Source organism: Podarcis muralis, chromosome 11, assembly GCF_964188315.1.
Source record: "Podarcis muralis chromosome 11, rPodMur119.hap1.1, whole genome shotgun sequence".
Taxonomy (NCBI): Eukaryota; Metazoa; Chordata; class Lepidosauria; order Squamata; family Lacertidae; genus Podarcis; species Podarcis muralis.
Genome location: NC_135665.1, coordinates 2,555,533 through 2,699,711, shown reverse-complemented (window position 1 = coordinate 2,699,711; position 144,179 = coordinate 2,555,533). Strand labels below are relative to the sequence as shown.

General features: G+C 42.9%; 2 protein-coding genes and 1 long non-coding RNA gene across 6 annotated transcripts; 1 reads left to right on the top strand and 2 right to left on the bottom strand.

The window, feature by feature from the left end:
* Positions 1-42,682: 42,682 nt before the first annotated feature.
* Positions 42,683-49,468, bottom strand: LOC144329181 (uncharacterized). The gene is made up of 3 exons (XR_013394595.1): positions 47,654-49,468; positions 44,068-44,204; positions 42,683-43,390 (listed from the first exon to the last, which is right to left on the bottom strand). It is a non-coding gene; the product is annotated as an uncharacterized LOC144329181 (long non-coding RNA).
* A 92-nt stretch (positions 49,469-49,560) lies between these two features.
* ZFAND5 (zinc finger AN1-type containing 5) lies at positions 49,561-58,892 on the top strand. 2 transcript variants are annotated; one of them, XM_028748148.2, is made up of 6 exons: positions 49,561-49,777; positions 53,755-53,911; positions 54,144-54,255; positions 54,609-54,712; positions 56,922-57,047; positions 57,248-58,892. In XM_028748148.2, exons 2-6 carry the CDS (start codon positions 53,761-53,763, stop codon positions 57,394-57,396), a joined length of 642 nt encoding a protein of 213 aa, XP_028603981.1. In that variant the 5' UTR covers positions 49,561-49,777; positions 53,755-53,760; the 3' UTR covers positions 57,397-58,892. The 2 variants fall into 2 exon arrangements, with proteins under 2 accessions (XP_028603981.1, XP_028603982.1); XM_028748149.2 differs by having other exon boundaries at positions 49,566-49,777; positions 54,612-54,712.
* Positions 58,893-71,132: 12,240 nt separating this feature from the next.
* On the bottom strand, positions 71,133-122,115 carry GDA (guanine deaminase). Of its 3 annotated transcripts, XR_013394594.1 has the most exons (15): positions 121,842-122,115; positions 104,933-105,021; positions 102,241-102,412; positions 101,083-101,170; positions 100,684-100,789; positions 98,520-98,547; positions 97,109-97,216; positions 95,409-95,516; positions 93,470-93,567; positions 83,695-83,762; positions 82,912-83,058; positions 80,920-80,959; positions 77,989-78,107; positions 77,086-77,113; positions 71,133-76,020 (listed from the first exon to the last, which is right to left on the bottom strand). XR_013394594.1 is itself a non-coding variant. In XM_028749016.2 (14 exons), exons 1-14 carry the CDS (start codon positions 121,947-121,949, stop codon positions 75,950-75,952), a joined length of 1,338 nt encoding a protein of 445 aa, XP_028604849.2. In that variant the 5' UTR covers positions 121,950-122,108; the 3' UTR covers positions 71,133-75,949. The 3 variants fall into 3 exon arrangements, 2 of the variants coding, with proteins under 2 accessions (XP_028604849.2, XP_077792081.1); XM_028749016.2 differs by lacking the exon at positions 80,920-80,959 and having other exon boundaries at positions 121,842-122,108; XM_077935955.1 differs by lacking the exons at positions 77,989-78,107; positions 80,920-80,959 and having other exon boundaries at positions 121,842-122,114.
* Between the last annotated feature and the right edge of the window lie 22,064 nt (positions 122,116-144,179).

Below are 144,179 nucleotides of genomic sequence, written 5' to 3'. Positions count from 1 at the left end.
TTCATCTGGTCCTGGAGACTTGAATACATCTAAACTAGGCAAGTATTCTTGTACTATCTCCTTAGTTATTCTGGGCTGTGTTTCCTCTGCTGAATCATTTGTTCCAAATTCTTCAGGTCGGGCATTGTTTTCTTTATTGGAGAAGACTGAGGCAAAGAAGGCATTGAGGAGCCCTTTCTGTGTCCCCTGTTTGCATTTCACCATCTTCTCCTCTGAGTGACCCCACTGCTTCTTTGTTCTTCCTTTTGCTACGGACATACCCATAAAAGCCTTTTTTGTTGCTTTTAACCTCTCTAGCAAGCCTGAGTTCATTCTGTGCTTTAGCTTTTCTGACTTTGTGTCTACCTCTGTGTCCAGGAACCAGAGACGGAGCTTCATGCTCCGGCACCGGGGGGGGGGGCAGAGAGCAGGCGGGGTAGGGCTGGCATGCATCCCAGGGGCATGGTGTGCCTCCTGCAGGGGCGTGGTGCCCAGCGTGGGCAGGGGGGCAGCCGCGATGGCACCCCACCAGGATTGTTCTGCCGGCGGTGGTGCACTCCCCCCGCACTCCTCTTCCTCTGCCAGGGACAGGACTCAGTGAAGACTTTAGAGTAACCCCCTAATTTGCTGTTTACAAATTGAAGAAGGAAAGTGACCCTAAGAAAATATAATATGTGTTTATTTTTCCTTTAGGCCGCTCGTTTTGCTGGTTGCAAAAGGAGTGACATGGGGAAAGGACCTTTGATAGCTGCTAAGCTGACAGTGGGGAAAAAATTAATATCATTAATAAAATGAATAATACAATGATTAATATCATTAATTAAACACTCTTCTGGAAAAAGAAAAAGAAACAACAGGTGGTCCCTCTGGGCCTCAGAACTGCTAAATGAATGTCATTTTTTCAGTTACAGGTGGTTGGGATATCCCCAAGTTGTCAATGTTCCTATGGATGTGTACCAGAAATTTCCAAGAATCTTTGTACAGCCAAATGAGGCGTGTGTGCCGGCCGACTGCAAGGCTCTTATTTCGTAAGAGGAATGTGCTTCACCTCCTGTGATCTCTGCTGATGGCATTGGATGGAGGAAGAGTGTAACGGGATGCATGTTTCACTGCTTCCAGCAGGTGGTGATAAATAGCATTCACTGCTCACAGTTCAGGATTAAAACAAACAAACAAAATGTTTTATAGTGTAATGCAATTTATTGCAACCTGATGTTTGCTGTGAATGCAACAAAACACTGACTTGGGGAAATACCAACCATGGCAGTGGCTAAGAAATACCCTCAGTTCTTTTTAAATTCATTACTCATTTTAAGCAGGTGGGATGGGGGTGTCTAGCCAGGGTTTCTGCCCCAGATGAAGCCCCCAAAGGAACCCCATTGAGGCTCCCAGCATGTCTGGGCTTCAGCCGGGGAGAAAGATGAAAAAGTGAATGGCAACTGGTTTTTGTTTTAAATATTATTATTATTATTATTATTATTATTATTATTATTATTACTTCTAAAAGAACCTACAAAAGAGAACCATAAAACAAATATAAAGCAGATCAAAAACATGAGAAACAAAAGCAGTTATCGTAGCAACAGTAAAAATACAAAAAGCAGTAGATATAAATTCAGCCCAGGATTTCCTCACCTAGCTGAAGAAGGCTCATTTACAACGCAATGCAGGGAGAGTTGGAAAAGGCTGTGTGGCCTTCTCTGCCAGAGAAGCAGAAGACGGGATCCCCTGTGGGCAGAGCCGTCTTTACCCGGGGTGCAAGGGGGGCCTTAGACTTTGTGCGCTAATTTACCAAAGACGCGCTGCGCCAGCAGCGGCGCTTGTCATTCACAACAGCGGCACTTGTCAGACTCAGCGACAGCGCTTGTCATTCTCAATGGCGCTATGCACACAAAATTACCTTTTACATCAAAATATTATGTTACGTATTGTATTGAGCTGCGCTGCAATGCGGCAGTGGGGTCAGAGGCACCTTTGACACGACTGATGTTTCTCCTAAGTAGGTGCCTAAACAATACTTATAAGTTTAAGTGTGGTGGTGTTGTATACTTCAGTATAAGTGTATTGTAAATAAATGAGCAAATAAAAAAGTTTGTTGCTTTTTCCTCCCTTCAACAAGAGATAAGGCATAAGCAGTGTGTCTGACATAAGCATAATAAAAGTTAATTTGGGGGCTAAATTAAATTTGGGAGCACTGGGCAGATCTTTGCACCCCGGCGGCGCATATGCTAAAGACAGCCCTTCCTGTGTGAGAAGGAAATTCTGGAGGGAAGCTGAGGAAGAGAATCAGTTGGATTAGATGATCCTTGGGGTCCCTTCCATGATTCTCTGATCCATTCATAACTTTGAATGTGTTTAAATAGCTAAGGTTGATTCATTTTACAGACTATACATGATCTACGCACAGGAAAGAAAGGAGTGTGTGAGCATTTTTCCTGCCAGAGGCAGATTGCTGGCAAGCTCTGGTCAGCCCGGCTGCATTAGGATTGTAATGGAAGGGCACTTTATACTTGAAAAAAGCATTTCTTCACCTTACATGGAAGCTAAAATGACTAGAAAATTATCATTGAAATGAGTAACCAAACTAAAATAAAATTGAAAGGAATCTTGTTGAAGTTTACTCAGGAGCAAATTTCCACATCAAAACTCCTTGAAAGGGTTTCCACAGAACCAAGAGGAAGAAGAAGAAGAAGAAGAAGAAGAGTTTGGATCTGATATCCCGCCTTTCACTCCCTTTAAGGAGTCTCAAAGCGGCTGACATTCTCCTTTCCCTTCCTCCCCCACAAGAAACACTCTGTGAGGTGAGTGGGGCTGAGAGACTTTAGAGAAGTGTGACTGGCCCAAGGTCACCCAGCAGCTGCAGGTGGAGGAGCGGAGACGCAAACCCAGTTCCCCAGATTACGAGACTACCGCTCTTAACCACTACACCACCCTGGAAGAGAGGTGAGTGGCAAAAGCCTCAAATGGGGAGGGAAAACATTTTAAAAGAAAACCAGAGGGTCTTGGCTGATCTTATGGAAATGCAGTCTTTTAATGATCCTGTGACCAAATAAATCCAATTCAAAACCCAAATAGACAATTGCTGCACATGGAAGTTCTACTTTTAAGAAACAACTTGCTTTTACTGGAAGGGATGCTCATTTTCCCTTTGGTCATACAGTCATAATACTTCTTAGGATTCCTTTGTATTCAATGATAGATTGCCTACTTTTTATGCCCTTTACAAATAAATGTGATGAGGGTGGGTGTGTGTATGCGCGCACGCATGCAAACACACATCCAGGTGGTGGAGTGCCAATCTGGGTCTTTGACCTGGGTAACAGAAAGCCTAGTTTTGCTCCTGACTTTAGGGCTGAATATGTTTTAAACGTCTTGCCTCCGGCATTGCTCTTCTGTTCATGGAAGGGTTCCTGATTCAGCAGAGATCTCTGCTAAGGAGGGGTGGGGGGAGAGGAGGTGATTTTTGCCAATTCCACACCCTCCCCCATGCTGCCACTGGCCCGTCTAACCAAGATGGTGGGCGGTTTAGCAGTGATGACAGCGAGGAGTAGCAGCGGAGGCCAGAACTAAGGTTGGCAGCAGAGAGCCTCGGTTTTGGCTTCTCTCCATTTCTCCATCTTAAATTCAGTTCTCCATATTTACACCTCACTTTGCTCCCCAAAAAAGAAAAGAAAAGTCCTTATGAAAACTGATAGGCATTTCCATGCAAATTTCTCCTAACAAATGCACTTTGGTATGTAGTGTCCTCTTATATACACATTTTTGCAAAGCAATTCCACCTAACACATTTTTTTTGTATATTTTTTGTATATTAATATATGTATGTTATGCATGCTTTACCATAGCCTATGTAATTTTGTCCATGTTATCTGGCTGGAGAATTACACTGCAAACTTCAGAGAGTATGAATTTTGAAGGAGGACTATAGTTCCTTTTGTGTGTTGTGTGTTGTTTGGAAATATGTGAATTAAATGACTCTGATACCTCCCCTTCCCTGGCTGGCAGTGGCCTTTCTGTGGTGTTGGGGTTTTGGTTGGACACCAACCCCAACCCTGGCTCTGAAAGCAAAGCTAATGCTCACTAACCTTAATCTTCTGTGAATTGGGAACTGTGACCATCCACTTTCTCATGCAATCTGTTAGCTCCAAAAAAACCCCCACTTTTTTTAAGGAAAGAAGATGCACCCATGCCTACACCATGTTGGAAACAGAAAGACGGTTGTTTCCCTGGGCTACCCCCAACAGCAAATTAGGATAAGGTACTATTGCCATCACAAAGGGGTTTGTGGGAAGAAGCTCATTCCTCTTCTTCCACTTCCATGTTTTACTGGTCTCCTTCTATATGTTTAAAAGCACCCTGACATGCAAAAATTAAGCCAGTAAAGGTTTTCATGTTTTGATTTTTCAAAAAAAAAATATGCTATAATAATAATAATCAGGGCTTCTAATTTCTTTGGAATTTCTCTCGGCATCACTGAATATTTCCATAGTATTTGTCTCCTACGCTTTGCTGATTCATCCTCCTCTTCTCTCCCGTGCTTCGCTGCTAATGCTTCAGCCACTGATGAGGTAAACCAGGAAGGTTAGCTGGCAATGCTCTGAAACAGAGCTGTGGTGCTAACTGCTGCTGTGGCAATGGAATGAAACTCCAGTTTGTAGCACGGATGCCTTCGGGGTACAGCTGAGGGTTTCGTTTCAAACTCAGGCGCCCATCTGATTCCTTGAGAGGAGAACATGCATTCAAGGTCATATCTCCTTGAGGGTGTTTTCTTTCTCCTGCTCATTTGGTTATATTCTGAAATGGTTAAATAAGCGCCATGGAGATTTATTACCACTAAGCTGTGAAACTTGAGAAGTGCAGGTTCCCAGAATTGCAGTGCACATAATCTCTGGCTATGTGGACTCAGGTAAACCCTCATGAACTTTAACCACCTCAAAACAGCCCCCAACTAATAAAATCTCTTCATTATTATGTCAAGGAAAACCCAGAACTTTCCCTTCATCTTAGTCACATTAAACCAGCCCCAGTTTAAATTGCTGGAGTTTAGTTCTCTGCAGAAGATCCAGTTTCAGACAGTCCTTCTCAGATGTGCTTGCAACACCTTATCTGAAAAGCAAAACAAACAAAATGTACGGTTGTGAAGCTGTGGTGTAAAGTCTAGCATTGCAGTATTGTTGAAAGGTTTCTCCAACATCTGTTTTATAGTTATTAAAAACAAAACATTGGGCTGTCTCCATCCAGGCTATGATGTAGTTAAGGTGGAGATTCTGATCAGCATTCTTAATGCAAGATGCTGTTCTGTTGCTCTCTGGATGGATTTCAATAAGTAAGAAGGTCTAATGTCTCACGTTTCTCCCCTCTGAGGCCTCAGAGGAATGGATGATACTGAAAGGTGTCTGAAGACACAACAGTCAATCATAACATTAAGTTGAGCCAAGTGGGAGGAAAGACACTGTCCTATCAAGGCCTATCAAACCATGTCAAAAATAAATAAAAATAGGCATGTAAGATCAGAAGATAAACAGGAGCACGGTGATTGGTTTCTGCACTCATAAAGGATGCTGAAAGAGTGGCTATACAGAACACTCATTTGCTTTTTCATCACATTTAAGGTGTGGAGTGGAGCTATTTGGGTGTGGGGTGAGGTTGGGACTAATCCAGTGGCAAGGTGGTGGCCCCCTTGATAAGGGCACAGGGCTTGAGCTGTGTTCAATTTTTGACGCTCAGTATGTTGTTAGGCACACACAGCAGACCAACCTATTTCCAAATGTTCCAGTGGAGATATCACAGCTGCCCTCTTTCCTAGGAAAAGTAGTGGCATGAGTGTGAAAATGGCATCTATACTTGGCAAAGCAGCAGGTTTGTCCTGAACATGACCACACCTTCCATTCTGAGGAAAATCTTGCATTGCACCTTATTTTGCATTCCCCACCACCACCACTGTCGCCACACACACATACCAACAACCACTTTGAAAGTGAGCATGGCGAGTGACTGAGTGGGTGGAGGTCAAGCTGGTATTTAAACTTGAATGTAAAATTGTGTTCTGAATGTGTGTACAAAATTTCATTCTGATATTTCTGTGTCCAGGGCCATTATCGCCTTGCAAACTGACAAATTCAGAAAAATAATACTAAGTGGACCAATACTCATGGCCAAAGTCCAGATAAAAACTATGAAAACTGCATCAAAAATAACCCTCCATCAGAAATTACATTATAAACTGCCCCCTAAGAAGTATGCATGGGAGGAAGTTGCAGTCCCTGGTTCAAATCCTGGGCAGACCAATTTCATCTAAAATGTTACAGGTGGAATTGGTTTTTTGGATTGTTGGTTTGGGGTGCTTGTTCACTGGCCTGTGGGCAATGCAGTGTCATGATGCCCAGCTATACTTGGGGCCTCAGCTGCCTGTGTTACCTGTAACAGCTATCTGTAATAGGGAGAAGTATGGAAACAACAGAGCCATCTGTACACTTAGCCCTCTGTAAATATTGATATTCACAATTAGGATAGACAAGTAAGCTTTGCAAGACCATTGTGCCAGATCATCTCAGATCTCTTGAAAACAGCTCAGCTATTCTGCAGTTTAAATGCTATATGCTCAACAAAACCTGTGTTGCAGGAAACAGTTGTCAGTCAGTCCACCTTTAGACTTAGTGTATGGCAACATGAAATGTCTTAACATTCTTGTTTTTAACATAGCTTTAGGAATGTGAATCTGAATCAGTCAACATATTTTAACACCTGACCTCATTTTATTGGCTTTGCTTTCAACATCGGTTTGGAGGGTGGGAATATTTTGCCACGAGAAGGAGCCTAATTTTAATTTGTTTGGATTTTCAGTGGCTGGCAGGTATGTTCTTTGGTCAGATGATTTACTAATGTGAGAGTCACCTCACTTGAGGCAACTGTGGTAGTTTCTACAGGCGACTTCTGCAACATCAGTAGTGCAGGCAGAGGATGCCTGTCCTTCAGTCTTAAAGAAAAATTACTGACCATTAAACTGACTTCATTAAAAGCAGACGTTTATTGTTACAAATCCAGTGATGTCAGATATTGAAGCATAGAAAGGGCATCGGCTGAAACAACAATGTGCTTTTCTTTTATAAGTGGTGAGGGGGCGTTTGGTCTTTTATGAGTGGTGAGCGGGATTTTGACATTTTACAAGCAAAAAAGAAATGATTAACCCCATCTGTTGCAAATTGTGCTAGATGAATGTGCTCACCAATAATTGCTGTTTTTCTAAAGAAACACGTCTACAAAGCCCAGACAGCAGGGATTGGCAGCAGCAGCAGCCCATTGTTGCCTCTTGAGATATTTGTTTATTAATATTAATAAATAATAATTGTTCATTATAAAGGGTTCTATTTGAAATGAATGATGACAGAAAGTTAAGCAGCTGATGATGAGTTGCTCCAAAAGAATAAGCATTACTGCTAGGCAAAGGGAAGTGACTGCCCCAAGCAGCTGATTGGGGTGTCCTAAAAGAAAATTGTTAAGTTATTTAGCATATTACTGCTGAAAAAGGTGAAAGGCATTTGCAGGATTTCCAGCCTCAGACACCTAAATTACTTGACTGGTTGTGGGTATTATGAACTCTGTTTTGGAGGGGGGGGAGTGCCATTTGTTGCTGTGCCTCAGACAGCAAAATGTATTGGTTTTGCCCTACGTACATGCCTCAGAAAAGCTCCTATACTAAAGAGATGGGTTCATTTTACTAGCCTATCTGGGGCTCCTGTTTTCTGTAGGTTGGCATTGTGGCATGAAAAATGGTCTTGCATGCTTTCAATATGGCCAGGCTAAATGTTTGCATGGTGTCTGCAGAGAAGGTTGGGGAAAAGAGAAGAGTGTGATAAATAGGCGCTCCCCTTGTGGGTCTGTGACACACGGGTCTTTGGCACCATTTATGGGACAGATGAGTGTCTGGTTCATACAAGACTGGGGTGGGGGGAGGAATACCGGAGGAGCTGTATTCATGCAACATGAAACCCATCTGAGAAACAACCCCTGTGTGCATAAGTCAGAGCCGTAATGTTTACACACACTGGCTCACAAAGTTTTCCCCAATCATTTCTTGTCTGTGATAAATATAGCTTGGAGCAGATGAGCACATGATTCACAGCATGACAGTGTACTCTGGAGTAGCTTTCTTTTTCTAAAACTGCCATGAATCAAAGGGGATTGCCTAATGAAAGTAGTAATTAGAGAGCAGCAGTTCAGCGTCTGACAGATAGGAGTGAAGGAAACAACTTTGATGATTAACAGTCCCATCTCTGGGCAAACCTGGCCAGAGGGAACAAAACATCCCTTCTCTTCCTGGGATTTCTGGAGCTATCGTGCTCTGTGTAACTGACCTTTAAAAGGCAAGCCGGCCAACCTCAGTGGACCTGGATAGCCAGACGTTGTGTGAGTTCAGGATGAGTTTCGCAGCCCAGAAAGAAAATGTAATGAAGATGATGGTATTTGACACCTGTAAAGTTAGCTAAAATGTATAGGATGAGAGATAAAACATGCTGGAAATGTAAAGAAGCAGACGGAGACTTTCACTATATGTGGTGGACGTGTGACTAAGTAAAAACATTTTGGGAACTGATCTATAATGAATTTTAAAAGATGTTTAGATATCTATTTCCCAAAAAACCTGAAGCATTCTTGCGAGGTTTGATGGGAGAGGAAATTGCGAAGATAGACCAAAGACTATTTATGTACGCCACAGTAGCAGGGAGAACTTTAATGGCCCCAAAGTGGAAGTTACAGGAATTACCAATTGCGGAGTGGCAGGCGAAGATGATGGACTTTGCAGAATTGGCCAGACTGACCTGCAGGATTCAAGTCCAGGACAATCAAAATTTTCAAGGGGACTGGAGTAAATATATTGTATATTTGAATAATGATTGCAAAAAAATGAAGACACTAGCAGGACTGAAATAAATCCTTCAGTGTGGACAATAGGTTAAAGAGCTAAAGTGTGAGATAGGACTTGAAAGTGGAAAACCTGCTGAAGGGAGGGAGGGAAGCCACAGGCTTGGCAGAGCTGAAAGTAAATGTGTATGCTACTGTATGGTTGAAAATACTGTTTTAAGGAGAAAAATAATTAGAAAATATTTTTTTAAAAAAGAGTTTAGCAGCCCAGAGTGGTTGGGACAGCCCAGTCAGATGGGCAGGGTACAAATAAAATGCTGCTGGTGGTGGTGATGCCGACTAATGCAGGAAAAGGCACAAAACCAGGCCAAGCGTTAGTCCTCACCCCACTTCTCCAAGCCCTCACCCCACTTCTCCAGCGCTTAGCCAGGTTGGGTTTCATTTGGAAGGACATCACTGGGAGCTTATTAGCATTTTGTAATAGTTGTGTTTATTTACAAACATACAGGCTGGGCAGAGGTGGAGCTGATATTTCACACTGCAACCGAAAGCCAAAGTGTAATGTCCTCACATCAGAACTCCCAGGAGACAGCCAACACTCCTGAGGTGCCTAAAGCTGGTCATCTCTACCTCTTCTCAGCAGCCTTCTTCAGCCATCCCATTACTCATGCAATTAACATTGTATACAAGTAGAAGAGGGAAGATGATTATGTCTCTTTGCAGGTTGGAGGGCAACTGTTGATAGCAAGAAGCCTGAGCCACTTCTGGAGGACCCAAGGTGGAGCAGGCTCCCCACTTCAGACAGTCACCCTCCAACTTGTGGAGGACAACGGGATAGTGGCAGAGTGTGTGATTAGAGCACACTTGTCTTCATCCTGCACACAGTGTCAATTGGGTGGAGAAAGGAACACTTGAAGATGGCTTCTCTCACTTACAAACACCATGATCATGTCATCTATTAGTTGGGGTGGAGAAGAGCTCTCCCCCTTTCAGGTATTTCCTAGCCATTCAGAAAGCCTTCTATTGAGAACATCTGCCATGCTGCCTAACACTTAGCAATGTGCTAGGACTACAAGGCAACTAAGGTAGCCTACAAGTTTCTCCGGCATCCACCCCCCTCAAATTTAACAACAGTTTATGGTTTGTCTGAAGGAGACAAACCACAGGCCCGGGTTCAGGCAACACATGAAGCCCAGCAAAATATCTTGGACTGCTTTTATATGGGTTCCATTGTCCCAGACCAGGCAGTGTCTCCTCACTCCCCTGCCACTTGCCTTGCCTGGCTGGACTGGTCCCAGCACCAGGAACTCCCCATATGATAAATCAAGAAATGGCTCTAAGAAATGTTTGAAAGCACCCTAGATTGTACACAAGTACAAGCAGGAAAAGAAGAAATAACTTTTCAGAAACCTTACGACTATGGAATGTGAGATAGAGATGAAGACTCATATATTTTTATCATTTGAACTCAAAATTAAGGGAATGCCTAGTGACAGCATCAAACGTAAAGATGCTATTGAAAGCTGGTTTTGGATTGGGTTTTAGATCTGTGACATGTTCACAAAGATGAGTGATATCTGATTAGTTCATTCCTTTCCAGGATGAATTCAGGCACTAGAGAAAAACACACACAACTTCCTGGAGCAACTTTATTAAACCAAGTGTTGTTGATCTTCTTTCTGATTCATCTGTGCCCAGGTATCGTCTGAAACTGAGACACACCTTTTATAATTCTGCAGTCAATCCTTTTTTCTGCTGTGGAAATTGCTGACAATGCTGAAGCTTCTATAATACTTACTATATTGTAGTTAAAAGCAAATTTTGTTTTCTTGCAAAACAAATTCAGCAAAAAAAATCAGAAGATTACACAAACCTGTTCAATGGCTTCCACTCTAGGTCATATTCAAGTCAACTTCTAAAAAGTACATGACTGAAGCCCAGCTGAAAATTCAGGTTGCAGAATTATAGTTCACTAGTGCAAAGTGCCCAGAGTTCTTTGGTAATTCTAAGAAACAGAAACAAAAAATCAGTGCAGTTTTGAAAAGTTCACCACCTTGATTTAAAATGGCATCCAACTGTAGCCAAATGCAGAAATAAAAACTCCTTGATTTCAAGAGCCATTGTGCAAACTTTTGTTAAGGAAGGTGATGGTGAAATGCAGTGGAAAGTATGGGATAATGCTTGCTTTGACGTAACATCACTTAAGCTTCCTACAAACAAATCAGGACTAATGCTCAATAAGCATCTGGAAGCATCCTAGCAAGTCATATTTCACTCAAGAGAAAAGGAGCTAAAATGACTTTCAACACAGAGGGTAGTATCCTCCAAGGCCAGGAATTACCACGATCTTGAAAGTAGCAGGTGGGCTTTTTCCAGGCTTTTCCAGGTCTTCAAATCATTGCTTTTTAGAGTTGAAAGGGATATTGGAGGTCATGTAATCCATCCCCTGCTCAATACAGTACAGGACTCTTGCAACTACAGCATCTCTGCTCAAGCTCTGCTGAAATGCCTCCAGTGAAGGAGAGCCCACAACAACCTTCCAATGGATTGTTGCGCGGCTGAGTATCTTGTGCCACTGAATTTGACTTCCTTGCAATTTCCACCCATTGGTTCAAGTCTAGTCCTCTGAAGTAACCTCAAACAAGTCTGCTCCATCTCTGTGTGGAAGCCCTCCAGCTATCTGAAGGCATCAAGTATTTCCCTACTTTTCTCCAGGCTAAGCATACCCAGTTCTTTCAAATGTTTCTCCTAAGACTTGGTTTCCAGATCAATTAACCTCCTCCTCTGACTTTGAGGAACAAGACAGGCCAAGCACTTCATCATCACCAAGGGTGCCAGCTTGAACAAAATATGGGAGGGGTTGGTAAGTCCCTCCCCACATAATCTATCACATGACATAGCACACACTCACCATTTGAATGAGAATTCCCCTCAACTTTGTGGGGAGGGGCCTATGATGATCATCACCACCATCTTAGAAGCTTGCAGCCAAAGTTTTAGCTGAAAAAATTATTTCTTTCTTTCTTTCTTTCTTTCTTTCTTTCTTTCTTTCTTTCTTTCTTTCTTTCATACAATGGAGTATCAGACATTCCCAAATAATAAAGCATTGGAGAATCGCTTTCCCTCAACCCCAAAATACTGTGTATTGTTATAATATGGGACTTGGCATTTGTTGTTGCTGTTGTTCTTGCTTAGTATTCAGACACACACACAGCAAGATGTACTATCTATGAACATTCATAAGACAGGCAGATATATTTCTGATCTTAGCTTGCCATTCTGGGCTTGCTTTTTTCCAATCAGAAAACATATGAGATTTGTGATATATGCAAGTTACAAACTAACTCAAAGGAGTGTAGGAAACTCAACTCAACACAAACTGACATCACTTCCAGACGAAGCATACATTGCACAATCGTCCTGATATGTTTGCACAAAAATTGCCTGGAGGTTATATGATATGGCCATCAAGTGGTTGTAATCCTGCAACTGTAGTTTTCTGTCACTTTTCATACCACAAAATGTCCATTAAAAATTATTGCACAAAAGCACTATATAACCATTATCAATTATTGTGCCATACCAACTTTCTTTGTGGTGGGTTATGCAGGGCATATACTGACATGTAACCAAATTCGTGAGAGATCTCTGCAAATGTATGTGATGTTAAAACCCTCTTGAGTCCATGATGTGGAGTGATAAATGAAAGAATCTGCTAGTGCTGCAGATGGAATGTTGAGATATCAGCCAGAAAATATATTTATTAGTCATGTAATATAGGAACTGCTGGCAGAATTTCAAGATGGCGTGAATGGTTATTCTAGCTAGGAACTGCATTTATTTAGGTTTTTAGTATATTGTGATTTCACTCTCTCTCTCACACACGCATGTAATATTTAAAAACTCATATTTAGCAATGATGCTGCAGAAGGAGGGCTGGCAGAATGCCCCCAATCCTCAGAAGCTCTTTTCCAACCCCTCAATCCTACAGCATCATGGCATGGTCAAGATGTACACTTGGCCCTTTGATCCATTGCGTCTATTTATGACCGCTTTATTCTTAAATAACAACATTGCCTGGAGAAGCAGACGGGACATTGCTCATCTTGAAAACAATCTCCAAATCAAGGCACTTTATAATTTAAATTGCTAATGCTTTGGCTCGGATCCATAACACCTTAGGCTGTTACCTCATCATGAAATGTTGCAAGTGAAGCAGAGTCAATGCTCATCATTATTTGGAGAAGGGGGAACTTGTGCTGAAGCTGATTCCGTAGGTGATGTGTTATGTACTGAGTTGAATAGGATCCAAACTGCAGCAGTCTGATTGGTCCTAGAACAATAGGATTCAGAATGCAGCAGTCTGATTGGTCCTAGAACAATGCAGCAGTATGATTGGTTGGCAGGAACCACCCAATCATTCTCCAGATAGAGGTGAATACACAACCTGATTGGCTTACAGTAGAATTCCGGAATTAGCCAATCATGTGCAGCCCATTGTGTAAATAATGTATATAAAGCAGATACTTTGAGGGGACTTTCATTCATTCCTCCTTACCACTATGAGCTGAATAAAGAGCATGAAATCACTTTGCGACTCTGAGTATATTTCATGATGCTTCTTGAGTCAGCGCTTACAAAAGCTGACATGCCCTAGACAAGAGGGGGAAATGATATGGAGGCAGATGCATCCCCCCCCCCCCGCCACACCGATGACAAATAACAGCAAGTCTCCAAAGTTCCCATGAATCACTTTGCCATGAGAAATGTGAACCAAGCTAATTGCAAGACCATTTATCTGTGCCTTTCATTGCATGACGCATCCACCTCCCTATTCCATTTGTAGAACTGTTATTGTTTTTGTGATTTGACAAGCCTGCCCAAAGAACAGCTATATGAATAGAGAATTTGGAATCTTGCAATCTCAAAGTTAAAAGCACATTTCTCCTACTTAGCTTGAAAAGATGTGGGCAGCGTGTGATGAGGATTGAGAAGTCAGAGAGGAGTTTAAGACATTTCCATTGCTTGTGGGAGGCGGCACAACCACTTGTACCTATGCCATGTTTCCTATTTCCTGGTCGGTACGCCATCCTGCCTATTAGTGTCCAGTCTCTGCATTCTTCTTCTTTCCACTCTCCTAGTCCTTAGGGGTAAAAAAAAAAATATTATTCCAAATCTATTGAAAAACCATGTATGCCTGTGGTGCATGTTTTATCCTTATTTGATTGAGCATATGCAAGTCAAAATGATTAAAATGCTTCTCAAGTTCCTGCGTGTCATTTCTGCATGATTTTTTTTCCATGTTCCTTTCATTCCATAATTCAAATGTTTGGCTATCCTTGTCTGAACCTCACACCTGGAATTCAAGCACATGCTGCTTGCCACATCTTCTCTCTTCCATAAATTTCAAACTCTGCTCCTCTCTTGCACAGAGCTCACAAGGAGGCAGTGGGTACCCTGAGCACTCAGGCTTTCAGCTTACAGGGGCAGCCTAGTCATCCTCCAAAACACTCAAAATGATGCTGCTGGACTACAAAGCCCACCATCGCTGATCAGGCTTTGCCAACTGGAGCTGATGGGAACCAAAATCTAAGAACTTCTAGAGGTCCACCTATTTCCTACCCTAGCTTAGGCCTTACTTACCTACAGAACTTGTGTCTGAATTGAGCCACAGCTATAGCAACAGCCGTTGCAAACCCTTTGTGACTGAAATAGTTGGATATACATAGTGCCAAGTCCTGAAGAACTAGTCCCAGTGTTGATCTGGAGTAAATATGTCCCACTGGGTGCAAAGAGTAAAGTGGACAGTTTTTTAAGGAAAGTATCTTCAGACACAGGCTACCTAGGACAGTGTTTCCCAACCTTTTTTGGGCAAAGGCACACTTGTTTGATGAAAAAAATCTCGAGGCACACCACCATTACAGCCCCGTGACGTCAGCGCGCAGCGTCGCGCCGGGAGGGACGCACGAAAGTGTAAGTTTCTATTTTTTTCCCTCCCCTCCTGTGTAAAGGGGAATGCACTCTGCTAAGTAAAGGCACTTGCCACAGCAGCGTCAACGTCACAGCACCCACCGGCACCCAAGAGAGAAGGGGTCTCAGCAGCCCTTTTGCCAGGAAGAGGAGCAAGAACGAGAGGAGGAGGAGGAAGAGGAAGAGAGTCCCCCCCCAAAAAACATTCTCCTTTTGATCTTCCTTATTTGCAATTCCTCATTGCAAAACAGCGGTTGATATAGAGCTGATTTTTTTGTTATTACAGTCCCCACCCCCTCACCTAGAAAAACACCCCCTGTCAATTTTATTATTATCATTATTATTATTATTATTCCCCGCCACTCTGGGAGGCTGAAGCCCTTTAAGGCTTCCTTCTGTCCACTCTCTGTGAATTACCTGCCCGGAGCGGGTTTCTGGGGGGGGCGCTGCTGCCGGTGTCCTCCCCGTCGAGTCTCGCCTTGCCCGGCGCGTGGCGGCCGCCCTTTCCCACACTCTGCCGGCTGCGCTGCCAAGCCCCGCGGCTCGGCCTGTCAGCGTTACCGGGCTCGGCGGGCGGTAATTCCCGAAGAAAGCCGGCGGCGCTTGAAGAGCTGGCAAGCCCCCATTTGCATGTCTGTTTTCCGCAGCCCTTGGAGAGGATTAAGTTCCCTCCGTCCTGCCGGGGAACCTCCAAGCTTTGGGGGTGGGGGGGGAGGAGGCAGCAAAGCGAGGCAGGAAGGAGAGCGCGGCTTGGCTGGGTGAGCTTTGGCAGGGGCAGGGAATGAGAGCCGCGAGGCGGGCGCTGCGGGCGGAAGCGCTGCCCGCCGAGCTCGCAGGCAGCCAGGCAGGCAGACGGCGAGAGCCCCGCGCTGGGCGGCCTCTCCTTGCCGCCGCCGCCCCGCCTCTCACCGCCCGACTCGCCCGCCTCCCTCCCACGGAGGTAGGCTGGTGTGCCGTGGGAGGGAGGCAGGCGAGTCGGGCGGCGAGCACACGCGGGGCGGCGAGCGAGCTCCCTCCCACATCCCATCGCCGCTCGCTTCGGCCGGCCTACTGGGCTGTCACAGGCGGAAGGCCTGCGCATGCGCGAGGTTTTCGCGCCTTCCTCCAGTAGGCCGGCCGAAGCGAGCGGCGATGGGATGTGGGAGGGAGCTCGCTCGCCGCCCTGCGTGTGCTCGCCGCCGCCCCGCCTCTCGCCGCCCGCCTCGCCCGCCTCCCTCCCACGGAACACAAGGCAACGTTCCGCGGCACACTAGTGTGCCGCGGAACACCGGTTGGGAAACACTGACCTAGGAGCATGCTTGTACATAAAATTCAGAGCCCAATATATCAAATGATGTTCTTGGGTAATGTATGGTGGTGGTTTGTGTTGGGATCAGGATGAAGGCATAACACAAATGTGTAACGAGGCAAAGCAGCAAATAAAGCAGAAGAAACCCAGGCTAATATTAGCAACAAGCTGCCAGGGCACCCATTGCTTAGAGCATTTGGCAGTATGGTGGGAGGTTGATAGGATGGTGACAGTTACCAGACAAATCTTGTTGCTATAATAAGGCTTATATGTTGAGTAGATGACTCATTGCAAACATCATCTCCATTACATTTCCTCCGTACACAGGCTGCGGCTGCGGCTGGGTCTGTTCATGGGTTCCCTTGCAGTGCCGGTTAGAAGAATGTCAATGGTTAAGGGGCCTGATTACAGGCAGCAAGGCAAGTTGCACCTTGGGTGACCTGGGTTCTCATCACAGTGGATGCTTCTGATTGTAAGGGCACACCAAGAAATTGAATTTTCAGGATTCTGACCCCCCACACATTATTTGGGTTCATTTGATCCATGGCTCTCACACTACTACAATTCTTTCTGTATTTATTGGATTTTAATGGATTGCTTTTGTTGTATTGGTATTTATGTGTTGTACACCTCCATGGATTTTTTTAATGAAGAGTGCCATTAAAAAATGTTTTAAGGAAACAAATAAAGATAAATGAATATATAAACCTCTCTGTGCGGAACAGTGTTGAACTTTGCAAAAACCTTCTTTCTTCACTTCTTTCTCCCTCAGCCAAACTAAGTGAAGGAAATTAAGCTGAGTATATAGTTTTATAAGTTTTGTGTCCTTGTTTCTCAGTTTGATCCTTTTATGTTTTGTGGTATTTTATGCATTGTGAATTGCTTTTATTAATAGACTGGTGATTATTTATTATGGTTGATAAGTGTATACTGTGTAATTATTATATGCTGGTATTTAATTTTACTGTTTAGCATTAGATCCTGATGGATTGTTGAATGTTGCTTTGTTTGATATAAGTTTATTATAAAGTTACTGTGACTTTTTATAATGGATTGGATTGCTACTATTGTTTGATTTTTTATTATGTTTGATATGTGTTGGAAGCTGCCCAAGGTGGCTGGGGCCGCCCAGCCAGGTGGGTGGGGTATTATAATATATATATATATATCATTATATTATATAACAGGAATAATTATATGAAAAGTAATAATAATAGAAATGAATAAAATTCTTAACTCAGAAGTTTCATATTGTTTACAGCTTGCCAAGAAGAAAGGTAAGGATTCCTCCTTTAATTCCGGAATTAAGCCTTGGCTGTTTTTACTCCCTCCCTTTTCTAACTGATTGTGTCTTTCAGCTCCAAAGGACACACACACACACACACACACCGCTTTGCCCCCTGCAGGCCTTTCTCTAAAGATGGTGCTTTCCAGCCCAATCTGCCAGCCCAAGTTCACTGCAAGACTGTCGAACGCCAGAAAATGGATAGCTCAGGTTTCTCCCCCCCAGACATCTTCATTGAAAGCACCTACTTATGTGTGCACTAAGCATGATGAGACATCATAAAAGAGAGAAAAAGAAAAAGAAAAACAGCACCCGTGTAGAAGGGAAAATAAAGGGGGGGACCCAAAAAACTGTATACTTTACAAAGTTGTTATTGTACTTCACCAGATCTTAACCTATTACAGTATTTGTAAGAATGGATTCCAAATACCGTTGAATTTGTCCATGACAAGTCTGTGTTTATATGCTAGTTGTTTTTTTTGTCGTGAGTTTTATGTCTTCAATCCAGTTGTAGAAGGGAGCCACATTTTTATTTTTCCAATCCATCAGTATCAACCTTTTTGTTGTGGCACAGAGAGTCCTTTTGTAAGGTTCTATGTGTTGGGTATATAATTCAAAAGGATATTGTAACATAATAGAAACTACAGATAATTTAGGATGATGAAAACTTTAGAGAAGTATTGTTGTGCAGATGAAAATAGAAAAGGACCCATGGATGGGATGGGGGAAGTCAGGAGATTCAGAGCAATATCAATATGTGAATGTGTATGACACTTTGATGTAACTTTATTCTTAATTCTTTTTAGTTTTTCCTTTTTTCCCCTTTCCTTATTTTTGAAAACCAAATTTAAAAATTCTTTAAAAAACAAAACAAAAGGATATTTTGCTCTGTAAATGTAAGGTTGTCCCATACAGTTCTGTTGATAGTTTCAGTTCTGTCAAAAATCTTTCAATATAGGACAATGAAAAAACATTTTTCAGAGAAGCATTAGCCCTATTGCATCTCCAACAGTTAGACAGATACCTTAGCCCTTTTTTAAACAAACATGATGGGATCCAGTATATTCTAAATATTATTTTTGTTGGTATTACTCCTTGCTGTCTATTTGCCAATATCACTGTTAAGATTTTTGTATCAATGTTCACCAAATAAATTGGGGGATAGTTGGCACATTGCGTTAGGTCCCTACCGGGCTTTGGAATAAGAGTAATGTCAGCCTGGTTGAGCTGATTCCGACTCTACATGCATCATCATATTTTGGGCTGCTGCAAAAAAAGCTGACTCAGAGGCTATCAAGCATAAACAGGCAGACCCAAATACAGCTATTTTACAAAATATCCTGGCCCAGCTTCAAACCCTAAACCATATACAATACCAGCTGAAACTCTAACAAGACTTTAATGCGTTTTCGGGTGCAATTGGCGAACTGTGAAGGCAGATTGGACTCATCTGAGACATTTTCACAGGTCTCTCACAGCACTCTTAATCATTGCCTTAATGATTTAGAATCTCAGCAAAGACAAAAGAACCTGAAAATTATCAGCCTTGAAAAGCCGCCAAGCCAAATAGAGCTGGCAGATGACTTGCAACAGGTATTCAAAGAGGTGCTCTCTGCCTGCTCAGTGTCAATTTGACACAGAACACGTTTTCAAAATCCCAGTGATAAGGCGAAGGACGGGGGCTCCCTCAAATATAAGTTTGTGCGTGTTCAAGATAGAGATGAGCTCTTACGCAAATTCTGCCAAAAATCAATGGAAGCCCCGGTGAAGTGGGAACTGAAGAATAATTCTTTCCGGACTCTTCCAAGGATGTGATTCAAGCGCACTCTAAATTTGTTAAAGCAAAGGCCCTTGCTAGGGCAAATAATGTGAAATACTGCATTCAGTTCTCGGTAAAGTTTTGTATTCAACTTTCAGGTCAGACTCACAAATTTGACCAGCCAGATTTTGCAGAGACATTCCTCACTAAGACTGGTGAACACCCTGGAACTGAAGCTTTGGGTGACTCCCTTAACTAATAAGAGGATACACTGTTGAAGATTCCGCCAATAGATTGGAGTGCATTGAAAATCAACAAGAGAATGTTTATTGACTAGTGAAGCAGCAAAAGTCACCACCACTTTTTGAATAAAAATATTAACAAGTCAGAGTCAAGCTGATAGGAAAGGAGGAGGAGGAAACTGTGAGCTTAGTCCACTCCGGAAGTCATGATTTTTCTTTTTCTTTTTCCATTTGGATTATTTTTTCTGTTTTTATTTTTCTTATGTTTTCCAAACTGGTTAAGTTGGATAATTGGTTCTTTGTTTTCATTGTGTAACACTAATGTAATAGGGGATTTTTCTCTGTCTCTTCTTATTTTTGTTCTGTTTTGTCGTCTTCATTTTCTTTTTCTTTATTTTTTCCCCTCTCCTTTCAACAACAATAATAATGAAATTGCTAGGTTATGGCTATTATTATGTATATCAAGCCAAATTATATAGAAAGATATGTGTAAGGTGTTTGAGGTATATGAATGGCTGGTTTTATATATATATGCATATGCATATACAAGAAAGCTTTCATGGATCCTGAATCTTCTCCTTGGTAAAAATGAATCAAACAATAAAAAATAGGGAAGGTTGGCACAAAATGTAGTGCTCCAGGTGAGACAAATAAAAGTGGTCCCCAGTTGACCTACCCCATAGCCTGAGCTATGTAAAGGCATGAAATGAAAGAGGACCCTCCAGGCCCATATAAAACATTGGGGTTGTGGCAATGAGCCAAGCCCATCTATTGCACATAGTTATGCAATGTACATTAAACATAAATCAATTACACAAAAGAGACAATTGGCTCTGTACACTACAGACATAGTTCAACATTCCTACATAATAACATAGTCACAACGGGAGTCTTCAGGATGGACTTGGCTGTTATGACTATCCTCTTTGTGGTTTGGGCACTGAATGCAAATGCCGGTTCCGGATGCACCTCCTAAGGTGGAGGCTGACACCTTTTTTTTGTCTGCCCAGAATCTCCTGTCAATCAAAATCATTAAGTGGCCTTAAGTTCTAATATTATGAGAGGGAAAACGTTTTTCCCTGTCTGCTTACTCCATGCCATCCATAATTCTGCAAACCTGTCATGTCCCCTCCCCATAGTTATCTCTTTTTCTAAGCTAAAAATATCTTAATGTTTTAGCCTTGAATCATCCCATCATTTTTGGTCGACACTTTCTGCCCACTTTTTCAGCTCTGTAATTTCTTTCTTTTTGGAAATGGGATGATCAAAGCTGAACACAGTGTTCCAAATCCTGAGGTATCACAGATTTATTTTCAATCCATTTCCAAATAATCCCTAGCACAGAATTTGCTTTATTCATTGCTGAGCCACAGGCTGAGATGATGGTTTTACTGAGCTAGCCTCTGAGACCCCCAAATCTCTTTCCTGGTTAGTCACCATCAGTTCAGATGCCATCTGTGTAGATGTGAACCTAATATTTTTCCCTACCCCAGATTGCATCATTTTATATTTCCCTAAAATCTCGTTTGCCATTGTGCATCCCTTTCACCCAGTTTGTCAAGATCCTTGCCTTATCCTAAATAATTTGATGTCATCCACAGAGCTGCTGTTTCCCCCTGCCCATCCTGATGCCAGATCGATTTAAGAAAAAATGAAATGGCGCCCAAGCACCCAAAATAGACCGTTGACATACTGTGACTCCCTTCCTGAAACTTACTACCGCTTGGGGGACTGGAGATTGTCAGAGACAACAGGCCCAACCCTAAGAATGCAAAAACCACAACAAAGGCTTGCCAAGGTAGAAAGTGTGACACACACTGCAAGCAATTCAGTCATGCAAAGAAGTGATTCCCGATCTGTGGAAGGTTTCTGGGTGAGTCAGCAGATTGCTGGCAATCCAGCCTGGAAGCAGTATCACTTGGAAAAGGAGAACAGTTCAGGCAGATGATGACAGATTAGTCTTCAGCCTCTTTAATGGAATCCACCGTTGCAGATTTCTAAAAAAGCCTTCCTATTTTTCAAATGGCCTTTTATCACAGAATGGCACTACTGCAGAGGACATAGCTGGTGTCCCTTTTTTGAAATCCCTGCAGCCCACAGAATTTGACATCTCCTTTCTTCCTTTACTTTTCATGTGTGAATGGTGTCTTCCGAAGGGAAACTCCAGAAATGGTTACCGTAATTAATAATATTATTATTATTCTGTTACAGATTTGGAAGCCCCCCCCCAACCCTATAAATTAATAAATTTTGATTATTTGGAGTATTGAAGGGAAAATATGAGGCCAGTGTAAAAGTACAGGCTAAGATTTCTTTCCAGGCTGGGGCCTCACCTGGAATAGAGGCACTAACATGACAAAAGGTGTTGATGGCCCACCTGAGAGCCTGGGCCTGGGCAGACAGGAAGAGAGAGCCTTTAGAGCAAGGTGTGCTGGTAAGAAGTAGGGGGAGAACAAAGGCTGGGATCCATCTTGGGCAGGAAGGCTGAAGGCTGACTGGGAGAGATTCCTTGGGCTCCAGGGCTGCACTGCTATGGGGAACAAGTCTTGTTTGAGATGACTATGCTGTAAGATCTGGACTCCCTCCATGCACAATGAAGGTGTAAATAGGTGAATAAACCATATTTCTTAAAAGCTACAACAGACTCCACTGTGTCTCAATTCTCCAAAAGAAAACAGACCCTGGGTGAGTGCTAGGAACCCCATGGACTCTTGCCACCACTCAGCAGAGACAGGGGGAGGCACCCAACTTTTGTAACACTACCATTACATGTTACCCACTTTGCCAAGCTTAAGGTGGGGTTTTTTTTTTTATGTGAGGATAAAAAATGGAAGCAAAGAAGCATGCCTACAATTTATAGAAAAAGGGCTGATCCATGTATCTGTTTCCCAGACAATGGGTATTGTAGTTTCCCACCAGTTAGTCTGTACCTAGCGTTGCCATCTTTGTTCTGGCAAAATACAAGGTGAGGCAGAGCAGTTGGTGTGTTATGTACTGAAGTTCTCACCCTGGGCCAGCAGGGGGATACTGTAGATAGTTTTCACTCATGTCCACATATGCAAATAAGGGACTGAAAGTGACGTTCAGTGATTGGATAGTTATAGAAAGTGTTACAGTTGCATTGTGGTGGAGCTCTATATAAGCAGGCTGGCTGAACCCTTCAGTTCAGTTCTGTTCTGGCCTGTGAATAAACAAGAGCTGTTTGAAGAATCGCTGTGTCGTCTGATATGTTCACCCACAACTTAACATGGTGGACTTCTTTTCTCATCTGGTGCTCAAGCAATTTATTACAATCTATTGCAGCCCAACAGGATAGCCCCTGTGCAATTTGACACATGCACACACCAACATATGAATGTGTAAATCTGTCTGTGCTTGTCTACCCAGAGCTTAAATATATGACCGTTCACACACGCTTTCAAACACATGCATTTGGAGAGGATACCTAACAAGAGAGAGAGAGAAAGATGAAATACAGGACAAAAGTGGATCATTACAGGACATAGCATTTTACATTGAAACACGAGACAATCCTGTATTATACAGGACAAGTGGCAACCCTGTGACTATACCCCTATTTAGCTACCTCCAAGGCCTCTTCTGCACTATCCACTGAAAGCAGTATTGTACCTCTTTAAACAGTCATGGCTGCCCTCAAAGAATTCTGGGAACTGTAGTTTGTTAGGAGTGTTGAGAATTGTTTGGAGACCCCTTTTCCCCTCACAGAACTACAATTCCCAGAGTTCCATGGAAAGAGGTGTTGGCTGTTAAACCATCAGAGCACATTCAGATGTTGATATTCTGCATTGCCCTCCCTGGGCAGCCTGAGAGATCTTCCAGTGTCTGCTAAAGGCCTTTGGGAAATAATAACAATCAGCAGATTCTATTTATTATAATATTTAATCATATTTAATCATCCTGCCTGATGTTGTCTGGATTACTTTTCAATGCTGTTAGCTGCTTTGAGGTCCCCTAGGTGGCAGAAAAGCAAGGGAGACACTTTTAAAGAAATAAAATAGGATAAATCCACCTACTGAGACCATGCCAGAGGCAGAACTTGAACCAAGGAATCCCTCACACTCTTCACAATTATACGGCACCAGCTCATACAAACCATATATGGAGCAGCTCAGAGACGCCTTGCTGTTTTCAATCAAGTCCTGCCAATCTCTCAGGCTTGAGTAGCAATGCTGGGAGAAAGAAAAACAGGCCAAGTTTGGAGGGCAAAGAGAACCCGAGACCATATTGTTAGGGGAATCTATGCCATCTGACCAGCCAAGCTTTCCTGGAGTATACAGTGGTACCTTGGTTCTCAAATGCCTTGGTACTCAAGCAACTTGGAACCCAAACACTGCAAACCCGAAAGTAAGTGTTCCAGTTTGCGAACTTTTTTCGGAGGTCAAATGTGCTCTGTTTTGAGTGTTACGCGTCCAATTTGAGTGCCACACTTCCATTTTGAGTGTCACGCTGAGGTCTGTCTGTTTTTGCTATTTATTTTGCGTTTTTGTGGCTCTTTTTGTTTTTGCTTTTGTAACTGTGTGGAACCCAGTTCAGCGATTGATTGATTGATTGATTGATTGATTGTGTGACTGCAGTACATTGTTTATTGCTTTTATTTTATGGATCAATGGTCTTGTTAGATAGTAAAATTCATGTTAAACTGCTGTTTTAGGGGTTGTTTTTAAAAGTCTGGAACAGATTAATCCATTTTGCATTACTTTCTGTGGGAAAGAACGCCTTGGTTTTGGAGCACTTTGGTTTTGGAACGGACTTCGGGAACGGATTAAGTTTGAGAACCAAGGTACCACTGTACTTGCTGCCAGTGCTGCAGCAGAGCTCATCAAAAGCACAGCCTTTCATTCTTGGTCCAATTTGGTAGTGTCTTTTGGGATGCATTTTGATGACAAAAGCATCATGGTTATTTATTTTGGATCAACTAAAGAAGAAGCATACAACAACTTCAAACATGATAGGCGTATTAATGTGCTGGTTTGTAGAGCCGCCTGGAGAATTTGTGTTATAGGGTGGCTATTTTTAAAAAAAAGTGAAGGAATGAAGGAAGGACTAAGGGGTATTGTGGCACATTAAAGACTAGCAAATTTATTATGGCTAAAGTTTTTGTGGAGTACAAGCAGATCTAGCTTTTCACACGTCCAACCCAATGTACAGGCCCTCTCTTCATCTCACAGTGAATAAACACATTTAATCTCCCCCCCGCCCCAGCCTATGGTAAGAGAGAATAACTCTCTGAACAAAATGTTCTGTATCTGAAAGTCCTAAATGCTCTCATCATTTGCATGAAGCTTCTCTCTCAGTGCAGTACATATTAGCAAATTAGCCTTGATGACAAATTGCACAGATAACTCCAGGGCTATTAGCCAGTGGGCAGCTGAAATTAAACAGTCTGAATACTGTGAGTTTGATCCAAGCTTCCCATGAGCAGAGTTCATTTGCAGGAAGGGGGAAGGGGTTTTCTCCCATTGGTCCTTCCTTCTACTGCTCCCTGAAAAGCTGATTCAGAAGGTTGAAGAAGAACTCTCCAGAACAGCATAGTAGATGGCACTGGGGATTGTGCAGGGAAGAAGAAAAGGATAAAGATAACATTCCCATTCTTTCTTCAATGGGAGCTTCTCAGTCCTTTCTACAATGGTTCCAACCATATGTGCTGTACTTTTGTCCTGATCCAGGAAGGGAAATCAATGTATAGGACCTTTGGCTATGTGTATACTCCTCTGGATCTCATTGAACTGGCTGTATGAGTCTCTTGATGCAGAGACACATCCCCAGGTGAGGCCAAACCATGTTGCCATAAACTAGAAGTACTCAACTAGAACTAGATCAAAACCCTTATCAACACAAGAAATACAAGACAAACCAAAAGACAACCAAATGCCCTGGCTAACACACCACCAATTATATGCCATCTTAAACAATCTAGTAGTAAAATCAGCAGCAACTAGGCCCCTGACAACCTTCAAAAACCTCCTCCTAACAACAAAGGAATACGGCAAAGGGATGGTATCCGTAATATACAAAACACTACTCCAAAATCCCACAAACCCCTAGACTTAATGAAAAAACAATGTGAGGATGACATAGGCTATGAGATTGACCCCACTCAATGGACCAGAATGTGGTCTAAACCTCTCTTTAAATCCATATGAACGAAAGGTCAAAGAACTCACTTACAGATGATACCTAATACCAAGGAAACTAGCGCTAATATGCCCAAGAACCTCACCAAAATGCTGGAGAGGATGCACCTCCACAGGCACATACCTCCACATGTGGTGGGAATGCCCCCAAATCCAACTCTTCTGGACAACAATCATACAAGAAATATGCAAAATAACTAAGCAAGTATTAGAAGCCACCCCAGAACTCGCCCTACTAAACATCTTCCAAGATAATAATGCCCACTCACATCATAAAGAGCTCATAACCCACCTCAGCAGCCAGAAACATCATAGCCAGACACTGAAGAGACCTGTCAGGAGTAAGCATGGACCAATGGTACCAAATTGTATAGGAAACGGCCTTATTAGAAAAAGTAACCAATAAACTGAAACTGACACAGGAACAAACAGAAGAAGATGCCTTCACCCTGGTATGGCTCCCCTTTATCACATACACAGCCCAACAAGACGACAACAATAATCCACCAACAGCATACAAATCAATATGGCTAACCTGATTCACAAACACCCACCCACCCACCCCCACTCACACATGAAAACAAAGACCACTACAGCCAACCACAAATGAACAGCCACAACCTAGGCCAACCCCAACCTCTCTTACCACTAAAGGAAGACAAGTGAACAGCAGAGAACCTGCACAAGCAACGCGGGCACAAAAACCCACATATATTAAGTAAAATAGAAACATCGCCACCTGACCCCACCTCCACTGACCAAACCCCACTCCACCTCTTTCCCCTTTTTCTTCCTAATGTAACACTAATGTCTCAACAAATGAAACTGATATGTAGAAAATGTAACTTGAAAAAATAGACATTGCACATACTTTTGTAAACCAAAAAATCTTTAATAAAAAATACGTTTTAAAAAAGGAAGAGATCTTGAAATAAAAACAATCACGTTTTATAAAACATGTCCAAGTCAGAGATGATTAGCTTTTCGCAGCAAGCTAGGCATTAACTCATTAATTGATGCTAGCCAAGCAAATGATGTGTGGTCACACTGATGTATGGTATTTTCTGTTCCACACACCTTAAATCAATTCAACTGTCATACTGCACCTCAGGGGTTGCAAATCTTTTTCAGTCTCTTGGAGCATTTGCAAACTAGGAAAACTGTTGTGGGCATCAGGCACACACCATAGTCAGGCCCACACCGTATCCATGCAAGCCCTGCAACTATGCATGCACATGGCAACATCGCACTCACTACTCTCCCCAAAAAGTGTTTTCATGTTTTTCCAGCCCTAATTGTGGGGACACTGATAGGATTGCCACATGTCCTCTTCCATGGGCATGTATAATGAGAGTCGTCATAGCGATCCATACTTAAAAGTAGAAGTCGGCAAATGTATCCTCTTTTTTGCTCTTCAAAATATGGCAGCCCTAGCACTGATCTTGCTGGAGAATGCTTTTGGGGAGGCAAGAGTCAATCTTCTCTTTCAAGTTTCCATCTCCAGGAAAATCACAACCCCTTCCATTGGACATAATAATTGGGAACCAGCAGAAGGCTTTTTTAAAGCGTAAATGCAGTGGGGGGGGGGGTCACAGCTGGGAAGAGGCGGGCAGACCCTTTCCTCCCAACTGCAACCTTCAAAGCTGCCTCTCCCCAAAGGCCTGACATGGCAAACCCAAAACATTTTGCCGCTGCCCAAAGTGGCAACATGGGACTCTCCTCCGCCATCTCATGTACAGAAACTGACTGGACTGGCTCTGGAGACTTAATTTCAACCAGGAGCAGACTTGGGTGATATGGCGCCCAAAGTGAGGACAAATTTTGGTGCCCTGAATATTTATTTGGCACCCTCCCTCTTCTCACCTTCTGTTCTGCGCATGCTGTGAAGTCATAATTGCGACATCTCAATTGCCCATCTGGCTGGGGCCATATAAATCTAGATGATGATGATGATGATGATGATGATGATGATGATACTTTTTAGCCCCTCAGCTCAGTCTCCTGTGGGGGTGAACTGCCTTCACAGCCCTAAAGCAAATGCTGTTTCAACACTGGCGACAGGGCAGTGCGTCTGAGAGCAGCAGAGACAGGCCGCACTGCATGGCACATAAAACTCTGTCCTCCAGAATGCCACTGCTGTTCTGCCCCCGGCATCTGCCTCATTCTGGTTGCCTCATTCTGTCAGACAGTAGGGCTGGATCTGAGCGCTGAGCAAAAGGCATAAGAATTAAGATGACAATCAACAGCATTCATATTGGACCATTACTCATGGTTTCAGAAATCAAAACAAAATTCTTAAGTATGATGAAATTTGGAGGAGGAGAAAACAGATTTAGTTGTAAGCAACTTCCTTCTTGGACAGCTATTGCAGCATGTGCTGGTGAATACGTTTTTCCATATGTGATTTATGAGATCTGGTGCAGATGTAACTTTACATAGGAGTTCAGTCCTTGGCCTTTATAGTTAATGAAGTCAAGTACAGGTAGGGATGGGCAAATCTGTGGCTGCGCATCTTCCTGTTGTAACTTTATCATATATATTATTGACCTCTTTGAGTCAGCAGTAGAAAATTCCTCTGAATTTAAATTGCCTTAATTTCAAGGAAGTATTAGCTATTCAATATATTTCACTACCTAACCATTCTCTGATGAGTAAGATCTCATGATGTCTCATATTATCTTTTCTATTTTATTTGCAAGAAAGGAAGAACTGTCAGGCATACTATGTGGGAAAATTATCCATGTTTGAATGTAGCAGTGAGTGGTCAATAAGGAGGTGCCAAAACACTTTACAGTCTACCCATTTCTCTCTTCTTTTTGAAATAAAGCTGAACAGGAAGAAACATGAATGCCCTTAAGTATTGATACTATTGGGCACAATCATGAAAACTACAGATAAGGCATTGATGCAGGGCATATCCAAGATAGGAACTCCCTATTTTCTTGAGTAATTTTTTAAAAAGACACTTACAGTGGTACCTCTGGTTACGAACTTAATTCGTTCTGGAGGTCCGTTCTTAACCTGAAACTGTTATTAATGGGGCCTCCTGCTGCCGCAGCTGCGCAATTTCTGTTCTCATCCTGAGGTAAAGTTCTTAACCCGAGGTACTACTTCCAGGTTAGCGGAGTCTGTAACCTGAGGTATTTGTAACCCGAAGTTGTAACCCGAAGTACCACTGTATAACCAGTTAGGAATGGAATGCATATACATGGGCCACTTTACAGGCCTGCCCAAGATCTGGGGGAGGTATAGGTAGGAGCCCCAGATCTTTTGTTCTGGGCTTAGGAAACTTGATTAAAAAAAAACAAACTTGGCTTACAGCACCGTCGGGCATACTGCAAAGTGCAGTTACAGTAGGACTCCAGTCACCAACCATAGTAATTTGCCCAGAGGTCTGAATCTTTTTATATGATGCAAAATGTCTTGTGGGCCTGTGCCCTGAAGTATATAGGGCAAGGAGCCAAATCTGCAGGGGCCAAGGCCAACTCCTGAGCTTCATGGCTGAACTGAAATTAGAAACCATAGTTTGTACCCAACTAAGTTCCCTTGTCCAAACAGAAGTTCTTGCACGAATGGGGCAGCTTTGTGGAATACAAGCCCAGGTGTCACCTTCAGGTCAAACATTGAAGCCAATGCAGAAGCTGCCTACATCTATGCAACTACTAGTGTTGTGCACACAAAATTAGGATTAGATTAAGCACATTCTTTTTGCCTTTGCTTTGAGAAATCAATTGTAGGTGTCCCCCCCCCCCCTTCCTGAAAGGGAGCTGTGATTTCAGCTTTACAGTCTCAGATGGGCTTGCATGCCACAGGTTAACTACTGCTCTATTGAGCAGTCTTCAGCACATATGAAGTAATTGCTGACAGCAAGCCAAGCTTTAAAATGACAGCAATTTGGCCGGCACAAGATCCCTTGTCTTGATAGCAAGTTCTGACTGATGAAATATGAATCATAGAAATTAAAGGCAAAGAAGGGCTGTTAGCTCATCCACTTCACCTCTCTGCCAGATAAAAATTGTTTGTTGCATATTATTCCCCAATGCTTGTCTAGACCATTTTTAAAGGACTGTGAGAAGAGGAATCATCATCTTCTTGGCAGCATTCTTTGCAGTCTTAATAGATGTTGCTATAAGACAACCCTTGCTTCTGATCGTGGCAGCTGAGGCCATTCAGAGCATCCTAACAATGCCTTCACCTTCAGTTCCTATCTTTGTACTGTGACCGGTTGATGCTGCAATTGACTTCCTCACCTTGTAAAACTAACTTCACTTGCAAAATTATTCAGCAAAGAAAAGGATCCACAGCAAGCAATAAATTACAATTATTTTATCATTTATAGGCATTGTGCACAATATGCAATGCACACATTTAAAAATGCTCACATATATTACAGATTTTTTAAAAATCAATGTTTTGGACAAACTATTAATTAAATTAATTCTCATGTCACGTTGGCTACCACATCTGCTTTATAAAATATTAACAATGGAGGGAGTGCTTTCATTTTGTTTTTAAATCAGGATTAAGGTTGTGGTTGTCTTGCATTGGTTGCTGGAGGAAAATGTAACCCTATTAGCATTCAAAGTGAGCTTATTTTAAAAACTATTTAATATTCATTATATTATGGTACTTTCTCATACTGTTAAGCTGTAAACAGCACTTAGGGGTTTAAAAAATAATAATCTCCAGGGCATTTTGGTAAGTAAAATTCTTCAGAAAGTAACTTAATAATTAGCTTTAACATAAGGTCAAATTTAAAATTAGTCCAACCAACTGAGCTATCCAGGCAGCATTAGCCCAACCAAATTACATCTAATAAACAGTATGTGTTGCAATATCAAGAGAAGAAAAAGGGGTGGGCATTAAATCTCTGTGCTTTCAGATACTCTAGAGATGAGGAAAATTATTATACTGCTTCAAATTCCACTTCAGTGTAATAGTTGTACGAGCTACATTAAATGAACCCCTAATGCTAAAACCTCTTCCAAATTTGGCTTGAACTCCATGTAAAATTTGTCTCTATCCATGGCTAGAAACAGTCTATTTTTAATGTTGATAAATACAAGTGTCACATAGGTAATAAATATTGTTATGTATTGAAATTTTATACATACATTAGGGCAGGCATGTCCGAAGTCCGTTTTGTGGCCCGCCGCTGGTCAGTTTAATCCAGCCCCTGTGGCAGTTTATTTCCTGGGGTAAAATCCTAAAAAAAAAGCTCAACAACTTCAATCCTAATTTGGACACCTCTGCATTAGGATAAAAACCTTTACTTAAAAAGGCTTGTTGAAAAAGAAAGATCTTAGATAGCTGCTGTAAGTAACACGCCCACGATAAAGATGGCGTCTGCCTGATATGTAACAGAAGGAAGCTCCAAAAAGGAGATGTCATCACACTAAAGGTCCAGGTCCTACACTGTGTGGAACAGACCTCCTGAGAACGCTGGCTGAGTTGATGCCCAGAGCTTGAGAGGCTGGGCCTGGAGAGGTGGGAGCATCTTTCACACTGAGGAACCGGTGTAGCTTTTAATCACGTGAATCATTTCCCTAGAAAGTCAAAGCACGGTGATTTGGGGAAAGGGATTAAAAACTGTTTGGTTTTCATGTGGATCTCTGCCTTTTTCTAAAGGAAGTCTATGGAGCACACACCATTGCATGCCCCAAAATTGAGGGGCCAGTCTCCCATCAAAGAAGCCGCCCAGAGTGACTGGGGAGGCCCAGCCAGACGGGCGGGGTATAAGTAATAAATTACTACTACTACTACTACTACTACTACTACTACTACTACGACTACTACTACACAGTCTTTGCTGGAGCATAACAATTTCTCACCTCAGTCTTTCCTGGGTATGTATGCTCTTATTTCCACCATTATCACCTGCCCTGCTATGATTCCTATTGGACCCACCCCAAAATGTTTTGCCCTTGTGCAGGAACCACTGCAGTTATCATTCTGAAATTTGGTAGGCTTCATCCCCTCAGAAGGGATGACCATGCCTGCAAATTGCATTCATTTCTGGCAGACAATGAAAAACAATCATAGTTCTCTGTTGTTTTAAAAAAATCAAACTTAAAGGTGCTCTGACAAAAAACTCTGGATATATCTGCCTACAATTTGGCAGACTTCATATATTCTGGAGCTTCTGCCATGCCTGCAATTTTAATCCACCTTTGTGAAAAGGAAAAAAAAGTCATAGCCATTTTTAGATTCACATTATATGAAGGGGATGTAGAGATTCAATTTTAACAGGTCTAATTTGATCCCCCAAAATGGGTTGAATTGTATAGATGCAGGGTGGCTGAAAAACAATTCAAAGCTACATATAAAAGTCAGACTTTGTGGGCACTGCCCAGCCCTACTGTACATATTTATAGAAAATACCAAGCTCACAGCATCACAATTACAAGTGTTTAAACTAACAGACAGAGAAACAAATCCTCTCAGGGAATTCTAAACTGCAGAAGCCCTCAGCAGTTTCATTATCATTCAAACGGGAAAAGAAACCTCTGCTTCAAGGTTAAATAAAATTAGCATAATTACACCTAATTGATTGCATGTGTTAGAGAGAGACATTTGTCACACTTTTAATAAAGCTTCAAGTAATACAGTGAACCTGAAGTGAAAGGGTCAATAGTGAAGTGGTCCAGTCATTGCCAGAGTCCTTTGCCTCCAAGCAAACCTTCTCACTATAATGTGTCATAGACTGCTTACAGCTATAATATATATTCATGTGGATGAAACCCTGAACTTTCATTGCCCATTGGGTAACCAACGTAAAATAAGAACACACAAAGCACTATTGTCCAGCTGCAGTAGAGCTCTTTGCCCCTGACATCTACAAGTTCAAGGAACAGAAGCACATGATCTTGGAAAATGCCTTCCATATTCTACTGTAGAAGCAAACATGTTGTTCTAGACAGCCATCTAGAATGACCTGAGAGCCAACTATGTGAGCCTGATGGGGTGTCTTGTTTTGAAGGCATATTACAGACTTCCTTTTAATCACCCTGGTATTGCAGTGAGTAGACTAAGAAGATGGAAGGTAGCAGGTTCACAGCAAGGGGGGCAAAGGGGGGGGGTATTTGAAGCTGCCTCTGAATATTCTCTGCCCATTTTTTCCCTCTCTCTCCCTGTGGTTCATCTAAGCTAGGGCACTTCAGATGTTGCTAAACCACAACTCCCATCAGCCTCAGCAAGTGGCTTTGGGGTGATGAGAACTGCAGGGCCAATGGCTCCCCCTCTCTCATCGCAGCAGGCTTGTTGCATGGCTACCAGTCAGAACAAGATTGCCTCAGGAAGTGAGGCAAGGGATATTCAGTTCAACCATAGTTGGGTCAGTTGTCCTTTCATATTCCAATCACGTCTTCACCCAATTCAGTTGTTTGCTGAGGCCACAGAGCTCTAGTAAAGCACATCCCACAGCCACATCCCTGCTTCCCCCAGTGGTGTTATTTTAAACACATGTGGATCTCAGAGGACATTTATGGGGGTTGTTGTTTATTTTAATTAGTGAAACTGGCTTAGATCTCCTCTAAAGCCTGTAAAGTGTCAGGCTAAGTCAGAGATCTGTTTGACCTACTCTGAGTCCTCTCTGATTATACATGTGTTGACTGAAAAAGTAAGCTTGAGGGAAGAATAGCACTTGTAAAATATTACACTTTTCAGATGGATGCTTGTTTCAAGGAGATAGAGAGATCTTGACAAACCACAAAAAATGAATGCTCTGGGGTTAAAGCTATAAACAGAATGTATCATCCAAAACTGAAACTGTGCTCATGAAGGCTATTAAAGTCAATTCAAGGACCTGTCTTTGATTAAAGCCTTAAAACCAGCATTCGAAGCCATTTCATTCCCTATAGTGAAACAGAGTTAGCAAGAAATGCAAAGCTAATCTATGGAACTGCATCTCATCACTCTGTATGCATTTAGATTTCTGGAGCCTTAAAATAGTTTTACATGACAGATGTTATCAGAATAATTCTGCATAAAATTTTGTATACTGGTGTAAGGAGAGGTAAAACAGATTTATAGTTCATGGATTGCCTGCTGCTCTCTTTCTCCCTCTTACTTCATAGCCAGTTGTTTTCATTTACCCACCTGACATCTTTTAGAGAAAACCATGAATCTCTACTAGCAACATTAATGGCTGACCGATATTGGATTTTTCTTCTTTCAACACCCCCAAAAGGATACACAGAATTTAGAGGGGGAATTGGCAAATCCCCCATTTCTGCTAATGAAAGCTAATCACAGCCGACACACAACCATACCCTGTGGGGGTTTACAAAGCCTGGTCTAATACCAGAGTACATCAAAAGCACAAATGGCACTGTGAAGCATCAGAGATCATTGTTAGATTAGTCAAACATAACAGCAGTTCTAGCCATCAACCAATTGGCCCGCCTTTTGCCCTGCTGAACTCCTTGTTCAGTGTGAGTTCTCCTTTCTTATGTGTGGAAGCAGAACAATGTGTTGTCCCACCAAGAAGAAGGCAATATATACATAAATAAACCTGCTCATTTTTACTCTCTCTCTCTTCCCCCCTCCCTTTCGTTTTCCTGATAGCTGTTTTGCAAGGCATGTTTCTTGCCATTCTCATCATGCTATATTATCCAGACGCCAATGAAGCCTGCTCCCCAGGCTACTTAATACTGTATTTATCCAGTCATGTCTGCTACCCTGCAGTCTTTGCTAGGGGTGGACTGCTAGGGCAAGCTGAATCTCTCAGGTTCAGTTTCCCTCCCATTCTTACTTTTCCATTCTTAAGTTCAATTCTCCATGTTTCATGAATATTTGTCAACGTTTTCCCTGCAAATTTGGCTACTATACACATCTTTAAGAAACAATTGCTCCTAATACACAACATTTTTGTATTTTCACTAATAAATGTATTCATAGTCATTGCAGTTGCAGTTTTGCATACCTGATGTGGAGCACTGCATAGCAAAATTCAGGCATATATAAAATTTGAAGGACAGCTGTGTTTCACCTTGCCTATTGTTTTAGAAAATGCATCTTTGTTAACTTTCCTTTTAAGTACAAACTGAATTGAGCTTTGCCCCCTATCCCTACTGACTGCTGGCTCTGCTAATGACGATCCTGGCTTCTTGAGTTTCTCCTTCCCTGTATGTTGTGAGGTGTGAGGATAGGAACATCAAGATGGACCACAGTACAGAGTGCCTAGTTATATGACACAAATATCAGTGTCCAAGATGAACTGAACCACAGAGGCTGGGCCTGACACACTGCTAGGATGTGGCCTCTTGTGTTCACAATTCCACCTGCAAGATCAGCTCATTACTTTGATGTGTGGAACAGCTGAGACAGAGCAAATACCGCAGACATAACATTACCACCTCACATAATACTTCACACATTAGCTACCAACATTGGCTGATATGACTTGCATCATATATGAATCACCATGTTTGGAATACAGTATATTTACAAGAGCAAAAATAAATAAAAATAGGTCCCAACTTGGAGCACATGCTGGTCCTGTGGGATATGCATCAGATTTATGGGAGATGAGTGAAATCAAGGAGTGAAGGTACAGCTGTGATTGCTCAATGAGCTGTTTAGATTCCAGGCTGCAGTACATGAATCCCTGAGGTCCTAAAGAGAAACTCCTCTTTAGTGCACTTTTCTTTCCTGCTTCTGTCTGATTTTTTGGTCCTTTGAATCTCCATCGTTTGACCTTCCTTTCCCCCTAGCAGCCAGGATGCATCTTTCCTGTGCTGAATATGTCTGTTTATGGTACAGTCCATAGATGTAGTAGTAATAGTTAAAGGAACCAAGATGGAATGCCTATAATATTAAGACTAAGTCCCCTTTTGGAACTATTTTATACCTCCATCTATATCTTCACAAAAGTCATGCGTAGTAACGAGCCAGATGGTCTCTGGCTTGCAGAGGGGACCTCGGACCTGAATTGTGCTGCCTTTGGGAAGAATCAAGGCATCTGTATTTGATAACACAGAGGGGGCTGATCCAAGCTGCCTGACTCTGGGGTGGGTCAGGGCATTCTTTCTGAATGCTACTATGTTTTTAGCAATAGCTGTATTAAAATGCAACTCCAGATGAATTTTGAAAACAATTCAAAAGAAAATGCCATAGAAATAATTGATGTGTAAAACTCATCTCAAACAAAGGATGCCTGTGTAGAACTATGAAAACAAGTTCTCATTGTCTTATGAGTTACTTCATAAGCAGGTTAAAAAAATGGAGCATATAATGCAATTGTATCATCTAGTAGATTATCATTGTTCAGATGCAAATACACAGACAATCCAGAAAACACCCAGGTGCTTGTGATCTTTTTTGAACAGCTTCCAGGAAAAGTTCCAAAAATACATTCCAAACTTAATTAATCTGAGGAAATAGTTTGCTGCACACCTACTGTACAATTCACAAGTCAGTATGACTCCAACTTTGTACATTTCCCCTCTGTTTTACATTTTCAGAAATAAACTCCACTCACAATTTGGCACCCATAGATGAAACCAAACAACATTTCCATAATTTTATTTTGTGACATTTTCATATAAGTAATAGTACAAAAGCTGAGCCTATTCTACTGTAAGGCAAAAGGTAAAGGACCCCTGGATGGTTAAGTGCAGTCAAATGCAACTATGGGGTGTGGCACTCACTTCACTTCAGGCCAAGGGAGCCGGCCTTTGTCCACAGACAGCTTTCTGGGTTATGTGGCCAGCATGACTAAACCGCTCCTGGCACAACGGAACACCATGATGGAAGCCAGAGCGCACGGAAATGCCATTTACCTTCCTGCCACAGCAGAATCTATTTATCTACCTACTCACACTGGTATGCTTTCAAATTGCTAGGTTGGCAGGAGCTGGGACAGAGCAGTGGAAGCTTACCCAATCGCGCAGATTCAAACCACCAACCTTCTGATCAGCAAGCCTAAGAGGCTCTGTGGTTTAAACCACAGTGCCACCCGTGTCTACTGTAAGAAGTCAGCAAGCAAGACCGCTTGGCCAGATCTACCCCTTCCTGTTTCCCCCTGGAGATCTAACAGATGAGGAGAAAATGGAGATTGTGGCAATGAGGATTTGAAGGCATGGCTCTTCGATGGGTCCAGGTTGCACAATGAGATCACCACTGCTCATTTACTTCCCTAATTAAACATCCAGCCAGGGAGCAGAAGGGGAGCAAAGGATCCAATCCTGCTGGGGTCTGCTTCCCCAGTGTGTTCTGGCAAAGGAGACCCCTGAAGCCAGCAGGATTACACCTGTTCAATCTTGTTTCCCTGCTGGAAACAGGTGTGCACAGGCAAAGCTGTTTATTTCTGTCTGATGATGTCCTATCCCCAGCAGTCCCAGATCACTCTGGGAGGCCCAGCCAGAACCAGGGTGATGGAGGATTGCCTCCATGCAACTCACGTGAAGCCCTGACCCCCCCCCGCCCCCCTTCCAATTGGCTGGGTTGGGGATCCAGCTAGATCCATTGCAAAGCCCTAGTTAGCACAATATATTAACATATTTACAGTCTTCTTGGTTATGCCTACTGTATTAGAGAATGTGAACAAAGTATGTAGCCCACTATTCTTTGAACTTGGGACAGGGAGTAGGCTATGGGGGAAAACAGCTACAGTTGCTTCACTCTTGTACAATAGCAAGGATTAGAAGCTTAATTTTATTTTTAAAAAAATATAAAATAAGTCCTTTCTGCCAAGTTGGATCAATATGTATTGATGATAGCACATGGGACTCAAAGTGGCAAAATCAGGGCCTTCTGGATCCTTTGACAGCAATGTGAGCCTTCAGACTGGGTCTCTGGCCACTAACTGCAGTGTCAAGAACACAAATATTAACATGCGCGAGTGGAGAGGTCTGTACACACATCTGAGTGCCCTTCTCCTCCCCAAACCCCTTTATATTTTCTTTATGAGTAGAAAATACCACCAGCAGTTTGATGGAAAGGGGAATTGAATGTTAGTAGTTATGTGCCAAATAGCTTGATGGCAACATAGAATATTTCCTAATCTGCAGCTCTTTAACAGCAATCTCACAGGAGGAAGAATGTGGGAGTTGTGAACATGATTGCCGTCTCTGATTTTTTCTTGATTAATGAAAGTAATATATTAATCCTACTTCTGGTAACTGAAACTGTGCGGTTATAACTGATGCAGTTAGAAATGAAAGCTTGGTTTCGGGCTACTGCATTCAATAACAATAATAAAAAATCCTATTTTTTGCCTTTCAGTAAGTGTCAAATATTTTTGCGCTATTTTTATAATTCTCAAAAATCCCAAGAAAGATGTAGCTGCTATTTAAGGCCTGGCACTTGACTGCAATTGACTACTGAACTAGTAGTAGCAAATGTTAAATATATACCCTTTTCCCAAAGATAGTTTACTTTCTTCCCAACAGATTTAATACAGCTTCAAGGAAGACAACCTCTGTCATTAATTGAGCCATGTATTTGTGTTAACTTCATTCAATTCAATTTAAAACCTTTTCAGCCCTACTACAGGACAAAATCAAATTGTCCTAAATATCTCACCACAGTCCAGAGACAGCTCTGCGTAATTCCATGTGGTTGTCAGTTCCAAAACTACTCTGGGGTGACCTTTTGCAGCATTTGCGAGACACACTAGGCCCAGCTTCCTCACCCTCGGCCCTCCCAATGTTTTTGGCCTACAACTCCCATGATCCCTAGCTAGCAGGACCAGTGGTCAGGGATAATGGGAATTGTAGTCCCAAACATCTGGAGGGCCGAGTTTGAGGAAACCTGCCCTAGGCTAACCAGATTTCGGGAAGTCCTATAGCTGATATCACCTACCGGTATTTTTTTTTTTTTATTTCTCACAAATAATTCATACTAAACTGGGCAGTTTTTACAGTGAAGGTATGTACAATAAATGCCTGGCTATCACTTTTACTGAAATGGCCATGACTCACATAGAAATGAAGTTCCTGCGACTTCAGTGTGGTGTAGTGGTTAAGAGCGGTAGTCTCGTAATCTGGGGAACCGGGTTCGCGTCTCTGCTCCTCCACCTGCAGCTGCTGGGTGACCTTGGGCCAGTCACACTTCTCTGAAGTCTCTCAGCCCCACTCACCTCACAGAGTGTTTGTTGTGGGGGAGGAAGGGAAAGGAGAATGTCAGCCGCTTTGAGACTCCTGAAGGGGAGTGAAAGGCGGGATATCAAATCCAAACTCCCCTTCTTCTTCTTCTTCTTCTTCTTCTTCTTCTTCTTCTTCTTCTTCTTCTTAATTTCGTTGTCCCCGAGAGGGGGCAATGACAATAAAGATATTATTATTATTATTATTATTATTATTATTATTATTATTATTATTTCCTACACTGTTGAATATAAATCCATGTTATTAACCATCTTGGCTGTCTCTTAGTGCCTGAACTTCCACAGCTGTCATCCACCATGAACCACCATTGACAGGATTGGCAGCAACAGCAGCAGATACATTCAAAGCTTGATATTTTATTCTCTTGCTAATTGTGCTGTTTTAAATGTGCATTTTATATATGATTTCCTTCAGAATGTTTCTGTTGAAATGTTAAGATATCTTTTTTACTAACTTTGCTGTGTTTAATCTGCATTCTGTATATGATCTCCTTTGTAAATTTTTATTTTGAAATCTTTAAGATAACATTTTAGTTTCCTGTTGATTATGTGGCTTTTAATGTACAGTATACTTCATTTCATTTTCTTCTGTGATCAAATTTATGCTGGATTGTTTTATCTGATGTTTTAATGTAGGATCTAAATTCTTTGAGACTTTTTTCTCTAAAATATAAAGCAGTAGAGAAATGAAATAAAAAATAGAATAGTAATAATAATAATAACAGTTTTAATACTGTAGCCAAAAGCCAGAAATCCATCATAGGTCAGCCAAGGGTGAACACCTGCGGTAGGTGGAAAGCCCGGGAACGGACTATGTCCACTCCCCAGATGCTCCCCTGGACTCAGGCATGGGCACAACCTCCTCTCGGGGGTTGACCAAGCCAACTTGAGTCCCTGGATTCCTTTAACGGAATACCCTTCACATAGGGATGGCGAGACCGTTCTCCCATCCCTATCACCTGAACCAGTGCCTATCCGCCACACGAGCACCTGCTCTCACCGCCAACCACTCACACTTGTAACCAATCCCTTCACCCCACTGTCACTGCTGTCAGCCGCAAATCATTCCCAGTCACAGACAGATGCACCCCATCAAGCATGCATCATGGAAGGTAATGCCCAGGTGACAGATCACTGTCCCGCCCAAGGCCAGAACCTTCTTGGCCACAGTGCTCTGGACACGCTTCCTGACACTCTCAGTGGCAGCTGGGCACTGGCTACCTCACCAAACACATCACTGCAACAGCTGCAACCAAAATATTTTGAGTCCAGGAAGAGCTGCCTTCAACTCTTCCGAGTCCTCCTGCATGCAGGTCCGCAATCTCAAGCCGGGAGCTTCAGGCAAATCATTCTCGCCCAGCTGCACCACCATCGCCGCAGGTGTGCCTTCCGCAGACACCTTCGCCTGCACCATCGGGAGAAGCTCCTCCCAACACATTCCTTGTCTGGATACCCAGGAGACACTCACGTGGTCGGGAAGTCCAAGCCTGGGTCTGAATCCAGACTCTGCTGCCCTCCTGCCGGCCCAGTGGACAATGCTGTGCTCGACTATCCAGATATGCAGGGCAGACGGACCTAGGAATGAACAAAACAACATTAATAACTGCACCTCAGCACCGCTTCCGTAAATAACCCCGTATGCATCAGACTTCCCAAATCCTTGATCCCCAGTGTGCAACAGTGGTGGCATCACCAATGCAAAAGGAATGAGGTGCAAACACACTGGCCAGCAGACCACAAGCTGCGATTGCCTTACGCATCACTGCAGCAAATTGATGCCTCCTTAACGGGTTCCCATCCTTGTGAATCAGGAAGGGACCATCCCCAGGCGGGCAAAGTGACAAATACTTCCTGGCATCTTTAACTGGACAAGGGCCATGCTTACCAGTGGCAGGCAGCCTCATTAAGGCACCTCTGCCCAACTGGTCCATTTTGGAGTTCCGGATGGTGAGAACCAGCTCCCCCTCAGAAAGCTGAACATCCTGCAAAAGCAAGCCCCTAGAGAACCCTCCTTGTGCTGACTCCAGCACCACTTCGCCCACACGCAGTGCACCAAGAACGCGACAGAGTAAGCCGCTGAAAAGAGTCTTGCTTCATAAGTGGACCAGCAGACAAGTCTTAACTTGCTGCACATTTTGGATAAAAGGTCAAAAGTGACCAGCCTCCTACCTGGCGACTTAGGTGGCTGCAATCTGCCCCAACCCTCCAGAGCCTTGCACACTAGAAACTTTGCACAAGGATCTTTAGAATAAAAGGATTTACAGAAAAATGAAATGGCAGAAGATTGAATTCTAATGGACTTAACCGCACGACCCATGCTCCACAGGTGAGCCAAATACTGCAACACCTGATGCATGGATGGCAACAAAGTATTGTTGATTGTCAAGTGCCGTGATTGAAACGCTAATAAGTCCATCCAGGCCCTCTTCTAAGACCGCAATGTGGAAGAAGAAACAGATGCCACTACTCCCTAAGGACTAGCTGCTGCCAAGGTTCCAAAGCTGAACAGGGAAATATTCCGGAAACTGCTGTACATCCGGAGCCAGGGATCTGAAGCGCTCCATCTGAAAATGGGATAGGGCATCAGCAATATCATTAGTAGCGCCAGGAATAAAACAGGCAGAAAACACAATGTTGAACCTGAGGCACCGCAGCACAAACGTGTGCAAAAGGGCAGAGACTCTACTGGAGCGTGACAACTGCCTTGCCAAAACACTCACCACGGCCTGATTATCGGACTAGAAACGGACCCGCCGGTCCTTGAACTCCATGGTCCTCATGTGCACTGCTACTACAATGGGGAAAAACTCAAGAAACGTTAAGTCACGGGTAATGACTGTGCCCTGCCAGTGCTCAGGCCATGGCTGTGCACACCAATGGCCACGGAAAAGAGCCCAAAACCCAAGGATCCAGCAGTGTCCAAATGGACCTGGAAATCACAGTGCAGGTTCAAGGTATCCTGCCACAGAGATACTCCATTGAACTCCCTCAGGAATTCCAGCCACATCTTGAGGTCTGCCTTGACCTCCCTAGGCAATCGCACCTGATGATGGGTGAATGCAGGCCTGCAGAGAGTCTTGCCAGGTGAGCACAAAGGGGGCGACCAGGAGCAACCACCCTGCAGGCGAAATTCATATGACCCGATAGGGACTGAATCTGTCTCAAGATAACCTTCTCCAGTGGCAAAAACTCCAAAATAATGTCACATAGGGCCATCAATTTACCCTCAGGCAGTGAGGAAGTCTGTGCCACAGTATCCAGCTGAATGCCAAGGTAAGACAGCCTTGTATCTGAAGAAGTGTGCATGCACACAAAAGCTCATACCAATAACAAACTTAGCTGACCTCCAAGGTGCTACTGGAAGGAATTTTTATTATTATTATTTTGTTTGTGATAATTACCCTTCTGCATTGTAGAGTTGAACTGGTTGTCTCCAGCTCTGAAGCCGGCAGTTCACTTTAGTGAAACAGAGAGCCCAATAACCATTTTAGCTGGTTTGTGGCACTTAGATTCCCAGGTTCCATTGACTACTCCAGTGGTGTCCAAAGAGGGCCAGATTTGATGACGTGAAGAGTTATGGTTTTTTAGGATTTTTAGGATTAAACCGGATTAGGCCCTCATAACGGACTTTGGACATGCCTGCAGGGGCATAGTAAGGGGGGTGGAGGTGCCACTCTGGGAGGGGTGACAAGGTGGCCCCTGCCTCCCCCAGCTGTAGAGTGGCCGAGGGCGCACACAGTCCGTATGGGCGCTGCGCAAGTAGCAGTTCATACGGTCACCACGCGCGAGCGGCATCCCGTACGGACTGCGCACATGCGGGATGCCACATTCGCAGTCCAAATGGGCTACGCCGCCCCAGGTGCTGGAGAGGGTTCTTCCAACACTGCATGCCTGGTTTATTTAGACGCCTTTAGCTGCTTAGAAACATACATTTTTAATAGGTTCAGGATGTAGTTCCAGACAACAGGTCAGTCCTTGGTAAATACTTTGTGACTAGTTCAAAAATTCCAGTGATCATAAATAAACGGTATCCAGGATATAGTCAACCCACTTATATTTTTGATAAAATAAATTCAAGCACTTTGAATCAATGCCAATTTATTCTCATTCTCCTTGGATGAGAGAGAGGATATTAATCTAATAATAAGCAAACAGTACACACAGATGCTGCTGGCTCATAAGCAAGAGGAACTTGCTCACTAGGAATGCCTCAGTACAACCCCAGAGTCTGTCAAGACTAGCCCGTACGGGCAGGGGTACCTTTACCTTTAATTATCTGCCCAAAACTAGAGTGTAATAAAAATTAAGAGGAAAATCAGAAAAAAGAAAATAATGTCACAACAACAACAACAACAAAAATGCATACATACAAAAGTTATTGAGAATTCCAGCTCTTAGCAAGAGGAATTAAACGGTGTTAGGAGCAGGGAATCTGCAGCAATCTGAAATTCAATGGTCAACCCTTGTACCGTTTTACTTCTGTCCTTATTTCATTTAAAAAATAAAAACAAAGCACACATCCAAAAGTAGGCTTTTAAAAATGCTAAAATGTATGCTCAAGACACCAGATGCCCCATGCTCCTTGTGCTGTGGAATGCCAGGAAAGCCATCTCATAATTCCTGTTTTGCTGTCTCTGCACGGAGAATCCATCCGCAGACCAACATTTTCCTCCATCATGACATTAAAAAGGCTGCAGCATTTAAACACAAATGAGCAAAAACCCAAGGTATTTAGTATAGTGGACCTGCAAAACAGCAAATATGAACAAATGTTAATGTATACAACTAAAAATAATGACAGATAAACAGAACAGAGGCAGGAGAGGAGAGAGATGCGAGTATGAAGAGAGGTGCTTGGGGTGACTGTCTTCTGATTATGGAATTCCCTCATGGTACATTTCAGAAATATTTCAAGACTTTGCCTGTGAATGCAAACTGTGTCCTTGGTTTTCTCTGAGCGCAACCCCTGCTGGTGAGCTCATGAAGGCAAAATCTGGCCAGGAGGCCAGGTAGAAAGAGGTAGATTGTGCTGCATAGGATCTAAAATTGTTTTCATCACATACCTTGGGTTGTTTAATTCACTTATCCTTGTGGAAACATTATTTGCTTCCGAGTTAACAAAAATGGGAGTGGTCTGGTATTTTTTAAATATTGTTATTATTCATTCCATTTCTTTACTGCTTTATATTTTTATGGAAAAAAATCTCAAAGCAATTTACAACACACTAAAACAGCAAATAAAACCATGTAGTCTAAAATATGACTGAATAAAGTCAAATATACATTCAAAGCAACATTAACAGGAAAATAAAATGTTATATTAAAGATTTCAAAATTAACCATTGCAAAGGAGGTCAGCTACAGAATGCACATTTATTGCAGCAAAGTTAACAAGAGAAGACAATATCTGCATAGAGCATACCTGCTGCAGTTGCTGCCAGTCCTGCCAACGGTGGCTTGTTTCACCTGTTCCTGGGTACAAGGAAATGACCTCTGAACATTTGTTCTGATCAACCCCACTTTAAAATGTCCACATTGCAGGTTTAGTCTCAGGAGCTGCTACGGAGTAATGAAAGAGGAGGTTGGAATTGGAGGTGAACTCTTGGTAGCTGTAGCACTTGTGGCATAACTGTCAACTTACAGATTTGAAAATAAGGGACCAGCAGCCTCGAAAATAAGGGATCAGCAGCCAAAATAAGGGATTTTCCAAGCACAGGTATGTTCAACTTCTGAGCCCCTCCAAGCCAAAGGCAGAAAGCCCAGCCAGCAGCCAAACACTGTGTCCCACACCGATTTAATATGAGATGCAGTTTGTCCTGTACATGCAACCACCATTTTAGGCATGACAGATATGTGCACAATTGTGCACACAGTGCCAAACACATAGTGCCAAACCCAGAAGTGACCCACAAACATCAAAAAGGACATCACTAAAAGTGTGGGGCAGGAGCAAAACAGGGCATTTCCATTTCACGTGATTTCATGCAAGTGCACAATGACCTAGAACGCAACCCCCACACAAATCGAGGGTTCCCTGTATTTTGCCTCCCTTCCCTCTTGCTCTCCCTCTCCCTGGCCCTCTCAGGTATCTCTGCCCTGCTCTTCTTCCACCTCCGTTGTCCCAGCCACAGCACCATTGGCGGGCAGGGCGTGGGAGAGGGAGCGGGAGAGCGGGGGGCATGTCGTGGGGTGGAGCAGCCGCAGCCGCCCAGCAAAGAGGTGAAGCGGCTGCTGGAGGTGAAGTGTGCAAGGTAGAAGGAAACGTTCTTGTGACAGGAGGTTTCTTGGCTGTGCAAGGACTCATTGCTAGTACAGTGAAAAGCATCACCAACTTGTGCTTGTGTTGGGCTTGAAAATTAACATAAAAACAAGTCCTGTATTCCAGACATGTTTAACACTTCTAGAAAGAACCTGGTGTTCTTTTGTTTCTTTAAATTTACAAATCCCTGAATCATAGAATTGTAGAGTTGGAAGGGACCCTGAGGGTCATCTAATGCAGCCTTTCTCAACCTTTTTCCAACCCTGGCTCCCTTTCCACCTTGTTTCCTTCCTGTGACCCCCTGTCCTACCTGTAGAAAGGTAGCAATTTCAATGTTTTGTTTGTAAACAGATCATGTTTTAATTTTTATAATTTACACAAAACACAATTACATTAAAAAATATTCTTTAAGTATTTCTCTATCAATGTGACCCTGGTGCTGGATGACCAGAAACAAGCTTTTTATATCCGGTTCTATTGCTGTGAGGAATAACCAAAGATCATCTCTGTCCAGTATGTTAAGGTGATTCAGGGTTAGGCTGAGTAAATAATTCACACAACTGAGACCTGAATCTACCAAAGACAAAGTAAGAAATGCCATGAAAAACAGTTTTGCTTGATCATTTCTCACTTCCCTCTGTGGTCCTCTGGTCTCCTGCCATTTACACAATTTTCACCTGAGGCCCCTGGGGGCCCCCGGTTGAGAAATGCCAATCTAGTCCAGCCCCATCCAATACAGGAGTCTCAAGTAAAGCATCCCTGGCAGATGATGGCAGGTGTTTGTGTGAAAGAAGATATTGCGTTTACCAGATGCTCTTGCGACTGCTTATCTTCTTTTTCTGACAGTGGATGAGTGTTACAAAATCTCGCATGGTGCCAGCCAGTAAGAGTTTGTTTAAATGTTTGGAAATAGCTTCTAGAAATGCATCTCTTTCTGCTATCCAGGTGAGATGAGTAAAAGAGATTAACCTCGTTTAAAGCTCTCCTGGCAAGAGGCCGAGGCCATTAGTAATTGTGGGGAGGGGAGGCAGAGGCTGAGGTAATCATATCTTACTTTAACACAGTCTTCCTCACCCTCGGCCCTCCAGATGTGTTTGGCCTACAACTGCCATGATCCCTAGCTAGCAGGACCAGTGGTCAGGGATGATGGGAATTGTAGTCTCAAAACATCTGGAGGGCTGAGATTGAGGAAGCCTGGTTTAACACAGCTAAAAGAAATCTGATGTGCTTTTGTATCTTTAAATCTACAAATGAGGCAGAATGACAGATATATTTACAGTGATGCTATGAATTCATTGGGTGCTTTTGCAACTCAGCTTGCTTGGAACATGGGGTCCTGTAATGGTGTCCCACTTGTGGTCTCTTCAGCCCAAAATTGAAACTTACCTTCTGATGTGCACAATATTTTTAGGGGTGTTTCAAAGCAGTAGCTTCCTATTTTCCTAGAGCAATGGTTTCCAAAGCTCCCCCTCCCCCTGGAATGGACCACTTGACAATTGCTGGGAGTTTTGGCAGACCATGTAATGGTTTTTCTGCCTGTTATGCCAATTGTAATGGGTTGTGCTAGATGCTGCATGGTTTTAATTTTATTTGTATGGCTTCCATTATTTCTTCTATTGTATTTTATTGTGTTACAATTTGAATACTGTAGAAGTCAAACTGCAATAAATAAAAAGCAATAGAAGAAATAATAGAAGCCATACAAATACCATTAAAAATCAGTATGAATATTTAATGCAATTGATGTGTCTGTTGGGTTTTACATCTTAATTCTAGCTTCCCGTTAACTTTATTGGATAAAAGAAATAAAAGAATGGCAATAGCTTATTAATGAATTTATCTGGGACAGGCTTCCTCAACCTCGGCCCTCCAGATGTTTTTGGCCTACAACTCCCATGATTCCTAGCTAGCAGGACCAGCGGTCAGGGATGATGGGAACTGTAGTCTCAAAACATCAGGAGGGCTGAGGTGGAGGAAGTCTGTATTAGAAAATGTACAAATCTCTTTATTCTGGCCTTTGACACCTGAGATGTATGTTTTCAGGGTCAACCATATTCCTGCAATTGTAATCTGTTCCAAGTGTTTTTAATTTTGAATTGCTGCAACTCAGCCTGGGACCTGCTAGTGAAGGATGGGTAATAATTTTAGAAAACAGAAAAGGGGTTCTGGTTGTACTGATCCTCACCTTCCAGGCAGACCCCCAGGCTCTAAGAATGATGGAGCAGCTGATGCACCCACTACTCTTGCTAGACCACCTGCAGGAAGCTTGCAAACCGTGGGTGGTCCATGGATCAGCTTGGGAACACCTGAGTACTGCACAGCTTGATTTGGCAGAGGGCTGTAAGGATAAATGTGACTCTACTTTTAAGGGCACCTCCCATATTTAGCTGAGGTTAGGCCCAACCAAGCGGGTAGGGCAAGAAGCCAGAGTGAAGTAGCATCTAAAGGATATTAGACCTGTTCGTACTTAGTTCTTTAACAAATCCTCATTAAAAGAGAACATTACAGGGACATTGACTGTTCCACCTCTGGCAGAAAAATGTCCTGGACTGGGCTTGGGCTTATCTGCTTGTGCAGACAGATGGGAGTTTTGTCCCAAGGTCTGCTGTCCTCCTTTGCACCTTCCAAAATGCTGTTCTGGAGAATCGCCCAACCCTCTGAAAACCAGTCTGCAGAAGCAGCAGGCAAGGAAATCAGAACCACCTTGCCCCTGTGTAAGCAGAAAAACCTTCCCTTTATGCAGACCTACCTTAGGATCCAAGCCTCCAGAACTCTAAAAGGTTCTGCTGCACCTATTCAGTCGAAACATTTCTCTGATAAGTACGGTTCTGTTTTTGCCCAGTCACCACAGCTGACCTCAGGGAAGCAGCTTCTCTCGTATCCCTCCTGTAGTATAAGAGAGCCCCTTCAGTGCAGCTGAGTGAAAGAGGCAACTGCTTTATCCCTGTTTACATCTTAGCAGCACAAGCTTACTCATTCACAGCAGAAAGTTCAAGGCCCACACGCCTATACTCTAGTCTGAGGCACTAAAAGGACCAAAGAAACCCTCTAGCGTGCAGATAGTAACACTGATCAAACTCACTGCTACTGAAAAAAGGACCCCAGCAAAACAAGAATATGTGCAACTTGATGTGCTGTGTGAACTTTATGTAGGGTAAAGGTCACAGCTGTTCAGCAAGCACAAAAGGGGGAACAAATGGCTCAAAGCCTCAACTGGGCTCCCTGTTGTGTAGAGATCCATTTTGTTTTTCATTCATTTTATATTACTGTCTATTTAAACATTCATATTTTATTTGTCTAACGAATAACAGCGAATACTGTCTATTTAAACATTCACATTTTATTTGTCTAACGAATAACAGCAGGCCACTTAACAGGAGTGTACAGTGAAGAAAAAATATTTATAATTACAATGTGTTGAGGTAGTATTATAGGGACTTTTATTTATGCTGAAAGAAATACAGTAATTTGGAATTGGTTATCGAAGCAAATATTAGGCAAGATCAAGAAAGGGGGTCCTAGGCTAAGCACTGCTATGGCACAATTATGATTCCCGTGGCCACAGCCAGACCACCTCAGTAAATAAGACACCACTAAAACTGCATTTCTGACCAATCACAAGAACTGGAACAATAAGAGGTCCTTGGATAATTTACAAGCATGTAATAAATCCAAAATGAAATTTCTGATCCCACTAAATTAGCAAGACTAGCCATGCTCAAGGAAAAGTCTCTAAGCGCCATGCATGCCCTTTAATATGTACTGTATATATCTTTTAAAATATTTGATGGAAGCTGATCATCTCCTTATTATGGGTATCCTGGCAGTCTTGTTTTCTTCTCCCAGGATTAGGCTGGCATGTAAATGTGTGGAGAGAAATGAGGAGGGAGGGCACCGCGGACCTGAAAGGGGAGTTTGCATAAGCTGACAGTTGTGCAGATTCCACGCGGTTTGCCCACAAATCAGCAAGTGTGCCTCGGTGAATGTGCAGCAATGCCTGGGGAATGTCCCAAGGGACACGCAGGGCATTCCGCGCTCAGCAGGGTCTTCTCGGAGGCGCCTCCAGCTCCTGCTGCGCCACGGGCTGCTTCGGGGTTTTCTGGTTCTCCTCGCCAAGGGGGAGGGAGATTTCGCGGGAATTGGCGGCTGCCTTCCATCCCTTCCTTCGCGCTGCAGTCCGGGCACCGCTCGGGGCCTACTCCCGAGGAGACGTGGCTGCGCCAGCAGGAGCGGAAGGGGGAATCCCTCTCGGGGCGGCGGCGCCTCGAAGCGTCGCGATCCCGGCCTGGGGAGGGGGAGGGGCGGCGTGGGGCGGGCGGGGCGGGGCCTGGTGACGTGTCGCGCCTCGTCATCGAGCCCGTCAGCCGCCGCGCGCGCCCCCGCCCGCCTCCCTCGAAGCGCCTGGGCTGCCGACGCGCGCGCGCCCTCCTCCCTGCCTGGCTGGCTCGCTCGCTCGGCGGCGGCGGTTTGTGCGCGCGAGGCGCTCTCTCGGCTCCTCCGGCCCCGAGGCTGGTGGCGGCGGCGGCGGCGGGGCAGAGGCAGAAGAGGCACCACCGGCGGCGGCGGCAGCAGCAGCGGCGCCCTCGGCCCTCCGCGCGCGGCCGGGAACCAGCTGCTCCCCCCGCCCCCCCCCCCCCCGCCCGGCAGCGGCTCCTCCTCCTCCGCCTCCGCCTCCTCCCGCTGCTGCTGCTGCTTCAGGAACAAAGGGAGGAAGCGGCGGCGGCGGCGGCGGCGGGGCTGTCTTCCCGCCCGAGCCCGGGATAGCGGCGGCGGCGGCGGCGGCCTGCTCGGCCTCCCTCCTCCTCCTCCTCCTCCTCCTGGTTTCCGCTTCTTTGTCCTCTGGCTCGGAGTCTGGCCGGGAGCCTCGAGGCGGGTGAGTCGCCCCTTCCTTCCTTCCTTCCCTCCCCCCTCGGGGCGGGGGGGGGCCCTGCGGACCCAGCGGCGCCCTTTCTGCCCCCCCCCCCCCGGCCAGGGGGCTGGGTGTCTCCGCGTCTCCCCCGCGCCAAGGAGGCGGACAAAGGGCCGCGAAGGGGCAGCTGGGCTTCGGCTCTTCGGGGGGGGGGAGAAAGAGTTCTCCCCGGAAAGGGGCCTCCTTCGCGACCCCCGCCCCAAAAGCCAGGCGAGAGAGGGGGGGCGGGGGGCTGGCAGAAGACCCTCGGAGGGAGGGGGGCGGACAAAGCTGGCGGGGGGGGGACGCGGGGACCCAGGGGGCTCCTCTCCCGCCCCCCCCCGGACAGAGGCGGCTTCCCGGGCCCCGTGGGCCGCCTGCCTTGGAGGCCGCGAGCGGCTCTTCTCCTCGGCTAGGCCTGGCCGTGACTCAGGGATTCTCCGGCAGGCCTCTCCCCCCCCCCCCGCCTCCCTCGGCGCTTCCTCCCTCCTCCCTTCCCTTTGTTTGTCCCCACCCCCCCCGCCCGCTTTCTCAGGCCTCCAGGCCCCCCGGCCTAGTTTCATTGTGTGCCTTTACCACTCAGTTTCCACCGAGGAGTTCTCCTTTTTTGCCCCCTTCCTCATTAAATTGCATTTAAAAGAAGGAAACGTGGATAAACATAGTCGTGGTTTGCAAGCTTTGCTTAAACTGAAGCCTTGGGGCCTTGCTGGTAGATGGGGCCTGTTCCCCATGTCATGCGCATGAATGCCCCACAGTGTGTCTGTAGCCGGGGCTTTGGACCAGCACTGGAGCTAACATGGACGGGGCAGTTCTCCGAAGGCAAGCCCTGCAGTTGAGCAAGCACAGCTTTCTTGAGCTGGAGAGCGGGAACCCAAATAAGCATATTTTAGGAGGAACCATCTGGTGCACACAGTTTGTAGTGTGTGCTCTGGAGTGGCAGAATTGCAGTCATCTGGGCCATTTAACTGTTCTTACTACTCTTGCTCAGGGCTACAATCACTGATAAATTCTCGATACAGTTATCAGCCTGACATGTTTCTCTTAATTGAGTGTCCTTTGTTAAGCTGCTTTTATAGTTTCCTGTTGGTACATTTTTGCTGCTTCAGTTCTGTGGGCTGTACAGGAGGAGCTGGGCAGCCTTTGGAGATATAAATAGAAGCTGATTTCAGAGGCCCCTGTTGACGAGCTTTTGCCTGAGCCTCTAGCTCAGCCTGTCACATTGCAGCCTTGTGACAAGCGGAAGCTAATGCACTCACCATGTGACTTGGGCTTCTGAGAAATATTAAAGCAAGCAGACGACGTGCATGTGATAGTATTCAAACCCAATATTCCAGTAAAAAAGCTAAAGGTCTAAACAACGGTAGCTAGCTTAAAATTATGAAATTCATACCCAATAACAAACATTGTTTTTCTGTAAAGATTTGTTTGGCTTTCCAGCTAGTCATTTGCAGGTGCAAACTTCTTTGATACTGATGATGTCATTCTAGGGCTTTTTAATTGGATGGTGCAAAATTTACATGAAACTAGAAAAATGAAAATGGCACAGCTTTGTTTTTACAGATAAGTTTTACATAGCTTACAGTGTCGATTTTGGAAAAACAGGTCAAATTTGTGACCACATATTCTCCCAAACAAATGTTTCTTTATAAATTACAGGCTGATTTTAATGAGTTAGGGTGGACTTTATGGTGAAGGTGTGCCTGAAGTCTGCCTTGTGATATTTATTCAGCAAATATTATCTACTGTTTTGTGAAACAGGCCCTCTTTTTCTGTCCCCCTTGAGCATATCTTCTAAAATGCTATATTATAACAATTGTGGAAAAGTGACCCACTCGTATGTATGGTACAGGACTCTTGTCTTCAGGCCTTTTAGAAGAAGAATAAACTCTGAAGCCATTCTCAGTTGATTTTCTTAAAGATGCTTGTGTAGAAAAAACATGATTATTCAGGCAGGATATGTAAATTCAAGCTTTGGAAGTTTCATACTGTTTAAAATGTATACATGCAAATATGCTCTGTGGAGATTTTTCATTTTTATTCATTTCACAGTTTTATATGCTGCCTTTCCATTGTTGAGGTCTTCGAATGCTTTTCTTTCTAGTAGACCATTATTACACGTTACAATCCAATTAATGTAGTGCTGTGGGAACAGAGGTTATGGATCCTATATTTTTATATCAGTCTTGCATAGCTTATATGGTAATGAAGTTGAAGTGTTTATGTTGCTAAAACATGACCCGTGTCATGCACAGATGAGGCGGCCTTTTCAAGCAGGAAATTTTGTTCAAGTTTGTTTTGATAGTCACGGTATTTTGCTGAGTTGCTGTAAAATGAGTGGCTTCTTTTAATGAATATATTAAGCAGGACATCTTCCAAAAAGCCTGCTTCAAGTGAAACTCTTCAGCTTAATGGCTTTTGTCTTATTACAATAGTAGATGATTTTGTATAAAATAATTTAAACACATGGTGTTCTCAGTTAGCATGGGGTTGGTTTGGTTACGGGCCCAAGTTCTCAGGTCCTGTTGAGCTAGTCTACCAAGAATAGTGCTCCATCCTTATCTCCATAATTTGTTTTTAATATACCAAGCGGTGTGTCTCTTGAGCCTAAAAGTACTCCAAATGCTGTGAGATCTATTGATAGGCAATAACCAGAGCAGGCATGAATGGAGAAGCATAAGGCTGTTCTGCTTTATTGAATAGACTTGAAGATTTAAAATCACTATGAAAGGTTCAGGACACATTTGTGTCCCTTTCAGTGACAAATCACAGTCCAGGGTTTTATGATTAGCATATGTTGGTCTGCCTTCTCCACAGGAATAAAGGAAAACAGAACCACAAACTATTTTGATAGTTCGTCTATTTTGCTTCTAGCGTTGTTCTTGTTGCATCCCACTCCACAAGTGGAGCAGGTGGAGCAAAATGCAGGAATCCTAGAGTGGAAGGGACCTGAAGAGTCATCTAGTCCAGGCATGGCCAGATTTGGCCTCCAGCAGTTTTGGGACTACAACTCCCATCATCCTTAACTAACAGGACCAGTGGTCAGGGATGATGGGAATTGTAGTCCCAAAACAGCTGGAGGGCCAAGTCTGGCCATGCCTGATCTAGTCCAATGCTCTGCAGTTGTAGGAGTCACAGTTAAAGACAGAATGTTTCCACACTCCAGTAAAGATTGCTGGATTAGGACCCTTAAGTCTAAATCAAAGGAGCATAATTGCAGTGGGTTGGACTGGATGACCTTTGAGATGATCCTTCTGGATGTGGTCTTTTCAGCACCGAATGACTATCAATGGAACATACATTTAGATTCACCTCTGCCATATGCTTACTTGAAAGCAGTGCATTGTGGGCAGGTTGCATTGATGCCTGTATGCACTTAACATTGACCCTCAGGCGTCTAAGCTATGAGGCAACATTTTTTCTGTAGTAAAGCAATCCAGGTGAGGTTAATTTGGGACTGGAGAATATGAATCCAATCTTCCCTCTCCTTTTTAGGCCCTAGGCTGAAGATAATCAGTAGGCAAGCTACTTACCTCTCTTCAGCTTCAACAGTTGAGGTGGCATTCCTGCTTATTCCTGCCAATTTGACTTACAAGATGGAAGGAATCACACAGGTGTAGCTCACAATCCTGTCTGCATTTGGGGGGAAGGTGGTGTCTTTTCACAAAGTTCAAGTGGAAACAGGCTTTTGCCTCATACCTCACTTACTCTGTTTGGAGTGGATTCATAGAATCATAGAGTTGGAATAGACCACAAGGGCCATCGAGTCCAACCCCCTGCCAAGCAGGAAACAAAATTCCTTTAGTCCCTTTTCCTGTTATGGTTGCCTGTGCTTATACACAGAGAATGACCACTGTGGAAATATGGCTATGTGATGTTATCTTATGTAATGGCTAGTTCATGTGAATTATGATCTTACAGCAACTTCTAAAGCAGTTTGTGTGTGTGTGTGTGTTTATTTACAGCACAAGATGGCTCAGGAGACCAACCAGACCCCAGGGCCCATGCTGTGTAGCACAGGATGTGGATTTTATGGGAATCCTAGAACTAACGGAATGTGTTCCGTCTGCTATAAAGAACATCTTCAAAGACAGCAAAACAGTGGCCGAATCAGTCCAATGGGTATGTGCTGGAGGAACATAATATAACTGAAATGCTAGCTGTGAATACTGTCACATTTCAGATATAAACATTTAAGTGAACATTTGTACTGTTCTAGTAACTTTGAGGCATTTTTGTGTATAAGCCAAATTAACTCATTAAAAAGACTTCCAAGTATTTAACAGCTGTAGTATCTGCATATTATGAAGTTTTCATTTCTAATATATATGCTTATATTTCCCCCTTCATACAGGAACATCAAGTGGTTCCAACAGTCCTACCTCAGACTCTGCATCTGTACAGAGAGCAGATACTAGTTTAAACAACTGTGAAGGTGCTGCTGGCAGCACATCTGACAAATCAAGGTAAGAGCAGTGTAGAGCCTGATAGTGAAATGAAATAATTCTGAGAGAGTATGTAAGGGACACTCTAAGCCTATTACTATTGTAACAGTTTCTGCTACAGCTAGTTTGTAGGGGAAATAACTGCAGAGTTTATTATTTCTGCAATCAAAAAGGCTCTGAGCTTTACAATGAGGGAATTGATGTAAATGCCTTAGTTTGCTATAAGGTTAGATTACAAGAACACTTAGATATTATCACCAGTGAGTTCAGTCATAGTTGTCAAAGAAGAGCCCAGGGTTTTTAAGTTTTAGCTTTATAAAGTGTTAGTCTTCCTAATAGCACTAACAGATTGCTCTCATTTCACTGAATGCAAGCAGAAATGTGCCTGTTGCCGCCTTGCCTGTAACACAGCAAATGACAGAAATGAGCATTTCAAGAGAGGAGAAAGTAACTCCGAAAACAGAAACAACAGAGCCAGGTATGCCTTTTTTAAAGTCGCTTAAGTGCAGCTAGTTCAGTGGGACCTGGCAGGTGTAGACGTTTGGTAACCAATGAGAAAAACGATGCCATATTCTCTTTAGTATTTGGTTCTTTAGCATTAAAAGGCAAAATTGCAAAGTAAAAGATTTATCACCCTTAGATCAATTTGTTCACTGCTTGTAAGAGTTCATCCAACAGTTATTATAAGTAGATTAATGTCGCTAGTCCCTTCAGCGAAAATGAATTGAGTAGTGAGAATGTGCTATTCTTTTTTTATTTAAAGAAAACCATGCAAAATGGTTGGCGTTTTTTTCCTTAAGCATTTTGAATGAATTCTTTAACGTGCTGCAGTTCACCAGTCTTTACAACTTTCAATAGTTACTTTAGATCACTGGAGAAATCCAACAATCTTGTAAACAAGGTTGGGGTTTTTTTAAGTATCTTTGTTTTTTATATCCCTATTTTATATCTGTTTTGTATACCAACTTCACTGAAATGATTATTTCTGAATATAATATACCTCCATGCATTGTTATTCCGGCCTTTTTAAAAGACTTGACATTTTGAAGTAACTTCTGGTACTTGTAAAGTGTTTATGAAATATTTCCTAAATTTGAATAAGTTCACAAGGTTGGAATCCATAGAGCATTTTGCATGAGTGTTTTTGTATTAATTTGCATTCAATATTCCCACTATTGAATGTTCTGGTGCTGAAGTCATAATCAATGGGTATATATTTACATTAATTGTTTGGATGAACTCTTCTTATAATAGGCTTTTAAAGGTTGTTTTTAGTAATGTATTTTTGCTATATGATTTTGTTTGAACGCTTTGATATTAGGATGGTTCGATTCTTTTGCCAGTATTTCTTGCTGGTGTATAGTATCATAAAATGTAATTCTAAATAAGGTGAATTTGGACATGGGATTCATTTAGAAGTAAGTGAAAAGGCCAGCCCAGCAGGTACAACCTTAATGATGAACAGCTTTATACATCAGGGGGACCTTTATATATATATTCCTGATAAATGTAAAGGTAGACGGCAAGCTGAAAGATATTTAAATGGCACAATTATTTCCATATTTCTTTGAATCAAGTAGCATACATATTAATGTTCTGAAACTAGGTGGGATTATATAAAACGATAGAATATGCTATGGCCTATGTATGATGTGTGTTGTTCCACCCATCTTCCACAGACGTGTCTTTCAGTAAGCTTAATAAATCTGTAGTGTAAGTAAAGAGATAATGCATTAAATGAAAGGGCGTTTTTTAACTGCATAGATTAGGTAAAAAAGAAAAAGTAGTAGTATGATAGTGTTAGCTCTTCATTTATGATGATAGTGCAGCAACACTGAATACTGTGTGCACAGAAAGATGGAAACATACTACACTAAGGTGTTGAGCACCCAGAAATACCTTCCTAGTTCTCTGGAGCAGCTATGGGCTGATGCAGATTCTGTTTGAAGGTGATGGTGATTATAGGGGAGAGAATAGGAAAGAGGAACCTCCAAGGTACATCCTTTCAGCCAATGTATGTTTTTTGTGGTGGCAAGAGTAGTAGTTTGCTGAAAGTTTGAGTGAGACCATAAAATACCCATTCCGAAACCTGCATCTTTACTCTTGGTAATCTCCAGCACACAAGTCTTCTACAATCCATTACTTGGGAACCAGCCCAGAAGGTTATGGGCTCTACTTGGAGCTTCTATCAAGATTGAATTGCTTGAATCCTAAACTAACTTGAGAAATTTAACTTAATGGAATGAAGCTTTACTATCCCCCACCGCCCCCCCTGAAAAAGTCTCTGAAGGGGAGGCATCCTGAATAATATGGAAGGGTACAGAGGAGTTCTGGAAAAGATGAGGACTGTGGCAACATAGAAGCCACTGGCCCACAAAAGGTGGGGAACCCCCCAGGGAAGCTTTTCATGGGTCATAGGTTGCTATAGGCAGAAGGGGTGGGGGAGAACTTTGTGTTTTCAGATTAACATAATAAGAGAACCATTCTAATGATTTATTTACTACAAAAAGGAGACAGGGAGGATGAAGGAGTAGGTGCTTCCAAAAATTAATTCAGCATCTCTTTCTATAAATAAACTACCAACACTGAGGTGTGTAAAGAAGAGAATTTAAAATGTGGAGATGAAAACAGTTTAGAATTACAGTATACCACGTCTAATCAACTTTGGCCCGTTTTGTTCTTTTCAGTTGTTACTCAACCCAGTCCTACAGTTAGTCAGCCTAGTACATCTCAGAATGAAGAGAAAACACCTGATATGCCTAAACCAAAGAAGAACAGATGTTTTATGTGCAGAAAGAAGGTTGGCCTTACAGGTATGCTATTGGACACTGCGTTATCCACACTTATCCAGTCTTAAATATAGTTACTGCTGAGGACTTGCAGACTTTGAAACTTTGTGACACTTTGAAATGGCACAGATGTATGTATGGACGGGAGTTCAGTTTTTTATACCACATGACGAAACCTAGGTCTTCACCGAACAGGACTTTATGCTGTTTTTGTGCTTTTACAGGGTTTGATTGCCGATGTGGAAATCTGTTTTGTGGACTTCACCGTTACTCTGACAAGCACAACTGCCCATATGATTACAAAGCAGAAGCTGCAGCAAAAATCAGAAAAGAGAATCCAGTTGTTGTGGCTGAAAAAATCCAGAGAATATAAACTAACCTACTCGGTGAAAAGACTGACTTTCTTTGTTTTTATTTTAAAATATCCTAGGAAAACATTAAAGAGCAGATGCATGGCCATTTTCCTTTGATGTTCTCCAGAGTTTTACTTTAGTCTATCTTATTGATTGATATTTTAGGATGTTGTGGGTGTTACAGGCAGAACTGGATAGATACAGCCCTTTAAAATGTGTACATGCCCTCCCCAAAATGAATTGAAAGAGTAAGACCTGCACTGGAAAACAGACATGCACAAAAGACAGAGTTGTCTAGTTCACATGTGCCAAACAGATGCATAAAATCTGCATGTTTGCAGCAGATTTGCCTTTTGGGAATGTAATTGAGGTATATCATCCTTGGATAGTGCTACGTGCCTGCTTGATTAAATTATACACCAGGAAAAAATGAGTCTACTTTTACCATAGTTAAACTTTGTCCTCTTTAATTTCCACAATTCATTGTTTTGAAACTGAGCTGCAGAGGAGCCACTTTCTAAAGAGAACGGGTGTTCAGGTGCCATAAGCTGCAGTTTAAGGTTACCTACTGAATGAAACCAAGAAATTTGAGTCTGAACAGTGCAATCCTTGGAACTGATGAAAATTGCTCAACTATTAAAACTGGTTCCCAAAGGAAACTTCATTTTCAGAACTTTTTGAACTAGCCTACAACAGAAGATTTGTCTGCTTCTTACTCTTTATGTAGCTGATAAGTTTGTGTAGCACAAAACCACAAGACTGTTTTACAGTTTACAAACAAAATGCTACATTTAAAAAATAAACATAACCACAGCAGCTCTGTCAAGTAACATGCATATGATGAACCTAGTTTGCAAATGTATTCAAGCATTTAATTTGTCATATACATCTTAAGTTGAATGTGTTCTGGGTTCAAAAGAACGTTAGCTTTTAATTTTTATAGTTTTCAAATGTAGTGAGATTGCACCATTTTGCATGGAAAAATCATACCCAATATGGCTGCTGTAGACTTTAAGTGGTACCTGGAACCACTCTGAGGGCTGCTTTATTATTTTAATAGTACTTGGGTGTAGGACTATAGTGTTCTTGGGTGTATTGCATGGGCTGCATTATCTACAGCATTGTACAATAACAACTCTAGAAAAGGCAGTATACTTCACTGATGCTTGTCTGGTAATATCACTTCTGTGTTATAATGGAAGGTTTTTGTGATGTATGAAACTTGTGTTTTTTTATATAAACAAGTACAGTTTAGAGTAGTGTAGTGGTAATGCCTGTCCTCATCTGTAAATAGTTGTGTATACACAGGGCACTACTTCTGACTTCTATTGCAGTGTTCGGTCTTAGTTTTTCTTCATTAAAAGCATCAGGTTTTGCTTTAAACTTTGTCCTCAGTTGAGTTATTAGATATACAAATGTGTACAGATAGTTCATATTTATGTATTGCACATAATCATGCTACCCGGCATCTATGCTATATTGTATTATGTAAATAATAAAATCATGTACAGAGGGATATAGCTCCTTTTTGTGATGCTTCATTGGGTTATTAAAATATTGATTGAATAATCTGAAATCTCCTACTTGTGAAAAGTTGGTTGCAACTAATCCTTCAATTCTTATTAGTTAATAATTCTGGAGATCAGCTCTTCTGCATGTTTTTCCCCTTGCTGGATTTTATTTTTATGTACAATGAAGATGTGTTCAGATGAGCAAAGCATGTAAAATGGAATACAAATATGACTCCTGGACCTTTAAGAGCAACAGCATAGTTGAAAAAAGAAGCCTTTAAGAGTCTTAGTTGCTTTGATCTACAAATTTCTCCACTCAGATTCCTTTTGCTGCCACCTTAGCTGCAGTTTTCTGACCTGATTTACTGCAAAGGTTGTGCCTTTTGACCATGTTGAATCACTCATTTTTTATTTATTACTGTTATGAAATCCAGTTACCCTATGTGGTGGTATACCACTTCCATGGAATTAAATATGAAAACTATATGATGTGTGGGATGCGGGTGGCGCTGTGGGTAAAAGCCTCAGCGCCTAGGGCTTGCCGAACGAAAGGTCGGCGGTTCGAATCCCCGCGGCGGGGTGCGCTCCCGTTGTTCGGTCCCAGCGCCTGCCAACCTAGCAGTTCGAAAGCACTCCCGGGTGCAAGTAGATAAATAGGGACCGCTTACTAGTGGGAAGGTAAACGGCGTTTCTGTGTGCGGCTCTGGCTCGCCAGAGCAGCGATGTCACGCTGGCCACGTGACCTGGAAGTGTCTCCGGACAGTGCTGGCCCCCGGCCTATAGAGTGAGATGGGCGCACAACCCTAGAGTCTGTCAAGACTGGCCCGTACGGGCAGGGGTACCTTTACCTTTTATATGATGTGTACAGATTTCCCCCCTTTCAAACTTCTTTTTTTAAAAGAGCTTGGAGCAATAAAGAGCACACTCCATAGTTCACTTTCCCAAATTATGTCCACCCTGGTCTAGTGCTGTTTCCTTTTATATATTTTTTGTAGGAAGGTCAAAAGTCTCTGCATAGAGCTCTGTTCTGTAGTGGCTAGTAATGTGTTCATAATTAAGTAGGATGCAAAAGGTTGGAGCTATTCTCTGGAATAACAGGTTTACTTATATGAGCAGATTTTTAAAGTTTCGTTTGCTTTCTCATGGAAGTTGTAGAAGAACATTTCTGTTCCTCGTGTGTGTGTGTGTGTGTGTGTGTGTGTGTGTGTGTGTGTGGAAAAAACCCATAGCTCCAAACCTCACAAGGGGTGGGCTATTAATGACACTATAATCAAAGCTTAGCTATGTATCTGCCTTGCCTGTGACACGGTAGTTTGAGAACTTACACTTTCTTTAACAGAGACCTAAAATTATCTGCAAACAGATGTGCAATAAAACAGTTTTTACAGCTTTTTTGCCTCTATTATTGGGCTAAAATGCTGCACATGTATAGAGCTGATGCTTAGCTCTGTAGTTCTTCCTCCTAGTATAAAATCATTTGCTTTGTTTCCTGAGGTAATTCACCCTGTGAATATCTTTGTATACCCTTGGGTGGGTAGAGAGCAAGTGCTGGTGCACTACGAAGTATCCACTGGGAAGGAAAGATGTGCCCCATGTCTACTGGTTTGTAGTAGACTATAAACAAAGGTGTTCTCCCTGTGTCCACAGGAGTCTTAGGCGACCTTGGACTTAGTTGACATCCTGCCTGATGTCTGCTGGTGGTTGCTGCATGTTTGGTTCCCATAAGCTTTCCCAAGTTGGCACACTGTATATTTCAGCTGGGACATAGTTGTTGTCTAAAAATAAGGCAACTTGCCTGAAATCGGCATCTTACTTTCTGTATCTTCCACAACAGTGAGATTGTGATTTATGCTTTTTATTGTTACACTACAGAGCATTCTGCATTTCAATTTTCATTTAGAAGAAAAGATTGAAGTTCCTTTTAAGTTGCCTTATTGTATAATTTAATGGACATGAAGGTGTGCAGATTACCTTTCAAAAAGTAACTGAATCCAAATCTCACTTTGGTCATATGGTACTGTGATCAAGGACAAAATGTGGTCCGTCCCCCCCCCCCCCAAAATAATATTTCTCATTTTCACAATAATTCCTTTTGGTACAGGTTTTTTTAGGTACCTGTATAAATATATAATTTGGCACTTCTTTGGCCCTGTGCAGGTTCCCCTACAGGCACCACTCTAAATCTGTCACTGTTCACTTGCCTGGGAGGAAACTACTGAACACAAGATGACTTGCTGCGGAATAGATATACCATATTTTTCGCTCTATAAGATGCACTTTTCCCCTCCTAAAAAGTAAGGGGAAATGTGTGTGCATCTTATGGAGCGAATGCAGGCGGGAGGCTCTGCTCAGCGTTCCCTTTAAAGAGGCACATGGAGCGTGTGTGCAGTTCTTGGGGGGCTTTTCCCCGGGAGGGAGAAGGGCTGGGGGGAAAGCCCCCAGGAGCCGCACAAACGCTCCGCACGCTCTTTAAAGGGAGCCCGGCTCTTGGGGGATCCTTCCTCCCGCTGGCTTCTGGCTTAGCCGTGCGCAGCCTCTCCCGGGCAGCGGGAGCCTTCATCCCCCTGCCCGGGAGAGGCTGCGTGCGGCTATCCCATAAGCCAGGACAGCAAGAGGCTATCCCAGAAGCCAGATCCCTCTTGCTGTTCTGGCTTCTGGGATTCAGAATTTTTTTTTTCTTGTTTTCCTCCTCCAAAAACTAGGTGCGTCTATGGAGCGAAAAATACGTAGTTAGGATTGCACTGTCGGTAAGGTTTCGTAGTCCTGGTTAAGTAAAATTTAAACTGGGTAAGCCTGCAATCCCATACGTATCTACCTAGAAATAAGACCCACTGAACTAAGTGGGATTTATTTCTGAGTAGGCATGTAAGTGATTTATTTTTAGTCAGCACTCTGGCTTTTAATCGGTTGGTTCCACTAAGTTGTATTCTGGTAATTATATTTTGGCAAATGTGTCTATTATTAATAAAAAATATTACTACTATTATTAATGTCTGTGTGAAAACAAACCACTAGGCTGCAGCAAAAACACTTGGTTGGATCAACAACTTCATGAGCATCACAAGAGAGAAAGTATCTGTCTTGAATAGGAGAGGGAAAGGAGTGCCAGCTTTAAATTCCTGACAGGAAGTGGCAATGGGTGAGAGCTGTTGTGGGAGCTGGGCTGCAGTCTTACTCCTGAGCCAAGGCATCCTTGCAATAATCACTTTGCATAAATTGGATGGGAAAGCACAGAGACACATACTTTTTGCATAAATTAGCATTTTATGGTTCCCACCCCCTTTTCAGTTCTGAAGTAGCACACTTTCTAACACCCCAAGGGAATATGCGATTTCACTGTTCTGGGGAAGCAGATGAAAAAAGCTAGTTATATTTATTTCACTGCTGTAGCTATATACCTGTAAACAGATTAGATCAGTATTCACTGTCAGTGTTATGTATTTCTAGGTTGCAAATACAGAAGAAAAGCAGATCCAAATGTCATTTGCTTATGTATAAAGCAGGAGAGTCTCTTCTGTCTTCATGTATCTCAGTGTTCATTTTTTCATTGGCCTGGTGTCCTCTACTAATTTTGTGTGTTCTCGTGGACACATCTTTGTGTCCCTAGCTTGATGGTTTACATGTCCTTGTATCTTAAAAATGCACTCCTAGATGTCTGTAACCAGAAGTAAGCCCATTGAAGCCAATGGGTTTGTGTAGGAATGCAGCCTACAATTCTTATTACTGCTATGTGCATACATGGTCCAGTCTTGGGCAGCCTCTTTGTATGGCCAAGCTATCCTAACGGGATTTCTTGGACCTTATTAATCCTGTTCCACCCTCAGAACCACTGCCTTATTCTCACTTCATTTCTTATTTATCTTTTCCTTATTAAGTCCAGTAACCACTTGACATGAGCCAACAGTGTGACGCGGCAGCTAAAAAAGCCAATGCAATTCTGGGCTGCATCAATAGGAGTATAGCATCTAGATCAAGGGAAGTAATAGTGCCACTGTATTCTGCTCTGGTCAGACCTCACCTGGAGTACTGTGTCCAGTTCTGGGCACCACAGTTCAAGAAGGACGCTGACAAACTGGAACGTGTCCAGAGGAGGGCAACCAAAATGGTCAAAGGCCTGGAAACGATGCCTTACGAGGAACGGCTAAGGGAGCTGGGCATGTTTAGCCTGGAGAAGAGGAGGTTAAGGGGTGATATGATAGCCATGTTCAAATATATAAAAGGATGTCACATAGAGGAGGGAGAAAGGTTGTTTTCTGCTGCTCCAGAGAAGCGGACACGGAGCAATGGATCCAAACTACAAGAAAGAAGATTCCACCTAAACATTAGGAAGAACTTCCTGACAGTAAGAGCTGTTCGACAGTGGAATTTGCTGCCAAGGAGTGTGGTGGAGTCTCCTTCTTTGGAGGTCTTTAAGCAGAGGCTTGACAACCATATGTCAGGAGTGCTCTGATGGTGTTTCCTGCTTGGCAGGGGGTTGGACTCGAAGGCCCTTGTGGTCTCTTCCAACTCTATGATTCTATGTATCATTTGCATATCATGTTTATTTAAACCATGTCTTTCTGAACGCATGCTCATTTCCTTTGTATTTTTGTAAACTTTGCTCCTAGTCTTCTAATCCCACAAATGCCAACCAGAAGTCAAGTGCCTTGTTCTCCTTTTTAAGCTCCTGCTTCATAGACTCAGCATTTTTCAGTTCCTGAACTGATGAATTTACTCTTGCCTGTTCCCTGCTTCTGTACCTACTCCCCCAATCATATATTCTGTCATATCTTTACAAGCTTGAGTCTATTCTACTCCAATCACCTCTGCCACAAGATCCTCTTGGTGTTCATTGCACTGGACGTAGTTATCTGCAAATGGCACATGACATGATGCATTTCTATGGATCTGTGCAGTTAGCACAATTGTTATTTTGATGAGCAAGAATAGGATTACAGCAATTCCTAGAAGTACTCGCATATAGCCCAACCTTTCCAGATTTGTATCTCTGTTCTTGAACTTCCTTGCATTATAGTGCAATTTCATTTATCCAAAGCAGGGAGGAGATGACACAGTACCACAATATTAATGGGTATTATCAGGTGCAGAAAGCTGTGCACAAATCACATTTGTTGTGACATGACAAACAACAAATAGCAATAATAATAAAGGTAAAAGTAAACTAATGGACCCCTGGATGGTTAAGTGCAGCCCAAGGCGACTATGGGGTGCAGTGCTCATCTTGCTTCAGGCCGAGGCAGCCGGCATTTGTCAAGAGTTTTCTTTTTTCTTTTTTTAATGTATTTTTATTAAAGATTTTATTGATTTACAAAAGTATGTGTAATGTAACATTTTTACAAATCAGTTTCATTTGTTGAGTCATTGGGAAGAAAAGGGGGAAAGGTGGAGTGGGGAGAGATGGGTGGGGGAGGGGTCAGGTGGTGATGTTTCTATTTTACTTACTATATGTAGGGTTTGGTGTCAGCGTTGCTTGTGCAGGTTCTCTGCTGTTCACTTCTGTTCCTTTGATGGTGAGAGAGGTTGGGGTTGGCCTAGGGCAGGGGTCAGCAACCCACGGCTCCGGAGCCGCATGTGGCTCTTTTACACCTTTGCCGCGGCTCCGGGGCGGATACTAGCGAGGGGAGGAGGCGCATTGTGTGCCCCGACACTCCCCACTGTTTTAAATGTCGCAATGGTTTTGCGGCTCCCAGTTGTTTTTTTCATCCAGTGTGGTGTAGTGGTTAAGAGCGGTAGTCTGCTAATCTGGGGAACCGGGTTCGCGTCTCCGCTCCTCCACTTGCAGCTGCTGGGTGACCTTGGGCCAGTCACGCTTCCTTGAAGTCTCTCAGCCCCACTCACCTCACAGAGTGTTTGTTGTGGGGGAGGAAGGGAAAGGAGAATGTTAGCCGCTTTGAGACTCCTTAAAGGGAGTGAAAGGCGGGATATCAAATCCAAACTCTTCTTCTTCTTCTTCTTCATCGGTCCAAGTGGCTCTTTTTGTCTTAAAGGTTGCAGACCCCTGGCCTAGGGTATGACTGTTCATTTGTGGTTGGCTGTAGTGGTCTTTGTTTTCATGTGTGAGTGGGGTGGGTGGGTGTTTTGGATCAGGTTAGCCATATTGATTTGTATGCTGTTGGTGGAGTTTTGTCATTGTCTTGTTGGGCTGTGTATGTGATAAAGGAGAGCCATACCAGGGTGAAGGCATCTTCTATTTGTCCCCATGTCAGTTTCAGTTTATTGGTTAATTTTTCTAGTAAGGCTGTTTCCCATACTATTTGGTACCACTGGTCCATGCTTACTGACAGGTCTCTCCAGTGTCTGGTTATGATGTTTCTGGCTGCTGAAAGTAGGTTTTATGACTTCTTTGTGGTGTAAGTGGGCATTATTGTCCTGGAAGATGTTTAGTAAGGCCGCTTTCATTGCATCCCATAAGAGGGGGGTTATTATATTGTGTACATCATTTTCCTTGAAGTAGTTCTGGAGAGTTTTTGTGAGACTAATTTGTTTGTAGTTAGGATGGGACTGAAGGACCATGATGGGATGGTTTGTGTTCCCTCTCCTATTTTAATGATGACTTCTACTGGGGCGTGATCTGTGATTTTAATGTTACCTATGTTTGTTGATTCCACTGAGGGGATCGGACCCTGTGTGAGCAGAATGCTGACCAGTCTGGACACTGTACCATGGCGTCCGGATTGGAATGCATGGCTGGTGTCTCCCGGGTTTTGCTCACCCCCAGATGTCATAGAGACCCCTGTTTTTTAACATTTTTAGTAACTTGTAAGAGTCCCTAGTTGTTGGGGGTTTTGTTCAGAGGAAGGTTGCCCATGGGGTTGTAAGGTGAATGTTTTTCAGGGATATGCCTTTCATAATTAGATTGAGGTCCCCTCCTAGGATTGCTTCCCCTTCAGAGAAGGAGAGGAACTTATTTAGTGTCTTCTGGAAGAATTCTAGTTGTTTTGAGTTTGGGGCATATATGGAGCCGATTGTCAGTTTAATTTTGCCATCTAGTGTCCCTTTAGCAAAAATGAATCTACCTCTTTTGTCCTTTAGGACTGTTGTGGCGTTGAAGTTCAGGTCTCTACTGAGTACTATAGCTACTCCGTGGGCCTTCCCTGAGCCTTGTGCGACCCACTGTTGACTGAAGCGGGGGTCGTTCAGGAGTTTGCTGCCTTTGGGTGGGTTGTGTATTTCTTGTAGGAAGGTGATGTGTGGTTTCATGGTATTTATGTATGAGGTGATGCATTTTCTTTTGATGGGGTTTCCCAACCCTCTCAAATTTAATGTAAATGCTTTTAAGTTAGCCATCTTGCTTATCTATTACATAGGGCGATTCCCTGCCAACCTGTCCGGGTTGCCTTTGTCTCTCACTTCGTGTTGTTTAACAAACCAATGGGGTTGCGCTGATCTAGAGTGTGGTGGGTGGGGGACTAGTGGGATTAGAGTTAGATTTGGGTTAAAGAGTAGGAGGTAGGTTGTAAATAATTTCCTATATGTAGTCATATAGATGTTCATTTGGGGTATTTTGGGCCATCTGGCATTTAGCCGGTTGGTCCTAGGTCTCAGCTGGTGTGGAGGGCCATGTTCAGGGACAGGCCATCCCCCCTGTCGTTTGTGATAGGGGATGATCAGCGAGACAGTGTGAAGTGTTTTTGTGATGCCCATGTTGGAAAGAAGAAGAGGAGGAGGAGGAGGAGAAGTTTGGATTTGATATCCCGCTTTATCAGTATCCGAAGGAGTCTCAAAGCGGCTAACATTCTCCTTTCCTTTCCTCCCCCACAACAAACACTCTGTGAGGTGAGTGGGGCTGAGAGACTTCAAAGAAGTGTGACTAGCCCAAGGTCACCCAGCAGCTGCATGTGGAGGAGCGGGGAAGTGAACCCGGTTCACCAGATTACGAGTCTATCGTTCTTAACCACTACACCACACTGGCTCTATAGAACATAATAGAGCATCACAAATCATATAAACTAATTAACAAATCAATCATAATTAAAACAATTATGATCTATAAAACACTATTAACAAAGCAGGAACTAAATAACACAGACACACTGCAATTTGGACAGTTGTAGGTTCCTGGATGTAATAAAAAATTTTGGGCAATGGACAAAACAGCAAGAGTAGTCAAGACAATCTCAAAATATTAAAAACAAATGAACACATCCCAAATAGCTGATCCTGTGCCTATTGGAGATTAGCAAGGCCGACTGAAGTGCAGAGTGTTTGAGGACCAGGACATTCGCAGAGAAACCAAAATGCGTGTTTACAAAGCTATTGTACTACCAACCTTACTATATTTTTGTGAAACATGGACCACTTATAAACACCATCTCCAACTCCTTGAAAGCTTCCATCAACAGTGTCTCCAAAAAAATTTTACACATCACTTGGGAAGCCAGGCGAACTAATGTCAGTGTACTGGAAGAAGCAAAGATCACCAGTGTTGAACCAATGATTCTTCAACATCAACTCTTTGGACTGGTCATGTTGTGCGGATGCCTGATGATCGTCTTCCAAAGCAACTACTCTATTCCAAACTTAATAATGCTGGTGGTCAACAAAAGAGGTTTAAAGACTGTCTCAAGGCAAATCTTAAAAAATGAAGTATAAACACTGACAACTGGGAAACACTGGCCTGCGAGTGCTCCAGTTGGAGAACAGCCTGTACCAAAGGTGTCATGGACTTTGAAGATGCTTGAACTCCGGTCTAAAGGGAGAAACCAGCTAAGAGAAAGGCACGCTTGGCAAATCCACATCGTGATCAACTCCTGCCCGGAAACCAATGTCCCCACTCTGGAAGGACATGTGGATCCAGAATTGGCCTCCACAGTCACTAGCGGACTCATTGTTAAAACCGTGTTTATGGAAGGCAGCCTTACTCGGCTACGAGGGATCACCAAAGAAGAAAGAAGAAGAGATAAATTTGGGGCAATGGACAAAACATCAAGAGTAGTCAAGACAATCTCAAAATATTGAAAAGAAATGAACACATCCCAAGTGGCTGACCCTGTGCGTATTGGGGATTAGCAAGGCAAGGCATCCATTCCACCAGCCAGAAACAGGGGGATCAATTGATCCTAGGTCAGAATATTTGTCTCTCTGGCGCAACTCTGTGTTCTATGACGATGATGATGATGATGATTTATTAGTTATGTGCTGTCCATGTGACTGGGTTCCCCCAACCACTTTAGGCAGCTTCCAACAAATTAAAACACAATATGACATCAAACATTAAAAACCTCCTAATGCAAGCCTGCCTTCATATGTCTTCTCAAAGTCAGATAGTTGGGTGGCGTTCCACAGGAAGAGCACCGCTACTGAGAAGGCCCTTCCACTAACACCCTATACACCTGTTTTCTATAATCTGCTGCAATTAAGTTTGTACTCGTTACTCAGAGCAAAGCTAAATTATACACACAACTTGAAGCACATTTCAATTGAACTGAGCTGCTTGCTAACAACTGATTTGGACAACTTATTTTTCATGTGTGGAAGATTTGGCTATTTATTTTATATTATTATTATTATTATTATTATTATTATTATTATTATTATTATTTGCCTGTGGTAGAAATTGGCTCATTCCAGTCAGTCAATTCTCCAGTGTCTGAACAGCCTTCCAAGTCCCAACTTGAATTGCAAAATATAAATATGAAAATGCCTTTCTTTGAAAAGGGCAGCAGCCCTACTCTTTCCTTTTAGCTGATCGTTAAAGACTCTGACAACAAAGAGCACGTTTGTAGCACTTACTTCCCAGAGGGAATGGTGTAACACTAATGAAATTTGAAACCATTTTTATATCATGAGAAAAACTTTGACTCTAAAGCAGACTGTAAACAAGCTGTTTTCAAGAGAGGCGAGCAGATGTCCCTTTCTACTGACAGTTAGTTTGTTGTTCAGATATCACTTTGAATATTTCAAAAATCTCTCCAGTAGGTGCTGCTTTGGAATGGAGGGAGTATTCGTAGAATCACAGAATTGTAGAGTTGGAAGGGACCCCACAGGTCATCTAGTCCAACCCCCTGCAATGCAGGAATCTCAGCTAAAATATCCATTGAAGGAAAGACCAGTGGTCTGGAGAAGGGGTTAAGCATATCCCACCACCTCCTCCTCCTACTTTAAACTCCACACCTGGCTCTCTGCCAAACATCTGACTCCACTCTTAGGTGTGTGATAGAAGATGGGCCACACACCTTGGGCAGTTGGAACAGTGTAATGTGGAAGACTAGGAGATGTTTTAGGTTCATGGACATTAAAGATAAAGGGACCCCTGACCATTAGGTCCAGTCGTGGCCGACTCTGGGGTTGCGGCGCTCATCTCGCTTTACTGGCCGAGGGAGCCGGCATACAGCTTCCGGGTCATGTGGCCAGCATGACTAAGCCGCTTCTGGCGAACCAGAGCAGCGCACAGAAACGCCGCTTACCTCCCCGCTGGAGTGGTACCTATTTATCTACTTGCACTTTGATGTGCTTCCGAACTGCTAGGTTGGCAGGAGCAGGGACCGAACAATGGGAGCTCACCCCGTCGCGGGGATTCGAACTGGCAAGTCCTAGGCTCTGTGGTTTAACCCACAGCGCCACCCGCGTTATGGACATTAGCAGGCAGGGATGGCAATTGCAGAAGTGCATAGAACTCCATGGCTCTTCATTTTGGACTTTTTTGCCCTTATTTCATTGTGTGGCTATTGTGCTCTGCAAAACCTATAACAAAAGTGATTGAGTGGCAGTATGCTGTAATGTAATAAAATCGTTGTAATGTAGGATTGCTATCCAGTAGCTGCATCAACACTTGGCTCACATTGATCAAAATGTATTATTCCAAAGTCTAATTAAGGGTTGTTGTTTTTTCTCTATCAGTTGATGGAATAAATTAAATTTTATCCCAAGAGCTGGCCTTTAATGAAATCTTCATAAATTATAAATATCTGGTTTGTTTAACCCAAGTTAATCACTTTGAAGTATTGGTTTGAAGGGGGAAAGTAAGCATCTGCTTAGTGCTTAATGTCAGCCATAGTGCGGTCCCTACTGATGTTCTAGTGTTATACAAGATTTTCTGAGAATAAATGTTAAAACATGTATTGCAAAATTTCATTGAAATTTCAGAGTTACTGTGGGAAAATGTGACAAAAATTCAATAAAAGTATCTCGAAAGCTGGTATGATTTGCTTCAGAAGGGCACTGTGTATAGCAGAGATTTTAGGTGCCATGTAGAAACGTTGATTTCTGTATTAAAATACTGACATTGAAATTAGCACTTTAATTTGATTGATATACCAACCCCTGTTGTTCTGATGATATAATCTTCAGGAAATTCCAAGCAGCCGCCTTTGTTGGAAACAGGGCTCCCACATCATCTCCGTCCCCTGAGGGCTTCCTTTACTGGGTGTGGCAGCTGATGGCTCAGGAGTTTAAGAGATTTTAACTGGTAAAATTGTTAGGGGAGGCCACTTTCAGAGACATATCAAGCCATCAGTCCTATCACACACCAGGATCAAAGTTAAGTAATGGACCTAATGTTGCTCGATTCACAAAACATTTATGCAGCCAGTGTTGCTCCATTCAAAAAAAAATTCCATTTTCAAAGCCCAGGATATATAACCCGTTTACTTTTTTAAACGCCAATAGGTGGTAACATTCCACACACAGCTCAATGGGGCACAAGAAAATCACATATTTAACTGTCCCCACGTTCCCAGAGTCCCTGCGGACCCTTCCCCCCAAAAACAACATGCATATGGATCCAAAGTTCTAAAACCAGCTTTTATTCTGTTCCACGTGCAGCGCAGTGGCAGGGACAAAATCCAAAGTGTTCCCAAATACTCCCACAGTAGAAAGCTACAGCTATCTGAAAGACAACATTTTAGCCTAAGGTGGGGCAAGAGAAGTTTCTCCAAGCAGAACTCAGAGAGAGCGGCCACTTAGGGACATGGTAATAGTTACCTAGGAAGTGGTCTCCAACCCAAATCAGACGGTTGGTTCATGTAGCTCAGTTAGTAAGAGGCAGCAGCTCCTCGGGGATCTTTCCCAGACATATCTAGAGATGCTAGCGAAGAAATGTGGGAATTTTTATGCAAAACCTGCACCCTGTTATTGAGCTACAGCTCTTACCCAACTTGCTATTTAAAAGTTCACCAATTTGTAGGGAAACAACACCAGGGCAAAACCTGAAACATAGCTTGTCCCCCAACTTTTTCCTTTCCTTTACATCCGTCTATGGATTATGGTTTTGTATATTCTCCCAACCAAAATAATCAGACGCTTAGTAATGTAAACATGGCCTCTTTATTTTGTTACATCAGCACAAAGGTGCTCATTTAGCATAACTGACAACAAATCAGCCAGAAACAGAGCAACAATCACAATTCCAGATGCATTTCTAACCCCAAAAGAAAGGAATCAAAAGAAAATAGAAGATCTGGTGAGCATATTTCAAATACTTGCTTCAAAAAGCAGTCTTGCACTTCTGCAAAATGTGATTAAAGCACCTTTTTTACACCAGTGCTGACAGCTCTTGCATTTTGGTGAAGTGCTCCTCTCCACATACTCTAATCCACGCAGCCTAAATGTAGCCAGCAACATCCCAAAGGCTTGCCAAATCTTTGAGTGGTATGAGTAAAACTGCTAATGTGTTCCAAGCATGTCAGTGCTAGTGTGAAAATAGCTACGGCCTCCTAACTCTGCGTGTGGCACACACGAACCTCTTGCTGCCTATCTGAATGTGGTGCTCTTCATTCAGCAAGTACAATGAGGCTGAGTTTGGGTCATCACACTAACCCCTCTTATTTAAATGGTCGGTTTAGATGTTTTCACAAGCAGGAGCCCTACATTTTGGTGTGAACTGACAAGGTGGTGAAAATGTACAAGCACAGTGCATTGGGGGAAGCATCCAACAGAAGGAAATAAAGTGCAGCCTTTCTCTGAGTTCACCAAGCCATCTGTGTGCAAATATTACAGAACATGGACACTATGCCAAGGCAACATTTTAAAGTGCAGAACTCTACTTGTCACATAGGAATCATTCACATAGCTGCAAAAGCACAGGCAATATTCAGTTTCATTAACATCTTCAAACAGAAGGTTAGCAAGTGGCACAGTAAGATAGAGACAGAATTATACATTCAGATCAACTCCATGAAAAGTGCTTGTTTCCTACAAAGTGCACATTTTAGATATCCCTCCAATAACCTACATTTCCACATTCTCCTTTCTTTTTCATTGTCTAAATTGCATGCTGACAAGAACAGAAGGGGGTCATGGGGTGGGAGGGCGAGGCATAGTATCAAATTTTCGTAAAATGAAAATACAAGAGAATGTGAGGCTTCTGAAAACAGACTTTCCCTAAGACTTCATTCCCCATTTGGAATGTAACGGGACGTATTCTTGGCTAAGTTAAAGCAACTCCCTTTTTCTTTCCCTTCATGACCAACCAAAGCTATATTTTGGCTTACATATGGAAGGGTTTTCTGCTTAGCCCATGCAGTGATAAACAATACTGAGGACATGACCCTTTTCTACTGAGAATCCCTTTAGAGACAACACTGCACCACGGCAGTAATCCTAAAAATGCCCTATACAAATGTGACAACCTGGTAAAGATCCACAGAAGGCACACATCCTTCTAAAAGTGCTCTGTTCAAGTCTAGTACATTAGCACCTACCAGTCTGTGGGTACAGCACAATAAATCTTGAGCACAGATCAATTCCTTTCCTAAGTACTTCACGTGCATTATCAGAATAATCATTGTCAATGAACTGCGCTCTCTGGATGCACAGGGAGGAGAACGTGTCAAGAGACACACAGTGAGCTCTTGTTATTCCTGATTCGTGTCACATTCCACCTGACTATACTCTCATTCCCAATGGCTATGATTTTTAAAGTTCTAGAGAGCACCTGATGAATAAGGCCAACTCTGCTGCTTGTTCAGATGGGAGAGGAAGGATTCCCCTCACAACTTATTTCCATAAGCCAGCTTTGCAGGTAGGACACCTTTAAAAGTTTTGTGAAGTGCAAAATGGCAGTCCATTAAAAAAATATTTTACATCAAAACTTTAAGAATATATTTTCAACATTGTTCAGAAAACAGAAAAAAGGAGGTTTATACAGGAGGGCTATACTTTTAATACTAAAATAAATACATTGGCCGCAAAACTATGTGTTCACAGTTTTATATAGATGAGAAATGGATCCTCTTTTGTTGCCCTCCTCACAAAGAACTATGGGCCTTATCAGAAGTACAATTTGAATCTATTAGTTTATCCCTTAATTATTTCCTAACACCTTATTCACTAGATGATGTGCCCAATTGTACGTAATATTTCCGCAAGACGTTTAAAACTGGAAAAGCTGATTCTGGAGAGCTGATTGGAACCAGAGGAGGCGGCAGGGCTGAACTCCTTGAAACCTGCTCTTTACAAGCATCAAATCTCAGTTAGTCACATTCACACGCCCTGCATCAGCTTCCTCTCTGTGTGGGTTCAAATGAAAGAAAACATGCACTGAAGCCCCCACAGGGGAAAATCATTGGGTCGTGTGATTTGGGCTGAGGAAATTAAGGGTGTCAAAAGAGGGTGGTGCAACATTAACTTTGGCCCTTAAAATTTTATTCTGGCAACATTTGCAATGCAGTTTAATAATGAAATGACCCTCTCAGTTAACAGCTCAGTGACATCCCCTGCACTGCTCCTTTTAAGCATACTATTGCTGAGGCAGTTGTATGATGATTCTTCAACATCAACTTCATTAGACTGGTCAGGCAAAGTTCTCAAACAAAGACACTATTTCTGGTTTTGAGTTTGTAAACCAAATCGTTCTTAAACTGGACTGTTCTTAAACCGAGGTACCACTTTACTCTATTCCAAACTTAAAAATGGAAGGCATAATTCTGGTGGTCAACAAAAGAGGTTTAAAGACTGTCTCAGGGCAAATCTAAAAAAAAATGTAGTATAAACACCAACAATTGGGACCCTTGCCTGCGAGCGCTCCAGTTGGAGAACAGCCTTTACCAAAAGGATCTTTTCACCAAAGCCAGATTAAATGTATTCCCATCACAAGTGTTAAATGGCAGACTGAGAGGCGTCCCTTATCAAAATAGGATCTGTATATGCTTTCAGAACGTCGACTGCATGAGGCATATTTTATTGCATTGCAGAAAATATGATCAAGCTAGGGAACAATTGATTAAACCACTATTGGCAAATTGGCTGGGTCAATCTGAAGCCTACTATATCAAATATCTTCTGGATGACAAATTCAATGATATCACAGTGGCCGTGGCAAAGTTTCTTTCAGTAGTCAGACGAATCAAAGATCAACATACCCATGACTAAAAAATAACGCTTCGGTCTCCCTTCCCTGCGGGGTTGTCTGTATGAATCTGTATTTTAAGCATGTTATGGGTCGTTGGACTGCAATAAAGATTATTATTATATTATATTATTATAAAGTGTCATGGGCTTTGAAGACACTCGAACTCAGGACGCAGGGGAGAAACGTGCTAAGAGGAAGGCACACTTGGCAAATCCACACCGTGATCAACTCCCGCCCGGGAACCAACGTCCCCACTGTGGAAGGATGTGTGGATCCAGAATTGGCCTCCACAGTCACTTACAGACTCATTGTTAAAACCGTGTTTATGGAAGACAATCTTACTCGGCTACGAGGGATCGCCAAAGAAGAAGAACATTAATTTCTCTAGTAAGATCCTATTAAACTTGTCCCAGTCTATAAGCATGCATTCAAAAAAAAAAAGTGGTACAGGAGGCCTAAAACCGAAGAAATGCCCCCATGGCGGCAAAGCTATACTAAATAAACTAAATAATTGACTATTCACTGTATTTTAGAATAACAGCAAAATCTTTCACTTGAGACAAGCTGCCTCATCCTGTCTAATATGAAAGACAGCCTTGTTATTGTTTTAAAATTAAGCATGCAGGGGTGGACTTTGGTAATCTTTCGTAATATGGTGCCCTGTGCTAGGCCAAAATTTGGTGCCCCCCAATGGATCTTCTCAGTTATGGATCTTCTCAATTTTGTGCCCCCTCAGCTTGGAGCCCTGTGTGGAAGGACTGCTCACACCACCCTGATTCTGGTGTTGAAGCATGTGCTGACATTTGAAGCAATTTGGAAACTGAGGCAGGGTGTGAATGTGTGGGTCAGTCCTGCTGCAACTGCTTGTTCAAACAAGGTTTATGGTAATGATTACATTCACAAATATCTAGCAGTGTCCTAATGAGAAGGAAATAAGTCAGCAGAACATGATCTTTATGCTAGGTTTAGAGCCTTCAGTAAAAGTGCTTTTCAGGGGATGGATGAAAAAGACATTTTAAAAATGCAAAAAAAATGGCTTGAAAGGATGGTTGAGCAAATTGAGATAAAAGTGTATCTGTGCTCAATTTTCTACCCCATCCCCCAAATAATTCCTGAGTATTGTTTAATGTCATCAGAGATGAAATGAATGGGTTTAGGCTTTGTTAAGAATTATGCTTTGCTTGAAACATATTTACAAACAATGACCAGGATCCAAAAAGTCCAGTGTTCTGTTTACACACCAGAGCATTTCCAGTCCCCTTCAATGTGCAGTGCGCTGTTCTCCTAAAATGTGTCACCTGAATGTTGAAGTAGGATTGATGTCCATGAAGGATGCAGGTTTTGTGGGGGTGGGGGGAATCATCAACACCCCCACCCCCATACCAAAGTATGGTATGGCTCTCATTGAAATCCTCATAATATTTTATAATAAGATGCCTAAAATTTTACGGGATAAACATTTAAAATCATAAATTTACCTCAGTAAGTACTTGAGGTATGTGTACTATGACTGTATCTGTAGATTCTTCTTTAAGTCAGAGTTTTTTCCACAGACAAGTTTGGTATTACTTTAGATCTTTGTGGCCTCTCTCACACATACATTATTGGCACAATACTTTTTTTGTATCTGATGTGTAATTGGTTTCTTTTGTGCAAATCAGAAACATACTAAACAGAGTGAGCATGGCTTCACAACAAGGCACCCCATTTTCACCCAATTATTCCAAGCTATAGAGTTACCAGCAGAGCATTTTGCAGCAAGCAGATCTAACTTTAGACAGAGCTTGAAAATGGCACCACCAATTTGCCAGCCACATAAACTTCTTCAATATTCCTGTCATCACCTGAAATCAGAAAAATGAAAGAGATGTATGCAATCTGTTCCGTCAGCCTTGATATCGATACACACCATGTAGCTAAATTATGTGCAGATTCACATGTTTCCAAGAACTTCCAAGAACTGAACTTGACACCTGGACTTAGTTTATACTAGTAATTTCCCAAGTGCACAGAGAACCATCTCCCCCCCCCCCCAACTGTTATGAATGTTCTCCTGGCCATCTCCTTTGCCAGGCAACTTGTTGGGTGATGACCCCAGATGTTAAGGGGACATCTCTTTAAAGAGGTTACTTGTAAGGGAGTTCGTTGGCTAATTACTCAGGATGGGTGATTGATGCTTTCCCAGTAGGAGAAATCGTGGGAAGGTGACACATCTCCATTCTCCCCAGCACAGGGTGGGACACCCGGAGTGGACCGCACCCCCTTCCTCCGCCATTGTGCCGGACTACCACACAGTGTATGATGGCATCCGGGGATGAATGGGGATGTGTACCTACAAACACACTATGGCAAAGCAACAGCAAATGCGTAAGACAATGCATATGAGCATTTTATTCTGCACATGAATCCTGTCCCTGCAGATTTGCACAGGCACCCAGGTGTGTTAATCAGCTTTCCTACATGCAGTGATGTACAATGCTAATATATGTAGGCAAGGAGGCCTTTGGAAGCAAAGCAAGTTGCCATGTGCAGAGCAGAAATCACACACACACACACACACACACCATCACCTTGTTATATAGACAAACTGATACTGACTGGATGGTGATGTGTGACAAACCTATTTCCATTAAAGCACTGGGAAACAGGTGTAATTTTCCATGTACAGACATTCAATAATGCCTATTGAAATCAATTACAGTACATTCAATAGATTTCAATAGGCTAAATTTAACCATATAAAAAGAAATAAAATCTGGGGAGGGGATGGGGGGTGAAATAATATAAATAAATAAATAAATAAATAAATAAATAAATAATAATCTTACATTTTGAAAGAAAGTTTTAACAAAAAGATACTCATTTTGCAATTAGATGAAAACATCTGTATAGCAAGAACTGATACATACCCAGATATAGGAATTTCTGGATCATATCCTAAAAACATGGAAGAAGAAACAATTATTCAAAAGCAGTTCCTCCTCTGTAATTAAAGCAGCAAGATAAAAAGACTAATAGTAGCCTTTAAAAAACTAAGCAATATTATCATTTTAAAAGCAAAATCCAGATCTAACATAGCGATTTACTTTAAAGACATGTGAGAATGAAGAATATTATAGAATGTTGAAAAAGCACATTAAGCAATCCTCAGCTGTAGATACCTTTTATTCAATTGTTTCTTACACTGCCATATTATCCTATTCAGAGGTGGTTTAAGGTGGCGCAATTGCAGGGGTGACACTGGGCACCATGCTGCAATGGGAGCCAAAACAACGCCTTTGGAAATAATATTGCCTGAAATGAACTAATCCAGTTTTTGTCAGTTTTCCAACAGGAATCTTCTGCAGACAATAGGTTGGATCCAGAGACAATTAAGCAGAACTCTATTCATGCAACAGGGTTTTGCTGGTTTCTCCTACCACCATTACATCCCCTCCAAAAGCCACTCTTGAAGGTAAGCCTGGAATGGTGTGGGTCATGGGTTGCAGAACAGTTTAGAAGTGAGGCTGCCATGTGCAAGTGGTAGTGCTTTCCTGTTCATGCAAGACATTCCTGGATCCAAGCCATTTAATTAATCAATATTAAATGGAACAAAAGAACAAAAGAAATTCCTTAGCCATAATTCTGTTGGGTAGAAGCCTAACCAACAAATTCTAGGCTGTCACTGTGGTGAGCAGAAAGCATCTTGTATAAGGGTTGCCAATAATCCACAGATATGAAGCAGCCAGAAAGCCACAAAGTCCAGCCCATTGGCCTAAAACAGGTTTCTCCAAACATGGTCAACGTATTTCCACAACACCTTGTTCAGTTACCTCAAAAGCATCACAAGTGAACAGCTCAAAAGGACTGTCTGAAGCTTTGGTGTTGATAAGCAGTGCATCAAATTCTTTGCCAACTTCAAAGTTCCCAATCACGGTATCTAGCCCAAGGGCTATGAAAGAAATTTAAATAACAAATTACTCTTTTCTCTTTCATAGAATAATAATAAACAAACAACAACAACAACAATTTATTTATTTACCGTATATCCCGTCCTCCCCAGCCAAAGCTGGGGTCAGAGTTGTTAACAACAGTAAAAACAGCACAGTTTACATAAAATTAATTAATTACAGTCAATTAATTGAAATACATTCTAAAATAAATTCAGAATCAAATTAATGGTAATCATTGGGCTAGAGTTCTATGAGGATTACAGAAGAAGAGAGGGGGTCAGTCTGTGCCTTGGCCAAAGTCCTGGAGGAACAGCTCTGTCTTGCAGGCCCTGCAGAAAGATGTCAAGTCCCGCAGGGCCCTAGTCTCTTGTGACAGAGCGTTCCACCAGATCGGGGCCGAAAAAGCCCTGGCTCTGGTCAAGGGCAGCCTAACCTCCCTGTGGCCCGGGACCTCCAAGATGTTTTTATTTGAAGACTGTAAGGTCCTCCATGGGACATACCAGGAGAGGCGGTCCCATAGGTACGAGGGTCGTAGGCCGTGTAGGGCTTTAAAGGTTAAACCTACAAACAAATATCTGATTCATTAAGTTGCAAGTATGATAACTTGTAATGGGAAGAAAAGAGTTATAGCATTTATGTTAGGAAATATAGCAGAAGTGAAGGTCAATATGGAGTTTTAATGTGTATCAGAGCGGGGGGGGGGGGTCATAAGGTAGATCAGGCTTTACTGGTAGATCTCTGGGTGATTTACAATAGATCAAAAAGGGCTTCTGGCTCCCAACTGTTGAACAGCAGAATCAACAAAACGACTTTTCCTGTCTGTATTAGGCTGTGGAGGTCAAAAAAAACTAAGCAGCAATGGACTTTTGTGTTAAAGAACTGTGAGCTCGGCTCAGTTCTAGCACAGAAAACAAAACCCCAGCATCTAATTCCTCATCTTCAGCGAACAAGGTTGGGAATTCAGAATAAGTATTGCAGCTTCTGGGAGCTTGCAACCAAGAGCTAGTGAACAGGACTCGCAAACAGGTGTTTGCAAAGCCACTTCCGGCCTGCCCAGGAGGTGGGGTTGCGGGCTTCACGCCCACCCCACATGAGCGGGGGCTGGGAGGAGACTGAAGAGAAGCGTGTGCTTTGTGGATTCCAGCTGGTTGCTTGAATGAGCTGTTTAGAAGCTTGGCTGATTGCAGGCCTGAGGCTGGGCCTGAGGGTTCTGCTGGAGCACATGATCTGAGGGGGAGGAGCTACTTCTGAGAGGAAGTCAGGCTGAATGAGGAAATGAGTTGAGGAAGGAGTTAGCAGCCGGCAGCAGTGCAACTTCGCTCATTGCAGCTTCTGGTTGCTCAGAAACAGGGTTGTTTGTGAGGGTGTTTAGAGGGGGAATTTGAGGGGAGGCCCAGAGTATTGTCTCTCAGTGTGCAAAGGACCAGGAGACATGGAGGGCGAGGGAGCTGCTGCAGTGACCTGCAACAGCTGTGCCATGTTTGTCTTTCTGCCGGAGAACATGCAAGAGCACACCTGCAGCAGGTGCAAGCTGGTTGTCTTGCTGGAAGAGAAGGTGCAGCAACTTGAGGCTCACCTAGCCTCCCTTCTAGCTACAGGACAACATGCAGAGTTACTTGATAGAGCTGAGTGGCCTGTGATGGAACAGCAACACTGCACTACAGTTCCCCAAGCTCCCTAGAGAGAGAGAGAAGCGGATATGGAACTATGTTATTATATAGTGTGATATTATATTTAGTACGATAAACCCAAGGACACATCTCAAAACCAGATGGAGGGGGACACCATTCCTAATAGGGTGACCCTCCCGACTGGAGACAGGCAGGGTCTTCAGCTTGCCATGTCCTTTCCGGGGGGGGGGGGGGGGGAGCCCTGCCGTTTCTCCAGACTGACCCTGCCTGCTGCAAATAATGGTTGCGTCTTTGTGTCTCTCTCTCTCTGTGTGTGTGTGGAAAGAAACACTTGCCTGAGTGCTTGTTTTTTTTGGATTTTCCCTTGTCTATTCTTCTCCTTATTTCTGTTTGCTAACAGGATCATCTTTCTGAGTGAGTTTTTTCTGGGCACTTATGAATGCAACTTGCTTTAGTCCCATTTATTCCTGACATAATGGACAGTGAAATGGAGATCCCTATTATGAAAATATGTGAGTAGATTCTTGTCTACCTACCTTTATAAATAGCTTGGAAAGATTGATCATTTCAGAATATTTGAATGGAATTCAGGTACTGAAAGCTATTTATAAACTGAGACCAAGGTATTGTAATCTGACTTCAAGAAACATTGTTTGCCCAACACCAGTCAACATTAACACTGGTATTGCTAGGCTTTACAATATAAAAAAGAGTCAGGTCTTGGGAGATGTTTGGTAATCAAAGGATATTTCATTTGTTTTCCAGTTCTTATATGCAATAAATATTATTTACTATACTTCAGCATAAAATGCAACAGCACAAAATTTATTGTTTTACAAATTGCATGGAAGGCAAGAGCATTTCAGCCGCAGAAAGTGAAATAGAATAAGGAGGGGGAAATGACTTTTTTAATTGTACCAATCTTGTTTTAATAATACCGAATGTTAGGCACTTAGTAAAATATTGTCAGCATGGAAGTGTGTTATTTTTTTCAGTGATATCTTTAGTGCAGTTTTCACATTAGACACAAGAGGGTGGTAAGAGGTTAAAAATAATTTTAAAAAGGTTTCTTCGGCTATGTTTGAAGCAAGAGGAAGAATAAGCAATAGGATCTCTGTGCGGGGAACACGGAGAAATGCTATTGGGTGACAGAGAAAAGGCGGAAATACTTAACACCTACTTTGCCTCTGTCTTCACCCCAAAGGAAAGTGATGCCCCACCTGGTGATAACAGAATAAATGATGTAAGAAGGGACCTGCAGCCCAAGATAGGAAACTATTAAGGGAACACCTAGCTACTTTAAATGAATTCAAAACTTCAGGGCCTGATGAGCTGCATCCAAGGGTACTAAAGCAGCTTGTGGATCTAATTTCAGAGCCTTTATCTATTATCTTTGAGAATTCTTGGAGAACAGGTGAGGTCCCTACAGACTGGAGGCGGGCAAAGGTTGTCCACATCTTCAGAAAGGGGGGAAAGGAAGACCCAGGTAACTACTGACCAGTGAAATTGACATCAATACCAGGGAAGGTCCTAGAACAGATAGTTTATCAGTCGGTCTGTGAGCATTTAGAAAAGGATGCTGCGATTACTAAGACTCAGCATGGGTTTCTCAAAAATAAGTCATGCCAGACCAATCTGATTTCTATTTTTTATGGAATTACAAACTTGGTGGATCAGGGAAATGCTGTGGACCTAGTGTATCTTGATTTCAGTAAGGCATTTGACAACGTCCCCCATGATATTCTTTGGAGGAAGCTGGTAAGATGTGGGTTGAACAAAGTAGCTGTTAGGTGGATTTTTAGCTGGTTGATTGACCAAACCCAAAGAGTACTCATTAATGGTTCCTCGTTGTGGCATTTGCCCATTCACTGTGATTTCGTTTGTACAGGGGGATGGAAATGGTTAATGTAGATTGACCAATGAGAAAGCTCAGAGGCAGAGCCTACCTGGTTTTGAGGCTCAGCCCAGGGGTTTTATCATTGGGAGATAGAGGAGTCCGAGTCAGACAGAGCCAGTAAAAGACAAACATAGCAGTTGTGACAGCTAGAGTGAGAGATAGGGATAGAACTGAGAGAGAAGAGTGTGACAGTGGGAGATAATGCCACATCTAGTTATGGGCGTGCATTTGAGAAACCGTTCTGAAAACTTTAATCTTCGTTGTTGACTTTACAACCTGACTGAGACTCAGTATTTCACCAGAAGAAACCTGGTTGGTGGCAGTGGAAGAATAAAGCAGTGGTGTACAGGTCAATAGTCCGTGAAACGACCGGGGGCTCTGACAAACGCCACACTCGTCATCTTGGAAAAAAGTGACAAGTGGTGTGCCACAGGGTTCTGTCCTGGGCCCGTTGTTGTTTAACGTCTTTATAAATGACTTGGTTGAAGGAACTAAGGTGATGCTCATCAAATTTGCAGATGACACTAAACTGGGAGGGGTAGCTAATGCTACAGAAGACAGAATCAGAATTCACAATGACCTTAACAGGTTGGAGAACTGGGCACAAGCTAACAAAATGAATTTCAATAGGGACAAATGTTGGGTTCTGTACTTAGGCAGGAAGAACCAGATGCACAAATACATAATGGGGGACACCTGGCTTACTAGTAGTACATGTAAAAAGGATCACGGGGTCTTGGTGGACCACAAGCTTAACATGAATCAACAGTGTGATGCAGCAGCAAAAAAAAACTAATGCTATTCTAGGCTGCATCTAACATGTAATTCACGTTTGACCCCACTGAGAAATTTGTATCCTGTGTTGCCATTGAGATGAGCAAGTACCACAAATTGTCACCTAGATGAATAGACCCGAGAAGACAGGGGATAGTTTCCATGTCATGCCTTTACATCACACTACTTTTAAACATCAACTTATTCCCCTAAAACACAGCTCTTCTCACCAAAAATCTGAGCCCTCAAGCATGAGTATGCAGAAGCCCTAAGTCCAAAATGGAAAATTCATTCAGAACAAAATCAAGTATCAAATATGAAATTCAAATTTTGAGAAATTCATATTATCAGACAGCCATAAGGAAATTTTGTCAATTTAGAATATGAGGGGAAAATGTGTATTGCCTCTAACTTTACACAAGTAGCTCCTTGATAAACCAAAATTTTGACAGCTGTGCATTCTAGGGTAGAGAAGTGAAAGAAGAAGAGGAGCTTCATTACCTTGGCTCCCTCCAAGAGTTGCTAGTTGGAAAACTTCCTTGAGAGTTAAGCACGTTTCATCCTCTTTGTTAATATGAATGATGTTAGATACCATAATTGCCTTTCTGATAGCATCAAGCATAGAGGCTGAGTAGCCACCAGCAACATCTGAAATAGAACAGAAAATTAAAAGCATAGCCTGGAAGGAACAGTCTTCAGGTGAAAACATGAGTTCCATTAAATATGGGGGGGGGGTCCTTAGCATGGCGCAGTTGTGTTACGGAGCGGATATGAGCAGAAGCCTGTTGAGCAGCCTTGGTTACAACCCAGAATTCCTGCCTGGAGACAGACGGAGAGAGACACCCCATTGCTCCATCAGGGGTTTGGTTTCTTTTTAAACTTTAAATGTCCTGCCCACCTAGCAGTTCGAAAGCACCCCTAAGTGCAAGTAGATAAATAGGTACCGCTTTATAGCGGGAAGGTAAACGGCGTTTCCGTGTGCGGCGCTGGTGCTGGCTCACCAGTTGCAGCTTCGTCACGCTGGCCACGTGACCCGGAAGTGTCTTCGGACGGCGCCGGCTCCCGGCCTCTTCAGCGAGATGAGCGCGCAACCCTAGAGTTGGACACGACTGGCCCGTACGGGTAGGGGTACCTTTACCTTAAACTTTAAATGCTTTTAAAATCTCTATTCAATAAGCAAACTGGGGGGGGGGGGAGAGAGTGTGGCCCTTTGTTAGCAGATGTTCCACGTGAAGATGCCTGTGAGTCTTTCCAAAATAAGCAGCTACGGAGTCAATGGCTCACCTGTGCCCAGGCCCAGCTTCACGCGATGCTTCAGAACCTTCCTTGCGTTTAAAAGGCCACTGCACAACCTGGATGGGAAGCAGGAGAAGGGGGAAATGTGCCATCTTTACAAACCAAAAAACCCATGTGTTGTCAAATGAGGCTATTGGAAGTCTTTCATAAAGGGAAGCCTAGAAAAAAGTTTTTATATAAACCTTGGCTAAGAAAAAGAGAGTTTTCTCCCATTACTGTACTTCCATTCTTTGTTGTTTCACTGTTTGGAACTGAGGTGCCCCACATATTCCTGTGACTGTAAGTTGTTTCAATTGTTTTTAATTCTGAATTATTATTATTTCATGACAGTTCTTTATACATCTTATTTGGCTGGATATACATTAGTTCAGGCATAGGCAAGCTCAGCCCTCCAGATGTTTTGGGACTACAACTAGTCCCTAGCTAATAGGACCAGTGGTCAGGGATGATGGGGATTGTAGTCCCAAAACATCTGGAGGGCTGAGTTTGCCTATGCCTGCATTAGTTCCTTCACCCAATTTTCCACACTCTCTTATATTTTATAAGGTCACAACGTAACCCCTACTTTGAGGTCCAATTTTTGTAAATATTCCCCTAGGTTCTCCCACTCACTCCTCGTCACTTTATTGTCTTGATTTCTTACTTTAGATGCCATATTGGCAAGCTCTGCATATTCAGTTAATTTGTATTGCCATTGTTCTTTCCCTAGGATTTCTCTTAATTTCCAATATCTTGCATATATTTGCTGCCGCTGTTGCATAGAAAAATAGGTTGTGGGCTTTCTTAGGTAATTCATTCCCAATTACACCTAGAAGAAATGCTTCCGTTTACATTTCCACCATAAATAAATAAATAAAGGAATAAAGGAACCTTCTACTTCCAAACATTTCTAGCACACTTTTGATTTTTTTGGGTACATTTTAGTCAGCTTAACTGGTGTCAAATACCATCTACTGTATACTGCATTTTTTCTAATTTGGTAACATGCTGAAAAGTTCATTGTTCATTTCCATAATTTGTGTCTCATCCAAACCTTATTCATTCCTTCTAATCATGTGATTTAAAAATCCTCTGTGCACCTTAGTTTTCTCATACCAAAGGTACGTATGTCATCCGTAGAACAGGTCAGCTCCTTCTAAGTCCAGCACATTTATATGCTTCAATTTGATCCACTCCTTCATCCAGCTTAGGCAGGCTACTTCATAATATAATTTCAGATCTGGGAGAGCAAACCTCCCTCTGTGCTCCTCATCTATTAATATTTTGTATTTGATCCTCAGGTTTTTTCTTTGCCATAAAAAGTTTAGTATATCCTTTTTCCATTTTGTGAAGCAGTTGGTGTTGGATATCACCAGTAGTGCCCCTTCATGGATCACTGCCTTGCCGTGGCGAAGGAGCTTGAATAACTCAGAGAAGCTATGAGCTATGCCGTGCAGGGCCACCCAAGATGGACAGGTCATAGTGGAGAGTTTTGACCAAACGTGATCCACCTGGAGCAGGAACCGGCAAGCCACTCCAGTATCCCTGCCAAGAAAACTCCATGGACAAAGACAACAGGCATATAAAAGTTATGACGCTGGAAGATGAGCCCCTCAGGTCAGAAGGCATCCAACATGCTACTGAGGAAGAGCGGAGGGCAAGTACAAGTAGATTCAGAGCTGATGAAGCGGCTGGGCCAAAGCTGAAAGGTCGCTCAGTTGCAGATATGCCTGGAAGCGAAAGGAAAGTCCAATGCTGTAAAGAAAAATATTGCATAGAAACCTGGAATGTAAGAACCATGAACCTGGGTAAGTTGGACGTGGTCAAAAATGAGATGGCAAGAATAAATATTCACATCCTGGGCATCAGTGAACTAAAATGGACGGGAATGGGCGAATTCAGTTCAGATGACCATCATATCTACTACTGTGGGCAAGAATCCCGTAAACGAAATGGAGTGGCCCTCATAGTCAACAAAAGAGTGGCAAAAGCTGTACTGGGATGCAATCTCAAAAATGATAGAATGATCTCGATACGAATCCAAGGCAAACCTTTTAACATCACAGTAATCCAAGTTTATGCACCAACCACTGGTGCTGAAGAAATTGAAATTGACCAATTCTATGAAGTCCTATGAAGGGACGCGGGTGGCGCTGAAGGGACGCGGGTGGCGCTGAAGCGACACGGGTGGCGCTGTGGGTAAAACCTCAGTGCCTAGGACTTGCCGATCGCATGGTGGGCGGTTCGAATCCCCGCGGCGAGGTGCGCTCCCGTAGTTCGGTCCCAGCGCCTGCCAACCTAGCAGTTCGAAAGCACCTTCGGGTGCAAGTAGATAAATAGGGACCGCTTACCAGCGGGAAGGTAAACGGCGTTCCGTGTGCTGCGCTGGCTCGCCAGATGCAGCTTCGTCACACTGGCCACGTGACCCGGAAGTGTCTGCGGACAGTGCTGGCTCCCGGCCTCTAGAGTGAGATGAGCGCACAACCCTAGAGTCTGGCAAGACTGGCCCGTACGGGCAGGGGTACCTTTACCTTTATGAAGACTTACAACACCTTATAGAAATGACACCAAAGAAGGATGTTCTTCTCATTATAGGGGATTGGAATGCTAAAGTAGGGAATCAAGAGATAAAAGGAACAACTGGCAAGTTTGGCCTTGGAGTTCAAAACGAAGCAGGGCAAAGGCTAATAGAGTTCTGCCAAGAGAACAAGCTGGCCATCACAAACACTCTTTTCCAACAACACAAGAGACAACTCTACACATGGACATCACCAGATGGGCAGCATCGAAATCAGATTGATTATATTCTCTGCAGCCAAAGATGGAGAAGCTCTATACAGTCAGCAAAAATCATCAGCTTCTTATAGCAAAATTCAAGCTTAAACTGAAGAAAGTAGGAAAAACCACTGGGCCGGTAAGATACAATCTAAGTCAAATGCCTTATGAATACACAGTGGAAGTGAGGAACAGGTTTAAGGATTTAGATTTGGTGGACAGAGTGCCTGAAGAGCTATGGATGGAGGCTCGTAACATTATACAGGAGGCAGCAACTAAAACCATCCCAATGAAAAGGAAATGCAAGAAAGCAAAGTGGCTGTCCAACGAGGCCTTACAAATAGCGGGGGAGAGAAGGCAAGCAAAATGCGAGGGAGATAGTGAAAGATACAGGAAATTGAATGCAGATTTCCAAAGAATAACAAGGAGAGACAAGAAGGCCTTCTTAAACAAGCAATGCAAAGAAATAGAGGAAAACAATAGAATGGGGAAAAACAGAGATCTGTTCAAGAAAATTGGAGATATGAAAGGAACATTTCGTACAAAGATTACCATAATAAAAGACAAAAGTGGAAAGGACCTAACAGAAGCAGAAGACATCAAGAAAATTCCAGCAGAACTTCCTGACAGTAAGAGCTGTTTGACAGTGGAATTTGCTGCCAAGGAGTGTGGTGGAGTCTCCTTCTTTGGAGGTCTTTAAGCAGAGGCTTGACAACCATATGTCAGGAGTGCTCTGATGGTGTTTCCTGCTTGGCAGGGGGTTGGACTCGATGGCCCTTGTGGTCTATTCCAACTCTATGATTCTATTATTCTAAGAAGAGGTGTCAAGAATACACAGAGGAACTATACCAGAAAGAAATGGATGTCTCGTACACCCCAGATAGTGTGGTTGCTGACCTTGAGCCAGACATCCTGGAGAGTGAAGTCAAATGGGCATTAGAAAGCACTGTCGATAACAAGGCCAGTGGAAGTGATGGTATTCCAGCTGAACTATTTAAAATTTTAAACGATGATGCTGTTAAGGTGCTACACTCAATATGCCAGCAAGTTTGGAAAACTCAGCAGTGGCCAGAGGATTGGAGAAGATCAGTCTACATCCCAATCCCAAAGAAGGGAAGTGCCAAAGAATGCTCCAACTACCGCACAATTGTGCTCATTTCACAAGCTAGCAAGGTTATGCTTAAAATTCTACAAGGAAGGCTCAAGCAGTATGTGGATCGAGAACTCCCAGAAGTGCAAGCTGGATTTAGAAGAGGCAGAGGAACCAGAGACCAAATTGCAAACATGCGCTGGATTATGGAGAAAGCTAGAGAGTTCCAGAAAGACATCTACTTCTGCTTCATTGACTATGCAAAAGCCTTTGACTGTGTCGACCACAGCAAACTATGGCAAGTTCTTAAAAAAATGGGAGTGCCTGATCACCTCATCTGTCTCCTGAGAAATCTCTATGTGGGACAAGAAGCTACAGTTAGAACTGGATATGGAACAACAATTGGGAAAGGAGTACGACAAGGCTGTATATTGTCTCCCTGCTTATTTAACTTATATGCAGAATTCATCGTGCGAAAGGCTGGGCTGGATGAATCCCAAACTGGAATTAAGATTGCCGGAAGAAATATCAACAACCTCAGATATGCAGATGACACAACCTTGACGGCAGAAAGTGAGGAGGAATTAAAGAACCTTTTAATGAGGGTGAAAGAGGAGAGCGCAAAATATGGTCTGAAGCTCAACATCAAAAAAATGAAGATCATGGCCACTGGTCCCATCACCTCCTGGCAAATAGAAGGGGAAGAAATGGAGGCAGTGATAGATTTTAGTTTCTTGGGCTCCATGATTACTGCAGATGGTGACAGCAGTCACAAAATTAAAAGACGCCTGCTCCTTGGGAGAAAGGCGATGGCAAACCTAGACAGTATCTTAAAAAGCAGAGACATCACCTTGCCAACAAAGGTCCGTATAGTTAAAGCCATGATTTTCCCAGTAGTGATGTATGGAAGTGAGAGGTGGACCATAAAGAAGGCTGATCGCCGAAGAATTTATGCTTTTGAATTATGGTGCTGGGGGAGACTCTTGAGAGTCCCATGGACTGCAAGCAGATCAAACGTATCCATTCTTCAGGAAATCAGCCCTGAGTGCTCACTGGAAGGACAGATCCTGAAGCTGAGACTCCAGTACTTTGGCCACCTCATGAGAAGAGAAGACTCCCTGGAAAAGACCCTGATGTTGGGAAAGATTGAGGGCACAAGGAGAAGGGGACGACAGAGGACAAGATAGTTAGAAGGTGTCCTCAAGGCTACAAACATGAGTCTGACCAAACTGCGGGAGGCAGTGGAAGACAGGAGTGCCTGGCGTGCTGTGGTCCATGGGGTCACGAAGTGTCGGACACTACTAAACGACTAAACAACAACAACAACAACAACAACAACAACAACATCACCACCAGTAGTGGTTGGAATAAAAATATAGTTTTGGAGAAGACATTCATTTTAACTACAGAATCCTGCCCAAAAAAGACAAATTCATTCACTTCCATTTTTTAATGTCTTTTTTATCTCAGTCCACACTCTATTATAATTATCTTGAAATAGATTCAGATTTTTGGATGCAATCCACATTCCTAAGTATTTAATTTTTCATTCCATTTTGATTCCTAGGTCATTTTCCAGTTCTCCCTCTGTTTGATTATTTTTATTCTGAATTAACCTTTGGCTTTTTATTAATACAGAATCCCACTAGATTGCCGAAAGTTGTGATAGCTTCCAAGGCTATTGGTAAACTTATGGATGGGTTCTCTACCGTTATTACTATATTGTCTGCAAATGCCTTAATTTTATATGTTCTCTGTCCAATCCGTGTGCCTTTTATTCTCTCCTTCTCCCTGATCTTTCTTGTAAGTACTTCCAATACCAAATTAAATAGTAATGCAGATAAGGGACATCCTTGTCTTGTACATTTTTTGATTTGAAAATTGTTGGTGATCTTTTTTGTTAATAATTATGTTTGCTCTTTGTTCTCTATATATTGCCTTAACAGCATTTGTAAAGGCTGGTCCAAAGTCCATACAGTCTAGAATCTTTGTCATGAAGATCCATAAAATGTTATCAAAGGCCTTTTCTGCATCTAGAGACAGGATTGCTGCTTGCTTCTCCCTCCTTTTTTCCACGTATTCAATTATATTCAAGATATTTCTGATGCTGTTTTTCATTTGTCTTGATGGCAAAAAGTCGGCTTGGTCTTTGTGGATTACCATATTCAATACCGTCATCATTCTCTTAGCCATAATGTTTGCAAATAATTTATAATAATTGTTTAATGGAGATATTGGCCTGAAGTTCTTTGGGTGTGGAGCTATTTATCTTGTTTTGGAATTAAAGTTATACCTGCCTTTTTCCATGAAGGTGGAATTGGGTTCATTACCTCTATCATTGGTCGTGCCAGTGTTTCTTGGAAGACTTTATAATACATTGAAAAAAGACCATCAGCTCCAAGCGATTTTCCTAACTTAGCTTGTTTCATGACTATATTAACCTCCAATTATTCAATTATTAATATTAAATATTAATATTGATTAATGTTAATAAGTAATATTAATTTCCGTGTGCTCTGGCTTCCATCACGGTGTCCCGTTGTGCCAGAAGCGGTTTAATCATGCTGGCCACATGACCCAGAAAGCTGTCTGTGGACAAACGCCAGCTCCCTCAGCCTGAAGTAAGATAGGCACCGCACATAACCGTCCAGGGCTTCTTTACCTTTTTTGGAGTAATAATTCCAAAATTCACTCCTAATGTCTTTAGGGTTGGATATTATTCTTCTTTTTTTTCTTCAATACATTTTTATTCAGATTTATGTAGATAAACAATTCCTTATAAGTATAAGGTACACAAATAAACACAAAATAAACATGCCAGTAAATATTACAGTATATAAATAATAAGGGGGACAGAGGGCAACCTTGTCTAGTCCCTTTAGATATATCAAAGGATTCTGATGTAGTATTATTTATTATAAGTTTTGCCTTTTGTTCATGGTAGATTGCTTCTATACCTTTTCTAAATTTTTCTCCCATCCCCATCATTTTCAGACTTTTCATCATGAACCCCCATGAAACATTATCAAATGCCTTTTCGGCATCTATGAATACTAGGGCGGCCTGTTTATCTATTCTCGTGTCCAAATATTCGATAATATTTATCACATTTCTTACATTGTCCCTCAGTTGTCTCCCTGGAAGGAAGCCTGATTGGTCTTTATGAATTCTGTTATTTTAGGGTTGGATATTATTCTGTCCCCTATTAGGACTTCGTTTATGATATTTGGTTTCCTTCCTTTTGATAACTGCCGTGCCAGGAGTTCACCAGGTTTATTAGCATGTTTGAATTGCTTTTGTTTTAAGGCTTTTATTTTTTGTTCTATTTCATTCTGTGTTGTAATTGCCAGTTGTGTTTGTAAGATTTTAATTTTCTGTGTGGTAGTTAGGTCTCTGGGCTTATCTTTTACTGTCTTCTCACAGTTCTTCAGTTCATCCATTAGCTTTGGTATTTCTTTTCTCTTTTTCCTATAAAAGACATTCTGTTGTTTTTCTTCAGATCATATAAATCTTTCGCCCTTTCTGTATTTTAAATTGTCATAAACACCAACCCCCAGGTCCTGCTGGTGAAGGGAAGTTTAGTATTAAAAGTGATAGCAGTACAATTATTATTATGTTATTATGTTCTTTGTATACTGTGTTAGTTTTATGATGTTAGCCACCTGGAGCCCGGCTCTGGCTGTGGAGGGCGGGGTACAGATAGAATATTATTGTTGTTGTTGTTGTTGTTGTTGTTGTTGAAAGGAGTATTTCATGTTATATGCAAGAATCAGGTGTAATCAACACAATGCCTTCCAGATGCTTAGGACCCCAGCTCCCATCAGCTCTGGTCAGCTTTAGCAATAGTTAGGGATGATGGGAGTTGTAGTCCAAAAACCTGAAGGTTACAGAGTTGACCACAAAAAATAGCACAGTCAAGGAAATTCATGATGTGATAGCATCACATCACATGGTGAGCATTCCTACATAGGTTATGGTGGAGAAAAGAGCAGTATTCATACTTGTGCAGGAACTAGGATGTCAGAGAATTCTGTCAGAAATGGGAGCAAAAAATGCCTCACTTTGCATGCTCATCCCAAGCCAGGAACAAAAATCAGACAAGTGAATATGAGCAATATTTACTATCTTTATTTTAATCTATGAAAGTTATCTAAATAATTACATTATTTTCTGCATAGTTTTTAACATTTCCTTCCACCGAAAGGCTTTGAAATTAATTACACAATTAATTAAGAAATGAATAATGTAAGTTTTGGCTGGAAGCTAAACTGTAGCAAATGGAGACAGTGCTGATGGTGACAGAGAACAGGGTGGAAATCCTTGCTTCCTTACATCCCTAGTAGGAACTCATACCATGTGATGTTATCGCATTGTGAATTTTCTTTATTGTACTGTAAATCTACAAGACGACCTGGCTGGTAGCCAGATTCTGCGCCCAGATTTGTAGGCACAGTATAAAATAGCTTACTAGGGAAATGCTGAAGTCGTCCTTTGGGGCGCCTCAGGGTCAATTTTTTATGGTAGCCCAAATCTCAGTTGTACGGATGTATGTATATATCTCAATTTTAATTCATGAGCTATTGCTGCAATCTGCTGCAATTGTATATTTTATCTTTATGAACACTGTTTTTATTGTGTTATGTTATGTGAGCTGGTCTTTGACCGTAATAAATTATCTATATATCTACTGTAAATCAAAGGCTGCTGGTGGTGGGAGAATTTGCATCATGTGAAAGACACAGCAGAGCATGACTGTTCCCCCTATATGCATATTACTGGGGTGTCATTTTCAGAGGTATCTCCCTAGTACATTATATGTCTTATTCTGGTCTAAGGCACCATGTTTCTTGCCAGTAGTGAGGAATGCAGCAGCAGCAGCAACAACAAGCATGAAGAAGAAGAAGAAGAGTTTGGATTTGATATCCCGCCTTTCACTCCCTTTAAGGAGTCTCAAAGCGGCTCACATTCTCCTTTCCCTTCCTCCCCCACAACAAACACTCTGCGAGGTGAGTGGGGCTGAGAGACTTCAGAGAAGTGTGACTGGCCCAAGGTCACCCAGCAGCTGCATGTGGAGGAGCAGAGACGCGAACCCGGTTCCCCAGATTACGAGACTACCGCTCTTAACCACTACACCACACTGGCTCCCAGCTACTCCATTTCAGAGAAACTATCTGTTTTTGAAACTTTTCACTTCTTGTCTCAAAGAGAAAGTCCTGCCATCCCAATTTAATGCTGCAAAGAAACAGGTGGGTTCATGGATTACTGCTCTACTTGTAGCTTTCAAAACAGCACTCACTATATCAATAAGAAAATCCCATAACTTCTCACAGCTCTTCCCTTCACTGCATCCCAATGCCAGTTCATTTTCATGCCTCAGGTGGGCAGTGGCATAGCGTGGGTTGTTGGTGCCTGGGGCAGGGCAAGTGTTGCACCCCCTGGTGGGCTGGGCAGCTGGGGTAGAGGCACATGATGGGGGTGCATACATGGAGCTAAACAGAGCCCGCTTGCAACAGGCTCCTCGCCCGCTGCCTCCGTCCACCTGCTGGACCCTGTTATGCCCTACCACAAATGGGCGCCCCCCTGCCCTCCCCGTGCTTTGCCTCTACTGCCAGGGGCACAGACACAGGGCTGGTAAAAAAGATGGCCACTTCAGAGCACCCAGATTTATATTTGCCTTGGGGACATCTGGAAACAGGCTGCTTTGACCCTTCAAAGGGGTACGTGCAAACATCTATTTTCTCTGTGAAGAGGCTGGTACAGTGCCGATTCCATCATCCCATGTTAAAATTATCTAAACCTTCAAGCTATCCACACTGAAATGTGGTGAACTTTAAAACACAAATATGAAACACAGCATTATCTGAAACACACCTCTATGAGGTATTACCTACTGTAAATGAATTAACTTATTTTACTTACGATATGTTTGAATTAGGGCAATGTACAATGGCAGCTCCTTTAAGATTAAAAACTTGCAGTTCTTCATCAGAAAGATGGCAGCCATGAGCCATTATTGTCTAAAGAGTAAAACAAAAACAGTGTAATTTGTATTTTTATTTTATTCTTAACTTTTACTATCATTTTGCTTCTACTTGTACCTAGAGAGGACAATACCTAGACAGGGCCCTGGTGCTATGAAGAATTATTGCCTCTGTTCATTCCTCATAACTCTGCTGTGAGCTCATTTGCTCTCTTCAAGAGAGCCAAATAAGATGTATTATCATTCACACAATTAGGAATGGTGCAAATCCTGTGTTTACAAAGGTTATCACGTGCTAGAACGGCTACTTCCATGGGCTGTTATGTGTCGTTCATACCGTTCATATTTATTTTCCTGACGTCTCAAATGACCAAGGTCAACTGCCCATATATCCCAGTAAATTTTATCCAAACAACTAAAATATGAATGAAAAGTAGTGAAATTGAGTCTATTGGGCTTTTGTTGTGGTTGTTTAATGCTACCTTGAATGAAGGTTATTCTTTATAATAGAAAGTACGGTAATGTTTGTTTCTCAGATAATCAAAGGAAGCATATCAGGGCCCTGCCATATGCAAACCTTTAAACTCTTGGTAGTAAACCCTCTTCATTAATGACTCTATTGAGAAGCATTGTGCTTAAATTTGAATCTCATTAATGTGATTAATGCTGTGTATACAATCTGCTAATTGACACTAAGTCAGCTAATAAAATGCTATGCAAATCTTAAAATCCAAAGGGAGAATTTCAAAGACAAATGAGACATATTCCCTGAAGATTTTCAGAGGCAACTGAAAATGCCTTGCGTGTCTTTGAAAAATCTCCCTCACAAGTGTAATTGAAAAACCTAAGTTTGCCTCAAAGTCAAGTTTATTAATTTCAGAGTGCTTCTGTGGGGAAACAATCACCAAGAAAACTGTCTGAAAAACCTGGGGATTCACACTGCTTTAATTCAAATGCAGACAAGTGTGTGTGTGTTTGTTTGTTTGTTTGTTTGTTTGTTTGTTTGTTTGTTTGTTTGTCTGTGTGTGTTCCTCCACTTTTTAATCTGTGGGAATTTGCTAGGGTTGCCTTATTTTAAAGAGCCAAAAAGAGGAGACACACACATGTAAGAGCCCCTCCAAGCAGCCAGTGGCCATGATGCTTTGCGACTCCCCATCACCACCCCATAAGGGGCCTCAGGCTATGTTATTGAGCATTGTGACCAAAGCAAAGTGGACAAAGGTGCCTCAAACTCTTCTCCTTAACCCACACACCCAACACCCTGCTGCAGCCACCCTCCTCCCAGGCAGCTGGTGGAGGAGAGCCGGTGGAGAGAGAGGGGGGCTGGGCAGCGCAGGCGCACGGTGAGTCTGGCGGCCGTGCTGAGGAGACACATCGAACACCTCCTCACACTGCCCAACCATGAGCAAGGGTGCGCACACGCCTTTCTCTGTCTCTCACCTCTGAGAGGCCTTGTGCCCCCCCCTCACTGCTGCTTCCCTCTCTCCTTCTCTCTCTCCTCACAAACCTGGTTCCCGCCTCAACGTTGCCCACCAATTGGGGGGGAGTGAGAGGGAGAAGGGCTGCCTGCGGCCCTGATCCCAGGGAAGAGAGCCTCCTGGTGCTGGAGCGGGCGGACCCATGCTCGTTTTTCTTGGTGCCCACCACAGGAGTGCCCACCACAGGAGCCAAGCGCCCTGACGGCGGGCTTCCCTTCCCAAAGTAGATCTCCTTCTGGCACTTGGGCATGGCAGCGGCAGCAAGCACTCAGTTACTGCAATGGAGGGTGGCAGCAGCAGCAGCAGCAGCCATGAGAGAGCCAGGACTCTGTCTGCTAGAAACCCCACCAAATGCATCGTCCCCAATAACATATCTAAGTATTCTGTAAAAACACTCTACCTTGTTTGTAAGAAGATTGTTTTTATCATATAACTCTGTATAGTTTTGATAAGTAGGGAATAATTTTTCTACGAGTTTCATTTCTCCTTCACTCTCACTTATGTGACTCTGTAAGGAGAAATGGAGTTCAAATACAATGGTCAGCATTTCAATATATGGTCAGCTTGAACAAAAAGACACCATAACTCCCCACTCCAAACAAGTATGTAATGGCTTTGATTCTACAGAGCACATCACTGTTAATTATGAATACCATCTTCCGTATTATCTTCCCAGGTGACAACATAAAGATATTCTAGCCAAGGGAGTAGCCAGCTTGCAAGGAAATGACGCACTGCATATATTATAGATCTATATAAGTATCTGCGTCTCTATATAGATAGAGGCTCATTAGAGAGAGATTTGTGTGGTGGCAGGAGCACATAGCCTTGGAAAAAATATCAAGGAAGGGGGAAGAGGTCAAAGGCTCACAAAATAGTGATACGTTCTTTGGGAAGGCGTGAAAGAGGGAAGAAGGAACTAGCATTGATGGCTTTCAGCACTTCTTGATTTGTTTCCAGTGCTATTTTGTGCATGCTTACTCAGAAGTAAGTTCCACTGTGTTCAATAGGCCTTGCTCACAGACGGGAGTGGCAGAGGTGTGGCAACTTTCTCCTGGGAGTGGAATGGCTGCTGCTTACTGACAACAGAGATCAGGTCTGTGTGGATGGCGTCTGCAGGGAGCCCATCTGGCACTCCTGTCAGTGCATCTGTGCAACCCTTAGCTTGCTACTGCCTCACCTCTCCCTGACTTGGTAAGCAGCAGCAACCGTGGCTCCATCCCACCAGACAAGCCACTCTTGCTCACAAATACAGCAGGAAGAACCGCAGCTTTTGTTCCATTTTGAAGGACTCTGGAGTATGCATAGCCCCCAAAATGGTTTAAATGTTCATAAAATGGGAATGGATGGGAAGTGTGTGTTGATCATTACAAATGATGTCATGGGCACTAATCATTAGGTCTGTGATACCTGAAAAACCACATTTCACACAGCATTACAAATTGCAATAGGTGTGCAAACAGAACCTATTTTCCTGGCACAATGTATTACTGTTCAGAGTGCTGGCAAAAGTTCCCCACAAAAAGCCAGATTGAGCCCCCAGCAATAATTAACCACACTGCACTTTTATTATATAATGAAATAGTTATAAATAATGGCTCCCATTCCTATTTAAGTACATTTGATTCTACAGTCAGACAAATGAAGGACATTGTAAGGGACAGTCACATGGAAATTACATTAAAAACATTCTAAATACAAAGCTTCTTGCTGTTTCCTGATCTAAAGTTTGTGCGCACTGCAGAGCAAAAACTAAGCCTTCTTAGACAGCTACCTCTTCAACTCCCCGGGGCAGATCTCTTGCCATAAGAAGGATTACTCAGCGTGAAGCTGATCCTTATGAACATGAAAAAAATTGCACTGGGTTTTCCATTTCCCATGCATATATTATGACTGCAGGGCCTGACATCAGGGCTGGTGGCCTAAACAGAGTTGGTGTTTCCTAAGCTACAGTAGGGTTGCCATATTTCAAGAAGTAAAAATCTGAACACAAAAGTTGTTAAGCTTTTTCTTTGGGGGCGGGGGGAATAGCCCAAAAGGTTGTCATTTGAAGTTACTGCATAGATGAGTTTTCACTAAATATGATAACAAAAAACTTACCTGCACATGAAGGTCATGAATCTTTGCCAGCTTACCAAGGCTATTAAGCAGTCCCTCTGTACAGGATGGCCCAAAGCGGGGCGTCACTATGGGGTGAACCCTTGGATACTGGGGAAGATGTCAAAGAAAGACAATAGACATTTGTGTATAACAGCATGTTAAATATACCTATTCTTAGCTTGTTTCTTAGGCAAATTATTAAAAATGGGAACAAATTAAGCCTGTACAGATTACTTTTTCCAAGGCACACAGTTTCTGTTCTGTTATGGCTAAACCACAATTTCAGATAGCAAAACAGTGACATCAGTTAGCAGGCACAAAGTGCTCAGCATGTGCAAATTCAGGCTATAACCCATCATTCTTTACAAGGAGCGTGATCCACATATGGCTTAGCTCCTTGCAGTCTCTCTGACTTCGCGCTCCCCTCAGCCTGGCTCCAGGAATGACAATGAGTCTGAACTACAGAACTACAGTGGAACCTCAGTTTTCGAACGTAATCCGTTCCAGAAAACTGTTTGACTTCTGAAACGTTTGAAAACCGAGGCACAAAGGGCAGTCTGCAAATTTACAGAGAAAATTGAGAAAAATACAGTGGTACCTCAATGGAAGCCGTTCAACTTCTGAGGCGTGTTTGAAAACAGAAGCATTTACTTCTGGGTTTTTGGCGTTCAAGTTCCAAAACATTTGTCAATGAAGACGATCAAAAACTGAGGTACCACTGTATCCCTCTCCATTTCAAATGATTGGGACAGATCAGATAGATGGGTCTGTCTCCATCATGTCAAGTTCAGCTCAAGGGTGAGACGTGAATTCTGACAGGATCACCAGCCCAGTGTCTGTGGGTACCTTGGCACCTGTAAGGGTTCCCCTGGCTTTTTCTTTTTCTTTCTTTCTTTCTTTCTTTCTTTCTTTCTTTCTTTCTTTCTTTCTTTCTAGCTCCTATCCTTCTTAGAAAGAAAGTAATAGGGCAAAATGTGCAGGTGCCTTCCAAATGATTTCTGTGAAATGAGTGTTGTAACCTTGTGTATTTTTCCTGGTACTGAGGAACTCTCCTTGCTGCTATTAGACAGTAACAGCATCAGTGTGTGTGGGTGTGAAATCAGTAAAAATCAATGTTGTGTGATCTACACAGTCAGGATCAGGTAAGCCTAAAGTGGTCAGGGGTGGGCTGTCTCTCAATTTTTGTGTTTTGCCATGCTTCCCATGGCACCCATTTTGTGTTATGCCCTGCCCCACAGCGGCTATTTTGTGACCAGAATCCCCCAAACTCTGTCAAAATTCAAAATGTTAATGACCCCTACCATATAGCCTAACCTTTTACATAGGAAAACATCTTATAATTTACATAGAAATATGCATGCCCCGGGATGACCAGTTACTGTTTTGGGAAAGGAAAGGAAATTCTACTTACTTTCTTGTCCAGTACTCCTCTAACAAACCTGAAAGGATTGGGGTAGGAAGTTAAAATATATAAAAAATATATTCATCATCATCATCTAGATTTCTCTGTCCTTTAATATGAGGTCCCAGGGTAAGTTACAACCATTTTTAAAATTAGCATTATATTTGTGCATGTCAGTCCCTCTGTGTTTCTGTATCAGGGGTGTACCTCGTATCTGTGCATTTTAACAAAATTCTGATCTGTTTCTGAATTGTCGTGTGTCTTCTCTGCTTTGATTTGTATTCTGGGTTCTGAGCATCTCTATATAAAACAAAGTGGTCCCCAATCACTATAATCACTATAATGGTGAATTTAAAAATGGTTACAACTCCCTTCCCTTTTGGCCAAAGTGGAATTTTACAAAAACACTGAGCCCCTCCAGAGTGGATTACACATCAACTCAATTTGCCTCATTATTCAACCCCCACATGCAGGCTACCCCCCCCCCCATTATGTGTACAAACAGAAAGATATTTTCGTATGGATCGTTTGACAATGTGATCACACAGTAAATCATCATTTTCAGTGAGGTTAATAGGACTGTACAAATGCACAGCAGCTAAGGATTTTTATCTCAAATCTACAAAAGCTGTTGGTAATTAACAGCAGACAAGTGGTCATTACTATGCTTCCTGTGACAACTAAATAGATAACATGTGAAATGAAGTGAAAACGTAATTATATACTACAATGGCAGTACTTTTCTTTTAAAAACTAAAAACTTAATTTTGGCTGTGTATCACAAACCTAAATGAATTCTATTTTTATTGCCTTATTTTTAGATGGCAAAATCAATGTTTCATTTACAATAGTTATGTCCACACAAAAAATAAGCTCTAATTTAAGATCTGTTTTTCATTCATTTCTTTGATATCTACCCTCCCCTGCATCTCCTTTAAATAACATTTGTTTTCTTTTAAAGTATGTAGAAAAAATGAGAATTTCCATGAAGGTTTATGAAGACAGGTTAATTAACTAAATAAGCAACATTAGCAGCAGTTTTTCTTTGATACTGTGGGTGAGTCACACACAAGTACAGCACATGTTGTAGCAGCTGTAAGAAAGCAGGTTCCTTATCAGCCACATGTATATTGGATGCCACTAAAAGTCATCCTAAATGTGGGCACTAGAAACATGCTCCTGTGCATGGTAGTGCCTGCATGGACATGAAGAAATTCCAAGGAGCCATTAGAGACACGTCCCAATGTGGTGTACATTGGTATTGAGTCTCTCAGATGCACACATAAAACACGTTGGCACTTTATTGCTAGGTTCAGTTAAGATGTTTAACAATATGCATTTAAAATTTGGTTATTCAACACTTTTCGAATGAAGCTAAACATGATAGAGAAGTTCTGTCTGTGACCCCTATGTGTCTGTGATTCCTGCATTGCAGAGGGTTGGACTAGATTGCCCTTGAGGGTACCTTCCAACTCTACAATTCTATGATTCTTTTTATCAGTTGGCATAATAGTCTGCCTTTTTCCTTTTGGGCACAAGGGGCTGCGATAGGGGCAAAAGGGGAAGTATCTGAGAGGGTGGAGGGAAAAGGAGGAGGAGGAGGATGTGATGAAGAAACTCCAAAAGCAATATAAGAGGAACATATTTTTTTTTGGCTTAAAATCTGTAAAGACAGAAGTATAAATAATCCTCAAAATCTTTTAAACTATCCAAAATATATTGTTATGTATTTTTATATATATTTACCATTTTATGTTCCAAAAAACATGACTTCAGTGACCCAAGATTTGCTAACAACGTTACATGCACAATACTTAGATATTTAATACTATCCCCCTTTTGTTTTCAACAGGCTTATTTTGATAACTCTCTTTGTAAACCGGATGCAAGCTAAATCCCTTCTCTTCTGATATATAGTAAGCTGTTAGAAACATGGAAGACAGAAATAGACACCTTATGCTTAAAAAAAATAGAAGTGCATTTAAAAATATATTCAAGAAGAAATGTGTCTCTGTCAGTTTACTTCAAGGGTAAGTATTCTGTGGTCATATTACAGCTCAATATTTATGTTTTAATCAAGTCTTCTATTTAACTTTTAGATTCTATGTTTTACCTATTTCATTACTTTTAGAAAAATATGCTACCTAATTTGTACACGAAGAAAGCATTTTACCTTTCCGTCTCCTTGATTGATTCAGTGGTGGTCTCCTTGTACTCTTCAAAACTCTCATTGATGTCCATGCAAACTTTACCCACAAATGCCCTCTGGCCAAATTTATCTGTAAAGAACAAAACTCAAAACAATGCTTTCAATTCACAGTTCTGGCAAGCCTTTCTTTTTAAAACCTACTAAGAAAGCTCTCCTTGAAAACACAGCTAACCTGCAACCTTCATTTTGCTGAAGAAAAATAAGACGTGGTGTTTAGTCTCCATCGTGCTGCCTGCGAGCTTTTCTAAAGAAATCAGACCACCCATTGCGAGAGACGCCATATACAATCAGAGTGACATTTCATCAGAACCAGCAACCTAATTCTTATGTTATTTAAGTTGTGGAGAGCCATTATCATTTTACCTATAATATCAGCGAGAAGCAAAGAAGCATCTGTGTGAATTGTTCCAAAGTAGCAGGCTGTAGTTGTGCCATTCTTAAGCGTTCGCCTCTGTAAAAAAGAACTCTGTTTCAGTTATTTGCAGAAACAGTCCTGCAATGAATGCTAGACAAAATTGTTTCAGCTGCAAATTTCAGGAGTCACCATAGACTACACAAATTTTTGTAATGTGCAAAAAAGTGGCCAGAGGCAACAGAAAAAAAGAAAAGAAATGAGTTTATATATAATGGACAAAAAGTTTCTGTTATAGCATCTTCAACTCATTTTAAAAAGATTCCCTGTTTCTAACTTGCATGGTGCATTTATAACATGTCACCCATGTTTCTAAATTTCTACTTTGTGCTTGTTTTCCTCCCCTTGGCTTTCTCCTCCCTAGTATTCTAATTCTTTTAAATATCTATTTAATATAAAAAAGTGCAAGGTAATGTGCAAATTCCATTTCTTCTATCATTTCTCTATCTTAGCTTCTTCTTTTTTATCAGTCTACTATTTCATTCTGTCTCCCCACTCCTTTTTTACTGCATTTAAAACAGTTTATCATAACATGTTGCCACTTATATCACTGAATTTCATTTAGGCTTCATACTGACCACCACAAACGGTTCCAACAATTGAGCCTTAGGTACCGCCTGAATAAGCATGCTTATTTCTGATAACATGTTCCACTGAAGATGGTAATATTCAAGCATATTCAAAACTAAGCCAAATTCTACCAGAGAAAGTGTACATGTGTGTCTGCCCATGCACACACACACACACACACACACACACACACACACAACTGCACCTTGGGAGCCCTTCACCCATCTGGGAAAGGGTCGCAGCTCACAGACAGAGCTCATGCTTCGTGTGCAAATATTCCCAGGCTCAATCTCCAGGCAAGACTAGGAAAGAGTTGCATCTCAAACCCTGGAAAGCTGCTGGCTTACTAGTTATTCAAGTTGCTAATGTTTTGTTTATAAATTGTTTATAAGCAAATGTTTGTCACCTACTGTACTTCTTATTGGAGTGTACATGTGGAACTCACAAGAGGATTAGAGAATCTAACGGGCTGCCTTTATTTCAGCATATCCACTTGAAAGGCATAAACTATCCTAACCCTCAAGACAGAACATACTTACCACCACTCTAGTGTACACCTCTTCCACAAAATCATTGTCTTTGAATTTGGCTTCTGTTGGGTAGGTATATTCCTTCAACCACTGCAAAAGAGGCAGATCGATTCGTGTTCCTGCAAAAGAATACTGTGGAGCATGGATGTGTGCATCAACCAAACCTGGCATGAAGAATTCACTGAGGAGAAAATGCATGAAAAAATAAGAAGAAAAACAGGTTTTAAAATATTATTCCCATAAGTATCTTAAGCCCTGGGTCTTAATAATATGCTTGTGGAACAATCCTCAGCTTAAGCACATAGTAAAAAACAACAACACAGCACATAAATATCAAATGTCACTTTTGAGCAAAAGAGTAATCTCCATTTCACCAGGAACAATACAGACAAGAGTGGGGCTCTCAGGACATGGAGGGAGCACCCACTGGTTGCCCTACCATTTATTCACCTCAAGCAGAGCCTAAAAGCACCCAACCTGAACAGGCACAGGCAATTGGGGACCCTGCCTTTCTCCCTTCTCTCTTCATCAACACACTGATAACCCCACAAATGCCCTTCGAAGAGGGCTAATATTTGTTTGTTTGTCACATTTGATAGCTCATTCTTCAGTTACATTAGAATTTCATTTCAGTTATAACCCTTCAGTTCCATTAGGGGAAGATGGCAGCTGTTAACACTAAGGACTAAATGCTGTCGACAGTTAAAAAGCACAGAAAAATATAAGGCCTTTGACCTAGTGAAAGAATCACATAACCCTTGTGTGGATTGTGTCCATGATCTGAACATTGCATTAGATAAGTGTTATACAATATTTGCTTTATGCTTATTGCTCCTATGAGTTATATAATACTGATTTGCCTCTCTCATGTCTACTCCTGCTATATTACACACTTCCTGTATTATTCTCAGCATTTCAGTCAATCATTACATGTAATTTATGAACATCCTGGCAAATACAGTGGTACCTCGGGTTAAGTACTTAATTCGTTCCGGAGGTCTGTTCTTAACCTGAAACTGTTCTTAACCTGAAGCACCACTTTAGCTAATGGGGCCTCCTACTGCCGTCGCGCTGCCGGAGCACGATTTCTGTTCTCATCCTGAAGCAAAGTTCTTAACCTGAGGTACTATTTCTGGGTTAGCGGAGTCTGTAACCTGAAGCGTATGTAACCTGATGCGTATGTAACCCGAGGTACGACTGTAGTCAATTCTTTTTCTGGTTGCATTAATTCTGAAGCAGCCCAATCATAAACCAGGCCTCCATTATACTGAACACTTCTAATAAGATTTGCTTTCCATGATACTAGTAAATCTTGACAATCTTAACATTCAAAGAAAGCAAACCTGAACAGAGTGCAAACCACGATTATACGGCATTCTAATTTTAATGAACTTTTGCCGAATTGTGTGTCAATGTGTTATTCTCTCAGCTGGGTTTCAGAAGTGTGATCTGCACAAATGTTTCTTGCATAACTGAAACATAGCCTCCTTTCTATTGCACAAGATGGTAAAACAAAGAGATATCATGCTGCTCTGCCAATTTCCCTCTACCCAAGTCACCCTACACTTATTAACTCAGCTAGAATCTGCAGTCAACCTGTTCTGGCAATGCTTTATAAATGCAAATCAATAAAGATGAAAAATAAAAATCTTGCCATTTTAAAAGAACATTCCGTTTTCAGTACCAATTAACACCCCAAACCTAAATGCATTTACTTGAAAGTAAGGCTCACACCCTTCAGTTGTAGCTACTCACTTTGGAGCAGTACCCATAGACTGGCTCTCTCTCAGGTAAATGCTTTGCACATTTAACTGTCTTCTGTCAATGTAAGCAAAATTTGTCTACAATGCCTAATTACAAAGCTGCTTTGGATGGGACACTTTGGAACAGAGAAGCAGCTGGGAAAGTGTAAAGTCAGGTGTTTAACGTGTCTTTGGAACCATACAGGAGAAAAATGGTTGGGAGTACTGTTGCATCCATTTCCTCCAATGGGTATTCCATGTCATCATTTTCAACATGTAACAACATTCTTATTTAACGTTCATACTCAGCATTGTACCCATCCTGCAAGGGAAGAAGATTGGGCTGAACGTCAAGGCAAAATGTTGATATATGAAGGTCAAACTGTATACAAAAAACAGTATTTATCAATAACATGGAGCAGAAGTTAAGGTGGGAGCCTTAATATATGGTTTCCTTGGTTTTTAGAACATGAATAAATTTGTAATTGCTTTAATTTAAGCCAAAGGTCTCTCTAACAACTAGATTCTAACCCAACACCCTGTATTCCACGTTGGCAAACCAGGTGCTTCCCATTCTGGGAACTTTCCTCCCTGTACTTGAGCTCATGTTTGTGCACACATTCCTGTTTAGCAAGTTAGAAGACAGCTGGAGCATGGCTTGTGAGTGGCAAGGCCCCAGTTCAAATCTCAGCAGACCAGGTACTTACCCTGTCTGACAACATCAGCCCCCCCACTTTCAAAAATATAGGGATACTACGTAATATATAGGTAGTTGTACTAATCTGACTGTTAGAACTGTTGTGGGGATAACAGGAGAAAATGCAAAGCAGACCAAACACTCAGAAAAGGTATTTCATAAATACAATTCGTTATCATCATCATCAACAACAACAACCTTATTGAAAATGATAAAGACAAAAATATCTGATGACAAAAGTAAAATAAAACATAATGCATACTTATTACTGAGCTCTCGGATGTCAGATGCTTTGAATCCCCACTTCTTTGCCAGTTTCTCCTGCTCTTCGGCTGGTTCCAAAAATGCAATCTAAGGAAGTGAAAAGAGTATAAGGCATTCAAATGTTTGTTTTTGATATGACTCTCTGTGTTTCACGTTTAGTGTAGATTCACATGAAGGAAAATTAGTCAAGGCTAATTTTAAAGAATTTTAAGTTACTTCATATAAGGTATAATTCATATTAAAGGTTCCACTTTATTGCTCTTCCAATATAATTCCAAACTATTGCTCTTCCATAACACTGGTGACTTTGGTGTGATCTCGTAATTCAAATGCTATTTCCTGTAACCTAAAGTATTCTTGTGCTGCTCCTGTTTTTCATCTGTATTACTAAGGAATGCAACTCTAATCATACCAGGGCAGAAGTGGGGGCTTAGAGGAGCAGCGGAGCAACCAGCACATCTGCAGCCCCATCACTTGCACCAGCAAGGGTGGAAGGGGGTAGGAGGTGAACTTGTATTTTTGCTACACTAAATATGCTGTGACTTAAGATCCAGCAGATCCTTTGCCAGCCCAGCTCCAGCCCTTCCCAGCCTTCCAAATGCCTTTTAAAGGCAGTAGGAGTTTGCACCCAACCAGGGGCACCAACTTGAATAATATATGGGGGGGGCAGGTAAGCCCCACCCTGCAGAGTCCATCACAAGATGCAGCACACACACACCATCGGAATGGCAATGCCCATCAACTTTGAGGAGGTACAGCCCCCTCAAATATTTTATTGGGGGGGGGGGACAAAGGGATCTCAGCTCCTAGGAGTTGGCTCCTAAGCACCCACCACATTACTCGCAGGTCCATAAAACAGCTCTGTGGCGCCAAAGTCCCCATCTGGATTCTTTGCAGGAAGCCATGAGCATGAAAGTGGTGTGAAGAGTGCTTTAAATGTATGGTGCATGTATGATCCCAGATAACAGAAAGTATGGTTTTTACCAGGAGGCTAGAAAAATAGTATACTTAGAGCACTTAGCCCTAGGCATTCCAGACACACTGGTGCTTTAAGGGGGAACTCTAAAAGGAAGACACTCAGAAATATACTCTTTGATAGGACTTCTGAATGAACAATATCAGAAAGAATAGCAGTTGTGTGAAGGAGCTTTAATACATATAATTATTAAATTTCTATAGTATAGAACTATATTAATATAGAAGAGGGGGATTAAAATGTTTAAATGCTTAAGTTAGGTCACATTAACTGAAGCATAATATCTTGAATAGCTGAAAGTAGAAGTCTAACTGCAGTGTTAAGCAGAAGTAACAGAATTGGTAAATATGTTTAGGATTGGTAACAAACGGATGTGGAGAAGGGCATTAGTGAACAAATGGCAAAGCAAGAACAGCACACCTGTTTGGTTGTGCATCGGGGCATAACAAGATAGTGCCAAGATGGCACAAGCAGATCATGAACTCCTTATATGCCGTAAGGTGGAGATCAGGTAGGACCCATCTGGGCAAGGAACTATGGGGGAAAGTCCAGCGTTAATCTTCAGGATACACAAACATACACTTGAAAAGGGATCATACCTCATCTAACTCCAACAATGCCTGGCTTTATAAGATTCTGTCCTACTAATTGGCCTGATCAACCAATTCATGCTGTATTGGGGTAGTACAACTACTATTTGCTTAACGTGTCAGAGTATTAGAGTAGGTGGTACGTTCTGAAGTATTGCTTTATTAGAATTGTATTAATCAATATAAGAGTGAATAAATATTTTAAAAAGCATGTTGTATCTGTCTTCTCTTAAGTCCATACAAAGGGAATACTGGTGGTAACTGGGCACTGTATAACATTCCTTTTAGTACAATCAGACATTCCAACCATAACTATGAAAATTGGCAAAATCAATAATTGGTGATCAATAACCTGATTGGCTAACAACAAGCACAAGCATGGGAGACTCAAATTGGTATTAGCAACCCCATCCAGAACAGGCAACTGTTGAGCATGCAACCTTAGTCCTATGCAGTGGAGATTCGCTGCAAGATAAGAGGGTAGAATAACAAAGTAAAAAACAGAAACCAGCAGAAAAGGGCAATACCCACACGACTCAGGGAGTCAGAGGCAGCCAATGGTGAGCTGCCCATACAGGCACACCCCTAACAAACTCCTAGCATTCCTCTTGTGTCACAATGCACAAATCACGCACAACACCACAATACCTGCAATGCAACAGCCCTTTTGAGAAGTTGGAGACAGCTGTTTGAGCTTCCAGGAGAAAATGGGAAATGCCTCCCACTCAGCTTCTGTACGCTAAGGAAGAAACTACAGTCATGGGGGGTGGGGGTGGGAGCTCCCAGAACTCACACCCATATACCACACACCACAGAGACAGCCCCACAGCAGCAGTCAGTCATCATGCACATCACTGGAAATTAGTTTTTCCCTCTGCCTTCTTTTTTATGTTGAATAATTTTTTATTAATTTTTCATTAATAACAATCCAATATAAGCCACATTAATACAATACCAAATCATAATACAATTAAAAGAGACAATTATCCAGTTCCAAATTAAGCAATTTGGGGTGACTTCCCGTGTTCTGATTATCAGGAGATGATGATGTTATTCCTTGGTCCTTCTCCAGTCCTCTTAATCCAAGTACAACAGTTCCAATCTTAATTCTTTATTTTAACAGCCACTGGTGTGACAACTCTCGTTCGTGTTTAGCTATTCCATAGCCATTAATTTGCAAATGAAGTTTATATTCTGTAACTTTCTGTGTGAAATATTTGTTTGCATTTGTCCTTCGCTTCATGTTGTAATCAATCAATCATCTTCAGCATCCCGCCCCCTCTTTCAAGGGATGAATTCTCAATTACGCCATGGCCTCACACCATCTTGCCTTTTCAAACCGAAAGTGAACTGGCATCTGACCATGGCTCCAGGCAGACTTCCAGCATTTTCTTCTTTGATCCTTTCCAATTTGCTAACAAGCTGGTGTCTTGCCAAAACCATAATAAATAAAAGTTAGTGCCCTCTTTAGAAGGTAATGCCACCAATTCTCACAACATTTTCACACAGTCTATTCATTCAAATAATCCATAAAAAATTATGAAGTTCTTGTTAATTCCCTCTTACATTCCATTAATAGTCGTAATCCATTGATAATTAGATTCCATTAGTAATTAATTCTTCTTCAGTGAAGGTTTGCCGAATCATAAAACAGCAAATACAATGTAGAGAGAGAACAAAGGCTCCCCTTCACTTACATTCCAATCCAATTATGACAAAAATACTTTCCAGATCAAAACCGTGCCACTCAGTGGCTGATTCATTTGGCAGGTTATCTTGTCTCTTTTGTCTAAAACATGCCTGTTTCTTAAGTCCAAATTCAAACCCATCTTAAGATAACAGAAGGATCTCCACACACGGTTGGAGAGTTTCTGATACGTGCAGTGCTATGCACTCAGCGTCCCTGCCCCCTGCATTCCGTCGGAATAAGAGGCAGATATCAGATGATCTGTGAGTGAGAGCTCACCCACCCACCCCCGACCCTGGGAGGGGGCTTGCAAGGATAATTACTCTCAAATTATCCTTAATTAGCTGCACAGCCGGCATCCACTATTGTAGGAGCTGCTGTTCACCATGGCGGAAAACACCGGAAGTCCGTTCCCTCTGCCTTCGACCCCAACCTTCAATTATAAATGCACAGGAAGCATCATAAATGCTCAGCGGGAACCCTGGTCTGGAATAACAATTTATGTTCCTGCTCAATCTCAGGGAACAACCCTTCACTAGACAAGAGGAAAGGCCCCAAATGTAGCCAGACCAAAGCCAATGCGGAGGACAAGTGCAGGTGCTGAAAGCTTAGAGACCTTACAAAAATTGGCTTTTACGATATCGCTGCTGAAACAGACATACGGTGAAATGGAACAGGTGGGAGTGACTGCGGAATTTTAAGGGAGCGGCTTATATTCAGGTGTGGCTTATATTCGGGCCAATATGGTACTGTCACAAAGTGTGCAAGGAGTCTGCATGGAGCAAACAAGTCAACAGTCCCATGCAGGAACAGCCAGGAGCATCGTGGTCAGTGCTTGTGGTTAAGGAGTGGGCTTCCCTCAAGGCCTACAGAGATCCTTAACCTGGATCCTTAACCTGTAGGAAAGCAGACTATGGAGAGCATGGTGAGAGACAGAGAAAGCAATCAGCAATGGGCAGCAGCTGGCACCATATGGCCTTGGAGTCTAAGTAGGTGTTTCTGAGGAAATGAAAAAGAAGGGCTGATGAAATCTGAGTGTTGTGCTAGAACTCTGCACTAGCACCACTGGTAAGGAGGGGGAGAGATACAGTGACTATGAGTGTACTCACATTCTTCCCCTGGAGAGCCACGGTGAAAGGCTCTGTGTATGGTGACAGTTTCTCCTGCTTACTGCATCCGGGCTGCGAACCTTGCAAGGCAAAAGTGTGCATGAGTGTTTGGCCAGCAGTTGCAATGGTTGGAGTGGATGAACTGGCTTTTGCTGATGGAGACATTAGCTGCAAGTAGGGGTGGGTGCCTCCCTTTCATTTGGACGATTTTGCTCTCCTCTGTGTGTGGAGAATCTGAGAGCAACACAGTTATGACAAGACACAGGAATCATACAGTGAGACGGTACCTGCTCAAGGTGCTCTGTCTTGGCACCCCCAGTTGCTGGAGTGGAGTCTATTGCTCGCTCCTTGTGCCCCTGTTGTACAAGGTGCTCTTTCTCCATTGTATCCCATTGACAGAGGTCCCCCTTATGAGCTCTAAGTGTTTGTGACAGGAGGCCTAAGAGATATAACCTCATACTATGTGCCCAATCATTTGACTTTTGCTCTGCCAGCATTGGGTTTACACTGTATTTGAGTGGAGGCGTGCTGTGCTTAAGTGCCAGGTAACACCAAATCCGTGGCTCTTGACCTGCGTCTCCTGTTTTAATTGCAGTGCGGCTTGAATAGGATTATTTTATTGTATATCTTAATCATGGAGTTTATATCTTAATTTATGGTGTGTTTTTAATTATTCTGTATTTTAACAATGTAGTGCAATTGGTTTTTATATTCTGTAAACCACTGAGAATACATTTGAACATTAAGCAGAATATATATGTCGTTTCGAGCCTGACCTGGGGGTGGAGAGAGGCTGCGGTGTGCTCGCCCCGGGTGTGCTTTGCAATGTGAGTCGCAGCAGGCTGCCTCTGCACCCTGCGCCCCTGGGGGGGGTACCCCACTTGCCTACCCTAGGCAGCATTAGCTTACACTCTGCCACTGCAAATGTGTCCTTCAAATTTTTGTTGTTTTAAAAGGTAAAGGGACTCCTGACCATTAGGTCCAGTTGTGGCCGACTCTGGGGTTGCGGCGCTCATCTCGCATAATTGGCCAAGGGAGCCGACATACAGCTTCCGGGTCATGTGGCCAGCATGACTAAGCCGCTTCTGGCGAACCAGAGCAGCGCATGGAAACACCGTTTACCTTCCCGTCGGAGCGGTACCTATTTATCTACTTGCACTTTGACGTGCTTTCGAACTGCTAGGTTGGCAGGAGCTGGGACAGAGCAACGGAGCTCACCCCGTCACGGAGATTCAAACCGCCGACCTTCTGATCAGCAAGTCCTAGGCTCTGTGGTTCAACCCACAGCGCCACCCACGTCCCTAATCTGTATCTTACTTGCTTACAAATATATCAATTGAATCATATTATTTGAGATCCTACGGTCCAAGTCGAGGCCACACACATACACTTAAAAGTTTCAAAAATCTACCCTTCACCTTTTCCTCCCGGGAATATGGGTTGGTTTCTAAGCTATATGGAGAACTATAGCAAACAATGTTGGGTCCTTTGTCTAGTTTAAAAATGATCTGGTAGGCAGGTTTAGGTTGACCAATATATGATAATTAATGTGACAATATCTGTATGTCCAAACCTGCTAAATCAGTTTCAGCATATATTAGGGAGAAAACAATTAAACTCGGGCATAGGTGGCATAACACACCTGCGCAATCCTAACACACTTGCACTTTGACATGCTTTTGAACTGCTAGGTTGGCAGGAGCAGGGACTGAGCAACGGGAGCTCACCCCATTGCGAGGATTCGAACAGCCAACCTTCTGATCGGCAAGTCCTAGGCTCTGTGGTTTAACCCACAGCGCCACCCGTGTCCCATTTGTTGTTTTAGAGGGGGCTTTATTGTTCATATGTTGCTGTTGTTTAGTATGTATTGCATATTTGAGTTTGAGTGGGCTCTGGAAGTGCTTTGGCTATGAACAGCGAGCAAGAAAGATTTTAAATAAATAAAATAAATGTTGCTGCTGTTGCTCCATCTCCAGTGGAAATTCCATTACACCCTAAAAGGCTTCCTGAGGTACTGAGTGGTAAAGGTAAAGGTACCACTGATCATTAAGTCCAGTCACGGAGGACTGTGGGGTTGCGGCGCTCATCTCACCTTTCAGGCCGAGGAAGCCGGCATTTGTCCACAGACAGATTTCCAGGTCATGTGGCCAGCATGACTTAGCCTCTTCTGGTGAACCAGAGCAGCGCACAGAAAAGCCGTTTACCTTCCCACCGGAGTGGTACCTATTTATCTACTTGCACTTTGAAGTGCTTTTGAACTGCTAGGTTGGCAAGAGCAGGGACCGAGCAACGGGAGCTCACCCCGTCGCGGGGATTTGAACCACTGACCTTCTGATCAGCCAGCCCTAGGCTCTGTGGTTTAGACCACAGCGCCACCTGCTGATAAAGGTAAAGGTAAAGGTACCCCTGCCCATACGGGCCAGTCTTGCCAGACTCTAGGGTTGTGCGCTCATCTCACTCTATAGGCCGGGAGCCGGTGCTGTCCGCAGACACTTCCGGGTCACGTGGCCAGCGTGACATCGCTGCTCTAGCGAGCCAGAGACGCACACGGAAACACCGTTTACCTTCCCGCTAGTAAGCGGTCCCTATTTATCTACTTGCACCCGGGGGTGCTTTCGAACTGCTAGGTTGGCAGGCGCTGGGACCGAACGACAGGAGCGCACCCCGCCGCAGGGATTCGAACCGCCGACCTTTTGATCAGCAAGTCCTAGGTGCTGAGGCTTTAACCCACAGCGCCACCTGCGTCCCTACCTGCTGATACTCAGTTGTAAATATTTGCTGCTGGAAATAATAAATGTACAGTGGTGCCCCGCAAGACGAATGCCTCGCAAGACGGAAAACCCGCTAGACGAAAGGGTTTTCCGTTTTTGAGTTGCTTCGCAAGACGATTTTCCCTATGGGCTTGCTTCGCAATACGAAACGTCTTGCTAGTCTTGCGATTTTTTTCCCGCTCCCCCCCCTTTTTTCTAAGCCGCTAAGCCGCTAATAGCCTTTTAGCAGCTAAGCCGCTAATAGAGTTGCTTCGCAAGATGAAAAAACCGCTAGACGAAGAGAATCACGGAACGGATTCTTTTCGTCTTGCGAGGCACCACTGTAATCTGTAAAATTATCTAGTAACAGTTCATTCAAGGTAACAAACAACTCTATTATTATTATTATTATTATTATCATCATCATCATCATCATTATTATTATCATTATTGTCATGCTTTGGCATATGCATGTACACTCCACATTATCTAACAGATGCATATGCTTTATAACTCAGATCTTCTAATGAGCAATTAAAAAATGTCACAGAAATGCTGGAGTGAAGCTGGGAGGAGAATGACTAATACCACATACTGAACACAAAGTAGAAAACAAGAATAAGCGAAGGAAAGAGAAGCAACACCAGATGGGAAATGTGGAAAGCAGGCTTGTTGTCATGGAAGAAGAGCTACCTATACAGTATTCATAACAAGGCAACTTTAAATAGTTCCTTTCAGGAGTAGCAAAATGCATCATATAAATGTCGCTTTAGGAAGAAAGAAAATATTTTAAAAGCAAAGAGGGAAGAACAGTTATTAAGAACAAGTTGTAAAAGGTTAGGCTATCATCTGGTGCAGATGTTCTGCTTCTTTCGTAGGCCACCCCAATCGGTCAACACTATTCCAGTGAGGAAGGGACATGGGTGGCGCTGTGGTCTAAACCACAGAGCCTAGGGCTTGCCGATCCGAAGGTAGACAGTTCAAATCCCCATGACGGTGTGAACTCCCGTTGCTCAGTCCCTGCTCCTGCCAACTCAGCAGTTCGAAAGCATGTCAAAGTGCAAGTAGATAAATAGGTACCGCTCCAGCGGGAAGGTAAACTGTGCTTCCATGCATTGCTCCGGTTTGCCAGAAGCGGCTTAGTCATGCTGGCCACATGACGCGGAAGCTGTACACCGGCTCCCTCGGCCAATAAAGCGAGATGAACACTGCAACCCCAGAGTCGTCCATGACTGGACCTAACGGTCAGGGGTCCCTTTACCTTTACCTTTACCCAGTGAGGATGATGAAGCAGGGGTCAGTTCACACATGCATGTTCAATATTATTTGATTGCCCTTTTTTTATTCACACATTTGTATCTCTGCCAAAGCATCTGCTTAGATCTGCCAATGGAGACCACTGAAGTAAGTGATTTATTGTAAAATATTCTACCCAGTTGTACTTAGTATTTTATCAGGAGTCATTTGTACACAAAACATACCAGTTTAAAACCAGAGCAGCCATCAAAAGGCATTCCATCACTTCTCAAAACTTTGCCAAGTCTCCAGGGGACCCTCACTGCTTATCAGCAAAGTTGGTAAGATATCAATAGATTTTATTGCATTAGCCGTGTGGCCATAGCATGATATACATAGAAATAACAACATAAAATGGGGGTGGGGAGGTAAAAGTAGATATCGTCCTGGGCGAATACTTAAAGAAAGAAAAAAAAGAAAAAAAAGGATAACAAAAGCGACAGGGGATTTAAAACATCGAGTGACAGATAGTACAAAAACAAAAAGACAAAAAACTGCTGAGGCTGGAGGATCGTTAAAGGGTCCTTCAGCTCCTCAGATTTGTCTTAGCTCCATTGTCCTTGTACAGTAAGGCTACTTGGAACTTCGTTCGATTGTGCGGCGTATCGACTGCAGCTGTGGTGTTAAAGAAGAAGAAGTTAGTGCCGCTTTCCTCTTCATCACACTGAGCAGGAAGTTAGCTGTCATCTCGGTAATCCAACAATCAGAATCCTGCAAAAAAAGGGACACTATCCAAGGCTGGATTGGGAGATGAAGCTTGTTCACGAGAGGAGTTAAAAACCGAGATCTTTCATCTGTCCAGGTGGGACAGAAGAGCATTACATGTTCCATAGTCTCCAGAGCCGTGTCATTACAGGTGCATGTTCTATTTGCGATGGGAACTCTGGAATAATGACCCGACAGAACTGCTGTAGGAAAACAGTTGAGACGGGCACAGGTAAAGGCCCTTCGCTTAGCCTCCGAAGAAATTGTGAAGCAGTATAGAGGGATCCCTTCAGGGGGTGGAATAGCTAGGGCTAGGCCTGAACACGGTCCTCTTGCATGGGCAGCTGTATTAGAGAAGTCAAGTTGCTGTAGCTTCTTTTTAATTGGAGGTAGGGCCGCCGGACTGATACACTCTAAGTTAAGAACAGTTTTACAATTCAGATTGAGAAGAGAGCGGAATTTGAGGTTAATTGTAGTTTTCCAAGGGGAATTATGAATATCTCTTAGGATCAGATTGGAAAAACCACCTCTAATTCGAGCATCCGATGCTAATAGGTGGGAGCTATAGGAAATGGCTCGACTCCATGCTCGTTTTACAATTGAGGGCTGGGCGAACTCAAGTCGTAGGGCTGCACCTGAGACACATCTCGGGACGCCGGAAAGAGATCTCAGGAACATATGAAGTGGGCGATCCAAGTTACCTGATATTGCTGTAGTCCATACTTCGCAGCCATATAATAATTTAGGAACAACTTTGGCATTAAATATTTGAATTGCTGCTGGAAGGTGTTTGCCGCCCTTCTGGTGGTAAAATCGGACAATGGCATTAGAGGTCGTGGTTGCAGCGAGAAAGGCAGATTGTAGATGGGTGGTCTAGGAGAGATTATAAGTGAATATTAAGCCTAGATATTTAAAGGCTTTTACCTTTTCTAAGTAGCCACCTGTGATCTTAAGCGGCTCCAGCTTGAGTTTGCGGGAACGAGTGAAGTGGAGGACTTTCGATTTTTTATAATTAATATTAAGAGCTTCCGCCTTACAATAGGCGATAAATGCATTAACTGTATTTGCTAGGTCCGCAGCTGTTCTGGATAAGATGACGGCATCATCTGCATAGAAAAGGGAAGCAACGGGGTGGCCTGCTAAGTGAGGAGGATACTTAGATGCTAGCTTCAAAGGGGAAATTGCATCATGAAGATAGAGATTAAACAGTAAAGGGGCCAAACTTGCCCATCTGGGAATTGATCCGCACCTCCTCTCCCTAATTATTTCCCTTTATTCAAACACCACAGCTCGCGTCCGAAGTGGTCCCAACGGCTCCCTTACCACTCCATTCCCAACGGCCAAGGGCGTCCGACAAGGTTGTCTCTTGGTAAGATAATGTTTGAAGTTAAACCATAATATACAGCCCGTGTATTTATCTATGTGTGCATTTGCATTTCTGCAGTTCTCTGAAATGCTTGCTACTGATTAAAAGGCAGCCAAATGATCAGTAAGTTTACTGAGAATGATACAAGCTGTTCTTGTATTGTACAAAGATCACCATAAGAGCCGCCCAGGCGAAGCACAGTGAGTTCCTGCCAACTGAGTTCTACTCAGAGTAGACCCACTGGAATGAACGGGCCTAAGTTACACATGCCCATTAATTTCAATAGGCCTACTATTAGTTGAACCAGCATTGGATTCAATCCAATAGTGTGGGGTAAACATAACAGAAGAAAAAGTTAACAATAATAAAGGAAAAAGAATGAAACGGAAAAAAGAAAAAAGAATATAAAACATAAAATACAAAAAATAAAAAACATAAAATTTTATGTTTTAGGAATACAGATATATTTTTATCCCTGAATACAACAAACCTGAGGGGGGAAGTTGGGCTTTCTGGCACTTTTATGCCTTCCAGGCCCCCCAAGGTCAGCTTTAGGGGCTTGCATTTCACTTCCTCCCTTCTACAGGCCACAATGATATACACATACACAAACATTTCCCATTTGGTGGGACAAGAAATTGCAGCAAATCGAAATAAAACAGCTGTTAGGAACTTAGTTTGTCATTCAACCCATTAAGCAGTACATGTGGCTCCCTGGAAGGCAGAATTTAAGAAGCTCCGGCCACTCTGGAATAACAAGCCATGGCTTGTTTCCCCAAAGCTTGGTTTCATTTTTCAGCTGCTGCTTCCTTGTGTAGCTTAGTGAGCATGTGGAGTGGTGCAGCCCAACAAATCATGTTTAAGCAAGGCTTTTGGGTTCAGAGACAACACCAAACCATAGCCGGATTCCTGACGGCCGCTCCCTGGAAGGCCCTTCCATCTGGCCTGGGGGGCGGGGTCCAGGCTCACCTTCCCTACAAAAGAGGCTCCGGAGGGACTGCAGAGATTCCTGCCGGCTGTGGGTGCTGACGGCCCCAACGTTTGTTTAATTTTTAACATAACTATGTACTTTTTTGTTTTATAAAGTTTGTATTTGGTTCTTAAGGGGAGAGAGTCAGGGCTGCTGGGGAGTGGGCCCAACCAACAGAATGGCTGGGGCAGGTTCCACGGTGGTGGTGGTGGGGGGATGCTCTGGGACACCCAATCTCAGTGATCACGGGTAGGAAGAGGAGTTACGCTAAGACCAGACTATGTCATTACCGAGGAAGCAGGCTTAGTCATTGTTTGAGGACTATCCATGCCTCCAGGTCTGGTCTTGACTGGAAGGATACTGGAATCAACAAGGGATACCCACATGACCTGAAGGTGCTGCTGTGCAATGCCAGGTCAATGATTCATAAAGCCACTGCCATCCATGACTTGATCATGGATGGAGGACTTGACCTGGCATGTGTAACAGAGACTTGGTTGGAGGAAGCAGATGGGCCTGTCCTTGCCGCTGCTTGTCCACCAGGTTTCTCTTACACACAGCAACCCAGGACTTGTGGGTGGATAGGGGGGTTGCAGTGATTTTTAGGAAGTCATTAGTTTGCACAAGGCGTCCTATTGGGAAGACCCAGTTCTCTGAGTGCATTTTCTGGAAGTTGGGCAATAGGGGCAGTACAGGATTCCTTTTGGTGTACCGACCTCCCCGCTGCACCAAGGATTCCCTGCCTGAGCTGCTTCAGGTCGTGGCGGATGTTCTCCTAGAGACACCTAGTTTGGTTGTCCTAGGGAATTTTAACATCCATGCCAACACGACCTTACAAGGGGCCGCTCAAGACTTTGTGGAAAGCATGGCCTCAGTGGGGGTGTCCCTGAATAAGTTTGGCCCAACTCATAGTCGTGGACATGCCTTAGACCTGGTGTTCACCTCTATGGATGTGGGTGATCTGACACTAAGTAAAAGTGAAACAAAAGAAGTGCCATGGTCAGATCACTTCCTGGTGCATCTGGACTTCTCCACAACCCTTCCCCTCTTCAGGGAGTTGGGACCAATTCAGATGGTCCGTGCCCCCCCCCTTAATTGATCCAAATGGTTTCCAAAGAGTGGTAGGAGATGCTTTATCCCATGTTGATGGCCTTTCAGCTGATTCCCTGGTGGCCCACTGGAATGCGGAGTTAACCAGGGCTATCGACTGTCTGGCTCCAAAGTGCCCTCTCCAATTGCATGAAGCCCAGACAGCCCCGTGCTTATCCCTGGAGCTGAGGATGATGAAACAATTGCTGAGACAGCTGGAGCGCCAGTGGCGGAAAACTCATTCTGAATTGGACCGGTCACAGGTTAGAACTCAACGTCAAGCCTACCAAGTGGCAATAGCGATGGCGAAGCAGACTTTCTTCACTGCCTCTATTGCATCTGCAGAAAATAGCAGCAGGAGACTCTTTCAGGTGGTTCACAATTTAATGGAACCACCTTTGCCATCAGGGCCTGGTAAAGACCCTAGATCTCCTGCAACGATTTTGCAAAGTTTTTTGCTGATAAAGTCGCTCAGATTCGGAAAGAGGTAGACTCCACCGTGGGGGCATTGCCGGGGCGGGAGAGTGCTAGAGCCCTGTCTGGTCAAGTTGCATGGAATCAATTCCAATCTGTTACCTCCAAGGATGTGGACAGGCTGCTTGGACGAGTGAAACCAACCACCTGTCTCCTTGATCCTTGCCTATCCTGGCTTATAAAAGCCAGCCGGGAAGGGCTGGGCGATGGGCTTCGTGGGATGGTAAATGCTTCCCTCCATGAGGGAGCCTTCCCAGGCCCGCTGAAAGAAGCGGTTATTAAACCACTTCTTAAAAAACCATCTTTAGATGCGGCCACGATGGCCAACTATCGCCCAGTCTCAAATCTTCCATTCTTGGGCAAGGTGATTGAGCGAGTGGTTGTTGAACAACTCCAGGCACGCCTGGAAGAAGCGGACCATTTGGATCCCTTCCAGTCGGAATTCAGGCCTCATCATGGGACTGAAACTGCCTTGGTCACGCTGGTTGATGATCTCCAGCCAGCTAAGGACAAAGGTGAGAGCTGTTTCCTAGTTCTGCTGGATCTCTCAGCGGCCTTTGATACAATCGACCATAACATCCTTCTGGACCATCTAGAGGAGCTGGGAGCTGGGGGCACTGTTATACAGTGGTTCCGCTCCTTCCTCCTGGGCCGTGTCCAGAAAGTGTGTGGGGGGGTGAGTGTTCAGACCACTGGGCTCTCACTTGTAGGGTGCCTCAGGGTTCCGTCCTCTCCCCCATGCTTTTTAACTTCTACATGAAGCCACTGGGAGAGATCGTCAGGGGGATTGGGCTGGGTGTTCATCAGTATGCATATGATACCCAGCTCTACCTCTCTTTCAAATCGGAACCAGTGAAGGAGAAGGTCCTGTGTGAGTGTCTGAGGTGACTAACGGATTGAGGTTGAATCCTTTTGAAGGTGACCCAGAAACTACAACTAATCCAGAATGCAGCAGCCAGACTGGTGATTGGGAGTGGCTGCCAAGATCAAATAACACCGGTCTTGAAAGACCTACATTGGCTCCCAGTACATTTCTGAGCACAATTCAAAGTGTTGGTGTTGACCTTTAAAGTCCTAAACAGCCTCGGCCCAGTATACCTGTAGGAGTGTCTCTACCCCCATCATTCTGCCTGGACACTGAGATCCAGCACCGAGGGCCTTCTGGTGGTTCCCTCACTGTGAGAAGTGAGGTTGCAGGGAACCAGGCAGAGGGCCTTCTCAGTAGTGGTGCCCACCCTGTGGAACGCCCTCCCATCAGATGTCAAAGAGATAAACAACCACCTGATGTTTAGGATACATCTGAAGGCAGCCCTGTTTAGGGAAGTTTTTAATGACTGATGTTTTAATGTACCGTATTTTTCCGTGTATAAGACTAGGTCCCCCCCCCCCTAAAAATAATGTCCAATATTTGGGGGCATCTTATACATGGATAGATCTTCTCCCATTTTCTTAAATCGGAGTCCCCTAAAATAGGGGGCGTCTTATACGTGGGGACGTCTTATAGATGGAAAAATACAGTATTTTTTCATCTTTGTTGGAAGCCGCTCAGAGTCGCTGGGGAAACCCAGCTAGATGGGCGGGGTACAAATAATAAATTATTATTATTATTATTATTATTATTATTATGGCTAAAACAAGCCACATTTCATAAGTCAACACCACACCATGACTTGTCAGAAAACAAGCCATGGCTTAGTGCCACATGCAAATTAGGCCAGAGTATGTAAAGCAAGCTTTGCAAAGCAATCTTTACAATTATATGAATTGTGGCAGAAATAGAATATGTGGTCATGTCGTAAGGAAGAAACGAACTGTATTAAATAACATGTACAGTCAGAGCTGCAAAAGTAGGTATCGTTGCTATGCCAAGCATCCATTTATTAGTCACTGCAATCATTTGAAACTGTATGGAAATGCACAATAATACACTCCATTAAGCTTTTAAAGGAATACTTATCCATGAATGAGGAACATATATTAATTATATCTCTTGTTAAATGAATATTAACTAGACAAGAGTTTGCTGGCTCTAAGAATATATAAGGCCAGATGGTCAAAGCAGCAAAACCCAGAAGCTCTGTGTGTCTAATGGTTGAGCAAAAATTGTTGTTGGAGGTTGGCCAATGAAAGAGGAAACATCTTAACAGTATTTAGGGAATCTGTGAAATGGCTTTCTGCAGCATTTTATATATGCAATAAAATAGCATTAAGCATAGAAGTCATGTACAGTGGTGCCTCTGGTTACAAACTTAATTTGTTCTGGAGGTCCGTTCTTAACCTGAAACTGTTCTTAACCTGAAGCGCCACTTTAGCTAATGGGGTCTCCTGCTGCAGCCGTGCGATTTCTGTTCTCATCCTGAAGCAAAGTTCTTAACCCGAGGTAATATTTCTGGGTTAGTGGAGTCTGTAACCTGAAGCGTATGTAACCCGAGGTACCACTGTACTACTTAGGATAGGAACAATATGTTACGGTCAAAGCAAGAGAGATGAGGACACAAATCCCCCCAAGAGATACTGAAGAAAAGGAGGCTCCTTGAAACAATGTCTTTTGTAACCAAGATTCCGGGGGGGGGGGGGTTAAAGCCAGTTTTGAGGCCATGTGTTCTGAAAGCTATTTATAAAAAGATCTGCCGATGAATCATCTCAGTTAATTCTCATCTTTACAGGAAGCAGCTTACAGAAACAATGTGATTATCTGGAGATACTGTAAGGATAAAGTCAATTTTTACCACAGAAAATTAGTATCATAGAGGCCATAATTTTACATTTCAAACTTTCACAAGAAAAAGATGTGTGTAAAAATATATTGCATGCCACCTCTGCTTTTATATTACTAAAATTACCGAAACCTACAAAATTATGTGAATATCTCAAAGACATGTTCCCAGGTGTATATCTAACATCACCCAGAAAAACCCGTAATAAACTACATGCACAACAATCTTCTATTCAACTCCATCAACACAAGCCGTTAAGTACTTGAAATAGATGTATACAAAATCAGGGTGGAAAAAGACTTGCCAGTGCTTCACTGTTTTCCAGGCATATTTATTTAGGTTGGTTTCTAATCTGTGTAAGTATGTAATGATACATGATCAGAGAGCAGCAGTAAATGGCTCATAATTTCTGTAACACTTTTGTTTTGGTGCTTTATATTCGCTGCCTTTAAAACAATCTCTCAAAAGGCTCCCGAGTTCATACTGCGCCTGAAACGCTTCCGAGCACTATGGAAGGCAGACCTGGGCATAGTCGCTGCTCTTTTTGCACTTGGCGTCACCGACTGACATGGCACTATTAATAACCCTACAAAGAGCTTCCTGAAGACCATTTTAAGACGGTGGCATATTGCAGGTGGGCTCCCACGCTGCCATCTTCCTCTCCCCACTTCCCTGGTGGTGCTTTCAGAGCCCAAGAAGCCCCCGGAAACTGGAAAGCCAGCGGGCTGCTTCGCGATTTGGAAAAGTCCCGAGTCAGAGTCCCTGTCCAGCACTCTTCGCTTTCCTGGCCCCGAAGCCCGTCTCCTCCGAAGGAAGCCCTCCTGCCCCCGGGGAGCGCCGGCCTCTCTCTCCCTCTTCGCGGGCCTTTCCTCGGGTCCGCGCCTCCCTCGGGGACCCCCCCCCCCGCCCGCCCGCCAGGCGGCCTCGCTTTCTTCCCGCCCAGCCCGCGCTCCGCTTATATAACCCTCGGAGCACCGCGACACCCAACTGCGCCTCCTCCCGGCCCGGCACCTTTCGCGCTCGGGGTTCCCCCCGCCGCTCCTTCTCCTCGAAGCCCCTCGCCCCCCTCGGCCCCGTCCCGCCTCGCCTTCGCCGGGCTCGCCCGCGGCCGCCCACGTGCCGGGCAAGGCGGCATCCGGCGTCCCCCTGGCGCCCTCCCGCCCCCGCCGCCGCCTCACCTTGCCGCTCTGGTCGACGCCCAGCAGGTGGCCGGCGAGAATGTCGAGGGGCGAGGAGCGGCTGGAGTGCGCGAAGGTCCCTCGGAAGAGGAGCGCCAGGGAGCCCATGGCGCGCGCCCTAGACGGCACCAGCCTGCCGCTCCTCCCGGCCTCCCTTGCGGCGCAGGTGGCGGCGGCGGCGGCGGTTCCTCCTCCTCCTCCTCCTCCTCCCGGGAGCCCGTCCTCCTTCGGGGCCACGAGCAGCTCCCGCCGTACCTGTCACCATCTCTCCTCCTCCGCCCGGAGGGGGGGGGGGTCGCCGCCAGCGCGGCTCGGCACGCCAGGCTCCCGCGCTCCTCGCCCGCCCCGTCCAGGCGCCTCGCCCAAGAGACGCCTCAGCCTCTTCTCGAAGCCGCTGGCTGTCACCGCGGGCGGCCGAGGACTGCCGTCCAGAGCAGCCGGAGGCTTCTGCTGCTGCTGCTGAGCCCAATGGCGAGGCTGCTTCGGCCCCTCACGGCGCCCCGTCCGAGCGCCAAGACGGAGCGGCCTCCTCAGGAGCGACCACGGAGACAGCCAGACGTCTCTCTCCACTGGCAACCCAGTTGGACTTTCTGACCCAGGAGGCAAACAGTCAAAATTCCCACCACGGAGATCCTCCGGTGTCCCTAGAATTGGGCCTGGAATTCACCTGGGCGGCAGATGATTTGGCTTCTTGGGGGAAAGGAGTCGGATACCTCCCTTTGTAAAAATAATATCAAGGGGCTTCATCAAGTGGGCTTAAGCTTTCTTCTCGCCAAAATCTGCCCGCACTGTGCCACAAAACGTGAGGGGGCAACCAGCAGGCCCCAGCCAGCTTCTTCCTTCATCTGGCACTTTTAGATTTTGTATAGAGTAGTTCCTTACTCTCCGTATTGTGCAAGGCTTCACCCTGCCGTGACCGCTGTTTACAGGGGGAGTAGGAGCTGAGGGAAAGTGCCTTTCCCATGGAACTTGGACACATATTCCCCACATCCCAGGCCACATCTGCAGCCAGACAAGACTAGCCTCCATGACTGCTCTTCAAACCACGTCTTGTGGGGCAGATGCTGGATGCTGCTCAATCTCTTGAGCTTGCTGTGGGCTCCATTTGAACCTACAAGTCTGCCATGGTGGTGAAGATACACTAGTCTAGTCTGTAATTCTATCTGCCTGCCCATTTTGAGGCAGCTGTGAAACATGCAAACTCAGTGCTGGGGATCAGAAGGGAACTGAAAATAAAACTCTGGTATCATGCTGCCATTGTACAAATCTATTGTGCAACTGCATTTGCAAGGCTGCATACAGTTCTGGTTGCCTCGCCTCAAATGGGATTTTGTAGAGTTGGCAAAGTTCCAGAAAAGAGCAACCAGAATGATCATGGGGATGGAGGATAGATGCCGCAACCCCAGAGTCGTCCGCGACTGGACTGGTCAGGGGTAGCTTGACCTTGACCTTTAAGATACAGATTGCCAATGAAAAGTAATAGGAGTCTCATTTTTGTAAAAAGGTAAAGGACCCCTGACAGTTAAGTCCAGTCGCAGACGACTCTGGGGTTGCAGCGCTCATCTCACTTTATTGGCCGAGGGAGCCGGCATTTGAGGGTTTTCAGTTTAGAGAAAAGGCAAGAAAAAAAGGGGGGGGGGGTGACACGATATTTTATAAAATTATGCACAGCACAATGGTTCTCCCTCATAACACTAGAGTTGTTAAAGTTCAAAGGACATGTTTCTCTGAATCTAGGAGAAACACGTGCTACTGTTTATCTGAGTTGAACAGCATATTTCAACTGTTAACTGCAGTTCAAGGACTATATCTGCCAGTTTTCCTGGAATTAATGAGAAAACTGCCAAGGACACACTGGGCAAACCATCTAGTGAACTATTAATTTAAGGCCAGGGCATGAGTGTAACAAGTTTAAGCATACTGTCCTTGGGTCATCTTATTTTCATGTATTAAGTTGCTGCAGTGCACCATTCACCCAAGTATGGTTTTGATTTATTTTATATTTGTCATTGATGATTCATGGTGCCTTTGGCTCGTCCTTCCTCTCCCTCCCATTGCCCCTGTGTGGCAATTAGGCTTTGGAAAAAAGGTCACAATTTTTGCAAATGGAATTTTAAAAATATTTCTGGCTAAGCCTAGTAATATTGGTGAGTAGCACTAGTAGCACTAAACAATGGTTTTGATTAAATGTACTTCCAGGTTAGTATGTTTTTATCCTTACTATGTTAGTATGTTTTAGGGACACGGGTAGTGCTGTGGTCTAAACCACTGAGCCTCTTGGGCTTGCTGATTGGAAGGTCAGCAGTTTGAATCCCTACGATGGAGTCAGCTCCCGTTGTTCTATCCCAGTTTCTGCCAACCTAGCAGTTTGAAAGCACACCAGCGCAAGTAGATAAATAGGTACCACTGTAGTGAAGAGTGTTTACGTGCGCTCTGGCTTCAGTCACGGTGTTCCATTGCGCCAGAAGTTGTTTAGTCATGCTGGCCACATGATCTGGAAAGCTGACTGCGGACAAATGCCAGTTCCCTTGGCCTGAAAGCCAGATGAGCACCCCAACCCCATAGTCACCTTTGGCTGGACTTAACCGTCCAGGGGTCCTTTACCTTTTTTACCTTTTATCCATAGTCCTAATAAATATGTGTTTTGTACAGATTAGTGGTTGACAGGCAGCTATTGCTGTGCATAGTAAAAACCAATCCCTTACTGGCTTTTATAATATTATCTGTTTATATCCTCAGTTCTGAGGAAGTTACAAACTTTAGGGATGAGTGGATTGAGTGTTTGGCCTTGACCATGCCGTTCTCTTCTTCTTCTTCTTCTTCTTCTTCTTCTTCTTCTTCTTCTTCTTCTTCTTCTTTAAAAAAAGATATTTATTAAGGTTTTCACAATATTACAAAATGAGAAAATAAAAAAATAAAGAATAAAAATGAAAAAAAAACACCAAATAAAAACAGTTAAAAAACAATTCAATCTTTCCATTACTTATTTTTCATTTGCTTGTTTTCCGGACCTCCTCACGCCCCCCTTTTTTGTATTCCAATTCAATTCATTGGTTCAGCAAATCCTTTCATATATTATAACATTAATTTTTTACCTATTAATTATCCATTTTTTCATATTCCTTTATAACATTACAGCATAAAACCACTTTAGTTCAATCGATTTTGCAACATTTAAAAAACCAAAACCTGAAACTTGAGTCTTATTTTTACCAACTTCTCCTAGCCATTATATTCTTACGTAATTCTTTACACATTTTTACTAGAGCCAAGTAATTTCATTCCAACATTTTTCTAACATTCATCGATTTTATAAAACAATCCTAGTAGTAGAAACAATCCATCTTCATCCAGCGTCCCTTCCTCCTGGTCCCGGGTTTTGTCAGTCCTTGTTGTCCCATCGATCTAGCGCATTAACCTGGTAGCCTTGTATCCGAGGCCCTTAAGTCTCTTCCATGTCCCTTCCGCAACTTCTCATCATATTTATAACCGTATTTTCCCTTGTCTCCTGCTCTTTTCATTCGTGGGAACTCCAACTTAACAGTGTTTTTAACCCTTCTCGACTGATCGGCCCCTTTTCTATAATCCACACTAAACTCCATGTGGTATTCAAGAGCATGTTTCAAAATCCCTCCAAAATTAGGAGCCCCCACAACCCCAAACATCTCACGGTCCATTGCCCGACTTGAAAAGTCCAAACCTCCCTGTATCGGGGGGGGGGGGTGTCAATCCAGCCCCCCATTTCCAAGCCAAACCAAACTTTTTCTTTCCAAATCTGGCTTTTTCCAATTTCATTTGTCAAATCCGAAAGCTCGTGTTCCTGTTGGGCCACAGCTCCCTCCATCTCTGGCGCCCAAGATTCAGCAACATCCTCTTCCCTCATCTGTTCTGTCAGGGCACACTCCTGATTTAATTCCTGTGTGGGCTCCATATATTTTCCCACTGCCTGTTCAAAATTTCCCACTGCCTGCTCAAAATTCCCCACTACCTGTTTAAAATCTCTAATAGAATCAGTCATCAAATCCGTCTTTTCATGTAATTGTTCCAGTAGGGCATTTGTTTTATAGAAAGCACACAACAGAGCTTCTGAGTACATTGTCTTGCAAGGTCAGAAATCTATTCCCACGATTGTAATCTGTAACAGCTGCAAGCTCCCCAGAATTGGTTACAGTTTCACCGTCTCCCTCTAAGGGGAAAACTTCTATTTGTTCTTTCTTTTAAAGACAAGTCTAGCAACAAAGTTTCCTTTTTCAAATATTTTATCAGTATTTGTTCCTTTAAAAAGCGAAGGGGAACAATGGAATCAATGTTTCTCTTCTTATAACTATCTGTCAAAAACGTTGTCTCTGGTCAATGAGCTTCAAAAAACTTCAGTCCTGACACCCCGCTCCAGGATCAGGACGGTGGAAAGTTACTTTACTTTACCCTCACTTCTGCAGGTTTAAACAGTCCGAAAAAATCCCCCCTCTTCTCCTGCTTCCGAAGGGGGTTCAGCAATTTTAAATGATGAAAGTTAATCTTTTACAGGCGATTTTCTGAGCTCTAGTTTGACATGTCTTTGCTTTAATCTATCTACAAAGAAACGGAAGGCTGACTTCCTGTTTAGACCTTCCCGTTTCAGTGCCAAATTAAGGTAAACTTTTAAGTCCAATTTTCCTTTCTGCTCACAAGTCCTTATTTAAGATCCAATTGTCCAAGTTTAGGTACTCACGGGTGAATATTTTAGAAACCAAATTGTCCCAGGAAAAAGGCAACGCTCTCCGGCAACGGCTGTGTGGCTTCGCTCCACGGAAGAAGCGGTTGACTCTCAGCACCGCGCCACTTTCCCCTCTTCGCTTCGGAGCCCGTTAGTGGGTTCCTTTGCGGGTTGGGGGGGGGCGCTAAGGGTGCCCACCGAGTCCCATGGTCACAGACTTCATCCGCCTGTGATTTTTGAAAGGGTCCCCGCTTCGCCGTAGTGGAAAAGACCCGTTTCGCGTGGAGCTAGTCCCTCCAGATTAGAGGGAGTCCGCCATTCCCGATGGCGCCACCCCGGAAGTCCCCCTCTTCTTCTTCTTCTTCTTCTTCTTCTTCTTCTTCTCCTTCTCCTTCTTCTTCTTTGGCTATCACTTGTAGCTGAGTAAGATTGTCTTCCATGAACACTATCTTAACAGTGAGTCCGTAAGTGACTGTGGAGGCCAATTTTGGATCTATACATCTTTCCACAGTGGGGTCATAGGTTTCCGGATGGGAGTTGATCATGGTGAGGGTTTGCCAAACATGCCTTCCTCTTAGCACGTTTCTCCTTTTCACCCTCAGTATGAGTGTCTTCAAAGTCTATGATACCTTTGGTAAAGGCTGTTCTCCAATTGGAGCGCTCACAGGCCAGTGTTCCCAGTTGTTGATGTTTAGATTTGCCTTGAGAGAGTCTTTAAACCTCTTTTGTTGACCACCAACATTACGCTTTACATTTTTAAGTTCGGAATAAAGTAGTTGCTTTGGAAGACGGTAATCAACATGACCAGTCCAACGAAGTTGATGCTGAAGAATCATTGCTTCAACACTGGTTATTTTTGCTTCTTCCAGTACACTGGCATTAGTTTGCCTGTCTTCCCAAGTGATGTGTAAATTTTTTCGAAGACACCGTTGATTGAATCTTTCAAGGAGTTGGAGATGGCATTTATAAGTGGTATTTATAAGCATACAGTAAGGTTGGTAGTGCAATAGCTTTGTAAACAAGCATTTTTGTTTCCCTGCTAGTGTTCCGGTCCTCAAATACTCTGCACCTAAATCGGGAGAAAGCTGCACTCAAAGAGCTCAGGCGATGCTGGATTTCGGCATCCATGTCTGCCCTTGTGGAAAGATAACTACCCAGGTAGAGGAAGTGACCAACATTTTCCATGATTGAGTTGGATTTGTGGTGCTGCAGAGGGGTTGTTTTGTGCTTGTTGGTGCAGCACTTTGGTTTTTTTTGGATGTTGATCGATAGGACAAGTTTTTTTGTAAGCTTCTGCGAAGATATTTAGGATGGTTTGGAGGTCATCCTCTGAGTGTGCACATACTAGGTTGTCATCAGCATACTGAAGCTTGATGACGGAAGTTATGGTAACATTACTCTTTGCTTTCAGCCTACTCAGATGAAAAAGTTTTCCATCTGTTCAATATATGATTTCTACTCCGGTGGGGAGTTTCCCTTCAATAATGGCAATGAAAATAATAAATGGAGTTGGGGTGATAACAGAACCCTGTTTAACACTTGATCCCGCTGACAGATGCAATACGGGATAAACCTACAAAATTGGTGAAAGAAGAATGGGAATGTTTAAATAATTATTTAGGGGACAAGGGTTCAACAAGAAAAACCTGGTTATGTTTAGAATGATACCGCATAGAGAAATGCTCCCTGATACCAAGATGAGGGATTCCTTTGGAATGCAGATAGAGAGAATTGATAAGAATAATGATCTGTTGTGAGCTTGATGGAAGCGTACAATAGATGAGCTTTCCTGTGTTTTGGCTCATCTTCCTCCCCCCCCCCTCTTTTTTTTTCCCTTTCCCTTTTTCTTTTTTCCTCATCCTTCTTCTTTCCTTTTTCTTTTTTCTTTCCCATAGTGGCTTATGTTTTATGCCATGTACTTTGATATTTTTTGTAGTTTTAATTTTTTCCCCCATTATTATTATTATTAAGGAATTTTCTTTTGTAATTTTGGTTGTCTATATTTATATGTATTTGTTTAAAGCAAAATAAAAGTATTTTTAAAAAACACACATACAAAAACCACTTGATCCCACTGTGATTGGTTCACTTTGAGAGCCATTGTTATCTGCAATTGTTGGTGTCATATTATCATGGAGGAGATGAAGGACGTTCACAAATTTTCTGGGCAGCCAATTTTCAGAAGGACACGGTGTGCTAAGATCCTTGCAAGAATTTCACCGGCCGCAGCTAATAAAGAGATGCCTTGATAGTTTCCACAAACCGTTCTATCACCTTTTTTAAAGAGATTGATAATTTTGGCATCCCTAAGTCTGCTGGGATCTCCTCTTTCTCCCAGATTTGGAGATACTGCAAGCTCATCTCTAACTTGTTTTTGCGGAATTTGTGAGAGGACCTCAGCAGCTACGTGGAGTTCACAGAGAAACTTTTACAAGTTAGCACAGGCTTCCTTAACCTCGGCCCTCCAGATGTTTTTGGCTTACAACTCCCATGATCCCTAGCTAGCAGGACCAATGGTCAGGGATGATGGGAATTGTAGTCTCAAAACATCTGGCGGGCTGAGGTTGAGGAAGCCTAAGTTAGCACATACCTATCTCCACATGGAAACAATGCGCAGAGCCTACAGTTGTACCCTGATGTACCCAGCAAGGGTGTCATAACCCAGTTTTTATTTTTCAAAGATAGAATAGGTTTCTAGCACTTGTAGAACTTCAGATATGAGGCAAAATATATGAGCACTGTTGTAATTTGTTTTGTTAGCTTGCCTTTCAGTTGTATTTCTTTGTTTGTTTGGAGTATTCACTTCCCTGCTCCCTCAAAATATTTCTGTGGATGTCCATGGTACCCACAATAAGGTTTATATATTTCTTTCAAATTCTATATCTGGTCTTAATTCTGGAACAGTTGTATAAAGTTAAGTTTCATTTAACACAGAGTTGGTTGCATTATTGGTTTCTAAAATCTGTGACATCTTTATACCACTTACTTATCACCCCTAACTTTGTAAATGATCCCTTATGTCCTTGACAAGTGGTACTTGGTGAAGAAAAGGACTAGGTTCAGATTTAGGGATTTTTACAAAAATGAGACTCCTATTACAGTGGTGTAAACCACTGAGCCTTGGGCTTGCCGATCGGAAGGTCGGCAGTTCAAATCCCCGCGATGGCGTGAGCTCCCGTTGTTCGGTCCCTGCTCCTGCCAACCTAGCAGTTCGAAAGCATGTCAAAGTGCAAGTAGATAAATAGGTACTGCTCCGGCAGGAAGGTAAATGGCCTTTCCGTGCGTTGCTCTGGTTTGCCAGAAGCGGCTTAGTCATGCTGGTCACATGACCCAGAAAAACTGTCTGTGGACAAATGCCGGCTCCCTCGGCCAATAAAGTGAGATGAGCGCCGCAACCCCAGAGTCGTCTGCGACTGGACTTAACTGTCAGGGGTCCTTTACCTTTACCTTTTTACAAAAATGAGACTCCTATTACTTTTCATTGACAATCTGTATCTTAAAGGTTAAGGTCAAGGTACCCCTGACCATTAGGTCCAGTCGCGGACGACTCTGGGGTTGCGGCATCTATACTCAGGTAGGCATTTGCATATATTTTTTTAGCTTAAGGTGGTGGCGGCCACCATGAATGTGAGCCAGGCTTAGCTCCCATTCAGAACTTTGCCACCTGTCCAAGTCCCCAGCGGAGGATGGTGAGTGGCACTCCACCAAAACAGAGGCAGCAGAGAAAATGCATGGTGGCAACTGCCATAGCCGTGACAAGCAGGGCTGAACCATGTGCTGGTTGGAGGGTCTTTTGTTGGTGCCATGCCAAGGGGATCCAGAAGTCTGACACCAGCTCTGTGGAAAATGGGAACACCATGTAACTAACTCAGTATGTTATTGTGAGAACGGACAAGGTAGGAGAGAACTAAAATGTGCTGTGTAAATTACCCACAATTATTAAAATGTTTCAAATATATGTTATAATAATAATATGTTGTTGTTGTTGTTGAACTTAAAAGGGAGAAAGAAATCTACCCAAGTGTGATTTTGTAGGTTGCCTTTAATAAGGCTGTTGCATATCATAAAACAACTATGTTATTTCTGTATGTGGTTTGCTTTGAGGATTACTCTTTGCTGCCTTTATGTTATGCTGCATTTCAGTAGCAGAAATCTTTGTTATAAGAAGATGGGAAGCTGCCTTATATTTGTCCATACAGCCCACTATTGTCTACTCTGTCTGGCAGCTGTCCAAGGTCCTTAGACAAATAACTTTGCCATCACTTGCTACCTGATCCATTTACCAAGACCTCCCAGAGGTTGGCGCAGAGACTATGTGCTTTTCCACTGAGTGGTGTTCCATCCCTTTGCTTTCTTGTGCTGAGGCTAGTGTTTATATTCATATTGGAAACTAGGTTGCACAAGCAATTATTGCACAAACCATTCTTTCAACAACAGCAGTAAGAAGGCCACAGTTGTAGAAGGTGATAATTCATCTGTTCTTTTCCTTTCAGCTGTCTGAATCCTCTTAGTACATTGTACTCACTGTTGTACAGGAAAATTATTTAAATGTGTTGTTTTCTGGTAGCTGCTAGGTAGAATAAATAAGACCCCAACAGTGTTTCTAGCAGAAAGAGATTCACATCAAGCCTTGCATTACTATGGTATCATAAATGTGGACTGATGGCTAGTCTTTGTCCATAGTATACACATTTGGTATACTCTGTGGATTCAACCAGGACTTAGCCTGGTTCAGAGTAGACCCACTAGGAATTACTAACTTAAGCCCCACTTATTTCATTGGCTCTAATCTAAGCACAGGTAAGTCTGGATCCAATTCTGTGACATGAACAGAAAATGCTATGAACCCATGGACTTTAAAGCATTTCCTTGGGAAATACATGCTCCTCTTTATGGTAGTTAATCATTATCCTACCACAGAAGTCTGCTAACTTTATAAGTATAGGTCTTGATTATGCAACTGGGTTAGAATAAAATATTTATCAGCTGGAACTACGAACTCTCTTTGTTCCAGGCACCCCAGTCCCCAGGCTGTACCCTTCAATAGCTCTGCTTCACACCCTTCACAGGAGTTTTTGCCTGGATGGAATGTGTCATTTAATTCTGATTTTAAAAACCCTGCTTGTCTGGTTAGAGAACAGAGAGGGCACATGCAAGTGTGCATTACAAAATTAGCCTTCTCTAGAAAGGTAACATATGTTGCTTAACCATCTTTGCCTCGGCCGTTTTTTACCTTTGGCCAGGGGAGTCAACTTGGGCCCCAGGTTATGGGTGCCCAGTGCGCATGACATCATAACATTACGTGCGACATGACGTCATGATGTCACAAGCACAAGCTTCCGTGGCACTGGAAGTCGGGTTCCGAAGTCTCACAAAGCCTCAGACATCATCTCTGATGCCTCACAAGGCCTCAGAGATGCTATGCGAGGCTTTGTGAGACCTCAGATGTTGTGTTGGGGCCTGCAGTGTGGGTGCTGAGCACCCACAACAATTTTTTTGTAGGTGCTCAGGCATCCAGAGCCCCCTGTAGTTGGTGTCCCTGCCCTTGACTTTGCTTGCAGGGGTGTCCAACCACCTGCCCTCTTGATCTTTGCTCATGTTGACTTCTTATAGCTAGCCCTCTTGACCTTGGCCATTGACTGGATGAGTCGGGTAGGGAATCCAATAAAATAATATCCACAACACAGCTTTGAAAAGACAAGCTTTGAAAATGGAAAACTGAGGAATAGAGTGAGCCAGCAGCAGCATTATCTGTATTATCTATCACTAAGTGAACAAGTCATAAAGGGCTGGTTTGGAAGCAATCTATGTATGACATAATTCCGTTGCACACCAAAGTAGTGTGAGATTCCAGGGGTCCCAGGTGCTTACTCAGGGTCTGTGTTTCCTTTTGGAAATGAGGCTCAGCAAAGACTGTGGTGTCTTTATGATATATGGTTTATTTACACATACATACATGGCATGCTGGTTTGGTATCTACAGAGTACCTGACAGAATGATATGGACAATACTCCACACAATTGTCTTTTGATCCTCATCTTCTACTCAATGTTATGCCAAGCTGAGCCACCTGGTGCTGTTAATTGCAGAACCTACCCAGTTCCTGGAGAGGAGAGCACCAGCCCTTATTCAGAGTAAGCTGCTCTGCGTTTTCAAAATCATAGAATTGCAGAGTTGGAAGGGACCATGAGGGTCATCTAGTCCAACCCCCTGCAATGCCCAACTTGGGGCTCAAACACACAACCTTGAGATTAAGAGTCTCATGGTCTACTGAAACGAAATATTTTTTTTAAAATAAAATAAAAAAGATTCAAAGATATAACCAATATAAAAATAGATTTAAAAATATATCCAAGCATCTAGAGCACTTCAATTCCTCTGTGGGGCATGTGCACACGTGGCTGCAAATGTGATTTAGAGCTTGTTGTCAGTGTTAGGGACAGATTTTGGCCAGTCTTTGTTCTTATTGTGGCATGTGATACCCATTGCCAAGGTCACTGTTCTCTCATATGTTGATTGCTTTGCTGTAGCTTTTGTGTGTGTTTATTTTCACTTACTGTGGGAACTAGCTGCCACTTTTCAAGTGCAATTTCAGATCTAGATTTGTCTAGCTTGTATTTATATTGCAGCTTTTTTCCTGCTTGTGAATGTCAGATTCTGAAGACTCAAATTTCCTTTCAGTGTTGTTTAGCATTTCTTATAACTGGCTGAATGCAGTAGAGAATTGATGCCATGGCTTCTGTGATGTTGCCTCCTGATGTCTTCCTAAAGATGTTAAACCTTAGAACCTTCCTGACAAGAGAACACAATCCTAGTCATGCTTACTCAGAGTAAGGCCCACCACTCAAAGATAAGATCCATTGAACTAAGTGAGACTTTCTTCTGGGTACATGTGCATAAGACACTTTCAAGAATGCGGCTAAATATGGCTGACCACACTGGAGAACATGTGCTGTACTGTTCCATTCAGTCTTTGATGCTGGATGACACAGTAAAAGGGAGGCCTCTCTAGTGAAACGGTCCAGTTTTAGTTTGGTCACAATTGTTAATGCCACTTCAAGGATACTAACATATCTCTCTGAAGGATATTGCTGTGACTCACAATTGACATGACTCAGAGAAACTTCTGGTGTAGATGTGTGTTCCAAACCTTAAATAGCTATAGCGAAGAACAAAAGTTCACGAGTGATACCTTTTTTAAAAAATGATAATGCCACCCTTAAGCACTTTGTGTTCATTCAAAAGCTTCCTGTGTTAAAGTGGTTTTTTTGGAGGAGGGATAGTTTTGCTCAGGTACAAAAGATATCCAAAAACAATAATAGAACTTCACAGCTTCATTTTCTTACAAAAGAAAAATAAATACAGCTACCTATGCAGCTGTGGGAACAGTGTAGATCAGGGGAGCCAACTTGGGCCCCAGGTTATGGGTGCCCAGTATACGCGACATCGTGACGTCACATTTCGGGGGGGGGGGGTTTTGAGTCAGTTTTAAACTTGCTACACAGAAACCCATTCCTTCAGTGTGACATCATGATGTGTGCTTTTTTTAATAAAAAAAATTATACCATAACCTGGTGAAATTAATGGCATGAAGCTACAAAATTAGCAAATGCTTTGAAATCTATATGCAAAACATAAATTACCTCTACTTTTAAACTCAGTTTTTTGGCACCACTTAGAATTTTTTTTTTTTTAAGGGACGCGGGTGGCGCTGTGGGTAAAACCTCAGTGCCTAGGACTTGCTGATCGTAAGGTCAGCGGTTCAAATCCCCGCGGTGGGGTGAGCTCCCGTCGTTCGGTCCCAGCTCCTGCCCACCTAGCAATTCGAAAGCACCCTTAAGTGCAAGTAGATAAATAGGTAGTGCTTTATAGCGGGAAGGTAAACGGTGTTTCTGTGTGCAGCACTGGTGCTGGCTCGCCAGTTGCAGCTTCGTCAGGCTGGCCACGTGACCCGGAAGTGTCTTTGGATGGCGACGGCTCCCGGCCTCTTGAGCGAGATGAGCGCGCAACCCTAGAGTCGGTCACGACTGGCCCGTACGGGCAGGGGTACCTTTAGAAATATTTTAAAGTGGCACCCAAAATAGCCATACACAACTCTAAAAAAGGAAATTGTTCCGTTAATATCATACCCTCCCATTTCTCCCAACACTCAGATCTCAATACACAACTAGTCATCATGTTCACAGACATTTCCAAGGTGATATTTCATGTTCCGTTCTCAAAACTTCTGGTTGTCGGAAAACCCATGCTTTCCTTGGTTGAAAGAATTTGGTCCTACTGAAGTTGGAGTATCCCTTCCAATGTTCTTCATGCACATTTTAGCTTCTGGTGGCATCAAAAGAAAATTAGAGACCAGAAGAAGAAAGAAGTTTTGGATGAAATAATTAAGAAAAAGAGTTAGCTAAAAACCCAAAAAAGGAAAGCATTAAACAGAGAATTGAAATATTACAATCACAATATTCAATGATAATTAATCAAGAAGTAGAATGGAAAATTAAAATACTAAAGCAAAAGAACTTGCCAGGAAGCCAGGAAAATTACTAGCAAGGCAATTAAATAAAAAGAAAACCAATAACCTGATCAACAAGATAAAAGTAAATGACAAAATAATAGATAACCCTAAAGAAATTAGGAATAAATTTGTTAAAGATTTGTCAGATCTATACCATAAAGGCCCAGAAAACAAAATAGAAATCGAAAGATATATACAACAAAAAATGATAAAATAATTTATTAAATGCTCCAATCAGTAATCAAGAAATTTTAGAAGCCATTAAACAAACCAAAACAAGTAAAGTCCCAGGCCCAGATGGGCTGATGGCAAAATGTTATAAAAAATTACAAAAATGGCTTGTTCAACCATTACAAAATGTAATGAATGAAATATTAGTAACAGGGAAAATACCAAAGACCTGGGAAGAGGCATACATTATACATTAATTCCAAAGCAAGAGGTAGATAGATTGGAAGTTAAAAATTATAGACCAATTTCATTATTAAATTGTGATTATAAAATATTTGCAAATATTTTAGCAAAGAGAATGAAAGGTCTACTATTAGAAATAATCCATCGAGACCAAACAGGATTCCTCCGAGGTCGACAAATGAAAGAAAATAAATATCATTAAACATTTGGAGGTGAGAAATGATAAACAGGCAGCATTGATATTTATTGATGCGGAAAAAGCTTTAGACAATGTTTCATGGACCTTTATGTTGAAGGCCCTAGGACAGATAACTTTGAAATGACATTTGTAAGAGGAATAGAAGTTATCTACAGTGGTACCTCGGGTTACAGACGCTTCAGGTTACAGACTCTGCTAACCCAAAAATAGTACCTCGGGTTAAGAACTTTGCTTCAGGACGAGAACAGAAATTGTGCTCCGGTGGCGTGGCAGCAGCAGGAGGGGGCCTTAGCTAATGGGGCATTAGCTAAAGTGGTACCTCAGGTTAAGAACAGGACCTCCAGAACGAATTAAGTTCTTAACCTGAGGTACCACTGTATTCTAGGCAAAAGGCAAAATTGATAATTAATAATATTTTTACTGAGGAATGTAAGGCAGTGTTGTCCTCTCTCCCCGTTATTGTTTATTTTAGTATTAGAAGTTTTGATGTGAAATATCAGAGCAGATGAGAAAATTAGAGGAATAAAGGTAGGAATTTAAATTGAAAGCATTCACAGATGATTTAGTAATCACTGCAGAAGATCCAGTAATGTCACTTGAAGAGGTTATATATAAGATCCAAGAGTTTGGACAAGTTGTGGTTTCAAACTTAATAAAACGAAATTATTAGTTAAAAATATCCCAAAACAGGATAAAGAAAAAATTCAACAATAAATAGGTAAAAATATTCACAACAAAATGAAATACTTAGGGATATGGCTAACACCAAGGAATATCAATATATTCTGAATCGTGTCATGCGCGTGTGCAGATGCATGGATCACATTCGCAACCCGAGCGTCCACTGTAGTTATATAATTATTGTAGCATTATAGTTGTAATGCTAATTATTCAACTAAACAGAACTGGAATGGGTGAGGTGTTTGTTCCCACATGGGAATTCACCAGCAGATGAGCTGAACTGAGAAAGAAGATTCTGGAAGACTTTCTGGGTGGCTCGGCTGACTGAAACCCCCAAACGACTGACAGACATGGTGCCCTGACATGGTTGTGGAAGCTCAGGCTCAGCGACCTGCGTCTGCCTGCGCTAAGAGACGGCCAAAGTCAGTCAGGGCCAGGTGGGGAAAGGCCTGCAAGGCAGGGAGCCGGTCTTCCAGATCTCACAGCCAAGATGGCCAGTTGATGATGGCAGAGTCTGGGTCAGTTTTTATGGGGAGAGGCGGTCTTTGAGGTATGAAGTCCTGAGCCATTTAAGGCTTTCTAAGTCAAAACCAGCACTGCTGCTGTGATGGAGGACAGAAATTAATAGGAAGCTGTTTGCCCCCAACAAGATCTTTCCCTCCATTATAGTCACCAGGGCCAGTCCTAAGAATTTAATCAAAATATTGGGCCAAAATATACTTCATGAGGCTCACAAATAGGCTGCCTGATTCCTAATTGTAGCAGGTTCAGTTATTGCATAGCTAGTCTGGATCAGGAGATGCTGTATTTTTAATGTTAATGGTTATATATATATTTATTATATATATTGTGGTTTTTATCTTTTCTGTGAACTGTCCTGAGACCTCCAGGTATAGGGCAGTATATAAATTTTTTTATTATTATTATTAACAACAACAACAACAACAACATGTCAGTACACTCTAGAATGCCATATTTTGTCTCCGCGATTTGATCCAGTTCTTCATACTACACACACACACACACACACACACACACACACACCAGCCAACGTATGTTGGTTCAGTGCCCTAGATATATCCTTCCACAGTGAAGGTGGAATTATTTCCATCTTCCATCTTTCAGCTTCTTTGCAATATCCATATTCCACTGCCTGTTGGTCCAAGCACTTTCCTGCTCTGTCTCCTCCTCCTCTCCGCTGATGTTGTGCGGGGGGGGGGGGGGAGAAGGCTGAGCGCGGAGCCCAACTCTGTGCTCCCCATTCCCCACCTGGTGCGCAAGTGCCGGCATCGCAGCGGTGGGACACCCGCACTCTCGTGCTAGGTAGGAGCGGGATGCATCACGTGACGCGCCCCTGCAATATGGGGGGCAAGTCGGTGCCCTTGACTCCAGCGATGGAAGGGCACTGACCCCACATCCAACAGCCCCTCAATTGGCCTTTGGATGCACCAACATGATGACCCGTGTTCCTTGCCTCTAGATACACATTGGCATGAAGGAAGGACTAAATTAAACGGCATTAACAGAGAGGCAATGTCTGTTCACAGAATACTGACAGTTTTGGATAGTGCACTGTTAGATTTGTATATAAAATTAGAGCTGCTGCAATCACCATGGTTACCTACTCTGCCAAACAAACACAGTGCTTCTGGAATATAAATTGGGCTGCCCACACTTGGACTCCAGTTCCCTCCTCCCTCACATTTCTTTGGATGGGTGTTTTGCACCTCAAAGAAAAATATCGACAGAATATTATCAGTGAGTCATTTTCAGTACAGGTGGATGTCCTGCTGGGAATAAGGGTATGGTGGGAACAAAGTGTCGTATCTTCCGTTGAATATAGGACCGGCTCACCCACAAGGCCACGTGAGGGGGCCGCCTCAGACAGCATGGTCCCCAGGGACAACAAATCTTGATGTCAATCTCTCCCCCACCCCTTGTTCCTGATGTAGATCTTCGCACACTTGGCAAAACCTCCAAGTGTCCCTATTTTCTGGGGACAGTCCCAGATTTACAGAAGCTGTTCCGGTTTTTTTATATGATCCCAGAATGTCCCACTTTTCCTTAGGACGTCATTATTTTCATCGGATAAATGTTGGAAGGTATGGAATTATGCAACCCCTGAGCCAATAAATGCTTCCCCACTTCTCTTCCCAGGAGAATTTGATGAGTAGAACTCTGCTTGTGGATCTCTGGATTCAATCTATTATAGTTGACTATACTGGTACATGTAAGATGTGCAGCCAGATTATTCAGGTCCCAGTGACTGTCAAAGTTGGTTAGGAAGAACTAAAAATTAGGCATGTTCAAATTCCTCAGAGTGGGCACCAGGCACCCATGGCCTAGAACACTTAGTAGCAATTTCTGAGAGTTGTGGTAAGTGTACTACTCTTGGTGTGTTGCATACACCTACATCTTTTCTCAAGTTTGAGTGAGAACTACAATGCATGGCTGGATTGTGGTGCTTACAGAGATGAAAACACGAATTTAAAGCAACATCACACCTTCGGGGCAGTTGTGGTGGATCATGCAGGAAAATATTGGCATCTGCTAATTTTATAGCTCAGTACAATATTGGGAGCAAACATTCCGTCCTTTACTTCAGTGACACCTAGCGTCCTAAATAATTTCTGCACAACAGACATTAACATAAAAAGGTAAAGGACATACCGGTAGGTGGATGTTAATTGCACACAAGAACTTCATTTGTTGATGTATTAGAGGTATATCCTGCCCAAATGTTAAAATCTGGTCTCCTCAACTACTTAATAAGTCACCAACCAGGCTTAATTACAATCGCAGTTATATGTAGTCCTTTCAAAATATGGGGTTTCTTCTTCTGGTGAACTGTTTTTGCACTTGAAGTAAATGACACTTGGGACAGTTTTAAAGGTCTTGGCTTTTCCAGTCTGTGACCAACATAGTGGTCCATTATTCTGTGTCAGACCATAGCTAGATGCATTCATTGTCTGCATTTCTGTTATTTTTATTCCCTTGAAAACTAATGTTTAAGGCAAGGGTAACCAATGTAATGTCGTTGTTGTCCTCTAATTCCCACCCCCACCTGAGCCAACATGCCCAATAGTCAGGGGTGATGGGAGTTGTAGTCCAAGCTGCTGATTTAAAAGGATTTGGAAATATGTCACCACAAAGATGGCTCACCTGTAGCCCTCCAAATGTTCCTGGACTACAGTACCCATCATCCATGACTAAGCTGGCGCCAATCCAGCAATATCTGGAGGCGCCCCCCCCCGGGTTAGCTATCCCTGCCCTATGGGATATTCAAGCAGGCCTGTGGGGGTCCAGTTGGTTGCAGAGTTGGAGGGGGTGTGGCCTTATGGGAAGGAGCAGCTGGGGGAAGGGCATATGCCCTATATATTAGCGCTTAAGGGGTTGGGCCAAAGGAATGTCAAAGAATTTCTGGCGTATAATATTCTAGGAGGATTGTTGGTTTTTGGCTGCTGTTATAATGCTATCTGTATAGATATGCCCCTAGGTCCTCTGCTTGTTCTGATATTTGAATGCAGCTACTGGGGCCTGGTTTGCACATTGGCTTAATGTCAATGCATGAGTCTGGGGGCTCCCAAAGAATTCCTAGCTGCACAACTCCTCTCTGGCTGTTTTGCTGCTACTATGCCATGCTGAGCTTTGTGTGTCATTTGAACCCTGGCTTGTGGTTTAGCTCTCTATTGTTTACAGCTCATGGTTTTTCTGGGAGAACTAAACCACAAGCCAGAGTTTGGACAGCACACTTAGCTCAGTGCAGCAGCAAAGGAAGTGGATAGAAATGTGGCTAGGAGCCTCTCTCCAGAAGCCAGAATGTTCATGCTAAGCCATAGTTTGGCTAAGTGTGGTGCGTAAACTAGGCCTGTCTGAATTTCAGTGGCCACTCATAGCAGCCTCATCTGAAAGGACAACATCTGTTTTTCACTTGCTTTGATGTACATTTTTATATGCTTTAATAAATTGTATATTATGCATGATAGTTTTTGCTGCCCAGGGGCTCCATCCATGTGCCTAAAGATTAATGAGTTGGAGACAGAGGCCTGATGGACAGCCCTGTAAGATACTGAGGAGGAGCAGTAGCTGCTTATTTGCATTCTTGCTGAATTGTGCAAAGTGACTGGTGCTGTTTAAATGAGATGGTGTGCAAATGCAATTTTTGCCATTGTGAAGTGTGCTAAGGATAGTGTTCGTTTTTAAAAGAGAGAGAAACTTGAAGCTTCAATGTTGCCAGGCCTAAACTGAGGACTGCCTTCAGCTTAGCAAAACTAGGCAGAGGCTTTTTCTTCCTGAAGCTACACAGAGCAGCCATTAGAATCAATGAGACATTTTGCTTGGAACAAAGGAGCAGTGTGTGCCTTTGTTTTTAACGGCGTCTTGCATGGCACACTGAGGGTGACAAGAATGCCTACATTTCTCAATTGATATTATTGAAAATGGCTGCATTTATGAGTGACGCTTCTTTGGCCTGGATGGGGAGCAGATGGCCCTCCAGAAGTTGTCAGACTCCAGCTCAGCTCAACCCCAGCCAGCATGGCCAATGGTCAGGGATCCTGGGAGCTAAAATACAGTCAGGTGAAGGCAACACAGCCTAGCAGCCTATTTTGAGTGTCTGTCTCCTTGCAAAGTTCTGGTGACTTTAACTATGTCGATGGAGATGGCTTGTGTTGTTGTGCTTAAAAGCTGTGCACAGGAAGCCCCATGCATGAACAGCTCGCCATGTAAAGCTGCTTCTACATTTTGAACAAGCACCCACACCTCTGTTACCTAATTGTGCCATACTTATTAGACATTCCAACGGCTGTGCTGGTGCCCACTGAAAATGAACCACAGAGACAGCTCCACATTCGCAACCTGTTTGCACATGCATCTCCCTAAAGGGTTTGGGCAAATTTTAATTACCTGGATCCATGCTAGTCTGGGTTGCGGTCTAGATTTGGGACCAAACCAGCCTTGGTTGCCCTGATTAAATACCTTTATCAAGAGGAGGACAAATGTGGGTGTTGGTGCAACTCTGCTCCCTTTGCTCTCTCGGCAGCTTTTGATACCATGGTATCCTTTGACTCTTGTGGGTTGGGTATTGGTGGCACTAAGCTTGGGTGGCTCTGTTCCTACTATTTTGTCCCCAGTATATGAAGTGATTGGGAGTGGTCACCAGGAGTTCTGGGGCAAAATATCATGAGTATTCTGATGACAGTCAGCTCTATTTCTCCATTATGTTTGAGTCAGCAGACACTGTGCAAGTCCTGGAGCGATGTCTGGATGCAGTGGTAGACTGGATACAGCTCCTGGAAAGGCAGAAGCCTTGTTGGATGGGTGGTTCCCGTGTCTGGGACATGGGTCAACTGCCTGTTCCGGGCAGGGTTGCATTCTGAAGGAGCAAGTCTGTGGTTTGGAGGTAGTCCTTGATCCATCTGAGACCCAAATGACCTCTGTGGCCAGCAGTACTGGAATGAGCTCCAACTGCTACACCAGCTGCAGGCACTCCAGGACTGTGACAGCCTAACCACAGTGCCCTCGTAACCTCAAGAGGTACTTACAGTAATCAACATGCTTTATGTGGGGCTGCCTTTGTATCTGGTCTGGAAGTTCAGCCAGTGCAGATTGCCAGCAACATGCTATTCTGCTGCTGAAAACTGCACTAGTTGCTAATTTGCTACCGTACCAGGTTCAAAGTACGCACTTGTGTTAATTCACAAAGCCCTACACAACTTGTGAATAAAAGTGCCTTAAGGAATATCAGATCCCCTATCCTCCACTTCACTCACTGAGATCTTCTAATGGGGAACTAACAGAAAATGCCCAAAGTCCCCAAGGCTCAGTGGGCCTTTACTAGAGTGGCAGGCCCTGCCCTGTGGAAGTCACTGCCAGAAGAAGTTTGGCAGGCATCTTCCATGCTGTCTTTTATACTACTTCTATAAACAGTATTGTTTAGACAGACCTTTGCAATATGGTTTTACTTTTCATTTTAACCAACCAGTATTTACTGCTGTTTTTACTGCAGCATTTACTGATTTCATTATAATCTTTTGTATGTTGCATACTGCCTTGATGTACTTTTATGAAAGTGTGCATTATAAATACTACAATAAATGAAAAATAAGCACAATGCTGCAAACAACTTTAAAAAAGGATGACATGATTTAAATAAGCCGCATATGGAACAACTCCACATGGTTACTTTTTAAATGGGTATTCACAAGGCTGTATGAAAATTTGATTTGGGGCTATGCCAAAGAAATGGTGCAAGACTCTGCAGCCAGCATTTTGGTAATGTTTCTAGATAGATAATATTTTATATTTAGGTTAAGTTTATGGCAGATATAGATAAAGGGTGTAACAGAAAAGTCACATTGTAGGAAGAACTAAATGTCGTCTTTCCTCCACTCCCAATTCCTGTTTTGGCGTTTGGGGCAAGCCATCTGCTTGCTATGCTTTGCCAGCTGTACTAAGAGGCTTAGTCACTATTACAGCAAAAGACCCGCACTTTAATTCTCAGAGACTGGCAGTTCTATGATGTGTTTTCCTACCATAGCAGGATTTCCTCTCACCTTTGGGTGTAATGGGCTGCATCATTAGCAGTTTTTTCCAACAATATTACATGGAAAGGATGCTTGTCATATGCATATTACTCTCTTGAGTAAAAAACTGGTTGCATTTGACAGTCAGGATTCTAGTTTCTGAGTTCCATGTCAACATTTCCAAGCAGGTGCAGTTATTTTTCGATACGCCAGTACCTGCACTGATGTAGAGACTGTAGGAAGGTAGGCAATACCTGCTGCAGCCCACGTCAGGAGGACTCCATGGGAGAATTTCTTTAGATAATAGTGAAATTTGTTCTTCAGTGTCAGAGTCCAAATTTCCACTTCCTATTTGACCAGACAGTCCAAGCCATAAAGTGCTGAGTTGTTGTTTATCTAGAAATGGTTTTAAAAGTCTTTGAACAAATTGTTCCACATTGAAGCAAACTTTCATTTGCTTTTTATCCATAAAAAATATCGTCACCATTTTTTATCAATTGCCTTCTATACAATCTCAATTAAAAACAGCAAAAAAATTAAAACACAAAAAGCAGATATATTCATTTAAAGCAAAACTAAGACCAAACAAAATAGACACTTGAGGCAAAGACCCATTTAGCCAGCTGGGAAAGCCAGCTGAAACAAAAATGTCTCCAGTCATTTCCAGAAAGTGCAAATTAGCAGGGTGGAAGAGCTGGAAAAAATTCAATTTTCTTTCATGTTTGATGCTGTTAAATTGAATGGGGGTGAAGGTTTATGATCATTTTGGGGGGGACCAGATGACCTTTGGGGTCCCTTCCAACTCTATAAATATTCTATGGTTCTATTATATTGGGGGGGGGGCTAATCCTGATGTATATTTTGCTCTAGGTGGCTTAGTTTGGTCAGAATCGAGAATTCACTTCCAGAGTTAATGCTAAATACTCATCTACCAGAGGGCCGTGGACATGTGTCCTGAACTTTTTAGACTCATCTGCCCATGTACTACCTTGGCTGTCAGGTGTGAAATATATTGGCATTATTTTCAGCTCTCTCGCCCCACTAGATAGTGGGTACCTTTTGTATCTGAACAGAAATGCCATTCCACAGAACAAGGACAGCCACACTAGAAGCCCTGGTTAATGTTGCTTCTGAGATCTTTGGGACTTGCAGGATAAACTCTCCTGCAGACTACACATACATGCATTTATTTCCACTGTTTCAAATACTGGAATTAGCTATTTTATATTTTAATGTACATTCTGCACCATAAATGGGTAACTTATGTTCTGAGGTGAACCGGTCCTAAAGACAATTTTAACTCAGCTCTAAT

Bases quoted from the DNA above. Each gene is read 5' to 3' on its own strand.
- ZFAND5 (XM_028748148.2), top strand. From the start codon at position 53,761: ATGGCTCAGGAGACCAACCAGACCCCAGGGCCCATGCTGTGTAGCACA. The intron at 54,256-54,608 runs GTAAGAGCAGTG...ACTGAATGCAAG, and splicing joins AGCACATCTGACAAATCAAG to CAGAAATGTGCCTGTTGCCG. The intron at 57,048-57,247 runs GTATGCTATTGG...GTGCTTTTACAG, and splicing joins AAAGAAGGTTGGCCTTACAG to GGTTTGATTGCCGATGTGGA.
- GDA (XM_028749016.2), bottom strand. From the start codon at position 121,949: ATGGGCTCCCTGGCGCTCCTCTTCCGAGGGACCTTCGCGCACTCCAGC. The intron at 101,171-102,240 runs GTAAGTATGTTC...TCTTTTTTACAG, and splicing joins AGGTGTACACTAGAGTGGTG to AGGCGAACGCTTAAGAATGG. The intron at 83,763-93,469 runs GTAAGTAAAATA...CTTCCCATCCAG, and splicing joins TGCCCTAATTCAAACATATC to GTTGTGCAGTGGCCTTTTAA.